Consider the following 121,896-nt stretch of genomic DNA (forward strand, 5'->3'; position numbering starts at 1 on the left):
ATTAGCAGAAAATCAAAAAGGAAATCAGTCAGGCAGTTATATATTGGGATGCAACAGGAGACATTAAAAGCCAGTTAAAAAGTTAGCAGATTCCAACAAGCAAAGGAAATAGGAGGCAAGAACCACCTGCATCTCTTCTGTCTTGCTTTTGTTAATGTTGTCAGTGGTGTTATCATCAGTAATATGGGGAAGAACAGTGAGCAAAATAGCAGATTTGTTAAAAAGCCACAATTGGCAGATCCTATAGAAATGTATTGAAAAAATATGCTTCTAACACACACCAAGGAGATGAAAAGGAAACAAACTTGGAAGGTGAGCAGGAAATTGTGCGTCACAGTGAACACAACAGGGAACACAGATGATTGAGAGACATTCGAGTAGGCCTCAAGTAAGTGAGCAGCATAAAGACAAATGCCCTGGAGATAAAGTTCAGAGGAGTAAGTGGGAGGTAAATGTAATACACGAAAATGTTGCTTGACCAAAATGCCAGGATTGCATTTCCTGTAATAAAATTTTTAGTATGTATGCTTGGAATTAGATTGGTTAAAAATTGAGACAAACAAAATCATAAAAGGAATACCATCAACTGCAAATTCCCCTCCAAGTCTCTCACCAACCTGACTTCGAAATACATGCCATTACTTCACTATCGCTGAGATTCCTGAAATTCCCTCCCCAAGTGCATTGTGGATCAACCTACAGCATGTGGACTACAGCGACTCAAGACGACAGCTCACCACCACCTTAACAGCAACCAAGAATGGGCAATAAAATACTGGTCAGCTGGCGATGCCCACGGCCCATGACTGAATAAAAAAAAAAATCTCTCAGATATTATGACGATATCATTCCAGAAGTGTTCAAATGGTTCTGAAGAAGTGCTGCATCAAACCAGTACAAAATTCTCTTTGACATATAGGAACAGAATCAGCTCTCCCCTACAATTCCCTTGTACAAGTCGAGAAATATTTGAAGTAAGGAAAAGCTCAAGTACAAGTCTTGCATATTTCAGTGCACTTCCTGCAAGATAGATTAATGGTTGAACAGACTGCATTCTGGAAACTTTTTTGAAAGGATTTGTTGCCTACCTTGGAACTCCCATGGCATACACTTTTAACTTTAAGCGAGAATGAGCAATTTGCTTCTAGCAAGCTCACAACATAGCCATGTCCTCTGGAAAAGAGCATTATCTCAATTCAACGTCTTTCAAACGCAACATGGAACAAATAAGAAATCAGCACTACAGCAGCCAATAAAATATTTTCTTATATTTCACAGTGACTCAATGTGGAACTCCAACATATTATTTATTGATATTTCTCCCATCTCAAACCCCAGTATATTGGATAGTAACCTATTTTAGTAAACCTATGAATTCATCAAAAAAAAAAAATCAGTCATATAGTCATACAGCACAGAAACAGACCTTTTGGTCCAACCCGTCCATGTTGACCATAATCCCAAACTAAACTATTCCCACCTGTCTGTGCTTGGCCCATATCCCTCCAAACATTCTTTTAAACATTGTAATTGTACCCGTATCCACCACTTTCTAGAAGTTCATTCTACACATGAACCACACTGTACAGAAAAACTGCCTGACTTTTAAAAAAAAAATTGCTGTTCTCTCACTTTTAAGTTATGACCTTCGTCTTGAAATCCACCACCCTAGGGAAAAGACACCTGCCATTCACACTATATCCCTCATGGTTTTATAAACCTCTAGTCACCCTTCAACCTCCTATGCTCCAGTCAAAAAAGTTCCAGCCTATCCAGGCTCTCATACCTCAAATCCGCCATCCTCAGCAACATCCAGGTAAATCGCTTCTGAATCCTCTCCAGCTTGATAATATCCTTCCTACAAATCATTTTGCGCACTACTACTAGAACATTGTTTAATCTTCCTAGCAACTGTCAACAGATTCCCTCCACTGTAGTTTCAAAAGTTTTGAATTTTTAGTTTTCTAGAGTCGAAGTTGAAGAAAGTGAAGTGCGTAAAGAGCCTACTGTGGACAGTGACACTCTCCCACCTGTCTGTTTTCTCATTCCTAGTTACCCTCAAATTTTCTGCCAGGCCATTTCATAAATAAATGAAGCATCAATCGTATGCTTTTGTGGCAGTGGAGTCACAAATGGGTCGAAGTTGAGTAAAACAGAAAATTTTCTTCCATAAAGACATTAGTACACCAGTTAAATGAAAGTAGAATACAGCAGATGCTGAAAATCTGAAATAAAAGCAACTATTGGAGAAACTCAGCAGGTTTGGCAAATTCTGTGCAAAGTGAAACAGAGTTAACATTTTGGGTCCAGTGACTCCTCTTCAGAAGAGTTCCGAAGATGATCTTAAGACTGGAAGCATCTTTCTCCACAAATGCTGCCACTGAGTTTCTCCAGCGCTTTATTTTTACTATACCAGTTGTTCTGACTAGCCAATATCTTAACATATACTTTTCCTAATACTAGCTTTATCTTTCAGATTTTTGAAAACGGAATCAAAATTCTAAAACTACCATGACAGGATCCACTCAATCTATGGATCACTATTTCACAGCTCTTGATTAAATCCCAGTGAGTTAGGCCACATTTGAAATATTGTGTGCAGTTTGCTCGATACACCACCCGAAGAATGTGGATGGTTTGGAGAGGGTGCAGAGAAGGTTTACAAGGATATTGTCTGGTCTAGAGGGTTTCAGTTAGGAGGAGGGATTGGATAAGCTTGGATTGTTTTACAGTCATAGCATCATACAGCACAGAAGCAGACCCTTTGGTCCAACCAGTCCATGCCGACAAAAATCCCAAACTAAACTAGTCCCACCTACATGCACTTGGCCCATATCCCTCCAAATATTTCTTATTTAAAACACATTTAAAGTGGGTTTTAAATGTTGTGACTGTAACCACATCCAACACTTTCTCTGGAAGTTCATTCCACACACAAACCACTGTTTTTAAAAAAAGATTTAAAAAAAGGCTGAGGGACGACCTGATAAAGGTCTACAAAATTATGAGAGGCATAGATAGGGTGAATAGTCAAGGCTTTTTTTCCCTACAGGGTAGAAATGTCAATTAGGAGAGCGCACAGGTTCAAGGTGAGGGGGGAAAGTTTAGAAAGGTAGTGCAGAGAAAATCCTTCGCACAGAAGGTGGTGGTTGCCTGGAATGCACTGCCAGTGGAGATGGTGGAAACAGACACATTAGCAACATTTAAAGGTGTATCTTGATAGACACATGAATGGTAGGTAAACAGGAGGGACAGACACTTTGCAGTGGCAATAAGTAGCAGGTCCAAATAAGAATTAGGAATCAGCTAGGCTTGGTGAGCCAAAGGGCCTGTCCCAGTACAGGGCTGTATTGTATTCCTAGATCAGTCTTACCACCTGTACACTTCTGCACTCTATTCTTTGCTTCTTGGCATCCTAAAGCCTTTTTAGTTTCTTTTCATCATGTTCTATTCACCAATAAGTCCTCTTCCTATTCTGTAACATTTTTAATAGCTAAACAAAAATAGTACAAAAGTCAATGTTGGTTCAAGGAAAGTGGCAGCGCTATTAATGAAATCAATTCTCAAGAATCAGATCATGGATCACCAATAATGAATGGTTCATTTGTGCATGTACAATACTGACTCTGGATTTATTCCAAGAGACACACTTTTCATAGTACAATATCTATCCAACACTCCTGCGTTTGAAAGGTTTCTGTGAATTTGCTAAATGAGACGGATTCATATCATTTCAAGATTTACATTGGTTGTGTACTTATCAGGGCCAAGGCAACAGGAGGAAACAAAGAGCTGTCATAATAATGTTGTACGAGATCAGAATGACTGGCTGAACTTCGGCTTTGGTTCAAAAACTCTCTCCAAGGTTTTTTTTGTCACGACCCAAACCCTTACTAAAACAATGAAACACAAAGGCAATTTGAAGAGAGAGTGAATTGTTTTTGAAGATATTCCCTGTAGCCATCACACTGGCTGCCATAATTACACATCGAGACTCGGTCGTCATATTTCATCCTATATACTATCCTTGCCCAACATTTTCTATTAGAGAATAAATATAGCACTATACTATTAATGATCCCTATCATCTCTAACAGCTTCTAAGCCTATACACCCTCCCTCAAGCTGGCAGTCTTGGTAACCAGGTCACTGATTCCTCTATTAATTCTCAACTTTAAAGATGCTCTAAGCTATCAAGGTACATTCGGCAGATAAAAAAAAGGATAAAATATATTCGTTTTTAACACTAAGTTTCTCATCCATGTCCACACAAAGATATTGGTACATTACTGTAATTTACTGCTGATGGAGCAGGCATTTTAAATACAATATAATTCAACTTTTCTGAATCAACACACCAAGTTGTATATTTTTCTGGCATGGTACCGTTAAAAATTCAAACTTTCTCCTCAAATTAATGTACTTAAAAATCAAAACGTTACGGTTGGTGTTAAGACTTCACCTACCTCCAACTCACTAGCGTCAATCAATCTTAAAATCAGGGGCAGCCAACACTGGTTCATTTATTAGGATTGCCATCAGCTTTTCAAAGGGTGCCTGGTATTCTGCTCACCATAACAAATTTTTTAACAAGCACAAGTTTTAAGTGCAGAGATCAATGCTGAAATTAGGCACAAATTTCCAGTAAAGCTCCTATATTGCTAAAAATGTCATTTACCTTTAGGAACAGGGAACTCCAATAGAATCTTCTCCTTTATGGTCCTTGGCAAAACACATCCTGGCCCTCCAATATGTCCAAGGTAAGTTACACACTTTTCACAACTCACTTTTGGCTAAACTTATTATGCCAGCCAACTATAATTGCTTATAACCATCTTCAGCTCATCTTACATGCTCTTCCCATGTCTTAACGTTACTAGATCTACATATTTACAATCTAAATAAATCATACAGTTATGATCCTCAGTTACAACTTAATCCATAAGCCCCAATTTCTTTTACCCAAATGGCATCACTCAACATTGATAAATGCATGTTATAACAAAAGCGTAATTTTTTTTTTTAAAGCCCTTGTTTTAATGGCACTTGCCAGTATCTCTTCACTAGGTTAATCTTAGAAACAAATGAGGCACAGTCAACCCTATCTATGCATTCTTCTAAAGGAGGAACTGGGTATGAATCAGTCTTTGTAGAAAAATAAATGCAATCACAATCTGGACAGAACTTATTTTCTTTTAAATTCACTCATGGCATGTAAGTATTACCCCAGCCAGTAATACCTATTGCCCATCCTCGCTGCCCTTGAGAAGGTGGAAACAAGTAGTCCATGTGCTGTAGGTACACATACAATGGTGTTAGGGAAGGAGTTCTAGGATACTGACCCAGTGACATTGAAGGAATGGCAATATATTTCCAGGTAAGGATGGTGTGCAGCACGTTCTCAAGTATTTCTTGCCCTTGTCTTTGCTTGAAGTGACCATGGGTTTGGAAGGTTCTGTCATTGGAACCTTGGTGAATTTCCACAATGCATCTTATAGGTAGTACATAGTGTTACTACCGAGCATTGGTTGAGAAAGTGGATGTTTGTGGATGTTTGTGGATGTAGCGCCAATCATACATAGATAACTAGTGCAGTTCAGTTTCTGGAAAATAGTAGCCTCTGGGATGTTGATAGTAGGGGAATTCAGTGATGGAGATGTCAGTGAACGTCAAGGGGCATGTTCATATTCTCTAATGTTGGAGATACCCATTGTCTGGTGCTTGTATGGTGTGCATGTTAGTTGCCATTTGTCACCTCCGATCTGGGTATTGCCCAGATCTTGCTGCATTTGGGTACAGACTGCTCCTATACGTGAGAAGTCACAAATTATGGTGAACATTGTGCAATCATTAGTGAACTTCTCTACTTTTGACCTTGTGATGGAGGGAAGATCATTGAAGAAGTTGAATTTGGTTGGGCCAAGGACACGATTCTGAGCTTCAATTAATGAAGATATGCCAAACACTATTCCTCAGTTATCCTCACTCTTAAGTATAGAGTTTTAGCTCCCTTAACATTTGCTTGCGAAATCACTGGGAGATCTGGTGATGTATTTTGTCGAGCCATTGCTCTGGTCACTAAATGCAACGGAAAAATACCCAGAACCCTCTCTTGCAATTATTTCATTCCTTAAGCCTCAATTGCTGTCTGAAACAATCAGCAAAGCCACAACATTTATTCCTGTTAAATCATTCCCCAGAATAAAATTAACTTCTACAGGAAATTTCCAACTACCTACTGCCAGTAGTCCAGACAAGTCATAAAGTTGGACTTTGTACAAGGGACCCATGATGTGCTCTCTACCCATCTCATTGGCTTTCATTGAACTCTTTGGAGAGCTAACTAAATACTTCAAGAGTCTGAGCAGTCCCTTTAACCTAAGTATAGTCATGAGCTTGGATGCTTCACTTGAAGGGGTTTATTTTCCCTTTGGACCAAACGTTCATATCTCCATTCTATCCTATGTATTCTTCTGCACTTGTAAATTATAGCTGTGAAACTACATCATTTAATGAAATATAATGCATTTAATGGTATAGTTTCACAGTATAATTCTATTTTACATCCACAAGTAGTAAGCGTTGCTTTACTTATTGCAAATCCCTAATTTTCCCTGAGAGGGTGGGAGTGAGCTGCCCCTTAAAGTGCTGCAGTCCTACGGGTGTAGGGAAACCCACACCGTTGTTAGGGAGGGTGCTCCAGGATTTTGACCCAAGAGAAATAAAGAAACTGATATAGTCCTAAGTCAGTAATGACATATGGCTTAGAGGGGTACTTATGGTGGTGGCGTTCCCTTGCATTTGCTGTCCTTGATTAGCAAAGTGGCAAAGATAACGAGTTTGGAAAGTGCTGTTCAATAAGTTACTGCAGTGCATCTTGTAGGTGGTACACTTTGCTATTACCATGACTATCCCTAGATCCAAAATGCTGACAAAGCTCAGTCTAGTACAATGCAAGAAAGACTATTTTACTGAAGCACTCCACATGTGGAACATACACCAGTGAGAGATGAAAGTGAGGAGAAAATTGGTGGGTAAAGGAGGAAAATATATTCTATATCATTGTAAGGAAACCAGGATGTGATGGTGACACCAATGATCTGTCTGCATGTGCTCACAGCGCTTATTTCCAAATGCACACATCTATGCAAATTAAGGGTTGAAAATTGTGGCGCTGGAAGAGTGCAGCAAGTCAGGCAGCATCCAAACAGCAGGAGTGTCGAAGTTTAGGCCAAAAGCCCTTCATCAGGAAGGCTCTCCTGTTTTTCAAATGCTGCCTGACCTACTATGCTTTTCTGGCACCATATTTTTCAACTCTGACTCTCCAACATCTGCAGTCCTCACTTTCCCCTCTATGCAAATTGAACTGATTTTACAAAAATAAAAATAAAAATCCTAAGTTTAAAACTACTTTCCTTACACAATACACATTACATTTTTCCTTTATTTTTGAGGAGTTAGGTACTTCTCACTCTTTGTTGAAATGGATTTTGGAGTAATAGCAATACGAGTGTACTTGGTCCTGGGTATCAACAAGCACAGCTTTAAAAATATTGCAATCAAGCAAACTAAATTTACAATATTAATTGGCAGAAAGGATAGATTCACCATTATTTATCTCATGTCATTTTTTAAAAGAAATAATGGACCGATACTTTCAACTTTTTTTATGCATTAAATTGCAATATGTGACAGTTGTAAACGAGGACTAAAACCAGTTTCACAACTCAAGCTTATATATTTTATTGCATGAAATGACATGCATATTTAAGTGTTTCATATTTAGGTAGCAACAAAGCTAACATGTTGCATCTTGTTAACCAACTCTTGGCACGGCTGGAGCAGTTCACTGTCACTATTTGCTTAGTGTAAGGGCTTGCCTAATTTTCAATGGGAGAGGATAGGCCAAGTCTTAACGAGAAAAAGTTAGTGTCTTCCATAACAAGGTATAGGGCATTGCATGGTAGGAATAGGTACAATTAACATTAACTTAACAGACAATAATTACTATAATTAGCCAGGTGTGTCACCATCAGGACCTTGTGCAATATTGAACGACATCACCAAGCTGAGTGAAGCTAATGCAACTTCAACATTAACTTTTTCAGAGCCATTACACAACACACAAATACACATCAAGCCAATGCTATGATACAGATTTGAATGATATTCTGCTTAAAATAATTAATAGAAAAGAACCACTTGCGCTTTCTCACAAATACTCGCGATAAAGAAGACGACTGCAGATTGTCACGATGTAAAGAGGTGTTGAGTTGCTTTCGTTTGCTGTTTAAAGGTATATAAACATAAGCTATATTTCTCTGCAATATATAAAAATCTCAATGTTCCTACTGTTCAAATAAAATGATACAATTCTTTTTCTATGATATTAAAACGGGAAAATGCAATTATTTCAAAATCTAAAGCAAAACAAAGAACCACGCAAATAACCACTGTTCTCAGCAAGATCAACAAAGAATTACCGTGGTATGATAATTATTTAAGAATTTAACTATTCCCTGAAAAGTAAATGAGGAATACCATCCAATGAAATTATTCTTAAGGAAAGGCACGGCTACTGGTCACCGCTTGAACAACACTGCCATCTACCGTTGATTTGACATAATATAAACAATAAAGTTGAAACATCGGGTCATTCAGCCATCAGAAAAAATCATTATTAAATGAGGCAGTGTATGGAAAATAAATGTTGTGCTAAGCCTTTCCAAATCATTGGTTAAACATCAGCGACAGTATTATGCCCAATTCTAACCAATAAGGTGTTCAACAAGGTTCCCCATCATAGACTGGTTAGCAAAGTTAGATTGCATGGAATACAGAGAAAATTAGCCGTTTGGATTCAGAACTGGCTCAAAAGGTAGAAGACAGAGGGCGGTGGTGAAGGGCTCTTTTTCAGACTGGAGGCCAGTAACCAGTGGACTGCCACAAGGGTAGGTGCTGGGTCCATTAATTTTCATCATTTATATAAATGATTTGGATGTGAACATAAGAGATAAAGTTTGCAGATGACACCAAAATTGGAGGTGTAGTGGACAGCAAAAAGACGGTTACCTTAGATTACAACGGGATCTTGATTAGATGAGCCAATGGGCTGAGGAGTGGCAGATGAAGTTTAAATTAGATAAATGCGAGGTGCTGCATTTTGGGAAAGCAAATCTTAGCAGGACTTATGCACTTAATGGTAAGGTCCTAGGGAGTGGTGCTGAACAAAGAGACCTTGGAGTGCAGTTTCATAGCTCCTTGAAAGTGGAGTCGCAGGTAGATAGGATAGTGAAGGCGGCATTTGGTATCCTTTCCTTTATTGGTCAGAGTATTGAGTACAGGGTTTGGGAGGTCATGTTGCGGCTGTACAGGACATTGGTTAGGCCACTGTTGGAATATTGCGTGCAATTCTGGTCTCCTTCCAACTGGATGGATGTTGTGAAACTTGAAAGAGTTCAGAAAAGATTTACAAGGATGTTGCCAGAGTTGGAGGATTTGAGCTATAATTTGAGCTAGGGCTGTTTTCCCTGGTGAGTTGGAGGCTGAGGAGTGATCTCAGAGATTTATAAAACCATGAGGGTCATGATAGGTAAATAGACAAAGTCTTTTCCCTGGGGTAGGGGAGTCCAGAACTGGAGGGGATAGGTTTAGGGTGAGAGGGAAAAGATATAAAAGAGACCTAAGGGGCAACTTTTTCATGCAGAGGGTGATTCATGTGTCGAATGGGTTGCCAGAGGAAGTGGTGGAGGCGAGTACAATTGCAACATTTAAAAGGCATCTGGATGGGTATATAAAGGAGGGTTTGGAGGGATATGGGCCAGGTGCTGGCAGGTCGGACTAGATTGAGTTGGGATATCTCATCGGCATGGACGAGTTGGACCGAAGGGTCTGTTTCTGTGCTGTACATCTCTATAACTCAAAAAAAAGTTGAAGAAATTTACTAGAAAAGGTGTGTATAACATTCCTTCTAAGCTGCACTGGCATGCAATAATCAGAAATATACTGCATAGAAGGCAAATAAGCTGTCCACAGGTAATATTCCCTATGTTAAAATTGACAGTTAAATCATTGGAACAGAAAAGTTTTGTTTTATTGTAATAATCACAGGCTAGACCAGTTGTCTAATGTTCCACAGCATCCAGTGACAAACGTAGCAGTATAACCATTAAACTCCACATTTGTTTCAGTCTACATGCTATCAAGCATTGAACAAGCATAGAATAAAACAATGGGATTGGATTATGCAAATCCATAAATGTGGAAATTTTCTCAAAGTTGTAGGAACAGAAAGGTGATTAAATATATAGATAATTACTTCAGATTTTGCATTATGAAGTAAGCTATGAAAATATAAATGTAGAACTAAACAAAACTAAAATGATAAAGTTAATTTGCCTTTGAGACTTTACCACTTCAGTTAAAATTGGGTTGTGCAGCTTTGGAACTCTGTCTCAGAAGGTGGTGGAGGCACATTCACTGAATATTTTTAAGAAAGTTACATAGATTGCTGTTAGAACAGTGAGTCAAAGGTTATCGGAGGTGGATGGGAATGTAGAATTTGAAACAAACACGTTAGCAATGATCGTGTTGAATGGCAGTCCTTGCTCAAGTAGCAGAATGATCTACCACTGCTCAACCTAGTGTTTGCAATTCAGCTCCTATTCTTCTCAATGGTCATAGTAAGCACACGACATTGCAATGTTTAGACAGCAGGCTCAGAGGACACAAGTGTCAAGAAACCTTGTGCGTCATTGCTCCACTGCAATTGTACTCAAAACATCAAAACGATGACACTGGTTATGGAGTTTGTACACATTGCTGGATTATGACGACTAAAATTTTCGTTTACATCTGAGTATTATCATGGATGCAAAATGGCTCAATATTGCTACAGGGTACACATTCTGCTCTGTATCTTCTGCATCCATCATTTTTTTTTAAAGTCCACCAAAAAGCATGAAAGAAAAAATGAGTCAGAGACGTTCAACTCAAAGATGTAGAGAAAATATAAATGTCATAATGGTTAATGACCTTTATACTCACCAAGGACTGTCAACTGTATTCTACTTAAACTGCAGATTTAGCATTGATGAATCTTTTGTCCTGTACAAACAACAAAAATAGAAACTTGTGCTGATATATTCATGAGTCATCAGTTGAACATTAGTACTATGAGAAGGAAATCTTGCAGTTACCTCTGAAGTAATAAAATTTAGTGACTTTACAGGATTAACTATCAACAGCAACAGATTAAAAATGGTCTGCATCTTCCAGTTAAGCGACATACTATACTATTCCTACATCCACTAGCCTTGTTCTTCACACTAAGTTGCAGAATATTTTGAACTTCAACTGTCAAGCAGTCCTGGTCTCACTATGCCCCAGGCCTTCTACAGAGCTGAGTGCCACCAAGCCTGCAAAGCATTCTTCTAACAAAGCAAGTTCACTGAAGGTGAAAGAATGTGGCCATTAGCACCTGGCCAGGCAGTTGCAGGCCTGTCTGCTTTTGACTGATTGAACAAAGCCTGACTGTTCCAGTTCTGAAATTTCTGGGATTGAACCAAAGTATGTGTTTTGTTTCCCATTGTAATTTTCTTGGCTTCTAACCAGAACAAACTTCGAACAAAAACATTTATTTTTGTAAATCTTTTTCTCTTCACATACTTATAGACGTTTTTTACAGTCAGTTTCTACTTTACTCTCTCACTCTATTCCTCCTTCTTAAACTATTTTGTCATTGCTTGAATTCTAAAATGCCACTGATCCTCAGGCTTGCTGAATTTTCTGACAATGTTTCCTCAATCCAACCTTGCCAATTCACACCTCAACCTCAGAGTTTCCAGAATATTGAGGAAAGAGAAGATGGAGATGCAAGAAGGTTTGGGGAGAAAACCGGTAGAGGTGATTGTGGAATCAGAAGGGGACTGCAAGAGGATGTGGGGAGAGAAGAGGGCTAAATAATAGGTGTGGGGTAGTCTAGATTGCAATGCAGAGACAAAGAGGCTGCAATTGACTTAACTTCTTTACAGTTTTAATTTATCAACAAAGGGATACTCAGACAACTGGAATCCAAGAAATCTTTAAATCATTGAGGCAATGAATTTCTCACCAATGAACTTAGAATCTCTAGTCTTAGGCTGAGCAAAAATGCATTGATTTCACTGAAATGAACATTGTGCTAATTGTCAAACTTAAACTTGAGATGTGGACCTCAGATGTGGTACAAAGGGTAGGAACAACCCAATTAAAATGTTTCAGTTTTGCAAATTGCAATGGAAACGTATTTGCTATGATATTACCAGTGTATTGTAAAAGTGTGCACCAGTTATTTTGAGGAAAAAACATTTGATGTCAACGTATGCCAATTAAATGCTGTTAGAGGAAATTAATGTTTTCCTTGTGTTGTGGCTCTAAATTTAATGAAGAATTGATATTATTGAGGATATTGATGAATTCTTCTAAATCTGTGTGTCCAAATATCTCAACACAAATACAAAAGGCAATGAACAAAACTAACGTCATTTACAAAATACCATGCAAGGATATCTGGTCGGCATGGACATGTTGGACCGAAGGGTCTGTTTCCATGCTGTACATCTCTATGATTGTAACAAACATAACATTGGACAAACAGACAGAAAACTAGCCACCAGGATACATGAACACCAACTAGCCAGAAAAAGACATGACCCTCTCTAACTAGTATCCTCACGTACGGATGAGGAAGGACACCACTTCGACTGGGACAATACACCCATCCTAGGGCAAGCCAAACAAAGATACGCACGAGAATTCCTAGAAGCATGGCATTCCACCGGAACTCTATCAACAAACAGAGTTAGACCCCATCTACCACCCCCTGAGAAAAGGAACACGAAGTGACTTCACCACAGGAAATGACATCACCAACCCAAAGAAACCCAAACATATAAATAGAAAGCAGGAATTTTCAGCATTGCTTCGCATGAGGTCCACTGAAGATGTTACCTCGTAAAGTAATGAACATCTGGAAATGAACCTTTCAGCTCAGCGAGCAAATCTACGTCCGAAGCTATTATGTGTACTGGACAGAATGCCTGTTTTGACTAGCTTTTTATTAACATATGTACTTACAAATACTTAAATGTGACCACAAATTAAGTTGACCATACGTGATAATAGACTATCTAACCAGCTCTCTTTCTTTAAATTTCTGAAAAGCAAGAGATATTGTCAGAACCCAGTTTGTTAACATTCAACATTTCAGGACATCAGCTGGGAAGACATAATTCTTCCCATTATTATCAGCTGTTGTTGCATGGTGCTAGGACATGTAAAGTGTGTGCATACATTTAGATAGTACACCTTTTGACTATTTTATAATACATATTCATTAGCTGCCATTATATGATTAGCTAGTTAATGTTTGTAACTAGTTTGTTAACCTGTCCATGATTCAGTGCAAATTGGCATTTCATTGACAATGTTAAAACAAGCATGATTTGGTTTGCATAATGAAGACAAAGGCTACAAAGTTAGCTGGAAAAGGAAATGCAAAGATTACATTGCTGAGACCTTTTGGAGAAAAGACAAAGTTGCCATACAGCAATACAAGATTTATTTTTCTGTACTAGTGGCCAAAATGGAACTTTCCTACTTTTTCCAGCAATGCAATAGTTCAGGTTTGATTAGCAAAATTTGATTAAAAAAATATTGAAAATTGAATAAAACAAAAAGTCTATCACAATCTTCTATGCTTTATCCTTTGACAATAGGTACAAATCAAATCCTTTCATGTTAATCCACCCCCCCAAAACTATATTCTTTCCTGGCCAATTATCAATGGCGTAGATGTTTTTCTTCCTATTTGGCGTCAATAATTCTTGCCATTGTTACCAGCCGTTGCTGCATGGTGCTAGGATATGTAAAGTTGCACCATAAAATGTAAATTTGCAATTTAGTTTTCCATAAAAACAGCAAATACCACCTTTAAAAACATTTTTATTGGATTTGACAGTATTTCCACAATAAAAATAAATATACAGTGCTTTTTTGTCCCAATGTAGCAATACTATATAGAAAACAGTGTTCTCAATGATTTAGTAAACATTTAAAATGGCAAAACATATTTCTTTAGATCTATAAAACAGATTAATAGTTTTCTTAAGCATTATTTAAAAATACACATTCTACAATATGACCCATATATGAAAGTGCAATTCATTAGTCTCACTAACATAGCACCAACTAACCGATGTATTAGACAATGGCTATTTACTGGCAATCTCGCCTTCTGTGTTTGCACCAAGAACAATTATGTTCAATATAATGTGCATTACCAACTGGAAGTAATCTTGCAAGTCAGCATAATATATGCTTCAAAAATTAGTAGCCAATTTACATTAAAAAGCATGTATGATACACATGTACATTGTGTACAAAAAATTAACATTTTGAATAGCTGGCTGCAAATAACAAGTATTACAAAAAAAAAATCACATTTCTACAATTTCAAAAACGAGGCAAAGTAGTTTTCCACTAATGTACATAATTATTGTACATGTATTATACTGTACATAATTACTAATAATTTAAATGAAAAAACATTCACAAATTTGTAGAAAAACCACAAATGAAGACTACTTTCACTCACGTGTTGTAAAAGATATTTCATTCTATCATTTTTCTGTAAAAGAAATGCTGTGTCAATTAGTACATAAAAAACAGTTTAAACCATGAAATTGTAGTGTTGTGTTCAATAGGAAGAGTGTTGCCAGGTTGGTGGGGTTGGCAAGCATTTACATTTACTGTGCTTAAGTTTTACATGACAGTGGTAAACATCTTCCACGAATGGACTTAAGCATTTCAATAAATTGCCCCTTATAGTGTTTAAATTGACCACAGCTGAAAAATGTGTTGCTGGAAAAGCGCAGCAGGGCAGGCAGCATCCAAAGAGCAGGAGAATTGACATTTCGGGCATAAGCCCGAAACGTCGATTCTCCTGCTCCTTGGATGCTGCCCGACCTGCTGTGCTTTTCCAGCAACACATTTTTCAGCTCTGATCTCCAGCATCTGCAGTCCTCACTTTCTCCTAGTTAAATTGACCACAGTTTAGCCAATAATAATCATCATGTGCTGATCCCAGATTGGCAATTCTTACTAATGAGCATTCAACATTTAACTGTGCCACATGATCAACATAGTTTGTAATATATTGGTAAAATGTATTCGCTACGTGCTTTTATAACAAAATACAGCATACTGTGAAAACATATAGATCTGCAAAAATTGTTGCATTAAAATAAAACACTGACAAATCTAATTCATAAAAGTCAACTTCAACAGAAAATCTCTTTAAACAGATAGAAACCCACTGAAATTCAGTATTCACATCTGACCTGAGCCGCTGCTTCAAAATCGTTTCCATTCTTCATCAGTTAACATATCTTTATTCTTCATACACTGTACTTTTAACAAAAGGTTGTTGCAATTTGGATGCTTTCTGTGAGATCATACATAAGTAGCTTGTTACAAATTAAAATCAAACTTACCAGTAACTTATACATATTTAAAATGAATTTGGGCTGCTCAAATGTATGGCATTGCATTTCTATTGCATTTCAACTTCTATTCAAAAGATGAGCAGAAACACTACCAGTAAATTGCAGATAGAAGGATGCTGTGTTACACTTGGAGGAGCACAGAGAAGTATTCAAGTATTATCTCATGTTGCAAACTACAGATTCAACGTCATAACCAAGGCTACATGTAAAAGTTTAGTCCAATCAGACTAAACATGGTTTGTACAGATTCACACCTATAAATGGCTGCTTTACATAGCTTATCAAAGATTGGTCTTGCTGAGAGCCACAAACTACCAACTGCACAGATGAAATCACGCCTACCGTCAAAGAAATCTTGTTCAAAGTCAGTTTAACATGGTTCCAGCAGGAATTACAAGAAAACAATAGGGAGCGGAAACTCTGGTTCATCTTCCCCCTTCTTAACCCAGATCCTATAGACAATTGTAGTGCTTGTGCCACCTCAGTTGAAGCCAGCTAACTCGTCATTGGCTACAAATTCAATCTGGGACCCGAAATGTTGTTTGGATCAGCTAATTCACCTGAAGAGCAATCGTGGAGGGACAAGTTCAAGATTAAAGGCTAAGAAACCAGATGCAGTTTACTATTTAGGCTTTACTTACAGTAGAATTAAAATTCCCATATACCTGAGCATCTCTAAGGCAGTAGAATTGGAGAAAGGCAGATGGATACTTAAATTTGACATAATATTTTAGCAAATTCTGACAAATAAACCATTAATATTGAAACAGGAACATACAGCATTTTCATAAATCATGCCACCTAAACAACTGGCAGTAGTTAAACTTGTGTTCTTTAACAACATTCAACTTCATTGAACTTAAACGATATGATAACTGAGAAAACAGGTAAAAACATTATTTACAATGCTGAAAATGTGTTGCTGGAAAAGCGCAGCAGGTCAGGCAGCATCCAGGGAAAATGTGTTGCTGGAAAAGCGCAGCAGGTCAGGCAGCATCCAGGGAAAATGTGTTGCTGGAAAAGCGCAGGTCAGGCAGCATCCAGGGAAAATGTGTTGCTGGAAAAGCGCAGCAGGTCAGGCAGCATCCAGGGAAAAAGTGTTGCTGGAAAAGCGCACCAGCAACACATTTTCAGCTCTGATCTCCAGCATCTGCAGCCCTCACTTTCTCCTCATTATTTCCAATGGTCAATTTTGTGGAGCTTATTAATTTGTACAGGAAAAACAAAGATTAAATACAATTAGCAAAAAACCTAAACTGAGAGGAATCTCAAAGTGGAATGTCAAGAAATGAGCCAAGGTTCCCAACTACTTCGAATAGATTGCAGACAACAAAAAAAAAGCATTCTTTTCCTGTAGGTGAAGGCAAGCTTTGAGTCTCTACCAGTCTGGTTAGTAATGTGGGAAGCCCGCAGAGTTTTGGAGAATTAGTCCCGCTATGCTGCATGGATTTATCTCTGCTCTCTCCAACATAACACACCAACTAACATATGGTGAAGGGGGCACAACGACAAAAGAAACTTGCTTAGTATAAGAAACCAATGTCAGCATATATGAGCAACTAGATCTACTCATTCACCACTCTCCTTTCCCTACATTCATAAAATGATTACATCTGCTTTCACGTTCTGCTAAGACCAATATTAAGCATTGACTATACATAAAGGAGCACATAATGAGAGTACAACTATGCTTTATCCTTGTGTCAAAATTTGGTTTAACTCTAATATACCTGTTACATTACCCACTTAACATTGGCAGGGAGAGGGCGTTTTTGGTTAATATGTATACAGTCAGAGGATGGAAATGGACCATTCGGTCCAATCAGTCCATGACAAAACATCTTCCCAAACTAAGCTAGGTCCATCTGCCTGCGTTTGGCCCATATCCCCCCAAACCTTCTAATTCAAGTACTTATCCAAATGTCTTTTAAACATTGTAACTGTACCTGCATCCACCACTTCCTCTGGCAGTTTATTCCACATACTAATCACTGTTTTAAAAAAAAGTTGCTCCTCATGTTCTTTTTAAAATCTTTCTCCTCTCACCTTAAAAATATGCCCCTAGTTTTGAACTCCCCCACCTTCAGGAAAAGAGGAGTTTTGTTTTCTCTACTCCCCATAAAAGTCTTTTGTATCTTGCCAACTGTACTGGGCTTGATATCAAGACTAACTATAATGTTAAAGTGAAATAGCAAGATGTGCAATCTGAATTTAGACTGGTAGTACCACAAGTCAGAAACAAAGTAGACTGTTTGGCTCCTCAAGCTTGCTCTGCCATTTAATAAGATCATGGCTGATCTGACTAACTTGAACTCATTATTCCCAATTATCAACTCCATATTCCTTAATGTTCTGTCAAGACTCTTCAGGATCTTATGTTTTCAATCAAGTCATCTCTTACCTTTCTAAACTCCAGCCGATAGAAGCCTAGCCTGTTTAACAATTTCGCATCAGACAACCTATGAATTTCAAGTCCAAGTCTAGGAAATTTTCTGAGCTACTTTCAATGCATTTACTTTCTTTCTTAAATTCAGTGACCAATACTATATACAGTATCCCAGCTGTGATCTCACAAATGCCCTGTATAACTGAACCATAGCCTCCCTACTTTGTAGTCAATCCCTCTCACTGTAAATAACATTCCAGTTGCTTTCCTAACTAGTTGCTCGACTTGGATGACATCGATACAGCATCTAGAATGTTCTCACCTCAGAGCTCTGTAATCTTCACGAGACAATACGCTTCTTCTCAAAATGGACAACTGCACATTTCCCCACATTTTACTCCATTTGCCAGATCTTTACTCGCTGCTTAACCCATCTGCATCCCTCTGTAGCTTTGTCATCTTCATAAGTTTCCCACCAATTTTGTAAGACCTTTATAAGGAGGTAGCCTAATTTTATGCTGATTTCTCACAAATTGGTATCAAATGGCAACCTCCTTTTTCTGTGCATACTGCAAACATAATCAGTAACATTGAGTTAATCATTATATCCTTTTACTTATTCACCTTTATCCAGAGTGTATCCAGAGATACGAACTGTTTCTGCAGTATGCAAGCTAGCTAAGTTATAAAAAAAAAGTTAGATTTCCCCTAATTTTCAGAACATATTGCCAATAGCCTGGAAAAAAATTGCTGAAATATTATTTTAGGAGAACATGTGCTAGATATACCTGGCAATGCCTGCCCCAATAACAATTTATATTTTAAGTGTCTTCAAACATCCCAGAGGTGTTAAAAAACAAAATTAGACATCGGGATGTATAAGGATATACCAGAACAGATCACCAAAAGCTTGAATGACAGAGATACATTTTAATGGAGCACCTTTAAGGAAGAAGCACGTAATTAGATGGAAAGGCTTGGAAAGGGAATTCCAGTGCCAAGGGATTAGACAGTTGGAGGCATTGCCAACCAATGATCGAGTGATTAAATTTGTGATGCTCAAGAGGCCAGAATTAGATAAAATAGATATCTTGATGATTGCACACTACAAGAGATTAGAGGTAAGAAGGAGCCAAGACTTGGAAGGATTTTAAAACAATTATTTGAATTGATGAGATCAATACATTGTTCAACTAGGACCCAATGTAGGTCAGCAAGTATAGGACAGAAAAATGGATTTGCTGCAAGTTCGAACACAGCCAACAGGAATTTTGACGTCCTCGGATTTGTGAAAGGTAGATGATGGAAGGTTGACTCGAGTTCAATAGAAAGTTACCTCTGAGAATTAAAAAAACTATGCTTGAGGGTTTCAGCAACAGGCAGGGGATGCCAAGGGCCCCGCCAGGCAATGTTTTAACAGTGTGAAATAGACAGCCTTAATGACAGCACGGACATGGTGAAAGAAAGCTCATCTCAATGTCAAATATGTTCCCAAAGTAGTGAACACTCTGGTCTGGCCTCAAACAATTGAGGGGGTAAAGAATGATTCAGTGCGAAGGAAGGAGCATTTGTGGCAGGAACCGCTGAAAAAATGAAACATTGGTTTCAGTCTTTCTAATATTTAATTGGAAGGGAAGTTATGTCCATCTAGTACTGAAACAGTGCATGAAAAATGAGAGAATTTCAAAAGAGAAATGAAGACAGTGCAAGCTAGGTACTGTTATGGACCAGACCAAACCCCCTCAAAATATATTAAGAAAATAGCCCAGATCCTAACCTTTTCTTATTTTAAAATAATTGTAAGGCATTGTAGTCAGATGCAATTTGATTGGTCAAACTACTCAACTTTAAGCAAACTATACTACTTTTACACTACAGCTAAAATGCAGATTAAAATAAAATTATAAGAAAAGAATTGGCTTAACTCAATTGAAATGCTTAACAAAATAATGTATATTAACATCCCATAACCCTTGGCAAGGGCAAGTTCAATAAAATAAGTTGTCTCACATGCCATTCGAGAAGCAGGAAGAGAAACCAAGTTTTTAGTTGAAACAGAGAGGGGAATAAGAACATCTACATCCAGCTTCAAGAATCTAGCAACTGCTGATAGGTAAAACTAAAAATCTGGTACTTTGGGAGCTTTCCCCACCCATTCAGGCTGCTTCTATTGTTCCAACTTTTAAAAACATTAAGGCCTTATAAGCTGTATACTTTGTTAGCTTTGAACAGACTGCTCAAAATGGTGGCGGAAAAATGGTGACAATGACCTTGTTGAAAATGTGGGTACAGAGCAACCGAGCAGTATAGTGAAAGATAAAGAAGAGTTGCTAAAAAGGCTGGCAACACTTCAAGTAGAAAAGATTCAGAAGAGATGCATCTTAGATTGCTGAGGGGGGTAAGGGAGCAAATTGTTCAACTGTTGACAGAAATTTTCCAGGCCTCTATGAACACAGGATGTGTCCCAGTAGACTGAATTGCAAATGTGACACTGTCCTTGAAGGAAGGGGCAAAGGATGACCCAGGAATCTACTCTGGCTTTGGATATCCTCTGTATTTATTTCTTATGGGTATGTGACTAGCTTGCAGTCTGACATCAAATAGTGGGAAAACCATGACATAGAAGGAATTAGAGAAAACTAAGTTAATACTAGACAGTTAATATGTCTTTGTCTAGAGCAGATCATTCTGAAAAATTCAATTGAGTTCTTCAATGAGGCGACACAAGCAGTGAATGAGGGGAATGCTGTGGATGTTTTTTTTCCAAAAAACATTTGATATAGTGCCAAATGACAGGTTGGTTAGCAAATTAGAAATGGTTGGGATTGATGGATCCTTGACAGAATGGATTTGAAGCTGGCTACAAGATAGGAAACAGCTATTTCCCAGACTGCAGATGAGGTGAAAGTGGTGATCCCCAGGGGTCAGTGTTGAGACGTTTGCTTTTTCAGGTTTAAGTAATTGGGAGATGGATGTTGAGGGAAAAAAAAGCCTCTAAATTTACAACTGATACTAAGCTAGGGAGAAGAGTAAATTGTGAGGATGACACTGAGCGACTTCAGAGGGACATTGACAAATAGACCAAATGAACAGACAAAATTCAATGCAGAGAAATGTGAAGTAATACATTTTGATGCATGATGATACTATAGCTTTAAGAGGTGTATTTTATACAGGTTTCATTTGAAGAGAAGTTTTGAGACACAAATAGGGAGTTCTCTTCCAAACCAATAAAGTAAACAGCTTGAGGTGCCCTGTTGTTTCTTTTAAAAGTTAAAACAATAGAAGCAGCATGAATGGGTGCAGTCAGGCTCCCACAGATCCAGGATTTATTTAGCTTTCAGTTGTTGGGTTTGAAGTTAGCTGTGGAAGCTGTTATATATCACTGTTGACGACAGCGAAATGCTGCAGTTCTCTCTCTCTGCCCAAATTTTCTTCTTGTGTTCTTTTCTACTAGACTAGTGAAACATTGCATGTTAGAGAATCTATTTTACTGAATTTGCCTTTACCAAGGTTGTTTACGGGATTGTACTATTTTTGACCAGTTGCTGTGTAGTAGATAAATAATCTATTATTCAGTCAGTTTTCCAATAGAATTAAAAGTTACATAAATTATTTTTTTTGTTTGTATTTATTCTTACACCTAGCGAAAAATGTATTTTGCTTAAGGCTGAGTGGCGTGAACAATCAAACTATATCTAGATCACAGCAATTTACACCTGTCTTTAAAGAAGGTAAAAGTTAGAGTCTAGTTATCTCGTTGAGAGTTTTGAAGGGGTTTGGTCTGGTTCATAACAGCTGGAAGAAAGAGAGAGACAGACAACAATGGTACAGTTTTGAGGAGGAGAACAGTAGCAGAAGGACCTCAAGTTTCACATGCATTATTCATTGAAGGCGGCTAGGAAAGTTGAAAGGGGTACAAAGACAGCTTATAGTATCCTTGGGTTTATAAATAGCGATACAAAGTAGAAAAGCGAGAGAGTGGTGCTAAACCGCAAAAAATCATTGGTCAAACCACATTTAGAGTATTGCGTTCAGTTTTGGGACTCTCTCCTTTGAGAGAGTGCAAAGGAGATTTATTCGAATGATACCAGGAATGAGAGATTTAAGATACAAGCAAAGATTAAAGAAATTGGGCTTATTCTCCTTGCAGCAGTGGAGATTAAGAGGTGTTCAAAATTACGACAGCATAAAGAAGAATATTCTGTTTCCATGAGCTGGCAGGTCAGTAACTGTGTGTCACAGTTTCAAAACTGACAGCGAGAGAGCTTGGAGCGAGACAAGGACAAACTTCTTTACTCAGTTGTCAGGATTTGGAATGCATTATCTGGGAGAGTGGAGGAATCAGGTTCCAGATGAGATTTCAAGAGAGAGCTGGATATACATTTGGAAGTGATGAACTTAATAGGGTTTCAGGTAAGACTGGAAAATGACTCTGGCTGGGTAGCTCTATCAGGAGCTGGCACACAACAGGGATCTGATCGTTTACTTCTGTAAAATTCTACAATTCTATGGAAGTTAATCAATTAAGCAGTCCACAATTCAGAGATTGATGATCATGACAGAACTCACCAGTACAGACAGCAAGTATTTTTGGATGATGGCAGTGATAGGCAACTTGTAGGAAGTAGCAAGAGCAAAAGGGTAGATCCTTGGGGACACCAAAGGTAATAGCTTTGGAATGAAGAATGGGAAATAAATCATGAATGAAAACAGGCGAATGCAGTCTCACCCAAGTGGATGTGATCACAATTCCAAAATGATGTAGACAGGTAGAGAAGGATGAGAAAGGATAGTTTCTCTTTTGTCAGTCACATAGGGTATCATTTGTTACTATGGTAAAAGCTATTTCAGCACTATCCAGGGATGGAAGCCTGATCACTGATTCAAATATGGGAGTTGAAGGAAAGATGGTCACAGAATTTCGGTAGCAACAAAATGTTCCAAGATTATTAGAAAAGAAACAAAAGATGAAAAATGAATATTAGAGACAAAGCAGTCAAGGGCCTTTTTTTGAGGAAAGGGGTGATGACGAATGATAAAAAGGTCAGAGGGATAGAACCTGAGGAGAGCTGTTAACACTGTCACTTGACATGGGAGGCATGTAGGGAAATTAGATAGTAGTCAGTAGTTTAATGGAAATGGAGGCAAGATGAGTTTAGAAAGAGAATGAAAAACTAGAGAAGGACACAATGGTTAGGAACTTGCAAGGAAATTTCACTTGGTGGGAACAGGGTTAGATAGCTGATTGGATGGTCTCAAACTTTATGACAAAGAAATCGATGAACTCCTCACACTTGCTGTAAAAGGTAAAAGGTGGAGGTAAGTGTGGAGTGGTTACGGTGATAGTTTACAATAGAGAAAGGAAGTTAGGAGATGACTCTCCATTCAAGGATGATTCTGGAATAGGAAGCAGTTTTAACAAATGAGAATAATATCTGCGTGTGTTTTGTGGCTCATACAAACTAAAATGAAATGACTATGATCAATGGATTAAAATTCACTAAGGATAGTGAACATTTTTTCCAGTTGGAGTTTATGCTGCTACTGACATAATTGCTGTCTAACCTAGCATATATAAAGTCCTAAAGTGCTTCACAGAACTGCAATCAAAATTTGATAGAGCCACAAGAAAATGAGACAAGTGACCAAACCTTTTGTCACAGATAGGTTTTAAGGAATGCCCTAAAAGGATGATACGGTAGACAGAGGGGTTTAGAGATCTCAGAGCTTAGACAGCTGACTTCATGCCAACAATGAAAACTCGAAGTACAGATGTTAGAACTTGGAGTGCAGAGATTTCAGTGGGCTGTTAGGCTGGAGGGAATTAAAGAATCATTAAGCAACATACTTTGCAGATATATTTCACCATATAGATGTTTAAACATTGCATTAGCAATTTTCATGAAACTATGGTTGAACAAATAGCAGTTGGTAAATTTGAATTCAGGTTAGAACTAAAAAAAAAAAGAGCTGATATCATTGAAGAAGGAGACTATGAAGCTGTTGGATTGCTATAAAAATCCAAAGGGTGTAATATGGTCCTTCAGGAAAAGAAACCTCCTTGCTTATCTGGTCTATGCGAGTTTGATCCCAGAGCAGCACAATTTCAGTCATGATGGTGGCCCAAATTTCCCAGTGCACGTAGGGATGGACATAAATGTCAACTTTGTCAGCACTACTTATAACTTACCATTATCCATTATTTGAATGTGGAATTGAAAGAGCATTGGAACCATTTTTAAACTGTCCAGTTGTGCGTCCAATGATGCTCCATAGGCTTTCAGGTTTGCAAGATCAGTTTCCAACTTTACCTTTTGATTCTGAAATAGGAAATAAATGCATTTTTAAAATTGTTGGTTTTGAAAAATCATGGAACAGCTGTAGATCATAAAGTCCAATCTAAATATTGATATAAATAAACTTAAGTTAAATAGTTTTAATGCATGTGATGCAATTTAGATTTTTGGTAACACCTATATTTTACGTAGAAAGATACCATATGCAATGACAAAGAACATTACTCAAGCAGAATTAAGTTTAACGCTGCAAATATTTAATCCCTTCAAACATTATCGAGATCGAAAAAAGTCAACTTAAAACTATTGGCTGCTTATTGCCTTCTCACCAAAGTACAGGGGGGGGGGATGATTGGATGGTGGCAAATGTTATTCCATTGTTCAAGAAAGGGAATAGGCACAACTCTGCGAATTATAGGCCAGTCAGTCTTATGTCAGTGGTGGACAAATTATTGGAGAGGATTCTGAGACACAGGTAGAGCAGCGGATGTAGTGTACACGGATTTTAGCAAGGCGTGGATAATGTTTCCCATAGTAGACTCAAACTAAGGAGGCATGGAATACAAAGAAATTTGGCTGTCTGGATACAGAATTGGCTGGCCCATAGAAGACAGAGGGTGGCAATTGATGGAAAGTATTCAGCCTGGAAGTCAGTTCCAGTGGTGTTCCGCCGGGATCTGTTCTGGGACCGCTGCTCTTTGCGATTTTTATAAATGACTTGGATGAGGAAGTGGAGGGGTGGATTAGTAAGTTTGCCTATCACAAAGGTTGGTGATAGTGTGGATAGCGTGGAGGGCTGGTGGAGGTTGCAATGGGACATTGACAGGATGCAGAGCTAGGCTGAGAAGTGTCAAATGGAGTTCAACCTGGACAAGTGTAAAGTGATTCATTTTGGAAGGTCGGATTTGAATGCAGATTACAGGGTTAAAGGCAAGATTCTTAGCAGCGTGCAGGAACAGAGGGATCTTGGCATTAACGTTCATAGATCGCCCAAAGTTGCTCCCCAAGTTGACAGGGTTGTTATAAGGCTGCATATGGTGTGTTAGCTTTCAGTAGCAGAGGTATTGAGTTTAAGAGCTGCGAGGTTACACTGCAGCTCCATAGAGCCCTGGTTAGACCACACTTGGAATACTGTGTTCAGTTCTGGTTGCCTCATTATAGGAAGGACGTGGAAACTTTGAGAGGGTGCAGATGTGATTTACCACGATGCTGCCTGGACTGGAGGTCATGTCTTATGAAGAAAGGTTGAGGGAGCTAGGGCTTTTCTCATTGGAGTGAAGGAGGATGAGAGGTGACTTGATAGAGGTGTACAAGATGATGAGACTCAGTGAATAGCCAGAAATTTTTTCCCAGGGTGGAAATGGCTATCATGAGACAGCATGATTTTAAGCTGATTGGAGGAATGCTTAGTGGGGGTGTCAGAGGTAGGTTCTTTACACAGAGTGGTGGATGCATGGAATGCATTGCCAGCGGATAGTTTAAGTGACTCTTGGATGGGCACATGGATGATAGTAAATGTAGGTTAGTTTGATCTTAGTTAAAAATCACAACACTGGGTTATAGTCCAAAAGGATTATTTGGAAGCACTAGCTTTCAGAGCACTGCTCCTTCATCAGGTGGTTGTGAAGTACAAGATCGTAAGACACAGAATTTACAACAAAAGTTTAGTATAATGTAACTGAAATTAAATATTGAAAAGACCTGGATTGTTTGTTAAGTCTCTCAACTTTTACAATGACCATGTTGGTTTCAGTTCTTTAATATGTAAATCCCAGAGCTTTTTTTAAAAGTTAAAAAATCTGGGATTTATATATAAAAGAACAGAAACCAGCGTGGTCATTCTAAAAAAATGACAGACTTAAACAACCCAGGTCTTTTTCAATATATAATTTCAGTTACATCACATGGCTATAAATTCTTACGATGTTGTACTCCACAACCACCTGATGAAGAAGCAGTCCTCCGAAAACTAGTGCTTCCAAATAAACCTGTTGGACTATAATCTGGTGTTGTGCGATTTTTAACTTTGTATACCCTCGTCCAACACTGGCACCTCCAAATCAAAAGTTTGATCTCACAGTAGGATTGAGAGCTGAAGGGCCTGTACCATGCTGCAATGTTCTACGTTTTATCTTCTAAAGGTAAAGTTGCCATAGTCCCAGAGAACAGTAGAACTGTTCGCTCAATAGAATAGAGACTGGCAGAGGTTTAACCTGAGGGTCACCACACCTCAGGCAAGGGGAGACACTGAGGTGAGTCCTTAATGGTAACCTCAGCTGGTGTGGGATTTGAACCCATGCCACTGACATTATCTCACCAAAGACAACATGATGAATTGTACCTTAAACATCAAAGTATATGATACGCAGGTATAATTTTAAAATTTAAATGCAAGAGAATTGAATTAAAAAAATAGGAAATATTCAAAGACTCCACTAAGTAGTGACCAATATAATTTACCTTCAATGCTTCCAACTGTGTACTTAAATTTTCACACTCATCCTTTGCATGCGCCAAAGATTTTGCAAGTTCACCAAGTTCTAACTCTCTCACTAGGAAGCAAACAAAGCAGATAGTAACTTTCATTTTTGATTACACATGGTCGCTCTCACACCTCTGCTGCGAATTAGGATTCCTAGGACTGTGAAATATCATGGATCGTGGATTAATGAATGATAAGCAACATAGATTTGTAGGAAGACAATTTATGCCCAACAAGATTGGCTGAGGATTTGGAAATTACTAGAGGGGGCTCATGGAACTTCCAAGGGGAAAACAAATCGATTATACTGCATATTCTGGGTGTGGGAAAAAAACATCCAAATTAATTTCCTGCTCTTCTCCAGTACTGCAAATTTTGAAGTGGTATAGTCATATTACTCATATTTGGTAAAATATTAATAAGAGTTAACAGCAAAATTAAAAAAGAATGGGATTAAAAGGGACATGGCAGAACGAATAAAAAGTTAAGAAAAATGTAAGTAGACCATTTATTTTTCAGATTACAAGATAGTATAGGTTGGTAGAAGAAATACTATGCTTTTTCATTGATCATCTAATCTTAGGGCTATGAAGGTCACTATATTGAAGACTGCAGATGACATTAAACTTCAAAGTGTGGCATACAGATTTCAAGTGGACATGGATTGATGAAACACGCAGACAAACGACAAATGAAATTCAATGCAGAAAGTGTGAAATAATGCATTTCAGAAGAAGACGTACTATAAACTAAATAATACAATTTAAAGAGGTTAAAAGAACAGAGACAGATCTCTTAAGTTCACAGACATAAATCTTTGATGGGTGGTAAAGCAATTGAAAAGCATAGCAATGGTCGTATAAATAAAGACTGCCCTGGATTATCAATGTCGGGACAGTCGTTACTTGAGCATAAACTGAAGTTTGCATACAGGCACCCTGTGGGATCACCATCATAGCAGACTCAAATGACCAAAGAATTGAAGATTCCACTGGGCAACTTCTCTACACCTGGAACCCTGTGAAAGTCTCCATTTAAATCAGAGAATTTTGATGAAAATAATAGTTACCCAGGAAACTTTCGTCTACTAAATACGTAGTCTTAACTCCCGAGTAACAATTCAACTGACCCCATATTCATCTCAGACATCCTCAAAACACATTTGCCACACCACTTACACCCCCCAAGACCCAACAGTACCTACAAATGGACAACTCTATTACCCTGTTCTGGATGTGACAATCCCCTTTCCTCACTGCAATCTGGTCCCCCATTCACCCAATCTTTACTTGATATTCCTGCCCCAGACCCTACCACTACCCTTCTCCATTCTGCTCCCAAACCCCTTCCCTTGCTCCAGACCTGACCCTCCCTTTCATAAAGAGAGATTGGCCCAGAATTTCCAATGGAAGCAGCAGGCGGCCATTCAGCCCTTTGATCCTTCCATTCTACCACAGATTCTACCACAGTTCCTCCCCCACTCACGACTCAAAACGTACTTTTTCTCAATTTTTCCAATCCTGACAAACATAAAAAATATGCAACACGAACTTGTTATATGAAAAGGACTTTTGTTTATCACAGGGAGATTTCATATTCCTTGACCAAGTTCAAGAACTCCAAATTACACTGCACTGGCAATTATAAGATACAAGAAATAACAGGTGATACAAGGAAATATTTGTGAACAGGGCTGGTTCCAGAAAGTTAAGTTTACTATATAAATACACTATTTAGTATAACCAAGTTTTATTTTGTGCAAATTGCTGTTAGATCAGCAGGACAAGTTGTCATTAAAAAATTTAGAGACGCAACATACCTTTGTCTCTCCATTAGAAGTAATTCTAGAGCATAGCATTCCATTAATACATACAAACGGCAGAGACAAAAAAAATTGCTTTGAGAAATATTAAGGACCTGAGCCATCACACTTTATACTTTAACTGAACTGCTGGTAAAGCCAAATTAGACACCAATGTTGCATTTCTGTCTGCCAACCCGAAAAAGGATAAAAATCACAAAATTGTCAATGGATTCTCAATTTGCGTTGTCAACCAATTGTTATTTCATGCGGTCTGTACACTCCATAGTTACATGTCCCTAATCTTTGTTCCTGTGACACCAATACAAAAGCCTCCTCAAAACATTTAAATGGAAAAACAAAAAAGGATAATATTCTGATTTGAGATGTCTGTGAATGGTTTTTGTCAACATTCAATTTAATAGTTTGAAGCATTTAGATTCCTGGGATGCAACTCTTGCCCACTATGTAATCTACTGACAATGCAATAAGAGAGAGAAAAAAAACACCTAATAAAGTTTATTTAGGAGAACCAGCTTAAGTGATAAATAATGCACAAAATGACGTCAGCAGAAAAAAATACCATGTGATACTTTTTAAACCATAACAAGAATTTCTTTCCTCACTCATCATCTTCCCTCGTGCAGCAACAATAGGGTTTCCCTGGTTCACACTAAACATCTCCCCAGCCTCTGCATCCAAAGGATCTTTAGCAGCCATTTGCCATTTCCAGTGGGATGCTACCACGAGACACATAGCCCCTTCCCCTTCTTGGTCAGCCTTCTGCAGAGGGTGTTCCCTCCAGGACATTCTGGTCCACTTCCAACGGTACCTTCCCAAACATTCACAACATGTTGTACCTGCCTGTTTACATCCTCCCTCCTCAATAACTAGGGCTCCAGACATACCTTGCATGTGAAACAGGGATTTACTTGCACTTCATTTAATCCAGTCTACTGTACTTGCTGCTCTCAACATGGTCTCTTCTGCACTGAGATGACAAAACGCAGACTGGATGACTTTGCAGAATACCTACATTCTATACATAAAAATGATCCTGAGCTTCCACTTAACTGCCACTCCAACACGTCACTGTACTCCCACACCAGCATTTCTATCTCAGGCCTGTTGCAGTGCTCCCATGAGCCTCAGTGTAAGCTCAAAAACCAGCACTGCAGCTTTCATTTGGAGATCCTGTAGCCTCTAGGACTCAACATTAAGTTCAATAACTTTACAGTCTGACTACATCCTTCCATGTTTTTAGCCCACCCAACACCCTGGCCCTGTCATTACATGGGTTGCTTTCAGCACAGCCTACCCATTTTCTCTGAGTCTTAATCCTTATTAACACATATTGTCTTCTGCCTTAGTTTACTAACAATAATCCCCTTGTCTGACACTCTCCCTCTTTTAGGACTCCACCTGCAGCAATTCACTCTACTCTCCCCAACCACCTGCAGCCACCCTGCAAAATCCCACCTTCACCATAAATACCTTTTCTTAGCTGTTATCAATTCTGCTGACGTGACACCAGACTTGAAACAACAACTGTGCTTTTTCCCACTGATACTGCCAAACCAGAGCATCTCCAACAATTTGTGTCAGATCTCCAGCACCTGCAGTTGTTTGTTTTATTATTACAAGAATTATTCAATTAAGATGTGATAGCAGTACACATCTGTCAGTTATTAACGTTATGTAAGACTTCATTCTACAGATCAATGAGAATAACTTCTTGCTGACTTATTTTCAGCATTTTGACAAACTCAGTTGTACACAGAAGAACATTGATTATCCAACATTCGATTATCTGAACTTCAGATTATCTGGACAAGATTGCATAGTCCAGATGCTTGGCTAAACTGCATTATCCAGCATTCGATTATCCGAACAAAATACTCCCCCGCCCATGTTCAGATAATCGAGGTGCCTCTGTACTTATGCAAAACAAAGGAATCCATCAATGCATGAAGTATAGGCATTTACACATTAACTATCTGTAGGAATGAATGGTTTTCAGAAGTTGAAAAGAAAATTGCATGCTTGAAATGGAGATTGTTGTCAAATTGCATTTAAAATCTCAACGTTTTAATGATCTTCCAGTTATTGGAAGGAAAAGATTAATTTCCATAGTGCTTTTCATGAACTTGGTTGTTTAAACGTTTCAAGTAGAAAATGGAATAGCCATTTTGCAAAAACCTTGGTCCCACAAGTGATCTTGATTGAGGCATAAGTATTAGCCCAGATACAAAAACATTCTTGCTTTTCTTTAATAGTGCTATGCGATGTCTTGCATTCACCTGAACAGACAGATAGGGCCTCAGTTTCACATCCCATCCAAAAGACAACACCTCCAACAATGCAGCATTCCTTCAGTACTGCACTACATATACGACCTAAAATTTTACACTCAAGTCTTAAGTGAAATTTTTCATAACATTCTGACTTAGAGGCAAGAGTGTTATCTGCTGATGAACACAGAGGACCACGAATCGTATTAAAAACATGCAATTTTCAATTTAAAGAGGCTAGGGTTCCAAGATTGTCGAGCAGAGTCAAAAATAGGAGAAAATACTGAAAAGATTCAGCAATTCTATCAGCACTTACCAAAGTTATCAAACAAACTTGAACCAGTCCCCTCATCCCTTTAAAATGTCTACATTTTGCTTCAGATCTGCAGATTTGTAAATAATAATTACATATTGGCTTTTATATTTAAAAGTACTGGTAAAGGAAGAATGGCAATACTTTGAACAGCAAAATATTTTCAATTTAGATACCATGTAGTAACAATCCGCTTGGTACATCTACAAGAAATGCAAAATCAAGCTTTCTTGCACCCCATTCCTGCAAAGTGCTAGAAAACTGATGTAAGACATTTTCAACTAACCGATACAAATATTTAGCTATTTTCCATAAAAGTAGTAATTGTCAGCTGTGCCAAACGATGACCTGTTTAAATTTGTTTGGTGCAACTATAAGGGCCTTGGATATAACTACCCAAATGAATTTTAACCAGGATTCCATCATCCAACAGGGGGAGAACATTCATTTTATACAAGATGAAAGAGGTGGCAACTGGTCCTCTTAAAATAGTTGATAACAAAACCAGTTTACCTTGTCTATGTATTTGGGATAGAGAAGACTAAAACAAAAGTTGTTTGTACTTACACTTCACCTGCTTGAAAATATATTCTTCCAAAAGACTTAGATTAAGCGATGTATAGTTATGCTTTGACGTCAGGCCACACAACTGAGAGAGCTCTGTACGGTCATCATCATCTGCTGAGTCATCACCCAATTGCGTTTCTTGTTTGGAGAGCTCAGCTGCCTCTTTCTCAAAATCTCCTGTTTGAATTCATAATTACAATTGTTACATGGTTGGGTGAGGGTTCAATGCAATGTGTCTGCCCATTCAGATGACAAGATTTTGAAGTTGAAGCATTTTGTTTATACACTATACAACACTATACAACATTGTGTTTAAATAAATCTGAAATGAGAGCCTAATTTCAATCCTCAGTAATGCTACATGCTGTGGAGAAGACAATCAGAACTTAATTGGGCTGGATACATATGGTGTGTAAACCACGTTTGGTGTTAAAGAGAATTTTAAATCACTATGTGGATCCTTGTCCTCCAAAGGACTTCTGAACATGGTCATGATGAGCTTTCTTAGAAATAACAGAATCCTCAGTGTGGAAGCAGGCCATTTGGTTCAGAGACCACACAAACCCTCCAAAGAGCATCCCACACAGACCCCCTTCGCTATCATTGTACCCTGCATTTCCATGACTAATCCATCTAGTCTGCACACCCCTGGACAATTTAGCATGGCCAATCCACCTAACCTGCACATCTTTGGACTGTGGGAGTAAACCAGAACACCTGGAAGAAATCTATGCAGACATGGGGAGAACATGCGAATTTCACACAGACAGTTGCCCAAGGGTGGAATGAAACCCAGATCCTTGACACTCAAGGCAGCAGTGCTAAGCACTGAGCCACCATGCTGCCCCTAACAGTTAAAAGGATGCTCTCCAAACATTACAATTTTAACTATCAAAATGACAATTCTTGACAGGAGAATTGTACTTCAAACAGTACTGCTTTGTTCAAAACAATGCAACAACTACCACTATTTGATCAGTCAATATAGCAGAAATGCATACCATTATCAAAAATTTGCAAAGCCAAACTTGCAATATTTTTGTCTCCATTCTAACTAACAGAAAGGGGAAGATAGATTTAGTCAACCAGCTATCACTGTTCTGGTCCGATATATGTGTGGATCAATATCGATGCAAGCACAATACGAAGTAAAAATACTGTAGTATCTGTACAACTATATATGCATGTTACTAATGGTGGTTAAATTATGCTCTGGAAATCTACACCAATTTATTTATGTTTTGCTATTGCCAAACAAGTGTATTACAGCCAGTGTTAAAATATCTACAAAATGAGGTCTCAAACTCTCCAAATCTTTTGTGCAATTGCTTTTCATATCTCCTACTAGCCTTATACTACCATAATCTAGCATGATCCCCAAGCTCCTTATTTTCCCTTGGAAATCGAAAGTTTCAATTGCACACAGATCGCCACAGTGGTGTGGCCTACTAACAGCACCGAAGTAATATTTTGTATCAGAAAGGTTCCGTAAAGCTGCAGGAACATGTCAGAAAATGTTAATAATGAAGCACTATTACAATAACAGTCTGGCTTATTTTCAAGACTTCGTGTGCATCCTATAGCAAGAATGGAAAACACCCAAGATTTGAGCGTTCTAATAATTACACTCGATGGCCTCGTAATCCATGACACAGCATAATGAAGGTCCAAGATCCATCATTTTGACACCACACAGGAGAAATTCCCTCTCTTTTCAGATGGAGTGGTAGTGGAGGGCTGCTTTTCGGATTGGAGGTCTATCGTCAGCAGTGTTCCCCAGGGATCGGTTCTGGGTCCTGTTATTTGTCATTCATATAAAAGATTTGGATGAGGATATCGACGGCATGGTTAGTAAGTTTGTGGGCGATATCAAAATCGATGACATAGTAGACAATGAAGATGATTTTCCGAGATTACAAAGGGATCTTGATTATCGTGCTGTGGCAGCACGGTGGCTCAGTGATTAGCACTGCTGCCTCACAGCACCAGCGACCCAGGTTCGATTCCAGCCTTAGGCGACTGGCTATGTGGAGTTTGCACATTCTCCCAGTGTCTGCGTGGGTTTCCTCCAGGGGCTCTGGTTTCCTCCCACGGTCCAAAGATGTGCAAGTCAGGAGAAACCCAAAGTGTTAGGTGCATTAGTCAGAGGGAAATGGGTCTGGGTGGATTACTCTTCGAAGGGTCGATGTGGACTTGTTGGGCCGAAGGGCCTGTTTCCACACTCTGGGAAATCTAATCTAATCTAAATGGGTCAATGGACTAAAAGAATGACAAATGAAGATCAATCTGGATAAATGCAAGGTTTTAGATTTTGGTACAGCAAACGAGGGTAGAGCTGATACAATTAATGGCAGGGCCTTGTGTAGTGTTGTAGAACAGAGAGGGACCTGGGAGTTCAAGTACATAATTCTTTGAAGTTTGCATCACATTTGGACAGGGTGGTTAAAAGTCAGAAACAAAAACTGAAGTTGCTGGAAAAGCTCAGCAGGTCTGGCAGCATCTGTGTAAAGAAGTCAAAGTTAACATTTCGGGTCCCAGCGACACTTCCGCAAAACAGTAGAGGAAAGGTCACCAGACCAGAAACATTAACTTGGCTATTTCTTCATACATGCTGCCACACCTGCTGAGCTTTTCCAACTACTTCAGTTTTTGTTCCTGGTTTACAGCATTTGCAGTTCTTTCAGTTTTTATTTAGTTGAAAAGGCATTTGACACACTGGTCTTCATTGCTCAAACCTTTGAGTATAGAAATTGGGAAGCCACGCGGAGGGTGTACAGAACATTGGTGAGGTCTCTGTTGGAATATTGTGTTCAGTTAGAGTCATCTAATTATAAGGAGGATATTATTAACCTGGAGAGATTCAGAAGAGATTTACCAGAATGTTGCCAGGTAGGGAAGGTTTGAGTAATAAAGAAAGGCTAGAAAGGCTGGGACTTCTTTCACTGGAACATAGGAGATTGGAGAGGTATAGATAGAGTTAATGGTAGTTGTCTTTTCCCTATGATGGGGGATTTAAAGACTAGGGGGCACATTTTTAAGGTGAGGGGAGAGAGATTTTAAAAAGATAGGAGGAGCAAATATATTACACAGAGGGTGGTTTCTGTGTGCAATGAACTTCCTGAGGAAGTGGTAGATGGGGGTACAATTACAACGTTTAAATGACATTTGAATAATTACACGAATAGTAAGGTTTGGAGGGATATGGGACAGGAGCTGGCAGATGGAACTAGCTTAGTTTGGGATTATGTTCAGCATGAACTGGTTGCAATGAAGGGTCTGTTTTTGTGCTGTATAACTCTGGCTCTATAAAGACTGATGCAAAATATCTGTTTAACATCTCTGCCATTTCCTTGTTCCCATTAAAAAATAAATCTGACGAGACAGTTAGAGACCTGGGTTTACTTTGAGCACTAGCTTCCTTTTTATATATTTACAGAAGCTCTTTTGTCAGATAATTATATTACTAGGTAGCTTATTTCCTCAGCCATCATTAACTTTTTAGTCTTTCTTTGCTAGATTCTACATTTATCCTAGTCTTCAAAGCTATCACTGAGTTTTGCCTTTTTATATGCTTTTTCTTTCAACTTAATACTGTCCTTAACTTCCTTGGTTAGTCATGGTTGGTTTATCCTTCTCTTAGAATCTTTCCTCCTTACTGGAATATATTTTTGCTGAGAGTTATGAATTACCTCCTTAAAATGTCTGCCACTGCTTGCTTACTGTCATTTCTGCTAATCTATCCACCCAGTTCACTTTAGCTAACTCTCATTTCATAGTAATTCCCTTTAAATTAAACAGTTGTTTTTGGGGTCTATACATTTCAGAAAAGTATTTTGTGTAATTGCCGAGTCCAACCTTTCTGATGCTATTATTTGGTTTTGCTAAAATATTTTCTCTAAGCTCAAGGCTGATAAACAGAAAACTTTACCTGTCAAATTTTGCAGATGTTGTCTTCCAAAAAGATGTTCCTTTTTATTATGTAAAGAGCTAAAGTACTGATTACATGTTTTGCAATAGAGGCCATTGTCGTCTTCATCCTGCTCAACAAAAAGACCCAATTATTTTCCCCTGAATATACCACCAGCTTACAGGGTTGATGAATTTATTTTTTATATCATTAGTGTTTTAAAAAGGAGAATTTCAAATCTAGAAGAGAAATGGAAGCAACATACAAATTGCTGATATTTTTAATCAACATTTAAAAGAGGTCATATTAAGTGAAAATAGTTGTTCTATGCTTAGGGAATGTAAAAAATTCTCTTCTCATAATAAATGTTAATATCATTTTGTAAAAGTTGCTAAAATATCACAACACAGGTTTCCATGTTAGAGTGCAAGCAAATAAGATTTCTTTTAATAATAATTGAGAACACGATCAACACAATTATTAATGCTCCCTGCTATCATCCACAGTGTGCACAACTAAAAAGCAAGTCAATTAAGTCCAACTAATCTGTGATGTTCCAGGTACACGATAAGGCCATTTCAGCCCCTCAAGCCTACTCTACCATTCAATAGGTCGTAGCCAATTGAGATTGCTCCTATGCTTCCTCCTCTAAAGACTACACAAACATTTCCTCCCTTTTCTGAACTACGCTTATCAGATTGCCCTAATTTATTATAAATAATATTTCCTTGTCAACTGGTCATAATCCACAGCACAGACGAATGTTTTGGTATCATGCATTCAAATCCCACCAAGGCAGATGACGAGTCTAATGGCAAACCTGCAACTATTTTTAAATATCTGAAAACCCATCCAGTACACTAATGTCACATTCAGAAGAAAATCTGCCATACTTACCTGGTCTCGCTTATGTGACTCCATACCCACAATAACGTGACTGAATGCCTTCTGAAATGACACAGTAAGCTACTCAGTTTGATCAAACTGCTTTGGAGTCTAGAGCATTGAATTAATCCATTGGGGCACCTTACATCAATCCAAGTAACGGCAAACAGAGTCCTATTAACAACTGCAAAGTCTTTCTTGCCAACATTAGTGAACTTGGATCAAATTTGGAACAGCGGTCACACAGACTGATCAAGCAACAGTCGGATATTGTCTGCAACATACGATTCAACGAATATAGCTTAATGTGTAATTTCAGGGGGTATTCAGTCACATTGCTGTGGGTTTGGAGTCACATAAGCGAGATCAAGTGTAGCAGATTTCCTTCTGAATGTAGTATGCCCTGTATAACTAGAGGAGGGACCCAGAGACGACAGTCAATAGCATACAGTTGAGGTGGAGGTGACCAAGGAGTTCTCAAGATCAACTTCGGACACAATGAAATTTCGTGGCATTAGGTCAAACATAGGCAAGGAAACCTCCTACGTTATCAGTTACCCGTACTTGCTGCCCTCTGCCCGCCCGACAAGCTGATGACACAATACTCCTCCAGGCTGGAAATTACAGAGCAAATAGTGAGTGCGGCAAGGGAACAGAATGCACTGTCGGTGGGGACTTCAACGTTCATCACCAAAAGTGGATTAGCAACATCACTGTCAGTTGTTCAACTAACCGGATGTTGGCCTAAAAGGACACAGCTGCTGGACTGGATCTGCACCAGTGGTGAGGGAACAAGCCAGACAAATCTTGCCTTTTCCTCACCAATCACATGTACTAACATCATGACAGTATTGGTAGAAGTGACTAATGCACAGCCCTTGTGGATTTGAAATTCCACTTTCCAATACAGGATAGCCTCCATAGTGTTGTCTGGCACTAATAGTACTAAATGAGACAGACTTCAAACTGAGCATCCATGATATGCTGTGGGTCACCTGCATCAGAACTGTATTCAAGAACAAACCATAACCTTATGGCTGGGCATACTCCCGACACAATCAGTACCATCATGCCAGGAGATCAACCCTAGTATAATGAAGCGTGCAGTTATGCACACTAGGAACAGTACCAGATATACTTAAAAATGAGGTACCAAATTGGTGAAACCACAACAGAGAAATACTTGCATGCCAAATGGCAAAAGCACCATGGCATTAGACAAAGCCAAGTAATCCCACAAACACCAATTCAGATCAAAGCTCTGCATGTCTGCCACTTTCCATCGTGAATGGTGCTAGACAGTTGAACTACTAACAGAAAGTGAAGGCCCCACAAATGTCCCTATCACCAAGAATAGGGGAGCTCAGCGTATCTGTGCAAAAGACAAGGTCAAAACATTCGCATCCATCTTCAGCCAGAAGTGCGGAGTAAATTACCTTTCTCAGCCTCCTCTGGAGGTCTCCAGCATCAGCTGAGTCTGCAGTTTACTTTACTCCACTGAAATCAAGAAACATCAGAAGGAATTGGATACTGTAAAGGGCGTGGACCATGACAGCATTCTATCGATACTACTGAAGACTTGTGCTACAAAACTAACTGTGCACTGAGTCAAGCTGTTCAAGTACAGCTAATTGAGATTCCTCCTATGTTCCTCATCTAACTACTAGCACAACCATTTACTCCTGTTTCCAACCTACACTCCATACAGATTCCCATAAATGTTTCCCTATCAACTGGTAATAATCCACAGGCCGCAGGTGAATGTTTTGGCATCATGCATTTAAATACTGCCGTGGCACACAGCTAGTCTAGTGGCAACCCTGCAAACATTTTCAAATGCCTAAAAAGCATTTACCCAATGTGGAAAACTGCCCAGGGACATATGCTATCCACAAAAACAGGATAAGTCCATCTCAGTCAATTCCTACCACATCAGTCTATTTTAAAATGCAGCAACATGATGGAAGAGGTCGGCAGCAGTACTGTCAAGCAACATTTGCATAGGAATAACATGCTCAGTGACACTCAATTTGGGCTCTGCCAGGGCCACTCAGCTCCTGACCTCATTACAGCCTTGGTCAAACATGGACAGAAGAACTGAACTCCAGAGGTGAATGACTGCCAATGACATTAAGGACCCAAACAAAGCTGAAGTCAATGGGTATCAGGTGAAAACACTGCTGGCCAGTATCATATCTATCATGAAGGAAGATGGCTATGGTTGCTGAAGACCAATCATCTCAGTCCCAAGGTATCACTACCCAAGATTGCCTCAGTACAATATCCTGGCCCCAAGTGATCTTCAGCTACTTCAATGAACTTCTCTCTATCGTAAAGGTGAAAAATAGTGGATGTTTGCTTGTGTGGAAAACATTCAGCACCATTCATGGCTCCTCAGATACTGAAGCACCCTGTATCCATATGTAGCAAGACCCTGACAATATTTAGGCTTGGGCTTATAGGTAGCAAGTAGCATCCGTGCAACACAAGTACCAAACAATGACCATCTCCATCAAGAGAATCTAACCATCGCTCCTTGGCATTCAATAGCACAGCTATTTTGGAATCTCCAATATCCTCAGAAGTTGCAACGGAGCAGAAACTGAACTGAACCAACCATATAAATGCTGTGACTTCATAAGTCAGTCAAAGGCTAGAAATTCTGCAGTGAGTAACCCACCTCCCGTCTCCCCAGTACCTTTCCACCATCACAGAATAAGCCAGGATTGTTACAAAATATTCTCCATTTACCCAAATGGGTTAGTTCCAATAATACTTAAGAACACCATCCAGGACAAAACAGTCTCTCTTACTGGCCCCCCAACTACTACCTTCAACAATCACACCTTGAACATCAGTGGCAGCTATGGAAATGATCTGCAAAATGCAAAGCAGTTACTCACCAAAGCTGCTTACCGGGACATTTATGATCCAGACAGACAAGGACAACAGATGAGTGGCAACATGACCACCTGCACATTCCCCTCCAAGAAATGCACCTGGATTGTATTACTTTTCCTTTATTGTCGTTGGACCAAAATCCTTGAACTCCCTTCCCAACAGCACTGCAAGTGTCCCTACGCCCTAAACACTGCAGCAGCTCAAGAAGGCAGTTCACTATCACAAGGCACATTAACAATGGACAATAAATACTGGCCTTGTCAGAAACACCCACATTCCATTAACTAAAACAAAACAGTCATGATAATGAGCCTCAGTTTCACCACTCGAGTAAAGAAATTTCTTATGGATTCCCTGTTAGATATTTCAATGACTATTTTATATTCATGGCCTTTCACTCTGCTCTTCCCCAGAAGTATAACAGTTTGCTCGCTGAGCTGGGAGGTTCATTTTCAGACATTTCGTCACCATAACATCAGACTCCTGTGAAGCACTGGTATGTGACCTGCTTTCTATTTGTGTTCAGGGTTCCTTGCGTTGGTGATGTCATTTCCTGTAGTGATATCATTTCATGTTCTTTCTCACAGATGGTGGTAAACGGGGTCCAAGTACATTTGTTTGTTGAGAGTTCTGGTTGAAATGTCAAGCTTCTAGGAATTCTCATGCGTGTGTTTGGCTTATCCTAGGATGGATGTGTTGTCCCAGTCAAAGTGGTGTCCTTCCTCATCTGTACGTAAGAATATTAGTGAGAGTAAGTCATGTCGTCTTGTGGCTACTTGATGTTCATCTCTTCTGGTGTCTAGTTTTCAGAATGTTTGTCCAATGTGGTGTTTATTACAGTTCTTGCAAGTTATTTTGTAAATGACAACAGTTTTGCTTGTTGTCTGTATTTGGGTCTTTTAAGTTCATTAGTGTGTTTTAGTGTGTTGGTGGGTTTGCGGCCTACCACAATTCTAAGAGGCCTGAGTAGTCTAGCATTCATTTCCAAGAGGTCTTTGATGTAGGGGAGAGTAGCTAGGGTTTCTGGATTTTGTCTGCTTGCTTGGGTTTGTTGCTGAGAAATTGGCAGACTGTGTTCATTAGTTACCCATTCTTTTTGATTGCGCTGTCTAGGTGATTTTCCTCTGCTCTTTGTAGTTCCTCTGTGCTGCAGTGTGGGGTGGCTCATTGAAATAATGTTCTAATGCGGCTTTGTTTATGAGTGTTGGGATGATTGCTTCTGTAGTTCAGTATTTGGTCTGTATGTGTTGTTTTCCTGTAGACACTGGTTTAAAGTTCCCCACTGACTGTTCGCTCTACCGTGACATCTAGGAATGGCAGTTTGTTGTTGTTTTCCTCCTCTTTAGTGAATTTTATGCCAGTAAGGCATACTGTTGATGATCTTGAAGATTTCCTCTAATTTGTTTCGTTTAGTGATGACAAAGATGTCATCCATACAGCAGACCCAAAGTTTAGATTGGATGGTTGGCAGAGCGGTTTGTTCACATCTCTGCATTACTGCCTCAGCTAAGAACCCTGATGTCGGAGATCCCATGGGTGTTCCATTGGTTTGTCTGTAGGTTTGTTATTGAAAGTGAAGTAGGTGGTCAGGCATAGGTCCCCTAACTTGACAATGTTGTCCTTGCTGATGTTGGTGGTGGTTGGTGTATGTGTCTTTGATTCTTCTAATAACGTAGTCAGCGTTTCCTTGGCTAGTCAGCGTTTCCTTGATGTTGATGGATGTGAACAGAGTTGTTACGTCAAAGGAGACAATTATTTCATCCTCTTCTAGCTTGGCGTCTTTGATGGTGTTCAGGAATTCTTGGGTGGAGTAAATGGAGTAGTGTGAGGCTTCTACTAAGTGTTTTAGTCTTTGGTGTAGCTCCTTAGCTAATCTGTACACTGGTGTTCCAGGTAGCGATTCTATAGTTCTGAGGGCGGCTCTTGGTTTGTGAATTTTGGGTAATCCATAGAAGGATGGTGTGTTGGGTCCATCTGGTTTCATTTTTTGGAAGTCTGTCTTATTTAATTCTCCAGATTTCATCCATCCTAGGAAGAGGCAAACAGAGACATGCACGAGAAATCCTAGAAGCATGGCAATCCAACGAGAACTCTATCAACAAAAAAATCAACTTGGACCCCATTTACCACCATCTGCGAGAAAGAACAGGAAGTGACATCACCATTGGAAATGACAATCAATCAATCGAAGGAAACCTAAAGACACATTTTGAAAGCAGGTCACTAACACCAATGCTTCAACAGAAGCTCATTGATGATGTTACCTAGTATGGTGATGAAACATCTGAAAATGAACATTCCAGCTCAGAGAGCAAACTTACATCCAGAACTTCAACTTGAGTTACAAATCTTCTCAAAACTCGCTTATGTAACAGGGTGTCCACGACTTATATAATTTTGCAGGGGTCCACTGGGCCCTCTTCACGTTCTCTTTTCAAGGAGAAAGAGAAGCAGTCAGTGCACCCATTTCTGAAAAATATACTCTCAACTGGTGGACTGTGGTTATTCTAGTCATCTACAGGATCAAAACTAAATGCTTGAAAATAAAGCATTTTAAAAATAGTGTGTGAATCAGAATAAATCCCTCCATTCCTAAAGCTTTTGATCTGAGCCAGGTTTCTACATGGTGGAATTATTTCAAAGGAGCTGTTGTTTTACTTTTATATGTCATTAATAGGCTCGAGTTGTGAAATCTGTAACGGCCAGAAAGCAGCTCAAATCACATACCATTCTTTATCAGATATATGAATAGTGAAGCGTCAAAGAAATTGGTTAGGGGAAAGAAGAGATATTTAATTTTTTAAAATTAAGTCAAAATTTGCAAGTGTGTGAAACATTTTAAAACTCAAGTAATATTTGATTTACAGGAACATTTTACAATATCTCTAGAAGCATTTTTTTCTATTCAATCATGGATGTGGGTGTCACTAGCTAGGCCAGCATCTATTGCCCATCCCTAATTGCCCAGAGGGCAGTTAAGAGTCAACCATATTGCTGTGGGTCTGCAGTCACATGTAGGCCAGACAGGTAAAGTCAGCAGATTTCCTTCCCTAAAGGACATTAGTGAACCAGATGGGTTTCTTCCTGACAATCGGCAATGGTTTCACAGTTATCATTAAACTTTTACTTCCATATTATTATTACGTGCAAATTCCACCATCTGCAAGGCTTCACCCCCAGGTCCTCAGAACATTACCTAGGTTTCTGGATTAACAGTCTAGCAATAAGTTCACTGGGCCATCGTCTACCTTTTATTATTGCATCTAAAGCACAAGTAAATGACAGCTGGAGGTGTTTGCAAACTCAGGATTGCATATCTTCTAAGTGTGGAAGTCTCTCACATTAATGAAGGAATTTAGGATACAATTAACAATGAGTCATTTTTATTTGAAATGAATGTAAACAGGATAATTATCTATCGATGCTATGTATCAAACTTAGCTTGGAATCAGAAGCTCTGGATTCAAACCCCACCTCAGAAACCTGAGCTCATAATCCAGGCTGACACTTCAGTACAATACTGAGGGCATGTTGCCTGTTGAGGTGCTGGTTTTTTCTGATGAAATATTAAACCACGGCACCAGTTAATCATTCAGAGAGAAATAAAAAGATCCCACACACAAGAAAAAGGATAGCAGTTCACGCAGTGTTCGGGTTAAAATAAATTCTTTAACCAACACTCTAAAAAATATTACCTGGATATTACTTTTAATGCTGCATGTGGGACTTCATTACCTATAAATTGGTTTAATTACCCTCCAATACAACTACAACATTTCAAAGTGCATTCAATTGCTGTCACAGTACCTTGAATATGAGTAGTGCTATACTAATAATTTAGATTATTTTACCAAATAAACAATTTTCACTGCCTTTCCCTTGCTTAAAATAAATTACTATTTGTTACGTGCGATGTTTAATGAAATAAAAAAAGTTTACTTACACCAATTTCTGACAATCCAACCATTTCACTTTCAAATTCAGTATCCAGAGACTCCACACCTAAGTGGAACAAATGATGGCATTCACTGTAACTTTAAATCTGAACAGTTTTATGCCTCACCAGCAGTTTGATGCCTGGCAATAGATGTCCTCTTTGGCAAATAAACACTGCAATCTCTAATACTGATGAATTGAATATTAGTTCAAGATTATGGGGTTTATATGCTTTGCTCGACATCAAGTTGTTGCTTCTTCTCAATCTCGAGCTAACTTCAAAATGAAACATCCCCATGATCACCAAAATGTCAGAAATATCCAAAATTATAAAAATCTTATCAGGTTTAAATATGGCAAAAGATGGTATAGAATGCTATTAAGTAATAAAGTTACAATTACAACATAGTAACATCTGCACACACAAGTACAAATGTTCAACAATTTTCAAAGGTATTGTGCTTCTGAAGGCTTAAACTGATTTACACCTTCCAATTTTTCCTGACCAAAAACTGAGTAATCTTTCAATGGCCTGAGACCATCTTTACCAGCAATAATATTGATCTGCCTTAAAACAACATAGTTGCATCTTAATAGTTCAATATATTCAACATTATAAACATTCTGTTATAGGTTGTAAAACAGTGTCTACAGACTTAACATGAGCAATGTCATAGGACTGCTGGCATTATATATCAGTAGTGTGTAGTTTCTCAATTATTCAGCTGATTAAATCTGGAAACGTACATATAATTTTTTAAGTGATTAGCTCCAACCCTCTGAGCCAAATCTTGAAGATCTATGACCCCTCAAGAGGGACCTCTTGGTTCGAGATCGGTCAAAAGAATCAACAAATGCAGTCTGTTCAAAAAGAGTCATTAGTTTATTGAATTAAAGGTACCTTGACGCAATTCTATCCAGCAACACAGATTGAAGCTTCTGTGCTCCGTGGTGAAGTTGTGCAATTACATTTGAAAATTACACATTTTTTTTTTAAGAAATAGTACAGCCTTAATTACAAGAAAGACCAATCACATAATAAGGTGACATGATTTACAGCAAGTTAACCCAATGATATTCCCTGGGAAAGGGTTCTTCATTACAAGAAAAGTCCAAATCAACTGTAATATGGTGACATGATTGAAGACAGGCTAATCCAATGGTATTCTTTGGAAAAGATATCTCATTTACGTAAATTGTCATGCCATGTATCAGTTCAAAGTTAGTTCAAATGGTCAATTAATGTGTCAGTATTCATTTTATGAAAACTCTATTGTCCTCTTATCTTTGAATTTCAGCTTAATTCTGCAAATCAGCAGTACAGGTTCACAGGCCATTTTATAGTAGTCTTTTAAATTGAGAAATTATTTTGTGGTAAATAAAAGTCTACATATACTTGTTGTCTAAATTCAAATTTTAGATCCTCAATCTCACATCCACCATGGTGTTCTAGCAAGTGAGTTGAAATGCTGCAGATGGAATTAACTACATGGATGCATCTTTTCTATTAAGTAAATGCATGTAGCACTAAAGTAAGGCCCTAAAAACAGGTATTGTTCAAACAATTATCAGTATAATACTCAAAACCCTCTCATCATCCTCTATAACACACATACAAACCAATGGAGTAAGTTTACAACTTTTCACTTTAACAACGCTCCCAATGCAACATTCCTTCAACACTTCCCTGGAATGGAACCCATAAACATCTAACAGGCAAAGCACGATTGCTGGCAACTAAGCCTACAAACAGCAGCAAATACATGAATGCTCGAGTACTGACCCATATCAGCACGTATCAAATTTGCTCTTCTTTCCATGAATTTTCATGCAAAAATTGAGAACTAAAAAGTTGTCTGACACAAGTAAAATTTGCATAATTATGAAACATAGATGTGTTATCATGGACATGTGGATGAAGATACTGTGGTACATTGCCTCCCCCAGAGTTAATCAATCTCAGTATTATACTGGATTTCATCACCACAAATCATGTACAATGCTGCAAACAGTAGAGTTCTTTCTTCAGTTTTTTGGCATGGTGTCCATCCAAAATTTGCCTTTTTTTAAAATTTCAGATGCTGATTGATTTGTTGATGAACAGAATTTTTAACAATTGCATTTTGCTTTTTATCTCCAATATGGATCTATATAATTGGCAAAATATTTTGTTTGAGAATAAAATTGATTGTTCCTTTCATAACAAAATTGATATTTTCCTATAAGTCAGTTATAAAAAAATGCAAAATTAAAGTAACAAAATAAAAAGGCAAATGAGCTAGACTCTTACCACATAGGTTTTTTACTTTGTTCATTGCTCTTCTTTTCAGGAAAGCTTGATATGCCTCTGAATTTTGGTATGCTTTCAGCTCCTCAATATATCGTTGCTTGTCTTTTTCTGCTTCATCAATATACTTCTGTACGTATAAAGGAAGGAATGCTTAGTGGAATCCAAATCTATGATGTGTCACCAGTTTCCATGAGAAATATTATTGCCATGGACTGACATCAAATCATACCAAATGCATACTTCCAACATGTAGATGACAGTATTATAGTATTGCTGAGAATACATTTTGTCTAAGCTTTTGTCTTGCACTCTGATGGTACTAGATTTGTTGTGCGCTGTTTCACTTGCGGAGAGGCTTGTTGCCACAATGAGACTGGAATGTCTGCTTCTGAACAGTGTTTTTTTTTTAAAACATTACACAAAAGAGCACGAGTGAGGAGTCAGGCTCACAGACCTCGGGTTTGTATTTTACTTTCAGTTGGAGTGTCGAGTTGACTGTTGAAGCTGATATAGATAGCTATCTCTGTGCTGCAGTAAAAAGCTAGAGTTCTCTCTGCTGCTGCCAGATTGTTTCTTTCAGTGTTCCTTTCTCCTGGACTAGGAAGGAGATAACACATTAGGAATTTGTAAATTTGCGTTTGCTAAGGGTTTATGGGATGCTGCAATATTATAATATTTGACGATTTGTACTGAATATATTATTTCATTAAGTATTTCAATAGAGTTAAAATAATGCTAATTCTTTTTAGTTTGTATTCTTCCAACAGTTAACATAAAGTGTGCTTTGCCTGAAGCCTAGAGGTGGACCAATCAAATCATATCTGAAACACAGCACCATCCAAGTGCCTTGAAATAAAATAAAAAGTTAGAGCCTAAGCTATCTCCTTAACATATTTTGGGGAGGTTTAGTTTGGTCCATAACATCGGGACAATTTGCAAGAATACCAATATGATTGGAAACCAACACTTACAGCTGTATGAAAGGAGCAAGTGGACTGTGATTGGTAGTTGTTACCATGGAGAATATATCAGTTAGTGATCATCAACAATTAACTATCAAGCTCGTTTAAAATGTTAAAATCAGGCAAGTTGACTGATTGGTTAAGACTTTGACTTGAGAACTGAACCAGCAAATAGCTACCATTATTTTGTTGAGCTGAAAAAGACATTTTGCGCACGTCTTTTCAGTGTACAACAGGGGCCTGCATATTTGGCTGATTGCAACATACTAACCATACTTAACCAACCTCCTCTTAAACAACAGTACTCAACATTAGATGGGATTCTATGATTGGACTTGTGCTGGATAATCTAGTATGAGACGAATTACACTAACGATACATTTATGATCAGTCAGGTGTGCAGTGCAACTCACCTGCGTGTACCAGAAGCTATACACTGCCACATGCAAGGTCACTGCCAAAATAGAGCATATCAATGTTGCCCTGTGGTTTGCTACAGTAGATAACTGCTCACTGTACAACTCACCAACTTATGAACAAACCTAAGGCCACCACGAGCAGCTCTGAAAAGATCTTAATCTACCTCACATAACCCTGGCAGGATAAAGTGAGCGACAGTTGAAGTTATTTTTTCCATGCTGCTTCTTTGCAGCAGCAACACAAGTGATATTCACCATAACAGATACTACCATTAAGCCAACAAAACATTCTGTCCAGCACATAAATGAGTAATGTGGTACATGAACTTTAATATTGATGGGATGCCAAGTAATATGCACCAACAACTGGTGGATCATATTAAATAGGTCACTTTGCCCATTTGCAACAAATGTGTGTAGGCTGTACCCAACCAGCCCTTGATTGTAAAAATTTCTTTTTTTTAAATTCGATTGCCTCGAATAGCCAGGCTTAATACCCTGCCTTAACTTGAGCCAGGATGAGTAACTCACAATCAGGCCACAATCAAAGATTGGGGACAATATTTCATCGTCACTAACACTCAACACTGGAGCCCTGCAGGGGTGCATACTCAGCCCCCTACTTACTCACTGTATATCGATGACTGCGTCACCAAATACCAGACTAATGCCATTTACAAGTTCGCTGATGACACTACCCTAGTCAGTTGAATCTCAGATGGTGAAGAAACAGACTAACAGGAGGTGGAAGACCTGGAAAAATGGAGCACCAAGAACAACGTAGCTCTCAATGCCGGCAAAACCAAGTAACTCATTATTGACTTTTTGTGGGATGTTATTCATGCCCACCTACACATTAACAGCACAGATGGAACGGGTGGAGAGTGATCCTGGGAGTGATCAACAACAAGCCTTCTTGGACTCTTCATGTGGACGCACTGGTTACAAACGCCCAACATCACTACTTCCTCAGACATCTGAGGAAATTTGGCAAGACGGCGAATACCCTTGCTAACATTTATAGGTGAGTCATTAAGAGCATTCAATCTGGATGTATCACTACCTGGTATGGTAACTATACCATTCAAGATCAGAGATGGTTACAGAGACTGGCGAACTCGGCCCAGACTATCACAAAGGCCAACCTCCCGTCTGTAGAATCCATCTACCAGGCCCGCTGTCAAGGAAAGGCAGCCAGCATTCTCAAAGATCCATCCCACCTTGGCAATGCTTTTCTATAACCTCTACCATCAGGGAGAAGGTACAAAAGCCTGAACATACGCACCGGATGGTTTCAAAACAGTTTCTACCCTCCTGTTGCTCAGATACTGAATGGACTCAAATTCTTAGCATTCACCTGTGCCTGTGTTTTGGTTTTTGCTGCTGTTTACCTACTATTTACATATCTGTGCTATTTAAATATGTGATCTGCCTGCATTGCTCTCAAGTTAAAGCTTTTCACTGTGCCTCGATAGACGTGACAATAAATTCCATTCAATTCAATTAATTCCGATGAGATTAGATGGGACCATCTTTTAATTTCTCTTGGGAACCTAGGAAATCATTGTTACTGGTGAATACACAGGTAAATAGGATGCATCCAAAAAAAGGCCAAGCATGCAAAACTGGAGCTTTTGATTTCCAACCAGGTGTAAGTTAAATTCATTATACTATAGTCCTTATGAGAAGACAATTACTTATGTTGACTTTCTAAGCAGCAGATACCAACAAATCATGGATCCGTCTATTAAACAGTGACATCTAGTATCAGGTTGTCAATCCTACAGACCAAGGGCTGCATGTATTATCAACATCACCCTCGCCTCACCCTGGATACAGGATTGGCACTATGATCCTCTAAACCCTTAGTCTCATTTGCACATAGGTTTATTTGTTAGTTATTCCTGCTTGAATTGTATGCCCCTGGAAAAGGTTTTGTTTTTAAATGCCATTGTTCAATAACAGATAAATCCCAAATCTGAATCCAAGGATCAGTTAGCATCAATTAATTGAAACACAAATATAAACTTCATATTTAACACTTAAGCTCATAGAAAACCTCAATGTGAACCCTGAAGGCAAAGTTCTGAATATACCCTCTTCTTCCTTCTCTGATCCTCTTCATTTTTTTTTGTATGGGATGCAGGAGAGCTATAATAAGAGTTAACATGGCGGGAAAAATAAACATGAAGTCTTACTCCAAAACCAAACAGACAGGAAGAAAGCCGTAGCCACTTTAAAGATAGACATTTCTCACCTGTTTGCCTTCCTGAGACAGTTGTGACCACTGAGTGCCCAGCAGTTTTGTAATCTCTGTAAAAGGGAGATCTGGATGTTCAATTTTCAGCTTGGCTCTCTGTTCATTCAGGAATAACACATACCTGTCAGGCAGTTACAAGGGATTAAAAGGAACAAATTTTGAAAGGCAGTGTTACCAGGCATATCAATTTAAAAAATAAATAAGTGAGACTACACAAAGAATAAGTCTAGCCATATTTTAACTGGGTAATTAGAAAAGTATTGCAACAGAAGACAATGTGACTTGATTCTATAATTAATGATGTCCAAAAATAAGAATACAAATGACCCAAATTTACCACAAGCATTTCATAAAACATGTTTGTGATACACGTACTGTATAAGCACTATTACTAAATATCTGGTTATTGATAAACTATAGTTTTATTTATACAATCATAAAATTTAGCTACGCAAAAACAAAAGAGGTTGAGCTACCTATAACGTAGCTTATTGCTCATAAATATAAATTAAGCATTTTTGGTGACTTACCCAACGTAGTTTTAAACCTCACCATAAGCTTGGACATTATCCTTTTGCCACATCCTGTGCAGTTAACTTGCTAATTTTAGTGTTTATGCATTCCTGCAATTTTGGTGGAGCTCTTTGGTATTAGACAGGTGGCCAAAAGCCTTCATTCTAATTTCTTTGCTTTTCTGACTGCAAATTCTGATTTTTGCTTAGGTATTTTATTCTGACTTGAAATAGTGCTAACACACTGTGGCAATCTAATCATCATACCATCAAGGTTCATTTATAAATCTGACAGAAACATTATTACAAGGGATGTGATGTTTCTGTCAGAGCAAAGTAGATGACATAATGCTGGAATGATCAAATGAGCAAACATCAATACAAGTGCTTAACGTCGACTGGGCATTCAAAATTAAGTCCTTCAAACATGACATGAAACCACTTTCTTACCCTGTAGTAGGAGCCCGGGGTGCAGTAAAATCTTTTTGAGGTTTCCTTTTCTTGCCTTTTGGCCAACCACCTTTTCTCTTCTGAATTTAAAAAAAAGAGAGGTTTATGGATGTCTCCGTTGGCGTGAATACAACCCAATACATGAAGCAATTACTGACAAAAACATACACTTGCTTTTTTTAAATTTGAAACTTCAGGTTAGCCTTGTTGTTATAAACAGCCCAACAGTAGGCATTTTTAAAATATTAATTTGCAGAATGTAAATTCTGCTGACAAAGCCGTAATTTATTGTCCTTGACAAGACCATGGTGAGCAACCCTTTTGACAACTGATTGTTTTCTGAAAAGGCTTGGCAAGCCAGTGAAGAGTCAATCACAGCGCTCTGGGTCCAGTGTCAAATGCAGGCCAAACTAGGTAAGCACAGCAGATATCCTTCCCTAAAGGATACCAGTGAAGCAGATAGATTTTAAGATAATCCATGAGTGACATGGTCAACATTATTGATACAAGCTTTTCATTCCAGATTGTTTAATAAATTGAATTTAAGTTCCTGTTCTTCCAAGGTGGAATTAAACAAATGCCCTATATCATAATCTGGATCTCTGAACCCTGTAACATTTCAATATACTGTACTACTATTTCCATCCAGTGAGAAATCACTCAAAGCATGCACAGTGAAGCTTAAGATCAAATAAAATCCAAACTTGGTATCATCTACTTATCAGTCCCTGATTTACCTCAAGTTCTGTACACTTTTCTTGATGGCACTTGGTATCATTGGTTTGACTCAAAACCTTTTTTCCCCTTCAGAAGTAATACTATCGACATACACATGCCAAGACATTGCTAAAAGGCAAGAAGTTGAAATGCTCATCATGCACTCATCAGAACTAAAACAGATTTGAAACAAGGAATACCATTTTATACAGGATGAGAACAGGGTGCTGATAGATTGGAATGGAAATACAGCAAAACAATTAACTGTTAAATCTTAATTCTCAGACCAGAGATGTAGATTCCAATTGGTCAGAGTGTTGACTCTTAAAGGTGCAACCTATGTGCAATTCCTTTTGCCTTCATAAAACAGGATCCTGTGTATTTAGATATCTAGCTTCTAATGTTCTGTACTACCAGACAATTGTGCACATGCACATGAAACAGTCCATCTTCAAATGCAGCAGGACTTGGACCATATCTAGGTTTGGGCTAACAAGTGGCAGATCATATATATATACCACACAAATGCCAGGCAATTTTATTCAAGAGATAATCCAACCATCATCTTTTGACATTTAATGGCAATACATGACTGAAACCTTCACTATCAACATAAAGTTGCCACTTATCAGAAGCTGAACCCACAAATATAGCGGTTACAAGAACATATCAGGGTAAGAATCTTGCAGTGTTTAACTCAGCTTCTGATTCAAAAAAGTCTATCCACAAATCAGCAGTATGGTGGAATACACCATCCAGGAGAAAGTTGTCCATTTGTGTGGCACGACATCCACAAACATTCACTCTCTCCATTACTAATGCTCAATAGCAGCAATATGCACCATCCACCAGATACACATTGCACTGTATAAATTCACAAAAGGTTACTTATGAAACCCAAAATCGCTCCCATCTAGAAGAACAGGGCAGATGTACATGATAGCACCGCCACCTGCAAGCTCCTCTCAAAACCACTCAAAATTCTGACAAGGAAATGCGTCACCATTTCTTCACCATCACTGGATCAAAATCCTGGCATTCACTCCCTGAATGGCATTTTGGGTCTACCGAAACCTAATGTACTGTTGTGGTTAAAGGCGGCAGCTCACCACCATCTTCTCAGGACAAGGAATGGACAATAAGTGTTGGCCTAGCCAGCAATGCCCATATTGCAATAAATTAATTTTTAAAAAACACCCTGGGCTAAAAACACTTGTTTCAGCAAGAAGTGACCATACTTGTTTAGACAGGAAAAACCCCTTAAACACAGAACATGCTACTACATAGCAGCCCTAAAATCCACAACAAGATACAAGGGCAAATATTAAAGTTCAGAACCCATTTCTGAATAACTGGGCATTTCTAAAGTAACTCTGTCAATCACTTCTTTCTACCACCTTAAGCAAGGAGTGACACTGAAGCTACTTATGAAAATCAACAGACCTCAAGTTCAAATTAGTACCCAAAATCTCTATCATATTTTTAGTAAATTCCATCTTCTACTTTTAGAACTAACCCTAAATTGTTAAATACCTGATGTGCTGGTATATAGGTCAGAGTAACAATGACGGTATCACCAAAGTTGAAATGTTATTGCTCTGTTATTAGCATTACAATTTCATTAGATATCAAACACTTCTGTCTCAAATTGCAATATTATCAGTTTTCAATTGAGCAAACCATTCTCTGACATAAAATAAATCTCCTTAATTTAGGCTGTGTTATTACTACTGTTTGAGCAACTTTTCTTTGATATTTAGCTCAACTCAGAGTGCAGTATACAAATAAGAAATTGATTTGTTTCCCTTAATCTTCCTCGAATGATATCACAAAACAAATGTTATCTGCATCTCAGAACAGATCAGAAGCAAAGCTGAACTCCTCTGTACCTGCAAACACAGGTTGACATCAACCACAGACCAATGTGCCTTTTACACTGACTTTTTTTCCCAACCAAATCCACATTTTCAGTTACGGTTGAAAAGTATAAGTTGATATTTTGGACACAAGTTTTTTCAAACACATTTCAGTTAAAATATCAATAAATAGAAAATAACTTTCAATTCCACTTACAAGAAACAATTCAATGCATCAGTCATTTGCTGTGAAAATAGCAGATAAATTATTACATCATATATACCAAGTGTATTGATATAACAAAAACAATGGGAGTAATCAACAACTTGCAATTTTTTCACCTTGAAAATGCAAAAAACATCTCATTGTCTTTCACTACAGTAAATCAGACAGTAAGATTGTTTTGTCAAATGTTCTCTGGGTTTCAGGTAGATGCAGGAAGGTGAATTAATTCCACCTAAATTCCCATGATTAGATCAATATAACAATAAAGGCTTTGCATCCATACTGACTTTTGGTCAAAATTTAAGATTGGCAGGAGAAGTTTCACCACTAAGGGGAACCAAACATCGGCAGATTTTCATCCATGCTGGTCATAAGCTTTTAAATTTCAAATATTAGGCGATTACTTAAAATTTAACAATAGTGAGATATTGTTCTCTGCATATTACGGAAAACACTCACGTGAACACTAATTATGAACTGATGCTTGACACTATTGTACTAGCCCTGTTAAGGATAAAAGTTGTAAGACATCCACCATAGCAAACAACTGATTTGTGGGATTGTTTTCTTCCTTGCAAATGAATTGCATTTTATATTGCATTCTTGTATTTGTGGAATTTGAAGTGAAACCTATTAACTTGAGCTGACCTTTAAACAATATACCCATGACTGATTTATTCAATCCATGTACAGAGATCAAAGGTTAATAACAAATCAGACCTTGACATAGGGATGACTGATTCCAATTAAACCCGGTCTTCAGAAATTGGCCAGTGTTGAACGCCCCTATCAAGAAATAGAGAGCATGTTCTGATGGAAGGTCACAGACCTGAAACGGTGTCTCTGTTTCTCTCTCCACAGGCGCTGCCAGAGTGAGCTGCTGAGCATTTCCACCATTTTCTGTTTTTAGTTCAAATTTCCAGCATCCGCGGTATTTTGCTTTTGAGTTGCTGTAGAAAGCACGTGTATTTGTGGTATCAATTGAGGCAAAGATCGGGAAAATAAGATCAATTTCCCAGCTGAAAACAACTCAGTTATATTACAGGGCAGCTTCCCTATTACAAGGGAAAATAAAGTATGCAGCAGTAATGCCTTTCTTCTTAGCAGCAATTGCACTTTCACAGCTAAATTTAGTGGTCATGATACTGGCTCCATTCACCAGCCATAAAGCCACTGTGACTATTTCCATGCACCCCAATGTGATTAAATCCCTTTCTGACAGTCTGTTGCCTCTGTCTGGCATCTCGGATTGAGGATACTGCCTCTAACAGCAGCCGGCTAATTAAATAACCAATAGGTCTGTACTCCAAGAACTTCACCAGGAGCAGCAGACACTGCAACTTCTCAGGACCAGAAGCAGCACTGAAAGCCCAGAGTAAAGATAAGCAGTGTGGATTTGCTGGGTTGAAGGGGATAGGAGTGTAGCCATAGTACAAAGCAAAACAAAAGGATTTGAAAAGGGATACCTCTCTGAGGCACAAGTTGATTAATAAAACAGAGCAGCAATAAAATGGTGTATGAAAACTTGCCCAGTTGCATGAATGTTTAGTTATTGCTGCAAACTGAACAACATTAATGCGCATAAGTGTCAATGTAGGGATTAACAATAGTACTGTCACTCGAGTCAGAAGCCTTCAGTTTAAGCCTTATTAAACAAAGCTTGAGCAAACACTTCAGTGTGGTATAGATGGTGCAAGGTGGCACTGAAGCTATCAATCTTCAGGTGATATTCTAAACCACAGCCAAAAGCTGCCCCTCTCAGCAGAACCAGATTGTTATTTGGAGGGGAGCAGAGGAGCTCTCGATGTCTTGGCAAACATTTACTCCTCAAAGAATATCACTAGCAACAAATTACCTGTTGTGTACAAACGGGCAATAGTATTTCATATATTATTATAGTGACTACGCTTCAAAAGAACTTAACTGGCTGTCAAGCACTTTTGGACTTATGATAGGCACTGTACAAATATAATGTTTCATTGTGGCGGGAACTTCAAATTTAGACTACTTGGAATACACCGAATATCTAACATGTATCATGATAGTGACCAATATAATTTTAGTTATCTCAAGTAAACAGCTACAGTGATACAATGTGGTATATTCTCAACAGAAGAAATTTCAAGCTAGAAATCAAAATTGCCACAAGGTGGCACAAGAGATCGGTTCTACAACAGAGAAATCTGTTGGATTAACCCTGAGGCTACAAAAACAATTTCAAATCAGCAAAAAAAAGTATAAAATACTTTTCTATGTATCCACGAATCAATGAAAGAAAATAGACCTATACGATCCCATCTAACCCTTTAACAGATATCAAAATACTCACATTTTCCCTGTCATCTGAATATGACCCAGCATGTAGAAAGCATGCTACACCAAACATTGACTCTTCCATTGTCCTTAATATGTCACTCCCTTTATAAAAGCAGGATTATGATTTTAAACAGTGACTTGATACACTAATTGGAAGCAAGATTTGGCTGTGAGTTATGTCCATCACTTAATTTAATTCAATTTTTGTATTTCCTGCCAATAAGCAGGAAGCAAATTGTAAATTTAGTTGTGTAGGAATGTCAAAAGTTGGAACCACAGTGACTCATGTATTTGGTTTACCAAGGTAACAATGCAACTTGCAAAGAGTTGCAACACAATCAATAGCTTAAATTAAGAAAAATGTTAACCAAGTATAAACCTTTTATAAACATTGTAAAATTAACAAAAGAATTGCTAACATTTCCCTTCCAGCCCAAATATAATTTCACAATTTCATAATAACAAACACAATTACCACCATTTATTCACTGCCAAAGCCTGCAAACATTGCATCAATAGACTGGAATTTGAATTTAGGAGAACTCATTGGTCCAGTATTCAATTTCCATTTCAATTACAAGTGCTACTCAAATTCAAATGCAGGTTAACAAATTCAAAAATATCCTTATGATCATTTGTTAAAAAGCAAAGAAAAACCAAAACAGAAATAGGTTTCCAATCAATTTATATTCACATTAAATTAATTGTGTCAGTACAAAACATGATGATCAGGACGTGCAATTCTTGAAAATTAAAATAATGATCAAGCCATCATTTCTCAGCATCTTGACTCTCATTTATTCCTGGTATAAAAACATTCTCGAACTAAGCCAAATTCTCAATGTTTTTGGTGTTTTGTGCATTCATCAGTTCACTACCAGGTTTCACAGAATGCAGGATTTATTTTTGTTAACGATACTTGTCCATTTGTTCAGTCTCACAAAGTACTGATTAAATGGAACACTGAAAAAGTATGAACAACTGCTAATTGACCCCACTAATACCAACCCTCGTTAGTTGTTCAGACGTTTGGTTGAAGGGTGCTATTTCCGAGCAAACCAGTTTTACAGGTTTTGGGATACAAACAGAGCAAGAGAGAAAAAAACACCCCATTATTTAAACTAATAGGTTTGCAAGTCAAGCTTGCCCTAAAATAATTAATTCAAGATTAAAAATACTTTATTATTTATTTGCACAACTGTAAAACTCAAAAGTCCAAATAATTGTCTTTATTTAAATTATCCAAGCAGAGCTAGTGCTTGTAAGGTGGCATTATAAAAGGCAATTTGCTAATGGGAAATAGCCACAAAATAATGAAAATTCAATAGTTTTGCTCATTGCTAATCACCATCCCCCTTACAGCAGTCTTAACTTCTTAAATTGAAGAAAAGTTAATCCACTCAAATGACAATCCCCAAATAGGCTATGACTTCCAGGTTTTTCCCCCCCAATATAATTTGTTCAAAAATAGAGAAATTCATCTTTTTTGAGACTTCTCAAATGAAGTTCATGTTCTTGACTCCTTTACTGCAATTCAAATATCATTCATACTAACACATTCCCATATCTTTAATCCTACATATCACAAGTTGTGGGTAGATCTATAAACAAGGCACCAGTAAATAGCCACAATATCATCGTCATGGGCAAGACTGGTACTTTTGTAAATACCATACAAATTATTAAAATTAAAACAGAAGCTTACAAGAAACAAATCTTGCAGTTAAAAAAAAACTAGGAATCAAAAGTCAATTACTTCACTTTGGGAAGAGATCAAATCCATAAATGAACACTTCACCAATCCTACACAAATACCTTGGGTTCATCACTCTCAACTTCCTTTGCACTGCTACTTCTTTCTGTTTGTCCCTCCAAAATAACACTTTGCAGGCGCTGTGATCCTGCATCCAACGGATGAATCTGAAGCAGCGGGTTGCCAGTTGAAATAGCACTCACACCATCTCGCTGCAGCAATGGCTGTGGAGATACTGAAATATGGTGTTAAAATATACAGGTTGTGAAATACCAACTGCACATAAATAAGTTTACATTTGCAGACATATCCTAACACTTTTTTGCCACTTGTATTAATGACAATATTCTTTTATTGGTCAACTCAAGTTGAGAAGTAACAAGATTAAATAAGTAAAAATCCAGATCAGTGATACTAGCAAGCGTACGGAGTCAATAAATGAGATGCTGGTAAAGCAGGTTAGGCAGCATCGAAGGAGTAGGAAAGTCTGCGTTTTGGGCATAAGTTGTTCATCAGGAATGCGGCAGTGGGAAAAGGAGGCAGAGAGATAAATAGGAGTGGGATGGGGGTGAAGGTAGCTGGGAAGGCGATAGGTAGATGCAGACGGGGGGGGGTGATAGTGATAGGTCAAAGGAGAAGGTGGAGTGGATAGGGCGGGGGGAGAGAGAGAAGGAAGATGGACAGGTAGTACACTTCAAGAGGGCGGTGCCAAGTTGAGGGTTGGATCTGGGATGAGGTGAGCAGAGGGGAGATAAAGAAACTGGTGGAAGTCAATGTTGTTGCCATGTGGTTGGAGGGTCCCAATCGTCAGGTTGCTTGGATTTGGCAATGGAGACGGCCCAAGACTTGCATGTCCTTGGTCAACTGGGAGGGGGGAGTTGACATGCTTGGCCACAGGGTGGTAGGGTTGTTTGGTGCACATGTTCCAGAGAGGTTTCTGAAAACATTCCACGAGTTGGCATCCTGTTTCTCCAATGTAAAGGAAACCACAGCAAAAGCAATGGATGCTGTGGATGAGATGTTTGGATGTGCTGGAAAATCTCTGCCAGATGCAAAAAAAATCCTTGGGGACCTTGGAGGTGAGGAGGAAGGTGAGAGTGCAGGTTTTCACCGCTAGAGGCGGCAAGGGAAGGTGCCAGGAGGGGAGGGTGGGTTGTTCCTAACGAGGGAGACACTGAGGGAATACTCTCTGCGGAATGCAGGTAAGGGTGGGGTGGTGGGGCCTGATGGTAGGGACAGAAATGGTGGAGGATAATGCGCGGTATCCGGAAATTTCCGGGGTGGAAGGTGAGGTGGAATATTATCCTGGTTTGGTTGGAGAGGTAGGGTTCTAAGGTGAAGGGCTTTTTGAGAACATTGCAAATTTAGACAACTAAGATTTCCAAGCTAAGTAGCAGTTATGTTTTGTGAAATATAATTTAATTGATTCACTTTTTTTTTTAAGTTTATTTACTGGAATCACTCATTTCCCCAAGTGTCTGAACTTAAACTTCATTTTCAGTTCTACTGTGACAGTTGGATTCAAATAAACCTGACAGACCGAATACGTCTATTAAGCATTGCTCCCTGGAAATGTTAAGTCAAACAAATTACCTGTTTGTTTTATTTCAATTTCTAGCAATAGCAACTTTAATATTTGGCGAAAAATATTTGAAGAAAGGCTGGTTTAAAAAAAGAAAGAGCAAACTTGAAAAGAGTCATTGACATAAAATTTATAGAGTGTTCAACACAAACTGTATTATGGGGAACGGACAAGATTGGGAATCCAACTCTAGTGGTAGCAAACACACTAGAATTTTAGCTGAGATGAGGTAAAGAGGAACAGAGGTGGAAATTGGCAGCCTTGACAGAATAGGTTAATGGTTGAAGGTTTCACAGAGTCAAATATGACATATAACTGCAAACAAAGTCTGGCTCCACCTCAGACATTTTACAGCAAGAGGATGGCTATGGAGCAGAGGATGAAGACCAAAGACAACGTTTTTTTGTTCCCAATAGTTAGCTTGAAGGAATTTCTGCTAAAGTGCTTGACACTTCAGAAACAGTAGAGAGGTTAAGAGGTAGCCGTGATTGGAGCTGGTTGTCACTAACATACATATGGAAAGCGACATTCAGATTAAGTCACCAAAGGGCAGCATGCAGATCAGAAAACCAGGATGACAAAGATAGAACTTGGAGTGGGAGCAGGAAGAGAAGCCATAACACATAGCTGATTATCTATCCAGTTGTAGCCAATACTGGAAATGAGTAATTGCAGTTCCATGCAGATTAGCAATAATAGAGAGGTGGAGAAGGATGATAGTGCGGTCAACCATGGCAAAAGTTAGACAGATTCAGAATGACGAGGAGGGAGTGTCTGCCTTTAGTTACTCACATGGGATATTGTTTGTGACTCTGAAAAAAACAGCTTCAACATTGTAACAGAAGCAGAAACCCGCTGGAGTTCTAGGAAAAGATGGGCACAAATTTATGATGTATGGGACAGCATGGACCAGTGCGCTTAACATTGGACTCTTAAGTGCACAGTAATTGTTAATGTTAGTGAGGAACTAAAAGACCATTTAGATTCATTTGGCCCTTATGTAATGAACCAGACTTTATAAAAAAATCTTAAAGTAAGGGAACACTTAGGAAGCAGCGATCATAATATGGTAGAGTTCAGTCTGCAGTTTGAAAGAGAGAAGGCAAAATCGGGTGTAATGGTGTTACAGTTAAATAAAGGTAATTATGAGGGCAGGAGAGGGGAACTGACGAAAATAGACTGGAAGCAGAGCCTAGCAGGGAAGACAGTAGAGCAAAAATGGCAGGAGTTTGTGGGTAAAATGGAGGACACTGTACAGAGGTTCATCCCCAAGAGGAGAAAGATTATCCAGGGAGAGATTTGCCATGGCTGACAAAGGAAGTCAGGAAATCTATCAAAGAAAAAGAGAGAGCCTAAAAAGTGGCCAAGAGCACTGGGAAATCAGAAGATTGGGAAGGCTACAAAAACAAACAGAGGATAACAAAGAGAGAAATAAGGAAGGAGAGAATCAATTATGAAGGTAGGCTAGCCAGTAATATTAGAAATGATAGTAAAAGTTTCTTTCAATACATAAGAAACAAACGACAGGCAAAAGTAGACATTGGGCCACTTCAAACTGATGCAGGAAGCCTAGTGATTGGTGATAAGGAAATTGCAGGAGAACGTAATAAGTACTTTGCATCAGTCTTCACAGTGGAAGACATGAGTAATATCCCAACAATTAAAGGGAGTCAGGGGGCTGAGTTGAGTATGGTTGCCATCACAAAAGAGAAAGTGCTAGAAAAGCTAAAAGATCTTAAAATGGATAAATCTAATGGCCCCGATGGGCTACATCCTAGAGTTCTGAGGGAGGTGGCTGAGGAAATAGCGGAGGCATTGGTTGAGATCTTTCAAAAGTCACTGGAGTCAGGGGAAGTCCCGGATGATTGGAAGATCGCTGTTGTAACCCCCTTGTTCAAGAAAGGATCAAGGCAAAAGATGGAAAATTATAGGCCAATTAGCCTAACCTCGGTTGTTGTAAAATTCTAGAATCCATCATTAAGGATGAGGTTTCTAAATTCTTGGAAGAGCAGGGTCGGATTAGAACAAGTCAACATGGATTTAGTAAGGGGAGGTCGTGCCTGACAAACCTGTTGGGAGTTCTTTGAAGAGGTGACAAGTAGGTTAGACCAGGGAAACCCAGTGGATGTTATCTACCTAGACTTCCAAAAGGCCTTTGATAAGGTGCCACACGGGAGGCTTCTGAGCAAGGTGAGGGCCCATGGTGTTCGAGGTGAGCTACTGGTATGGATTGAGGATTGGCTGTCTGACAGAAGGCAGAGAGTTGGGATAAAAGGTTCTTTTTCGGAATGGCAGCCGGTGACAAGCGGTGTCCCGCAGGGTTCAGTGTTGGGGCCGCAGTTGTTCACATTATATATTAATGATCTGGATGAAGGGACTGGGGCATTCTAGCGAAGTTTGCCAATGATACAAAGTTAGGTGGACAGGCAGGTAGTACTGAGGAAGTGGGGAGGCTGGCAGAAGGATCTAGACAGTTTGGAAGAGTGGTCCAGGAAATGGCTAATGGAATTCAATGTGAGCAAATGCGAGGTCTTGCACTTTGGAAAAAAGAATACAAGCATGGACTACTTTCTAAACGGTGAGAAAATTCATAAAGCCAAAGTACAGAGGGATCTGGGAGTGCTAGTTGAGGATTCTCTAAAGGTAAACATGCAGGTTGAGTCAGTGATTAAGAAAGCGAATGCAATGTTGTCAATTATCTCAAGAGGGTTGGAATTTAAAAGCACTGATGTGCTACTGAGACTTTATAAAGCTCTGGTTAGGCCCCATTTGGAGTACTGTGTCCAGTTTTGGTCCCCACACCTCAGGAAGGACATACTGGCACTGGAGCATGTCCAGCAGAGATTCACACAGATGATCCCTGGAATGGTAGGTCTAACATATGAGGAACGGCTGAGGACCCTGGGATTGTATTCATTGGAGATTAAAAGATTAAGGGGAGATCTAATAGAAACTTACAAGATAATACATGGCTTGGAGAGGGTGGACGCTAGGAAATTGTTTCCGTTAGGCGAGGAGACTAGGACCCGTGGACACAGCCTTAGAATTGGAGGGGGTAAATTCAGAACAGAAATGCGGAGACATTTCTTCAGCCAGAGAGTGGTGGGCCTGTGGAATTCATTGCCACAGAGTGCAGTGGAGGCTGGGACGCTAAATGTCTTCAAGGCAGAAATTGATAAATTCTTGACGTCACAAGGAATTAAGGGCTAGGGGGAGAATGCAGGTAAGTGGAGTTGAAATGCCCATCAGCCATGATTGAATGGTGGAGTGGACTCGATGGGCCGAATGGCCTTACTTCCGCTCCTATGTCTTATGCTCTTATGGACTAAATTACCTGAAATCCTTGTGTCTCTGGCTCGTTTCATTGCATCAAATAGCTGGAAACAGAGATTCTTATGTTAAGCTACATAAAGTCTGAATGCTGGCACTTATGGTTAAGAAAAGTTTGAATTTTCATTACAAATCTTGTTTTGTTTTTAGTTAGCATTTAGCTAAAATCCAATTTTAAATAAAATCCCCAGCCTTATGAAGGATTTTAACAAGGCTTATGTCAGAAGAGAAGCAAGGCTTAATTAATCAAAGAAGCAGCTCAAACCAGTTCTTCTCTAAATGGACCAGATATACCTTTTGTGTCAGCATAATTTCAGGTCTTTGGGTAGATAGTTTGGTGGAGCAGAATGAAAAATAATAGAAACTGATCAGAAAAATACAGCAATAATCATGGTAGACTAATCTACATAAAGATGGGCAAAAGTGGCCTTGATGAAGAGTTCACAATGTTTTTGGTGTAGTTTCTTGGAATAGTATGTTCTGAAAGATAGCAAATACATCTCCTTTATTCAAAACAAAAGGGAGACAGAAAGCAGGAAACTTCAAGCCAGTTAGCTTAACATCGGTCGAAGGGTAAAATGCAAGAAGCTATTATGGAAGAAATTACAGCAGGGCACTAAGATAAGTTCAAGGTAATCAGATGAAATCAACATAGTTTTGTGAACAGATATCATGTTTAACAAATCTACTGAGTGTTCATGGAGAAAATAACACATGCTGAGGATAAAGGGGAACGCATGGATGTACTGTATTTAAAATCCCAGGTGGTCTTGGATAATGTGCTACAAAAGGTTATTGCACAAATTAAAAACTCAATGTAGGCTAACAGGAAATATAAATGGGTCTTTTTTCAGGTTGGCAGGATGCAAGGAGAGATGTGTCACAGGGATCAGTGTTCGGACATCAACAAGTTACATATGAACGACTTGAATAAAGGGAGATGGGAATGGTTGCCAAATTTGCTGATGACAAAGATAGTTGGGAAAACAAGTTGCAAAGAGGACACAAAGATATCAGAAGCTACAAACAAGTTGAATGAGTGGGCAAAGATCTGGGAAATGGAGTATATTGTGGCATAATGCAATTGCCTGGTTAAGCAGGAAGAAAAAAAGAAATCCTCTTATTGGAATGATGAAAGATTAGAGCTCTGAGATGCAGTGTGATATGGGCATCCTACTACAAAAGGTACATGATATAAATACAAAAGCCAGCACAATATTATTATTTATTGCAAGAGGGACTAAGGAAGTTTCACTTGAGTTATACAGGACTCTTATGAGATCACATCTGGAGTATTGTATAGAGTAGCAGCCCCCCTTAAGGAACGATATAACTCAATTGCAACTTACAAAGATAGGTTGAATGTGAAGATGGTATTTCCACTATGACAGAATTGAGAATTAGGGGTCACTTGTCAAAAAATAAGGGTTTGTCCATTAAAACAGTGACAAGACAACTTCTTTGAGTCTTCAGAGTTCTCTTCATTAACAAAAAAGGTGAAAGTGAAGTCTACGAGTATTTTTAAGGCAGCAGTACATACACCCCCTTGCCTAACAAAAGTGTAAGATTATCAGGAACAAATGAGAATGTGGATCGGATAACAATCAAATTAGCCATGACCATATTAAAAAGCAAAATAGGCTAGAAGGGTAGAATTGCCTACTTGTGCTCTTTTGTTGTACTCCTGCAAACGTTTTGTCGTCAATTTGGAATTACATTTAGGTGCCGAACAATGAATTTTCAGACAGCAGGACAAGCAACTTTAGCTCATAGGTACTAACACCTAGAGTTCTTTTACTGAAGTTGCGCTAATTCAGGGAGGTCACACTCATTAGCATATTCATCCGGTACCACATGATTTTGAAAGAAAGAAATGTTGTCACAAGAAAATGTAATAACAGTCACAAAGAATGTGATTGATAGACATAAATATATCAATGATTTCTCTTAATCTCAAAATTTGCAACATTATCGTGAACTTGGATTTTTCATGAGTCAAACATTCATGAGTAATCAATTTTACAAATTTAACAGACAAGCATTTTGGTGCTTATGGTGGAACTTGCATTTGAATCAAAACTGCTATTACCAACTTTTTATACGCTTACTCCTTTTTTTTAAAACCACTATTGCACAAACCATGGCTTGCCAAATAAAAGAGGTGTTATTTTGCAAAATAAATCTTCAAATTTAGCACTAATAGATGATTAACATACAAAATTGATCTACTTTCTTTTGATAAGTTGTCACTGATTAAAGAGTGAGTCTTTCGGTTTGAAATTTGTTTTATCTTGCCAATGTAAAAGAAGTAAACCTTGTAAAAATTCAACAACTACATACGGTAACATTACTGTGTAACTGCATCTAATGATGGAATGATTGATAATCAAAAAGCAGCTCTGAAAATCTAAAATAACCCTTCAGAAAGTCTTAAAAGCACACCTTGAAATTAAAAAAAAAATCAATTTAGTGTCTCTTTTCTTTTGCCTTGTATGCCATAAGCTGAGAACTTCTGTGGTTTCAGCAACTCAAATGGTAAAACTTGCATAATTTCGATCATCTTTCAACTAAGTCAATGGAGCATGCTGAAATACCAGTATGCTAAGAAAATGGTTTATACCAACAGATTCATAGATATCAAACTCCTAAGTTCAACTGTGATAATTACTGGTAATAAAGTTCTGCAATTTCAGCAAATTTCACATTAATCATTCTTCCATTGAAGTTTATTCAAATGCTTCTTCCAAATAATAAAATGCCTCCTTGCACGCCCTCTTTCCATGCTGTATTCAATTCATAACCAGTCCAAATCATTCTCTGCTTTGTCACAGATGTAAGGTAAAATTAAATCTCAACTACTTTTCACCTCAAGTCAAAATCAGCAAGGCATGGTTTGATTTACTCCTTTCAATTTCAATGCCTTACTAAAATAAGCCAAAGGATGTTCCCCAAAACCTTTCTCAAATTCCAATTTTCACAAAATCAAAGATAAGGCTTATTTTGAAAATATTTAAAAAGCAAAGGAATTGTTGCACTATTCCACACAGAGGAAATTAAGGAAGACAGGATAGGAGAGCTAAGAAGTTATAAATTAAATGTTTGTTAAATCCAAAAAGTATTAAAAATCGGTTGACTTGAATTACAATTTAATAGAGGCAGGCAAAGTGTGGGTTTCATTCCAGCCAGCAATTTGGAGAGAGACATGGAGATTTCAAGGTGAGCTGGCAATTCAGCCTGGAGAACTGCCCCACCTATACAGGTTCAACAACTTAGAATCTTATAATTGTGTATTTTTGAAAAAAAAACAAATCAGCTCCAATTACAGTCATATGACAAAAGATCGGAACAGATGGTCCATCTCAATTTGAACTAATAGTATAAATTTAATACTCCTTTGGTCCTCAACTGTAAGGTGACTGGGCAACTGTAAAAGCATTAGTGATTATTTTACTATGATAGATCTTGTCCTCTGTCTCCAGAATTAGCTGTAAGCACACAGCTCATCTTAGTGTCTTTGTGTCATGTATAAATGGAATTTCTTTACATTTAACAAACTGCAGACTGGGATTACTAGTTAGTTAGCAAGTAAACAAAAGCTGAAACACATTTCCCCATCCCATGTCAATAAAAATTAATAAAATACATCTCCAACAACAACGTACAAGACCATTACCTGCAGCCTGTAATTCCAAATTCACATCTGAATTCAGCTGACCCACGTAAGACAATGTTCCTCCATTAGCATCTGTAGTCACACATACTATTCTGAAATTAATAAAAATTGCAGTTGAAATAAGCTTCAGGAATGAAACTGAAAATCAAAGTCACGCTAATTATTTTGCTGTTCAAAACAAAAAATATTTTAATCAACTGTCCCCATGTATTACTCAAGTAACAAAGTTGGACACTCATAGCTGACATTAAACAAAGCAATCAAAACAAAGGAAATAATGTTAGCTTTAACGTAAAGCAGAAAAGGATTTACATGAATTGCTGACCCATCAATAAAAAAAGTTTTTTTTAGTTCTCATATTTAGGTTGAAATTACTCAAATCTAATAACATGAATTATTTTTCAGGACATTCTGAATTAAGATTTATTTTTCTTGGCTGTCTTAGAATAGTTTTTAGCTTATGCAACAGGATCCTGAACTCAATGCTGGGGAACATTTCGGAATTCATTTCATTGGAGCTCTGCAAAAGCCACTCCTTAGGAATGCAGGAGAGAACTAATTAATACATGAAGTCAGAGATATAGACCTGTAAAATTATTTCACTGTAAAACTTGAGTTAAGCAGAAATGGAAAACATTTGATCAATATTTGAGAAAATATTTACAGGGTCACTTAGGTTTTTTGAGTAACTAAAAGCACTGACCACATTCGTTTTAATACATTGCAGCATTAAGACCACTCAAGCACTGAAATAAACAGCAATCGAAAAATGAAAGAAAGAGTTAGGTTAAGATGAAAGCCACTATAGCCAATAAAAAAAAAAGGAAATGACAAACTCATATAGTCTGGTAATGTCATTATTCCACATTTCTGCAATATAACATTGAAAGTAGCATTTTTTGTGTGTGCAAGCTGTTTGCAATCTTGAAAATAGTATCAACTATTACTTTTATTTTATACAGATTTAAATAAGCAGCTCATCAATGTTCAATTTGGACTCCACTGTGGCCACTTGCTTTCAAACCTGACTAAAACCTTCATCCAAATATGGACAAGAAAGTTGAATTCCAGGAATGAGACGAGAGCAGTTCTCCCTGATACCAAGGAGGTTTTAAGGCATGTGCGACACCAAGGAATCTTGGCAAAATTAAAGTCAATGGAAATCAGGGCAAAAAAGTATCTTGACACAAAGGGAGATATCTGTAGATGTTGAAGGCTAATTATTTCATATCCACAACATTTCCCAAAAGAACACCTGTAGGTAACATCCAGGTTTAACAATCTTCAGTTGTTTCATTATTGACCTTCCTGCCACCAAAACATCAGAATTCTGCATCTTTCCTGCCAGTTCCATTCACAACTCCTTAGATGTTGAAATAGCCCATGCTTGCACACAGCAAAACCTGGACAACATTTTGTCTTGACAGATAAATGGCAAGTAACAAATGCACAACACAAGTGCTAGGCAAAGGACATCTCCCACAAGAGAGAATCCAATAATCTCCCCATGATATTCCACTGGATTACCATTGCTGAATCTCAATAATTAAAATCCCAGCAGCTGCAACTGATCAGAAACCTAACTGGATCTGTCACAGAGTTGTAGAGCTGTACAACACGGAAAGAGACTTTTCAGTCCAATTCGCTCGTGCTGACAAGATATCCTAAATTAATCTAATCTCATTTGTCAGCATTTGGCCCATATCCCTCTGAACCCTTCATAATCATATAACCACCCAGATGCTTTTTAAATGCTGCAATTGTACCAGCCGCCACCACTTCCACTGGCAGCTTATTCCAAATACGCATCACCCTCTGCATGAAAAAGTTGCCCTTTAGGTCACTAAATCTTTCCCCTCTCACCTTCAAGTGATGCTCTCTAGCATTGGACTCCTCCACCCCAGGAAAAAGACCTTGGCTATTCACCTTATGCTACATGACTTTATAAACTTCTATAAGGTCACCTTTCAGCATCTGACACAAAAGGAAAACAGCCCCAGCCTATTCAGCCTTTCCCTATAGCTCAAACCCTCCAACTCTGGCAACATCCTTGTAAATGTTTTCTGAACCTTTCACAACATCCTTCCTATATCAGGGAGGCCAGAACTGAACAGCGTATCCCAAAATTGGCCTAGCCAATGTCCTGTACAGCCGCAACATGACCTCCCAAGTCCTATACTCAATGTATTGAAGCGTTCTAAACACCTTCTTCACTATCCTATCTACCGGGGATTCCACTTTCAAGAAACTATGAACCTGTACTCCAAGGTCCCTTTTTTTAAAGCAACACTCCCCAGGACCTTACAATTAAGTGCCTAAGTTCTGCCCTGATTTTTCTTTTCAAAATGCAGAACCTCACATTCATCTAAATTAAACTGGAGTCATAGAGGCTACAACAGCAGGTCAGAGGACAAGGGTTGTGCAAACAAGTAACCTCTCAATTCCCAAAGCTGCTCCAACTGTAGGTTAAGTGTGAGATAAAATACAGTACTTCTTACTTGTCTGGTTGTTGCTCAGCTGCACTCACTCAAGAGGTTTTACACCATTCAAGACAAAGCAGTTAATTTGTTTTGCACTTATCCATCACCTTAAATATTTGTTCTCTATGCTTATGACAACAGAGTCAACAGCACCTTTACATTAATCATAGCTACTGAGCAGGTACATTAGGAGCAATATCTTGACATCATAAGATGAAACTAGGACTTAATCATGTAACGTCTCAAGGAAGTTTTCTCCTACATTCTCTCTCTCGTGTACTGTGTCATCTTAACTGTGGCGACCAATTTTTCCCAGCAAAGCAAAGAAAGCTTGGAAATAGGTTGTTTTTTTGTTTTCTGTTGACTTATTTTCTGTTATTGACTGCAACTTCTTGGATTGAAACAGTGCGTGATTGTGTAGTTTCCAAAGTCAACAATTTCAAAATTATATCTCAACCAATGTGACTCCCTTCATGGAAGAACGAAATGCAAAGATTTAGAAATCAAATTCTAAAAGTTATTTTCTGATGATCATTCATTTTACTCAAAAAAAAAAGAAGAATTTTCATTGTGTGGAGTACAGATATAGTGACAGATATAAAATGGAGAGAGATTGAAAAAGTTATTCTAAGGAGAATAAATTGCCAACTTGAATTTAAAACTTGATTTAAAATAAAGAACTCACGAAGGAGCTGTGGTAACCCCCGAATTCATAAGATTACGAAATTCAAACTCAGTTCTCCCACAATGGACAGGACAAAGAAACTATGCAGGTCCAGTTACACTAAACAAAAAGAAAAATCGGCATCCTGACAGTTTCTACAAAAATACACCCAAAAGCACTTTTAATTTAGAACAGTAAACTACTGCTCATAAAAGAAAAACTAAATAAATGTGATAGTTTGATTTATCCACCATTATTTACGGTTAGTATTATTCTCCACATAAACAAACAGAACAAGTGATGCATTATTTCAGAAAATGCTCCCCAAAAATTTTGATGTTGATGCATCCGGACAGCTATTAGATAGCTATACAGCACATTGATTCGGCCAGTTTTGGAATGTTGTGTGCAGTTCTGGTCTCCCTCCCATCGGAAGGATGTTGTGAAACTTGAAAAGGGTGCAGAAAAGATTTACAAGGATGCTGCCAGGATTGGAGGGTTTGAGCTATTGAGAAAGGCTGAATAGGCTGGGACTGTTTTCCCTGGATTTTACGGTTTATAAAATCATGAGGGGCATGGATAGGGTAACTAGATCTGGTCTTATCCCTGGCATGGAGGAGTCCAGAACTACAAGGCATAGGTTTAAGGATAAAGAGGGGAAAGATCTAAAAGGGACCTAAGGAGCAACGTTTCACTCAGAGGGTTGGAATGGGCTCCCAGAGGAAGTGGACGAGGCTGGTACGATTACAACATTGAAAACCAATCTGGACGGGTATATGGATAACAAGGGCTTAGAGGGATATGGGCCAAATGCTGGCAAATGGGAATAGATTAATTTACGATATCTCAACTTTTTCACAGAGAAGGTAGCACAGGTATGAAATAAGCTGCCAGAGGAAGTTGTGGAGGCTGGTACAATGGCAACATTTAAGAGACATTTGGATGGGTATACGAATAGGAAGGGTTGGTCAGCATGGACAAGTTGGACCGACGGGTCTGCTTCCGTGCTATACATCTCGATGACTCAATGTTACAATGTCAGCAAGAAATACTTCAGTTATCTTACCAATGCCACAACAAAATTCCTCACATTTTGGTTGGATCTTAACTGAGAAAGAAAACACCGAAAAAACCTTCTTGAGAAGATGCTTCTATGTACTATAAAAACAAATATGGACATAACATGAAAATATTAACAAATATTGACAAGAAAATCTGCTGAAAAAAAGCACCCTTTTAAAAAAAAATTGTTCCAACTTAATATAATCAGATGGTAATAAGACAGGGCAAAAAACTGAAGTGATAGTTGGGAAACACTTTGCACCTAGTGATCATAATTCTATTTGTTTTAAAATATTATAAAAAAGATAAGCCTTCCATAAAAATAAAACTTTTAATTAGAGTAAAGCAAATTTTAATAGTACGAGACAAAAGCTTTCAAAAAATTGATTGGAGTAGACTGTTCACGGTTAAAGGGATGCCTGATAAGTGGGAGGCTTTCAAAAGTGTGATAACAGGAGTTTAACGGAATTATGATTTCTGATAGAGTGAAAGGTAAGGCTGGTACAATTAGAGAACAACAAATGAATATAGATATTGAGGCTCTTGTCAAGAACAAAAAAAATCATATATTGGATATAAACAACTGGGTTCAAATGAATCTCTTGAACAGTATAAAGAGTGTAGGGGCATTCTTAAACAGGGAGATCAGGACGGCAAAGTGAGGATATGAGATAGCCTTGGTAATAAGGTTAAGGAGAATCCAAAGAGATTCTACAAATACATTAAGAGCAAGAAATTAACGAAAGACAGAGTAGGGCCCCTTAAAGATCAAAAAGGTCGTATTTGTGTTGAACCTCAGAAATTGGGAGAGATATAAAATTAATATTTCACATTTTTTTTAAGTTGCGAAGAAATGGTTTTGAACACAGCTCACGTTAGACAAGTCGAGGTGCTGGAAGTCTTAGAAAACAAAGCCAGAAAAATCCCCGAACCTAATTTAGTGTATCCCCCACCACTTTGTGGGAAATTAGGGAGGAAATTTGAGGGCCCCTTGCAGAAATATTCATATCATCTAAAGATAGGGGTGAGATGTCAAATGACTGGAGGGTGGCTAAGCTGTGCCTTTCTTTAGGAAGGGATGCAAGGAGAAGCCTAAGAACTATCGACCTGTGGATCTGACTTCAGTGGTAGGTAAGCTGTTCGAACGGATTCTGAAAGACAGGATTTATGTGCATTTGGAGAGGCAGGAGTGATCATGGACAGTCAGTATAGTTTTGTGCAAGGGAAATGGTGTCTCACAAACGCGATTAATTTTTTTTTGAGCAAGTAACCAAGATGATTGATGAAGGCAAAGTGGACATTGTTTACTTGGACTTTAGTAAAGCCTTTGACAAGGTACTAATTAGTCTACTATGCAGAAAAGTTAGATCACATGGGATTCAGGGTAAGGTTATGAATTGGATACAAAATTGGTTTAACAGTAGGAGACAGAATGGTGGTGGAGAGTTGTTTGTCGGACTGGAGGCCTGTGATCAGTAGTGTTCTGCCAGGATCAGTGCTGAATTCACATTCTTTTTGTCATTTATATAAATGATTTAGATAAGATTAGATTAGATTAGAATACTTAGTGTGGAAACAGGCCCTTCGGCCCAACAAGTCCACACCGCCCCACCGAAGCGCAACCCACCCATACCCCTACATTTATCCCTTACCTAAGGCTACGGACAATTTAGCATGGCCAATTCACCTGACCTGCACATCTTTGGACTGTGGGAGGAAACCGGAGCACCCGGAGGAAACCCACGCAGACACGGGGAGAACGTGCAAACTCCACACAGTCAGTCGCCTGAGGCGGGAATTGAACCCGGGTCTCTGGCGCTGTGAGGCAGCAGTGCTAACCACTGTGCCACCGAGCCACCCACTATAAGATTATAGAAAACATGGTAAGTAAGTTTGCAGATGACACCAAGATTGGTGGTATAGTGGACAGTGAAGATGGTTCTCTAGGATTACACAGAGATCTTGATCAATTGGGTCAAAAGGGTGAAACGTGGCAAATGTAGTTTAATTTGGATAAATGCGGAGGTATTGCCTTTGTTTGTTTCACCAAAATGTAAGATTTAGACAATTAAACGTAGGTCCTTGGGTAGTCTCGCAGAACAGAGACACCTAGGGGTTCAAAGACATAATTCTTTGACGTCTGCATGACACACATAGATAGGGTGGTTAAGAAGGCATTTACTATGCTTTCCTTCATTGTTCAGACCGGAGTACAGGGATTTTATATTAAGGTTGGACATTGGTGAGTACTCTGTCCAGGCTAGTTGCCCTGATATAGGAACGATATTATTAAGCTAGAGAGGTATCAGAAGAGATTTATCAGCATGTTGCTGGGAATGGAGGGTCTGAGTTGTAAGGAGAGGCTGGAACGTTTGTCACTGGAGTGTACGAGGTTGAGAGATGACCTTATACCAGTTTATAAAATTGAGAGTATACACAAGGAGAATTACAGGTGTCTGTTCCCGACGGTGGGGGCATATTCAAGACTTGCGGGGATATTTTTAAGGTGAGGAGAAAAAGATTTAAAGACACAGAGTACCTTTTTCAAACACAGGAAAGTGATTCATGTGTGGAATGGACTTCCAGAGGAAGTGGTGGATGCGGGTACAGTTGCAACATTTAAAGTACATTTAGATAAATAGATGAACAAGAAATGTTTGGAGGGATATGGGCTAAGCGCAGGCAGGTGGGACTAGCTTAGTTTGGGATTATGGTCAGCATGGATTGGTTGGACTGAAGGATAGGTTTCTGTGCTATATGGCTAATGATTCAACTGAAAAAAAAGGAAGAAACTACATTGCCTTTGTTTGAACATTGATGTGTCAAGGGCTTACGATACATTTCAAAGTTACTTTATAACACATCAAAACAGGTCGTTACTTTGTTAACAAGGATAACACAACATTAGAGCTGAAAATGTGTTGCTGGAAAAGCGCAGGTCAGGCAGCATCCAAGGAACAGGAGAATCGACGTTTTGGGCATAAGCCCTTCTTCAGGAAGCCTGAAGGGCTTATGCCCGAAACGTCGATTCTCCTGTTCCTTGGATGCTGCCTGACTTGCTGCGCTTTTCCAGCAACACATTTTCAGCTCTGATCTCCAGCATCTGCAGCCCTCACTTTCTCCCCTAACACAACATTAGATACAAGATTTTGTTACTTGGGTAAATTATGACAAAGTTCATGTATAGGGTTACCCGACTCCAAATTCGCAGAACAGTTTTGTGGTTACAGTTACCCAGGGTTTACTGTGTCCGGAACATATTATAGGGAACTTTCCGGAACCAAGGACCAGCATGCTACTGGGAAGATACATCTCCCATTGAAATGAATGGGTTTGCACCTTTCCACAGTAGGTCCTGGAACATATCCCCTGTGGATATGGGGTGGATTACTGTCCAGTACAGATAGGTATCAAGGTCACAGGCATGAATCTTGCCTATGAAAATGTGGATGTACGTGATTCATAAAATACAAGTAGAAATCCTGAAGTACACTTTTTTTTTTAAAAAGTTACCTCACATAGAAATAGAAGTAAGGAAACATGCCATCTGGCCCAATCAGCAATGTTCCACTCTAGCCTCCTCTTCCTTTGACTTATGGCACAATAGCTCAGTGGCATTGTTGCCTCAGTGCCAGGGATCCAGGTTCAATTCCACCCTTGGGCAACTATGTGCAGTGTGCATATTCTCCCCATGTGCGGGGGCTTCCTCTCGTTTCCTCCCACAGTCCAAAGACATGCAGGTTAGGTGGATTGGTGATGTTAATTTGCCCATAGAGTCCAGGAATGTGTAGGTTATGTGGGTTAGCTATAGGAAATGCAGGATTGTAGGGTAGGGGAGCGAGTCTGGGTAGGATGCTCTTCGGAGAGTTGGTATGGCCTTGTTGGGCCGAATGGCTTGTTTCCACGTTGTAGGGATTCCATAGATTCTTACCAGTCAACCTACCTTCTCCCCAAATCTATCTTTCCTCGAAGCACATCTATGTGATTTGCCTCAACCACTCCTTTTGGCAGCAAATTCCACAGTCTCCAAACATTTCTTCTGAATTCCTTATTTGATTTCGTAATAACAATTTACATTGATGGCATCTAACTTTGCTCTACCCACATGTGGAAACAGTTTGTGACAAGAACCCAGCAAAATCTTCCATAAATTTTAAAAGTTCTCTACCATGATCAAAGAACTACAGTACTATTTATCCTTTCCTAATAAAGATCATCTCTTAATTCAGGAACCATCCTGATAAATCTTTCTTATATATTGTCAGAGGCTAAGGGGTGACCTTATAGAGGTTTACAAAATCATGAGGGGCATGGATAGAGTAAATAGACAAGATCTTTTCCCTGGGGTGGGGGAGTCCAAAACAACAGGGCATAGTTTTAGGGTGAGGGGGGGGGAAAAAGGTATAAAAAGGGACCAGAGAGCAACATTTTCACGCAGAGGACGGTGCCTGTATGGAATAGGTAGTGGTGGAGGCTGGTATAATTACAACATTTAAAAGGCATCTGAATGGGTATATGAATAAGGGCTTGGAGGGATATGGGCCAAGGGCTGGCAAACTGGACTAGATTAGGCTAGGATATTAGGTTAGTCTGGCATGGATGAGCTAAACCCAAGGGTCTGTTTCTATGCTGTACATCTCTACGACTGTGACCCTATGACCCACAGACTGCAGTGAAGGCAGACAACTGTACCTCATCCTAGACCATCATGGAAGCCAACCTTCTATCTGTGGTCTCCATGTATATGGTTTGTTGCCACAGAAAGTCTGCCAACTTCACAGCACCACCACACCCCAAATAAAGCTCTCCTACAACCTATTCCATCAACCAGAAGATATGGAAGCTTAAACACACACACCGGCAGGTTCAGGGACAGTTTCTTCCGGTCTTTATTAGACAGATGAATGGACACTAACTGCAAATAATGCTCATCAGGTTAATGTCGATCTTGCCTAGCACATGCTCTTAGCGACACAAGTGTCTGCCTTTAACCTTTTATTTTAAAACCGTACGATCTATGTCCTTGCTCACTATGATCTGCCTATACTGCTCGCAAACAAAGCTTTTCACTACACTTTGTTACATTTAACAATAAATTGAATGAAATCAAGCGGCACTGGATTTAGAATGACTTACTCACTGATTTGATTCATTTATTTTTTGTCACATACATTTGTTACAAAATACAGTGTTAGTGCTGCATAGTGTGGCCACTCTCTGATGCCATCTTTAAATACAGAGAAAGAAAGAAATAAAAGGTGTCTAACTTTACAGCCATTGACACTCAGTTTGAGTTCTATCAAGGCTATTCAACTTCCAACCTCATTAATCTTTGTCCAATTATGAACAAAGAAGTCAAACTGAGTGACTGCCCTTGATAAAACAGTGCATTTGACCAAGCATGGGTGGCATCCAGTTGTAGGAGCGAAATAAGACTTCATGGGAATCAGGCAAAAGTCCCACTGGTTGGAGTCAAACCTAGCACAAAAGGACAATATTGTTAAAGGTCAGTTGTCTCAGCTCTAGGACATCTCCGCAGGAGTTCCTCAGTAGCATTAGTAAAACATCACAGCATCCAGACCATTGAGTCTGCTCTGCCATTTAATTAGATCATAGTTCATTTAGTAATCCTTTATATAATTTCTTGCCTTTCCCATGTAACCCTTGATTCCCTGATTAAAAATATTCAAGACTTTAATACAAAATGAACTAGCCTTTACTAGCCTCTATGGTAAAGTGTTCATCAGATTCACTACCTTTGAAAGAAGAATTTCCTCTCCATCTGTCTTAAAAAAGGACAACACTTTACTCTTAGGATTATGCTCTCTGGTCCTTGACTCCCCCAAAGTTGAAACAAGCTTTCCATACCTACCCAGTAAAGTCCACCAAGAATCATGTTTCAATAACGTAACCTCTCATTCTTCTAAACTCCAATAAACACAGGCCCAATTACAAATGTCATTTCTCCATACCTGGAATCAACGTAGTGAACCTTCACTGGGCTGCCTCCAGTCCAGTATATCTTTCCATAAAGGGACTCAAATTTTTTCATATTATTGTAGCTGCGTTCTGATTAATGCCTTGTATAGCATTAGCAAGTCTTCACTTTTATATTCCATTCCCACTGAGATAAAAAGGTCAACCTCCCATTTGCCTTCCACATTACCTACCAAAATTGCATTCGAGGTTTTCACGATTTGTGAACAAGGAATCCAAAAACCTCTCTTGGGTCAATGGTCTTTAGCTGCTTCAATTATTGTCCTTTCATTGCAAGGTCAGACATGGAGATGTTTGCTGATGACTGCACAACATGCAGCACCTTTTGTGACTCTGCTGAGACTGAAGCAGTCCATATGCAACTACAACAAGACCTGAACGATACCCAGGTTTAGGCTGATAAGTAGCAAGTAAAATTCAATTCACAGAAGTGCCAGGTAACAACCATCTTCAGCAAAATCCAATCTAACTATTGCCCTTTGATAAGACATTACAGTTACAGAATCATCCCCACCATCAACACACTGGTGGCTACCATTGACCAGAAAATGGAACTGGATGAGCCAAATATTTATTGTGGCTACAAGAACAGGTCAGAAGGTAGGAATCATGCAGCAGTTAATTTGCCTTCTGACTCCCCAAAAACAACTACAAGGTACAAGTCAGTGGTGTATTGAATACTAGGAGAAAGGGAGGTCTGCAGATACTGTAGATCAGAGTTGAGTGTGTGTTGCTGAAAAGCACAGGTCAGGCAGCATCTGAGCAGGAGAATCGATGAAGGGCTCTGGCCTGAAACGTCAATTCTAGTGTATTGAATACTCCCCAGTTTCCCAGATGTACACAGCTCCAACAACACAAGAGATCTGACACTATACAGGACAAAACTAATTGACAATGTATCTACAAACATTCACTCCCTCCACCAGTGATACCCAATGCAGCATCTACAAGGCACACTGCAGAAATTCACCAAGGCTCCATAGAAAGTATATTTCAAAGTCATGATTACCAACATTTAGAAGGACAATGGCAGTAGTTACATGGGAGCATGCCCATCTCCAAGCCACACAAAATTCTGACTTGGAAGCGATTTGCCATTCAGTCAAAGTCCTGGAAATCTGTCCCTAATAGCACTGTGCGTGCATATACAGCTAATGAACTGCAATGGTTCAATAAGGCAGCTTGCCATCACCTTCAAGAGAAACCAGGGATGAGCAATGAATTCTGTCCAACCCAGCACCACACACATCCTATGAATGAATAAAAACTTAATAACAAAGTCATTGAATAAATCCAAACACTTAAGTTGTTGAATCAAATATCTGGAGTTAAAGCTGAGCCGGCTTCTGTTTGAACGGGGCTGGATGCCCAGTTATCTGAAACATCTCTCTGCCCGATGTTTTTGAACTTCTTGAAACCTCAGTCTACCACCGATCCTTCGAAACGTACAGACATATTTAGAGGACAGATTGCTGCACGCGAGCCATTCAATCAACAGCTGCTCGGACCAGTTGGCCCGTTTCTGTGCTGGTATATATCCTATATCGGTGTTCTGACCAACCCCCGTACCTGTGCTGACCATCAAAATTCTCCAAGGAGACGGTGACCGGCACACTCCCGATGAAAGTGGCCGTGTCCCCGCCCGCACTGCTACCGCAATAGGCCGGCACCGCGCCGCTACCACCTCCACCGGCGGCGGCAGCAGCAATGTGAGTGGCCGGCTCCGTCCTAACAGCCGCTTTCCTACTCGGTTGAACGGCAGCGAAGGGGGACGAGGCGAAATCGGTCCGCAGCGGGGCCTGCGGTCGCCCGGCTACCGCCTCTACCTCCTCCGATTGCAGCTCCATATTCACGCGCAACGGGGCACGACCCAGGCCGCCTGCCAATAGAAACACAGAGCTCGATGGTGGGCGAGCCAAGCCGGCGCCAGCCAATACGAGCAGAGAGCCCAGGTTGAGGGCGGGGACGTTATTAAGCGGCAACCAGTGGTTATCGGAAGAGTGGGCGGGGCGGGGGAGCGAGCAGCCAGATGCCCGGCGTTCAATCGTCACGCGCCCAACCGTCCAAACTGTCGGCCGTTAGAACCACCACTACAACAACAACCATCATCTTCATTTTCACACGCGCGTAAAATACACACAGACTTTGTACACCCTTCATTCGGTCTCGCTGTAAGGGCGCAACCGCAATTTGGTCGAATATAATGGAAAAAAAACTAAAGGAGTTATTAGCTTCACTGCTAACAGCCCCACTGACCGTTAGGCGTGTCTCTTTCTTTACCACATCCCACCCGTTAACGTCACGAGGAACGTCGCCGAGCGGCGCTTCAACCAATCAGCGCGTCGCGGGGTGAGGCCAGCGGCTGAGGGGCGGGGCCTGACCGCGCGACCTTGCGGACAGCTATCTGTCAGACAGACGGCAGGAGCGGCGGCGGAGGCGGGTCAGAGGGGTCGTTTTCTGATGTAAGGATCATGCAGCCGGAGCAGCCCCCGACTCCGCAGCACGGCAAGTCGCAACTGAACGCCGCGGGAGATGGCTGTAGCGTCGAGTCGGAGCCTGCGGCGGGAGAGGACGGTCAGTATCCACTCGGGGCGATCACCACTTCGTGAGCTGTTCCTGGGTGCAGACATCTCCGGTGGGGATTTGTTACAGTCAAAACATTGGGTGGTGTCTGTCTGTCTGTCTATGCATCACAAATTTGATTTAGGCTTGTAATATTTTCCACGAAAAATGTGTCTGACAGATTTTTGCAATTCAGTTTGCAAAAGTAAACAGCACTGGATGCTTTTATGCCAGGTTGTAGGTGTGGTATGCTTTAAATAGCCTTTTGCGCATAATGTCCTGTTATGCATTTCAAATTATATTTTTTACTTTAACGTCAGATACCAAAACAGCATTTTTTTTTCTGATTTCCAACATCCGCAGTTTTTTTTAACATTACACATCGCTAAAAGTCAAACCGTAAATTGCCCGGTTGATCTAAATTAACTATATCGGTGATTTTACACGCAGCGCTATCAGTTTATGAAATTAGATTAGATTAGATTCCCTACAGTGTGGAAACAGATCGTTCAGCCCAAACGTCCACACCGACCCTCTGAAGAGTAACCCACCCAAACCCATTTCCCTCTGACTAATGTACCTAACACTATGGGCAATTTAGCATGATGTAGGTTTGCACAAAATTATTTTGATCTCATTGTATTTGATACATTTGTAATGACTGAAAATTCTGCTATTTGGTTTGCACCAAACTGAGTTAAAATCCAGAAACTATAAACATCCTTTGTGAAAATGCACAACAGTTAGGCATAGATCTGCAAAGTAAGAACACAGGTTAAAAACAATGACTGCAGATGCTGGAAACCAGATTCTGGATTAGAGTGGTGCTGGAAAAGCACAGCAGTTTAGACAGCATCCAAGGAGCAGAAAAATCAACATTTCGGCAAAAGACCTTCGTCAGGAATTCTAATAGCAAATGAGAGGACCGATGATGGTAGATGTGAAGTCTGTTACTTTTTTTCTTTCCTTTTAAAAAAGACATAAGTTTGATATTAAAGATCAATTCCTTAAAGCAGTCAAGATAGATCACAAGGAGAGTGCGTTGTATAGCGTTCAGAGCGGCAACACCGGCATCTGCAAAGCATTGTATAGCTATATTCTTCTATTCATATATTTTAGGCACAAAATCACACCGAGGCCTTCTAGCTTAAACAAGAGGATTGAGGGATGACCTGATCTATTTATCCTTTCATATTCTTTCAGACCCAAGCAAGGAAGATTTGTATTTATGTTGTGTTTTTACAATCACCAGATGTTGCAAAGTGCTGTACAGCCAACTAATACTTTTGAAATCAAGCCACAGTTATAAAGAATATTTTACAAATGTATCAGGTAGTGGGGATGGTACAACTTGCAAGTATAGGTGGCACTTTAAAATGCAGTAGAACTTGTAAAAGAATGAATACTGGAATCATGCTCAAAATCAGGAAGAAAATACGCATATCTAGGATGCAGACATATTTTCCAGCTACAGCACTTGTACATATGTTGGCACTTCCATACCTGTGAAATACATGAAACTATAATCAAAGTGATAGTTTCATGTATTTCTGGTGTATGAGTAGAAAAAAATTAGTTGAAGTAATTTGTAAATAGTGTCCAGATAAAGATCTATTTATGCAAATTTACAATAGAATCTTGCTTCCCCAGTGTAATGAAACCTACCTTGTATTTCTTCAGAATCTTTAAATGAAACATTCTAAAGCATACCATAGGGGAGGGGGTGAAATATGACACCAAGCTGCAGAAGCAACATTGGGGATAGTATTAACATGTTCAGATAAATGGATTTAGGGAGCATCCTAAAGATGGAAAGGGAGGTAGTGAGACAAGTAAGGAAGGAGGAAATTCCAGAGCATTAGCAACTCGAGGCATGAGCATCAATAGTGGATCAGTAATAATCAGGATGTTCAAGAAGCCAGAATTAGAAATGTGCAGATATTTTATAGGATTGTAGAGATGGAGGTGATTTGAATTAGGGAGAGCAGTAGAGGAATTTGAAAACAATGATAATAACTGATTAATTTTCTTGCAAAATACAAAGTGAGTGAAAAGTTTGTTATCAGCCTTTTACAATGAAAGGACCATTTCCCAAAGTGGTTAAAAATAGTAATTGGAAAGGTTTATGGTTAGCTTTGCCTTTTTTTTAAGTTTATAACCACACGTTCCTTTCACCTAATGCGTTTTGTGCCACCACTTTTTACTACAAAACATATAATATGTTTAAAATATAATTAATGAGCTGTTTTAAAAACTTATGGGTGTTGTGATGATATGAGCGACACTATAGCATGAAAACTCTCTTTTGGCCTTCATTTGCAATATGCTTTGAGCAACCAAGCCTTTTGGGTAGGTAAATTAAAAGGCGGAGATGCTGATTTGTACTCATCAGCACATTTTTCTTTCCCTTTTGAGTGACACAGCTTACTAAAGGAAAAGGAACAGAGCTGGAAAAAGATCAAACTTCCCCAAAATAAAGAACCGTGTTGCAGGAAGGCTACTGTTAAGGATGGTTAAAGATGCTAAGAAAGAATTTCAATCTGCTATTTAAGTCATATTTAAGTTCATGCATCATTCATGACTCCTTAGATATAGAAGCAATCCATGTTCAAATGCAACAACATCAGCACAAAATCCAGACTTGGGCTGACGCGTCACAAGTAACATTTGTGCCATAGCAATCTAACCACATTCCCTTAACATTCAGTTGCCATCACTGAATCCCCCACTATCTACATCCTTCGGGTTAGCATTGACTAGAAACAGAACTGAACTGGCCACATAAAAATTGGGCTCCAAAGGCAGGTCAGATGCTAGAAAAACTGCAGCAAGTAACTCCCCTCCTAGCTCTCCACTTGCTTCAATGGATTCAGCTCCAACAACATTCAAGAAGCTCGATGCCATCCAAGAAAAAGTAACCCACTTGATTGGCACCACATTGGTAAACATCTACTCCCTCCGCCCAATGACAGTCAGTGGCTGCAGTATGAAATATCTACAAGATACACTGCAAACATTCTGCAGCACCTTTCAAACTCAGACCATTCCCCTCCATTGTGTCAGCGCGGCGAGGAGAGAAGGTGAGGTGAAGCGAGGGTTGCCAGGATGGGTAAGGTTTCTTCCCCGCTTAAAAAGGGACTTACCTCGGGATTTGGGCCTCCATTTTGCCAGAGCGGTGAGGAGAGAAGGTGAGGTGAAGCGAGGTCTGCCGGGAAGTTAAGGGCTTAATTTATATTTGGGCAGTGGCTAAACCTGTGATACTACACGTCCTGCCCTCCTCCTCTAAGTGGAAGAAAAAGACTTTATAAGGTAAGGCTTTTATTTCTTATCTTTCTTTTTCATTTATTTAAGTGCATTGTTTGGTTTTAGTTAGTTCATATAAAGCTAAGCTTACAATGGCAGAGGACCTCAGACCCGTGGCAGGTGCCTCTTGCTTGATATGGGAGCTTAGGAACGTGTCTGACGTTCCTGACTCTTACACTTGCAAGAAGTGTGTCCAGCTGCAGCTCGTGTTTGACCGCATGACGGCTCTTGAGCTGCGGATGGACTCACTGTGGAGCATCCGCGATGCTGAGGAGGTCATGGATAGCACGTTTAGTGAACTGGTCACACCGCAGGTTAGAATTGCTGAGGGAGACAGTGAATGGGTGACCAAAAGACGGCAAAAAGAGTAGGAAGGAGTGCAGGTGTCCCCTGCAGTCATCTTCCTCCAAAACAGGTATACCGTTTTGGATATTGTTGGGGGAGATGGCTCACCAGGAGAGGGAAGCAGTTGTCAAGATCATGGCACGGTGGCAGGCACTGCTATTCAGAAGGGTGGGAAAAAGTCTCATAGGGCCATAATCATAGGGGGTTCTATTGTGAGGGGAGTAGATAGGCCATTCTGTGGCCGGAAATGGGATTCCCTGATGGTATGTTGCCTCCCAGGTGCTCAGGTCAGGGATGTTACTGATCGGCTGCAGAGCATTCTAAAAGGGGAGGGTGAACAGCCAGTTGTCTTTGGCATATAGGCACCAACGATACAAGTAGAAAGTGAAATGAGGTCCTGAAAGAAGAATTCAGGGAGCTAGGAGAGAAGTTAAAGAGGAGGACCTCAAAGATAGTGATCGCGGGATGACTACCAGTACCACGTGCTAGCCAGCGTAGAAATGAAAAAATAGTCAGGATAAACACATGGCTTGAGAAATGGCGTGGGAGGGAGGGGTTCAGATTTGTTGGACATTGGGACCTGTTCTGGGGAAGGTGGGACCATTACAAAATGGACAGTCCACATCTGAACCAGACCGGAACCAATGTCCTTGGGGGAGTTTTTGCTACTGCTGTTGTGGAGGTTTTAAACTAATGTGGCAGGGGACTGGGAATCGGAAGAGAAAACATGTAGGCAGCGAGGTGGAGACTGTAAGAATTATGAAGATAGCATTAATAAAGGGAAGAGTTGGCAGAGAGCAGGTGAATGCAAAAGAACTAGTGGCATGAAATGTAATCTACTTTAATGCAAGGAGTATAGTGTGTAAGGCAGATCAACTTAGGGCTTGGATTGGTGTCTGGGAGTATGATATTGCAATCACAGAGATTTGGTTGAAGGAAGGGCATGATGATTGGCAACTAAATATTCCAGGAAACAGACACTTCAGAGAGGACAGGGAGGGTGGGGTGGAGTTGCATTGCTGATCAGGGACGATATCACGGCTGTGCTAAAGAAGGACACTATGGAGGTCTTGGGTAGTGAGGCATTATGGGTGGAGCTGAGAAATAAGAAGGATGCAGTTACATTGTCGGGGCTCTATTACAGGCCTCCCAACTGTGAGCGTGAGGTAGAAGAACAAATAGGTAAACAGATTATGGAAAGATGTAGAGGCAATAGGGTAGTGGTGATGGGAGATTTTAATTTTCCCAACATTGACTGGGACACCCTTAACGTCAGAGGTCTGGATGGATTAGAATTTGTAAGAAGCGTCCAGGATAGTTTTCTAGAGCAGTATGTCAATAGTCCGACGAGGGAAGGGGCCATATTGGACCTGGTACTGGGGAACGAGCCAAGCCAGGTGGTAGAAGTTGCGGTGGGGGATTTCTTTGGGAACAGTGACCACAATTCTGTAAGTTTTAAAATACTCGTAGATAAAGAAGAGAGTGGTGCTAAGGGAAGAGTACTAAACTAGGCCAAGGCCAATTATATCAAAATTAGGCAGGAGCTTGGAAATGTGGATTGGACACGCAGCACACCAGAACTGCAAAAAGAGGAAGAAGAACACCGATACAATGTATTCACCAAAAACGGATACCCCCGCAATTTCATCAACAGATGCCTAAGGGAAAGACAATGGAATGAGGACATGCCACAACCCAAAGGACTAGCCACGTTATCAAACATCAAGAACATTTCTGAACTGACAGCCAGACTACTACGACCACTAGGACACATAACAGCACACAAACCAACAGCCACTCTCAGACAACTCATCAGGACAAAGGACCCGATAACCAGCATGAGCAAAACCAACGTAGTGTACAAAATCCCATGCAAGGACTGCACAAAACACTAACATAGGACAAACAGGAAGATAGCTAATGATCTGTATCCATGAACACCAACTAGCCACGAAACGACACAACCAGCTATCCTTAGTAGCCACACACGCAGATGACAAGCAACATGAGTTCGACTGGGACAGCACTACTATTATAGGACAAGCCAAACAGAGAACAGCCAGGGAATTCCTAGAGGCATGGCACTCATCCACAGATTCTATCAACAAACACATCGACCTGGACCCAATATACCGACGACTGCAGCGGACAGCTGGAACTGACAACCGGAAGCGGCAGAGACAAACCATTATAAATGCCGGAGGAAACAACACAGAAGCGCTTCACAGGAGGCTCCCAAGCACTGAGGATGTCACCTAGACAGGGGATGAAACGTCTGCAACACAAATTCCCAGCTCGGCGAACAGAACCACAACAATGAGCAGCCGAGCTACAAATCTTCTCTCAAACTTTCAACACACCTATTTGAAGGAAGTCCACATTTGAGATGTGGGAGGCTTTCAAATATAGGTTAAAGATAGTGCAGGATAGGCATGTCACGTTGAAGGCAAAGGATAGGAAGGGCAAGATTCGTGAACTGTAGATGACAGGAGAAATTGTATGATGAGCCAAGAGGAAAAGGGAAGCATACATGAGGTCTAGGCAGCTAAGAACAGAACGGGCCTGGAAGAATATCAGAAGAGTAGGACAAGTCTTAAACAAGGAATCAAGCAGGCTAAAAGGGGTCATGAAATAGCTTTAGCAAGCAGAATTAAGGAGAATCCCAAAGCATTTTATTCTTATATAAGAAGCAAGCTGGATAACTAGAGAAAGGATTGGTCCACTAAAGAATAATGAAGGAAGGCTGTGAGTCGAACCTGAGAGAATGGGTGAGATTCTGAATGATTACTTTGCATCAGTGTTCACTGAGAGGAGCGTGATGAATGTTGAGATTAGAGATAGAAGTGACCAAGTTGATAGATGAAGCTAGGGCTATTGATGTCATATGCATGGACTTTAGTAAGGCGTTTGATAAGGTTCTCAATGGTAGACTAATGGAGAAAGTGAAATCGCATGGTGTGCAGGGTGTTCTAGCTAGGTGGATAAAGAACTGGTTGAGCAACAGGAGACAGAGTAGTAGTTGAAGGAGAAAGGTCTTGAAATGGAGAAAGGTGACCAGTGGTGTTCCACAGGGTCAGTGTTGGAGCCACTATTGTTTGTAATATACATAAATGATCTAGAAGCGGGCACTGTTGGTATGATCAGCAAGTTTGCAGATGACACGAAGATTGGTGGAGTATCAGAAAGCATAAGGAACTGCCAGAGAATACAGGAGGATGTAGATAGATTGGAGAATTGGTGGAAAAGTGGCAGATGGTTTTCATTCCAGAGAGATGAGGTGATGCATTTGGCAAGACTAATTCTAGAGCGAATTATACAATGAATGGAAGAGCCTTGGGAAAAGTTGATGGGCAGAGAGATCTGGGAGTGCAGGTCCATTGTACTCTGAAGAGAAAGTGAGGTCTGCAGATGCTGGAGATCAGAGCTGGAAATGTGTTGCTGGAAAAGCGCAGCAGGTCAGGCAGCATCCAGGGAACAGGAGAATCGACGTTTCGGGCATAAGCCCTTCTTCAGGAATGGGGAAAGTTTGTCCAGCAGGCTAAGATAAAAGGTAGGGAGGAGGGACTTGGGGGAGGGGCGTCGGAAATGTGATAGGTGGAAAGAGGTCAAGGTGAGGGTGATAGGTCAGACTGGGGTGGGGGCGGAGAGGTCAGGAAGAAGATCTCAGGTTAGGAAGGCGGTGCTGAATTTGATGGATTTGACTAAGACAGGGTGGGGGGAGGGGAAATGAGGAAACTGGTGAAATCCGAGTTCATCTCTTGTGGTTGGAGGGTTCCTAGCCGGAAGATGAGGCGTTCTTCCTCCAACCGTCGTTTTGTTGTGGTCTGATGATGGAGGAGTCCAAAGACCTGCATATCCTTGGTGGAGTGGGAGGGGGAATTGAAATGTTGAGCTACAGGATGGTTGGGTTGGTTGGTCCGGGTGTCCCAGAGGTGTTCTCTGAAACGCTCCGCAAGTAGCCGGCCTGTCTCCCCAATATTGCGGAGCGTTTCAGAGAACACCTCTGGGACACCCGGACCAACCAACCCAACCACCCTGTAGCTCAACATTTCAATTCCCCCTCCCACTCCACCAAGGATATGCAGGTCTTTGGACTCCTCCATCGTCAGACCACAACAAAACGACGGTTGGAGGAAGAACGCCTCATCTTCCGGCTAGGAACCCTCCAACCACAAGGGATGAACTCGGATTTCACCAGTTTCCTCATTTCCCCTCCCCCCACCCTGTCTCAGTCAAATCCATCAAATTCAGCACCGCCTTCCTAACCTGCAATCTTCTTCCCGACCTCTCCGCCCCCACCCCAGTCTGACCTATCACCCTCACCTTGACCTCTTTCCACCTATCACATTTCCGACGCCCCTCCCCCAAGTCCCTCCTCCCTACCTTTTATCTTAGCCTGCTGGACAAACTTTCCCCATTCCTGAAGAAGGGCTTATGCCCGAAACGTCGATTCTCCTGTTCCCTGGATGCTGCCTGACCTGCTGCGCTTTTCCAGCAACACATTTCCAGCATTGTACTCTGAAGGTTGCTGCACAGGTGGATAGAGTGGTCAAGAAGGCATATAGTATACTTGCCTTCATTGGACGGGGTATTGAGTATAAGAGCTGGCAAGTCATATTAAAATTGTACAAGACATTGGTTCGGCTGCATTTAGAATACAGTGTACAGTTCTGGTAGCCACATTACCAAAAGGATTGGACGCTTTGCAGAGGGTGCAGAGAAGGTTTACAAGGATGTTGCCTGGTATGGAAAGTGCTAGGTATGAAGAGAGGTTGAGTAGGTTAGGTTTATTTTGTTTTTAGTAAAAAGGAGATTGAAGGGGGACCTGATTGAAGTTTACAAAATCATGAAGGGTATAAACAGGGTGGATAGAGTCCAACTTTTTCCCAGGGTGAAGGATTCAATATTGAGAGGTCATGCTTTCAAGGTGAGAGGTGGAAAGTTTAAGGGGATACACGCGGCAAGTACTTCACACAGAAGGGTGGTGGGTGTTTGGAATGCATTGCCAGCAGAGGTGGTAGAGGCAGGCACACTAGATTCATTTAAGATGCATCTGGGCGGACAAATGAGTAGGTGGGGAGCAGAGGGATAGAGATGCTTAGGAATTGACCAACAGGGTTTAGACAGTACATTTGGATCGGCTTAGGCTTGGAGAGCCGAAGGGCCTGTTTCTGGGCTGTAAATTTTCTTTGTTCTAAAAAGACAAGGACAGCAGATACATGAGAATACCACCACCTCCAAGTTCGCCTTCAAGCCATTCACCAATCTAATTCAGAAACATATTACTCTTCCTTTACTGTTGCTGGGTCAAAATCCTGGAAATCCCTGCCTAAGGGCATTGTAGATCAATCCACAGCCTGTGAACTGCAGTGCTTCAAGAAGACAGCTCACCACTTCATTCTCAAGGGCAAGCAGAGATGGGCAGTAATTGTTGGCCAGCCTATGACATCCACATCCTAAAATTTTAAATTCTAAATTTTAACAATTTTAATTACTTTTTTTTCTAATTCTGCCTTAGTTTCCTTAGCACAACTGCAAATCCGTACATCATAGCCCATTCAAATTTGTCGATTTACGTGCAACAAAAAAAAATCAGTTCTGACATTCCTTTGCTGCATTCAGGGTATGATTCAGACTGAAAATACTGTCTTTTGTGTAGCTTTTAAGCCAAGGATCTGCCTGCCCTTTCAGGTGAAGCTGACAGATTCCATTGCACTGCTTTGTAGTAGAGCAAATGAGTTATTTCCTGTGTCCTGATAAGTAGTTACCCTGCAAACATTGCAGAAACAGTTTGGCTGGGAACTGTCATGTTGCCAATTTTTGTGAAAAGTGGCTACCAAGTTTTTTAAAATTTATTCACGGGATGTAGGTGTCGCTGGCTAGGCCAGCATTTATCGCCCATCCCTAATTGCCCAGAGGGTAGTTAAGAGTCAACCACATTGCTGTGGATCTGGAGTCACATGAAGGGATTTTTCCTGACAGCCAACAATTGTTCTTAATTCCAGATTAGAATTTGAACCCATGCCCCCAGAACATTACCGGAGTCTCTAGATTAATAGTCCGGCAATAATACTACTAAACCATAGTCTTCCCATGAAGTGTCAATTTTCAACAGTGACTGCACTTCAAAACAAAAAAAGATCTGTTGCCAGTAAAGTGCTTTGAGACATCCAGTGGTCATGAAAAGCACTGCATTAAGTGCAAGCCTTTCTTTATACTAATAAATTTGAGACCACTCCATTTCCATATACTGATGAATATTGCCTATATGGGTTTGCTATTAATTCTCTTAACTCTTCGACTGGCTTGGTTGGCGAGAGGAAAGATTGCAATTCAAGTTCACTCTTGTCTGTACAGTTTCATGGCACTTGTTTCTCTTCAGGTTATGTAGGGATTCCAGCCAAATGACTCAGACAATGAAACATGTCCAATTCGTTCACTAAACTGTGAGCAATTCCATATATGAAGTAATGTTGATGCTGTTTGACTGCTATCCCTTTTATAGACTTTGCTTTTATAGCAAAAGAATGAGACTGCTGTTTGGTTCTGTTTTTAACTACAAAATTGTAGTTGATATAACAGTTCTTGTCGAGTTACAAATTCATCGTTCATTCAAAATATATGAATAAAGGAAGACTGAGGTATAGAGGTCAAATACGTAAAGGTGTAATCAATATTAATTTTAATATGGAAAGAATATTTGGAGTTTGACATGATCAGTAGCTAGGCAAAAGTGAGGACTGCAGGTGCTGGAGATTAAACTCGAGAGTGTGGTGCTGGAAAAGCACTGCAGGTCAGACAGCATCCGAGGATCAGGAGAATTGACGTTTTGGGCAAAAGCCCTTCTTCAACTAGGAAGAGCACTAGCTAGAGAGTTGTTAAAAGCCAGAGATGAAACTGTTAGTTTCTTTTCCTGAGGTTTTATACACAAGATGCAATTCACACACACCAACATCTGCAAACAGTTAAAGCTTATTAAAGCTTGTACAAGCTAGGTAACACCCTTTGACCCTCTTCACAGGCACGTGAAGTCGAGTCAAAGTGAGGCACTGAATAAAGAAACCACATCCTCTTTATACAGATCAGTTGGCCATGCTTACAGATACTCTGGCTACTCCCCCATAGTCATATGCCACTCAAACAACACCCAGTCACTCAGTCACATGTTACCCCAGGTACAATGGTAGGATGAGATCATCCTCTAAGATAATGGGAATACTAATATCCTAATCCTGGAGAATCGTTATGCAGACGATTTCCTGACTCCATGATGCCACAAGACAATGCAGGTGCGACATATCTAGCTTCAGCGGATGCCTGGAAAGCATTTCTGAAGGAAGAGATGGAATGATGGTTTAATTTGTTAATGGGGGAGTAGGGGGAGCAGATGACTGTCGAATTGGAGTGGGGGGTCATTCGCATTCTTGCCTGACTGTCATCCCTACCCACTTCCAGAATGTACACTGTGTTGTTTAACCATTTAACATTACATTAATGTCCAGAGAGCGAGTTCTATTTAATCTTTTAACATTACACTAGTTAAATGTGTTTGTGCTATTTTTAGTTTGGGGAACTACATTGTGTCATCATAAATTGCAGAATTGGTTAAGTTATGAAATTCTTGTGAACAGCATGCCAACACTTGCTGTTAAGCAGTATGCTATGATATTCTCAGTATTGAAATCAGCCATTTGGCCCTCCAGGTTTATGACCGTGTTTATGCTATACATGAGTCTTTTCTTATTGTTTACTAACCCTAGCCTTCTATTCCTTCCTTCCTATTATATCTATCCTAAGGGAAAGCAACAGCCACATGCTGGCTATTCCAACTAGTTCTTAAGAGGTACAAGAAAGATTTACTAGAATGGTACCAGAACTAATTAGCATGACAGTCTGAAGAGACTGGTATTGTAGATTTTAGAAGAAAGAAGACTTAAGTGTGATCTACTCAAGCTGTTTAAAAGAGGAAAGGAATTGTTAGACTAGAAGTAGAGGTGTTTCCACTTGAAATAGTTAATGGATCGAGAATTCATAAAGGTAGGATAGCTGCTGAGAAAGCGAAACAGGAACTCAGGTGAACATTCTTCACCAAAGTTCAGTGAGGTTGATTACGCATGAACTTGCCCTTTAGAAATCCATATGGGCATGTTTATTATATTTTTATTTTTGAGATGTTATTACATTAAATTTTTAATAAGCATTCCATTATCTTACCTGCACTAAGCCAGCCAGTCAGTCTATATTTCTTGGGTTTATCCAAACTCCTTTTCTAAATATAATGTTAGATGGAAGCTAGTCTTCTGGCCCCATACTTGGATAGCATTATGAAAAGCAATGCCTGTTTTCTCCAGGGACTTGAATAGTTTATTAGTTATCACCCTTTTTGGAAATCAAACATTATTATTTTTTTAATCTCTTAATGTCATGCCCAGCATATTCGACAAAGTAATAATTTCATATTTTTGCCATTTTTCTGTTATTGCCTGTCATTCATTTCCCCAATGGGCATATACAAATCCTGGCTATTTTTTGTATGGTTAAAGAATGTTTTCTTGTTTCTTTTAGTACTTTCATCTTCAAATTTATGTTTATCTTTCAAGCTGTTTTGGCCTGTTTCCTGACACTCCCATTTCCATTTTCTTGTCATCTATTCATTTGCCAGTATGCTTAAAGCAAATCTTTTTACTTTAGTTTCAATCTTCCCTTTACTTCTTTAATCATCTATAATGTAACTTTAATGTTGAGCTTGATCTTTTTAATGCAGTGTATTTTGTTTCTAAGTATCTTATTTCTTTGAGTACCTTTCCAGTTTATTTTTCTTAGCTCAGTTCTTACCTATTCGTTTTTCCCCATTAAATAGTTTGCTTTTTGTTTTACTGTGTCTTTCTCAATCTTTATCCTAAAAGCTTACTATGTTTGATCACTATGGCAAACATATACCTCTTTGATTATTCCTCGCGTCTGATTACTGGATTCAGCAGTATCCCCTCTCCTGTTGGCATTTCTACATACTGGTTAAGAAGAGTGTATGGAGTGCACATATACCAAATCAATTTGAATAAGGTAGTGAAATGTTACCACAGTGTTTGTATCAGGGTTGGATCTTCAGCTGTAAATTTTAGGATAGTTGGAAATAAGGAAAGAGGATGTCAAATCTGCTATTATCCAAATGCCATGCTGTTTTAAAATTATTTCTTAGGTGTGCCATTTGTTTTCTGAATGATTGATTGATTTGTGATAAATGTTTTATTTGAGCATAGCATGACTTCTGTGACTGTCTTATTGAGCTATTCCATTACATTTCATTAGTAAAACTCAATTGAGTTAAAAAAATTATGCTAGGCTTAATAGTTTCCTTTGTTATATTTTTATTTGCAGCAAAAATGTTGAATGAGAAAGAATACATAGAGGAACAAGAGGAAAAAGCCAGAAATGGTGATGCAAAGGCACAGACTGAGGTAGAACCAAAATGTTGCTGTAAAAATTCTTCAATTCAAAATGTCAATGTATTCAATTGATAATGGGAATTCATCTTCATTTACTTAACCAACTGTTATCTATAATGTTAGAAGACAAAAAATCAAAGGGTCATTTTCAGGTTTACTAATTCACAGTTGTTAATAGTTGCAAGTAATTTATTTTTCTCTACTGCCAGCCCGCCAAACTCTCCCTATGTTAACAGGAAGTTTGGTTTTTGTAGTATGGTTCATTACTCCAATAGTTTTAAATATTCAATTACTTTTGTCAAAAGTAGGATAACAAGGATATCAAGGCCACAGCTAAGGTACAGTGTATTCATTTTAATTTTAAGTTCTCCGATGAAAATTCAATAGAAACCTTCATCACTTGTTGTAGGATTTAAATAAGTTAAACTTAAGTTGGAGATTACTGATTATTTTTGCATGATCTTTATCCCTTGTATGGAAATAATATTTTTTTAAAAAAATACACATTCATGATGATATGGGCTTCAGTGGCTGAGTCAGTATCCTTTGCCCATCCTAATTACTGTTAATAAGGTAATGGTGAGCTGTATTTTGAACTGATGCAACCAATTGGTGTAGGTACACACATTTGTTTTTGGGGGGTATTTCCTGGATTTTGACCCCCAACAGCAGTGAAGGAACAGCAATGTTTTCAAGTCATGATGATGAGTGGCTTAGCGAGGAATTTCCAGGTGCTGGTGTTCCCGTGTGTCTGCTGCCCTTGGCCTTGTCAATGATAGTTCTCATGGGTTTGGAAGGTGCTGTCTCAGAGCTTTGTTGAATTTCTCTGGTGCATTGTACAAATAGTACACACTGCTGCTACTGTATCAGTAATAAGACCATAAGACATAGGAGTGGAAGTAAGGCCATTCGGCCCATCGAGTCCACTCCGCCATTCAATCATGGCTGATGGGCATTTCAACTCCACTTACCCGCAGTCTCCCCCTAGCCCTTAATTCCTTGTGACATCAAGAATTTATCAATCTCTGCCTTGAAGACATTTAATGTCCCAGCCTCCACTGCACTCTACGGCAATGAATTCCACAGGCCCACCACTCCCTGGCTGAAGAAATGTCTCCGCATTTCTGTTCTGAATTTACCCCCTCTAATTCTAAGGTTGTGTCCACGGGTCCTAGTCTCCTTGCCTAATGGAAACAATTTCCTAGCATCCACCCTTTCCAAGCCATGTATTATCTTGTAAGTTTCTATTAGATCTCCCCTTAATCTTCTAAACTCCAATGAATACAATCCCAGGATCCTCAGCCGTTCCTCATATGTTAGACCTACCATTCCAGGGATCATCCGTGTGAATCTCCGCTGGACATGCTCTAGTGCCAGTATGCCCTTCCTGAGGTGTGGGGACCAAAACTGGACACAGTACTCCAAATGGGGCCTAACTAGAGCTTTATAAAGTCTCAGTAGCACAACGGTGCTTTTATATTCCAATCCTCTTGAGATAAATGACAACATTGCATTCGCTTTCTTAATCACGGACTCAACCTGCATGTTTACCTTTAGAGAATCCTCGACTAGCACTCCCAGATCCCTTTGTACTTTGGCTTTACGAATTTTCTCACTGTTTAGAAAATAGTCCATAGATGGATTGAATGTTTGGATGTGATACTGAACAAGCATTACGTTTTTCCTGAATTGTCAAACTTTTAAAATATTGTTGGAACTTCACTTATCCAGTCAAGTGGGGAGTATTCCATCATACTCGTGACTTGTGCCCAGTAGTTCGTGGACTAGCTTTGGGGAGTCAGGTGTTTTGCTGCAGAATTCCCTCGTCTCTGACCAGTTATTATAGCCACAGTACTATTGTCTGTTCCAATTCAGTTTCTAATCATTAGTAATCCCCATAGAGTGTCAAGAGAGCATAATTAATTCCCTCATGTTAGAGATTATCATGCCTGGCCCTTGTATGGTGTAAATGTTACTTGACGCTTATCAACCAGATATTGTTCAGGTCTTGCTGCGATTGTTAATGGACAATCTGAGGATTCTCAAATGTTGCTGAACATTATGTACATTGTCCCCAATAGTGAACAATTTCCACTTCTGACTTTGGGATAGAAGGAAGAGCATTGCTGAAGGTGGTTGGGCATGAAATACTACCCTGAGAAACTCTTGTTGTGATATTCTGGAGCTGAGATTATTGACCTATAACAACCTTTTCAGTTTTCCCTTAATTCTGATTTTGCTAGAACTCTTAGTCACATGTACCGTGATGTTAGAAGCAGTCATTCCTGGATGTCAGTTTGAATTTTGCATGTTTGGACCAACACTAATGAGGTCAGAAGTTGCTACGTTTTGGGAAGGACTGGGTGAGTAGGAATAATGGAGGATAGCTCTTCCAAAAAGTTGGCATTGGCATGTTGAACAAATGGCCACCTCTAGTGCTATTTCATGCTAAATTCCCAGATTTGCCAAAATTTACATTATACATAATTAACATCTGCATTGTCCATATGTTTTTAGAAATACGAATTGAATAAATTATGTACTTCATCTAGTAAATCATCACAGGCAGACATATTACGACACTTGCTGTTACATAATTTTATTACAATGGGTAATGTATGCAGTCACTTAATTGATTCTATTTGAGGAAGGTAATCTAGAACCCTAAGATAATATTCTGGGATTTTGCTTTAAATTCCAGCTAGTCCTAACTAATGATCCTATGAATAAATTGTATAAAAAGTTAGGTTATTTTGTTTGCTTCTAATTTGCTGGTTAAAAAGTATTTCCCTATTTTGTAGAAGTCAGACTAGTACAGTACTAAATCAATACTGCATTGCTAGACATTAACTTTTATAATTTGATGAGTTAAACTGAAGTTTTATCTGCTAATTTTATGATTTAAATATGCAGGGAAGATCTCCAGGTACAAGACAAAGAATTGCGGAGGACTTCATGGTGCTGTAGTCAATACCTGTCCCTTAATTATACAAAACAACATACTAACTAGTCTTTCAATGAATTTGTTGTTTGCATGGTCATGCTTTGCACAACTGAACTGCTGTAATTGACCTCCTTAGGAGGAGCACAAAGTAAAGTTAATTTGTTACTAAGTCTTTTAAAAGGTAATGTGGATGAGGTGTGGCACTTTAGCAATACACATTTATTTCTGTACTATTATTTGCTCTTTTGGTTTCTTTTTCAACTATTTGTCTGAAATAACAATTTAAACTCTTATTAGTTATTGTAGAAGTACAACTTTGTGTGTAATTGCCACAACCCTATTCTAAGAAAACAAAATTGTCATTCAAAAGTAGCATAAGATATTAGACTATGCTCCTTTTAAGATATATGAACAAAATCTGGGCATTCAGCCTGAGTTTGCTTCATGATTTGATCATAATGATATACTTCTCAACCCCATGCTACTGCCTTTTTACTGTAACCTTTGAACCCCTTACTAATTAAGATCCTATCTATCTTTATTTTAAATACACTCAATGATTTATCTCCACTACCTTCTGTGGGAATGGATGCCTTAGATTTACCATCCTTTGGTTGAAAAAAATTCCTCCACTATAAAGGATCATCACTTCATTCTGAAGTTGTCATCAGGTCTTAGTCTATCCTACTCGTGAAAACATCTTCTTTGCACCCATTCTATTCAGATCTCTCCGTATGCTGTAAGTTCATATTCTAATTCTCTTAAACTGAATGCTAACATTGCATTTGCCTTCCTAATTGCCAACTGAATCTGCATCTTAACCTAAAGAAAATCCGAACCTTTGTGCTTCAGATTTCTGAAGCCTTTCCCCATCTTTGCCTCTCCTTCCTATCAAAGTGGATAACCTCTCATTTTCCCACAGTATATTCCATCTGCCGCTTCTTTTCCCATTCTTCTCACCTGTCCAAGTCCTTTTCCGGCCTCCTCTTTTTCTCAACACTACCTGTCCTTCCACCTGTCTTTGTCATCTGCAAATTTAGCAACAATACCCTCAGTTCCTTCATCCAGATCATTAACGTGTAATGTGAATAGTAGTGGTTCCAATACTGACCCCAGCGGAACTCCGCTGGTCACCAGCTGCCATCCTGACAAAGACCCACTTATGTCCTGTCTCTGTCTTCTGTAAGTCTCCTAGTCCTGTATCTATGCCAGTATCTTGTCCCTAATATAACAGTTCTTATTTAGCAGCTTCAAAGCCTTCTGGAAATCCAAATAGATCACATCCATTTGCTCTCCTTTGTCTAACTTCTAGCAGGCCTGAGTCTTCCTTGGCGAAGCCCTGCAGACTCAGCCCTATTTTACAATGCACTTCCAAGTACTCTATAATCTTGTCCTTTAATAATGCACTCTAAAATCTTACCAAATACCACAGTCAGTCAAACTGGTATTTTCCTGTCTTCTGTCTCCCTCCGTTCTTAATCAAGGGTGGTATATTAGCAATTTTCCAGTCCTCTGGGACCCTCTCTGACTTTAGTGATTGTTGAAAGATCACCACCAATGCTTCTACAATCTCCTCTGCAACTTTGTTCAGAATACTGGGGTGTAGTCCATCCGATTTGGGAGATTTATCCACCTTCAGACTTTTCAGCTTTCCCAGCACCTCCTTAGTGATGGTCATTGCACTCTCCTCTGACTCTCTTGAAGTTCAAGCATGTCAGTTGTGTCATCCATTGTGAAGACTGATGCAAAGTATCTATTCAGTTCTTCCACTATTTTTTTTTTCTACCCCATTGCTGCAACTCCAGCCTAATTTTACAGCTATCCAATGTTCACTTTGATTTTCTTTTACCTTTCATAGATCTAAAAAACACTCTTGCAATCTACTTTTATATTACTATCTAGCTGACCCTCCTATTTCATCTTACCCTTATTACTCTTTTAGTTGTCCTCCACTGGTTTTTAAAGTCTTCCCAATCCTCTAACTTCCCACTAATCTTCACCACCTTGTTTTTCCTTTTGCTTTTATGCTGTCCCTGAGTTCCCTTGTCAGCTATGGTTGCCTTATTCTCCCCTTAGTATGTTTCTTCCTTCTTGGGATGAATTTCTGCTGTGGTAAAAACAATGACTGCAGATGCTGGAAACCAGATTCTGGATTAGTGGTGCTGGAAGAGCACAGCAGTTCAGGCAGCATCAATTTCGAAGCTCCTTGGATGCAGCCTGAATTTCTGCTGTGCCTCCCAAATTACCCCCATAAACTCCTGCTATAGCTGCTTCCCTGCCTTCCCTGCTAGGCTTCCTTCTAATCAAGGAGAAAGTGACAACTGCAGATGTTGGAGATCAGACACAAAAAGTGTGGCACTAGAAAATCACAGCAGATGAGGCAGCATCTGAGGAGCAGGAAAGTCGACATTTCAGGCTTAAGCCCTTCAGGAAATGTAATCCCAATTCTGTCGAAAGGTTTATGCCCAAAATGTCAACTCTCCTGCTCCTCGGATGCTGCCTCACCTGTGCTTTTCCAGTGCCACACTCCCCTTCTAATCAACTCTAGCAGCTGCTCCCTTATGTCCTTGCAGTTACCTTGACTCTATTGTAATATTGTTTCATCTGGTTCTAGCTTCTGCCCCTCAAACTGCAGGATGAATTCTATCATATTATGATCTCTGCCCATTAGGTGTTCCTTCACCTTGAGTTCAGTCAAATCTTCCTCATTACACGTCTCCAAGTCCAGAACTGCCTGTTCACTAGTGAGCTGAACCACAATCTACCCATAGACATTCCAAGAATTTCCTTTTCTTGGGATTCACTGCCCAACTGAATTCCAAGTCCACCTGCATATTGAAATTCCTCATAATTATTGAAATAGTGTATTTCTTACAAGCCTTTTCTATCTCTTGATTTAATCTCTGCCCCCTGTCCTGACTACTGCAAGGAGGCCTGTAGATAACTCCCATCAGGGTTTGTTTTCCCTTGCAGTTCTTCAACTCTACCCACATGGATTCTACATCTTCTGACCTGATGTTGATTTAATTTTGTTAACTAATTTAATTTAATCTTGCTATTAATTTAATTTCATTTCTTACGTTTGTGTGCCCTTGGAGGTCTGTACATAACTCCCATCTAGACTTTTCCCATTGTGATTCCTCAACTCCATTCACACACAATCTTTGCCTTCCGACTCATATATTACTTCTTGCTATTGATTTAATTTCATTGCAGGAAAGTCAATGTTTCGGGTATAAGCCCTTCATCCACACACATCCCTGAAGAAGGGCTTATGCCCGAAAAGTCGACTTTCCTGCTCCTTGATACTGCCTGACCTGCTGTACTTTTCCAGCACCACACTTTTTGATTCTGACTCTCCAGCATCTACAGTCCTTACTTTCTCTCTGATACCCATACAGCCATGTCTCTGTGACACCAACAATATTCTATCTGCCAATTTCAATTTGCATGCTCATTTTCTTTGTTTATACTGTACATTTAAATACAGCACCCTCAGTCCTGAGTTGACTGCACCATGTCTCCACTTCTCAGTTTTGAGTCTTTCCATACTCTTTGTCCTATTAATTGTGGTAGAAACTTCAATAGCCTCTCGTCCTTTAACTTTTTCCATAACTTTCCATGCACCTGTCCAACAAGAATGCCCCAAACCCAAGCCACCGCCACCCCCAACCAATTAGTTTAAGGCCCCATCCACTGTCCTAGTCATGCGATGCGCAAGGACTCTGGTCCCAGCCTGAATAAGGCGGAGCCTGTCCTATCCCATCGGAAAAGCTCCCTCCTATCCCAGTAGTGATGCCCATGTCCCATGAATTTGAACCGGTTTCTCCCATGCCAATCTCTGAGCCATGCTTTTATCTCTCTAACCTTATTGATCCTGTGCCAATTAGTTTGTGGCTCACGTAATAATCAGGATATTATTACCTTTTTGGTTATGCTTTTCTAATTTAGCTCTGTCTGCTCATATTCACTCAGCAGAAATCCTTCCTCCTCCTACCTACATCATTTGTACCCACGCGGACCACGACACCTAGGTTTTTTCCCCTCACACTCAAACTTCCTCTGCAGCCTGGATGAGCTATCCTGACCCTGAGCAACTGGTAGGCAACACAGCCTTGTGGACTTGCAATCCTGGCCACAGAGGAGAGTTTATTCCTCTGTCCATGCTACCCCTAATTAAAACTTAATTTCTCTTTTCTCACCCTCTCCTCTTTGAATGGCATCCTGTACCATAATGCCATGGTCAGTTTGCTCATCCTTCCTACAGCCCACACTCTCGCCCACACAGGAAGCAAGAATCTCAAGCCTGTTTAACAGGCTCAAGAGCTGAGACTCGTTCAACACTACCTCCTGGGACTCTCTACCTGTCTTGCTTTTAGTCTCACTCCTGGATCTGACCAGTGACTGAATTTGAGGTACTTGGTCCAAGGGGTATGACTGCCCCTGAAACACGGCATCCAGGTTACTTTCCACTTTATGATGTGTTCATGTATCACAGTTTTTGAAGCTTGAGTTCCAGCTCATCAATGCTGAGCCGGAGATCCTCAAGCGATTAAACATCCATCTTATAACATGGATTTTTAAAGATTAAATATTGATCTTTTAGTTTGTAGCCTGTAAATATTTCCTGTGTTTGCCTTTAATCTGAAAGTAACCTTTAATAGTCATATTATAGCTATTATCAACTAGTGACTTTATGCTTTTTCTATGATATCACTTTCTTTTATGCTGAGCCTCCGATCATGAGCTACAATTTATCCCCTAAAAAGACCTTAAGCTATGAAACTGGAAAGAAAACAAAAACTACCTCTTCCTATTGCACCAAGTTCCCACGCTGCCTCAAAATCCCCATGCTGCTTCAAAAGTCCCAAGTTATGTACTCATTCAGGCTGAGAATTCAATAATTTAAGGAGATATAAGGACATATACAGTGATGTTGGTTATAAGCAACACCTTCAAGGAGGAAAGAGATACAAAGAGGTTCAGGAAATGAATTGCAAGGCTGGGTTTTGCAAGCTTGAAGATTTGAGAGGTGAAAATTAAAGGATCGCAGAGATTTCAGAATTGTCAGGCTGAAAGAGGTCAGATGGAGAGCAGTAGTATTACAAGAATGCATTTAACAGTTGAATATCTGCCGCCAAGATTAGACTGTTCTTAAGATTCACAATCCTCTCTGAATGAGAATTGGCTCCTCATCTTAGTCCCAAATGACTAATCTGCATAGACTGTATTCCCTAGTTAAAGGCTGTTCACAGGGAAACAACTCAAGGGTTATTGACCCAGGAGGCTGGTACAATTGGAACATTTAAGAGGCATTTAGATAGGTATATGAATAGGAAGAGTTTGGAGGTATTTGGGCCGGCTGCTGGCAGGTGGGACTAGATTGGGTTGGTCTATCTGGTCGGCATGGACGGGTTGGACCGAAAGGTCTGTTTCCATGCTGTACATCTCTATGATTCTATTTTATCAATTTCAATTAGATCACCTTTCATTTTTCTTAGAATACACCTATTCAATATTATCTCTTCATTGGATGGTCTCTCACCTGAGCAATCAATCTATTAAACCTTTGTTCCCCCTTCCAAGGTAAATAATTATCCTTTATTGGGTCTGAAGACTAAAACCATATACTGTATTGTGCATTGTATTTATTTTGATTTACTTCCATCTCTGCTTACTGCACTCTCTTCTCTTCCACCATTTCATCACCTTGATCTGTATCCAACTACTTTTTTTCACTTCACACTATCCCATAAGAGAACATTATCTTTCAGTTCATTGCCTATCCTTGTGGGGTCCTCCTCTTGTTATGTAATCATCTTTCATCTACTTTAACACTCAACTCTTTCTCATCCTTTGATGCTATCAGCTTCCAACAAAGGTCTTTCTAAAGCATTTATTCCATTTTAAATAGCCTTCCCTCTTGGATCTTGCTCAACAGTTCATTTCTTGATTTCCTCAGCTACTCAGTCCCACCTGGAAGTATTTGTGTTTCCCACTGCCTTCCAGTATTCTGATTTCCTCTCAGCACTGTTTTCTGACTCCTCCATTAGCTGAATGTCTTTCATTGTGTGCCCCTGGATCTCCTGTCATCTTTCTACTGCGATCTCTCACAACTGGTTTGTTCTACCAGCCTGAGTAGGCCATAAAAGCATGACGAGAAAAAATAGATATGGTGTACAGAAACAAATTAGAGCACCACCAGAACGGAGACTGAACCGCTTAAAGGAAGCAAAAACTAATACAGCTATAAAGGACAAAGCCTAAAATTAAATGAAAGATTAGATTAGAGTACTTAGTGTGGAAACAGGCCTTTCGGCCCAACAAGTCCACACCGACCCTCCAAAGAGCAACCCTACATTTACCCCTTCACCTAACACTACGGGCAATTTAGCATGGCCAATTCACCTGGTTTGCACATCTGTGGACTGTGGGAGGAAACTGGAGCACCCGGAGGAAACCCACGCAGACATGGCGAGAATGTGCAGACTCCACAGAGACAGTTGCCTGAGGCGGAAATTGAACCCGGGTTCCTGGCACTGAGGCAGCAGTGCTAACCACTGTGCCACCGTGAAAGATGAGCTGAAAAAAAGCAGGAGATACAGAAGCTTCAAGAAAAGATAACGAAAGAAGCCGAAGTGTATTAATGCAAGAGTGGAAGATCACATTGCCACAGTGTGGCATTGGATGGGGTCAGAGGGAGCGTGACTGAGGATCATTACAAAACCAGGTAGTGCATAAAGAGGCTTACTAGGCTGCTGGGTCATTAGCGTTGACAGACTATTGTAACATTAGACAAATTAAATCAACACTTTAATGTAGAAAATTGGGTGTAATGCAAATAGTGGTAGCTGCTGAATTGATGAGAGGATAGATTAAAGACATTAATATTACTGATTTTAAATAGATGCAAAATGGAAATAAGGTTTTCTTTTGTATTGTAGTTATACAGTAAATATAAATTATTGCCTCTTATAGATTTAAACCTACTTCAAAAGTTAAAACCTCTTTTCAGTCATTAAAATGATCCCCAATCCTGCATTATATTGTGGATAGATTCCTCAAAGGTGTTTATTTTTATGGTGAGTTTGGACACTTGAATGTTTTTTATTTGCTTTTGAGAGTGGAGGAGTAACCAGTTGTTTTCTCATAAAAGTAGATTTTGTTTTCTGCGATTGCAAAAGACTGTACCATTTTATATTTGGATTTCACTACTACATGTAGCCCCCCCCCCCCCCATAACACAGCAGGCAGCTGTAAAACTCCTTTGGGGGCCTTGCCCAGCTCGCAGATCAGTGCTGCAGTCCAGTGTCACATTACACTCAAATTTGCTTACCAAGACATTTCGAGATGGTCGTGCTGTTTTGGATACTGACTTAGTGAAGATTTCTCGCTGGTTAGCGAGGAAGGAATAGAGAGCTGTATATGTAAGTTGGTTGGGACACTTACATAAGGGGCACTTTAATGTAGATGGAATAGAAAGCAGTAAAGTGACATTGATTGGTAGATTAAATGATGGGCAAAAAGTGGCAGAGTTTAGTGTAATAAGGCCATCCATTTCTTAATGGGAACTGTTTTTTTTTTAAAAATCAGATTTAGGGGTCCAAATAAAGAAATCTGTATAAACTAGGGGACATGTGAATAAAGCAATTTTTAAAAAGTTGATGGAATGTTGGCCTTTATCTCAAGCTAGAAAATAAATAGTGGAAGGTAAGTTACAACTATACAGGGTTCTGGTCCACCATGTTTTGACTTCTGGGCAGTGTACCAGGATGTATTAGCCATGGGTGTGGTGCTGCATAATTTTACCAGAATGACACTAGAACTGAAAGTGTAAAGTTTGAGGATTGGCTGTATAGACTTAATTTTCTATTAGACTTGATCTATTAAGTTAAGGGAATAAAAGCTAAGTTAATTAAACTTAAGCTGAAAAAGGGGTTGGTTAGATCAAAAGAAACCACTGTTTCTGTCAATGGAATTCAGATCAAAGAAGTATAACATTAAAATTTGAAATGGGAAATTCGGGGCTGATGTCAAACAGTGATGGCTGCTCTTACCGCGAATCTGCTGAGGTCAGTTCAAAATTTTAAAACTGAGATTGCCAAACAAAGAAAGATCTGTGAATGATAATGAGTTCTATGGGACCCAGGCTGGTAAATGAAGTTAACATAAAGAACAACCTTGATTTAATTGAATGACAGCATCTGCTTGAGATTAAGGGAAATTGGAGTTGTAGCGGTATATCAGTTCCAATTGTATCAAATGGTAAAGCAGGCATAATTCCTGTGGTGTTTTTGAGGGGTTCAGTGACCTAGTCATGTGGTAGTTTTTTCATATGTTCCTATGTTAGTATTTCTGCTGCAAGATAAACTTGAGTAATCCATCTTTGTTCAGAAAAGCATTTCAACAAATAATTCTTGAACCATTTATTCTGAGCAAACTTGAAATTTTCCTTTGGCCTAATCTGTATTGTTTCCATTGCTATAACAGGCTTGAAAATGTGTCATTGAGTTTTCTAATAATTAATGGAGAAATAACATACAAAAGCTAAATGTTGAACTTCATAATATGCTTAGTTTCAGTGAACTGACCCACTTGCTGGGTTTGAGAAATGTAAGCCTTTCACTTAAATCTGGAAAAAGATCTTTTATTTTTATCATTATTTATAGTGTAATTATCTCATTTTTTGAAGGGCTTTTGCCCAAAACATCGATTCTTCTGCTCCTCGGATGCTGCCTGAACTGCTGTGCTTTTCTAGCACCACACTGATCTAAACTCTGGTTTCCAGCATCTGCAGTCCTCACTTTTGCCCTGTGCTATTTGAGCAGTTAAATCAATTAAATTATGTAAATATTCGCTGTACATGTAATGTGGTGCCTGTACTGAACCTTTTATGTAAATACCCTCTAGTAAAACAAGTGGCAAACATGTTATCAGGGTCTGGCTGAAATGCTAAAAAGACTGCATACATCATCACAGGAAGTCTCACTGTCACATGATGGTCCCGCTGTCTCTTGAAGTATTGTAACAAGATGGAGCCACAGCAATTTGTTTCCCAAAAAATAGTTGTGTTTTCATTACCTCCTCAGAATCTAAATATTTTTAGTAACACAGCGAGGTGAAGAATATTATAAAATGGTAGTGAATGACAGGACAATGTGAAGAACTCTTTGCTATTACTGGATACTTTTGAGCAGATTATAAGCCCCAAACAAGCAGAAGTATCGCTAAATTGACTTTGAAGATTTACCCAGTATCACACTGTACTCAGCCTTACTGCAAAAATGAGCATACTGGTAAACCAGTACCCTAGGAACATGAAACCATAGGTTGTAGGGCAACTGAATATGACTTTTCAATATAGATAGAAAAATAATTAAAATCCAGATGTGATAGTCATACAGCATGGAAACAGACCTTGCATTCAACTCATCCATGGTGACCAGGTTTCCCAAACTAAACCAGTCTGATTTGCCTGTGTCTGGCCCATATCCCTCTAAGCTGAAATGTGTTGCTGGAAAAGCGCAGCAGGTCAGGCAGCATCCATGCTGCCTGACCTGCTGCGCTTTTCCAGCAACACATTTTCAGCTCTGATTTCCAGCATCTGCAGTCCTCACTTTCTCCATATCCCTCTAAATCTTTACTATTCATGTAGCTATCAAAGTGTCTTTTAATTATTGTAACTGTACCTGCATCTGCCACATAACCACCTTCTGTGTGGAAAAAGTTGCCCCTCAGGTTCCTTTTTAAATCTTTCTCCTGTCACCTTAAAATGATGCCCTCCAGTTTTGAACTCCCTTACCCTTGGAAAAAGGCTTTCATTATTCACCTTATCTATGCCCCTCATGATTTTATAAACCTGAACCAGAGCAATTCACTCTTACACAAGAAATCTGACTTGCATTTTATTGGCAGAGTAGAGGAACTGGAACGCCAAGAATATCCGTCAAAACATTTCAGAGCTGAATTCCCACAGCTATTCATGAGAAGCGGAAAGCAGGAGGTATCATAATAAATCACCCTGTCCTGAAACAAAGCCAGTACCTCTGGCTGCACCAAGGAAAGTTCTTCATCCACTCATGCAAAAAAGGAAATTTACTTACTGTTGAAGCAAGGATTATTTCACCTGAGAGAACCAAAAAGCAAGTGCTTCATAGAAGTGACGTTTTTTGGGGGGATTATTAAATGGTGGAAGTTGGACTATAATTGAAATAAGAATTTTGCAACTTGATGAAGTGCTACATATTTTTGAGCTGTGTGGCCCAGTGTTGCTTTTTGAAGGCAGTGAGCGACATCGAGCCTTGTGAGAAATTTTGTCTTTCAGCAGTTGTGCTGCAGAATTATATAAAAACACTGTCAAGAGCAGTAGAGAAATTTCTAAAGTCTACAGATATAGAAAATAACCATAACAAACACACTCTTGAATGTGTGGAAAATACCGAGGTATAACTGATCAACCAACGAAGCTAAGAACAACTATTGCCCTACAGACAACAACATGTCACTATTGCTAAAAGCCAAAGGACTGAAGGAGAAAAAAACTTCACCTTGTGGTCTGCACTTCTTATCTTTTGGAATTAGAGTAATTAGACAAAATCATAGGATGTTATTGTCTATTGTGAGGGGAATACAAAGTACAGAGGCTATATTTCAAATATGTGGGACATTGGTGAGACCACATCTGGTGTTCTGTAAGTATAATTCTTTAGAATTCCGTAGAATTGCTAAAGAAGAATGATATTTGTTTTGCATTTCTAAGCTATTGTTCACATCCAGTTTTTTGTTCCATCTGAACTGCTCATTTAAGGAAGACAGAACTTCACTCTCTACTCTCCCGCATAAGCTTGTGTGTGTATGAGGTGCTAACTTGCAAAACATGAGGGAGAAAAAGGATGAGGATTGATCTAGACAGTGTGGAACAATGAGAAACCCCACAAAGAGCACATTCTACCAGATCTCGTCCATCCATCCGCCCGTCCTCCCGCATATGGACCACCCTATTCCATTGGCAGCCAGTTTCGAATGTTTGAAGTGTTTTGACTTTACTCTCAGCTATTTAATAGTGGAAAATAGATTGCATTACATAGTTGAGCTAAGGTACCATACTTCAACATGCACAAATAAGTAGGAAGTAAAGCCACTGTCCAGAAATGTGTCTCTATTATAGGATTCACTGAACCAAAGGCATAGAAGGCTATTCTTTCCCTTTCTCTTATGTCCTTTCAAATTTTTCAGCTTCCTTTTTGAAAGTTATGATTGAATCTGCATTCAGCACTTTTTTGTGTGAAGTGCATTTTATTTCTTGTTAAAAAAAGTCGTCATCTTTTGCCTGATTCTTTTGAAAATGTCCTTGAATTCACTGTACTCTGGTACCTGACATTTGCATCACTGCTAACAGAGTAAGAAAGAAAACATCAAAATAACAGAAGACCTCGAACACTTACTGAACCTCATCTTGACTTTCTCCTTATAGGTTCTCTGCCTTCCTTGGTAAAGGAAGTTTCTCATCCCCTATATCATTCCAATTATTCTCGGTTTTCATAGTCTGTAAGACCTTGCTAGCCTTCTGCAAGTGCAGTGTCCAAACTTAAACGTAGATATGGTACTACTGCTGCAACCTAACCATTGACTTCTAAAGCCATATCATTCTTGTTGCCTATACTTATACATCTGAAGATCCAGGATTTTAATGTTTGCCTCAGTTTGACAACCATCGTCAGAGATTTGCGTACGTGGCATTTTAAAGAAAAATAATGTCCTTTTTATCTGCTGCCATTAGGTCGGTAAATATTACCTGAAGCTTGCTGGCAGAAAGGATGAAGAACTGAACAACTGTACAGCTGTATACTGGCTAATCCAATCTGCCAAACAGGGCAAAAAAGAAGCTGGAAAACTGCTTAAAGGTTGTCTTGCAGAAAGGAAAGGTACATTTTTTTTAATAGTAGACATAAAAAGACTTCGAATGGCATGTGGAAGTAAAGATAGCATATCATTTTTGTACCCTACAGTTAATATGTGGCTAATATGGTGCAACAGTTTTTAAAAAGGAATGCTGATTGAATGATTGCATTGCTAGAGGAACACAAGTATATCACTAAACTGCACATGGCAAATGCTGACTGCTTATTTAAACTGACTTTCCCATTTTGGAGGTGATGCCATGAGCCATACTTTGGGAAAAGGTTGAAAGAAGGACAGTAAAACTCATGTCATGTCTCCATAGTCTTAAAAAAAGCACCAGAGAGGGTGCGAAACTGATTCACAAGGAAGAATACCAGAATAAATTTGCTTGTCAAAGGGCTGGAAGGACACCTCGAGCTGGCATGAACTAGCTAGGCAGAACAGCTTATTTCTGTGCTGCAGTCTAAATCTAGGTAATGACTTTTCTTCCCTCTAAATGTTTTGAAATATGCAGGTGATTTGTCTAAGCTTGTAACCCCTGTATCACTTTTTTTGTGTGGCCACATATTCCGACTTCAAGGAGCCAACTTGTGCGTGACTAGCATTGGAATTGTTGTTGCCCTTTGGGCCAGTTTAAAGGAAAGGTTAGTGGGGGTGTGCATTGAGGAAAAAACTGAATCAGCCAAGGCTCAGCCTCCTTAAAGTAGGAATCTCCCCAAAATATATACATGATCGATGTAAGCAGTTAATCTAAGATGGGAGGTCATTAATTTAAATTGGTGAGAAATAAGAACCTGCATTACTCTGGTGCTATTATCACATCTGTCAGAATTGACCCAAAGCTGCTTTGAAGTCTCATTGCATTTTTGTAATATTGACTTTAGAGCCAGTATCAGAAAGTAAAGTTTCCCCCAAGTCCCTCCTCCCTACCTTTTATCTTAGCCTGCTGGACAAACCTTCCTCATTCCTGAAGAAGGGCTTATGCCCGAAACATCGATTCTCCTGTTCCCTGGATGCTGCCTGACCTGCTGCGCTTTTCCAGCAACACATTTTCAGCTCTGGTCTAGTTCAGTAGCCAGTCAATGGCAAATCTCCAATCTCCAGGTTGTTAATAAAGCAGGATTTAGCAATAGTAATGCCATTGAACATCAAAGGGCAATTGTTAGATGCTCTCCTGTTAAAGAGCCATTTCCTGGTAGTTGCATTGCTTTAAGATATTACTTAGCCCAAGCCTGGAAGTTGTCTGGGTCGTGCAAAATTTGAACAGGGACTGCTTCAATATTCAGGGAGCCACGGATTGTGCTAATAGTTGTGCAATCATCAGCAAGCATCCACATTTGACTTTACAAGGTAGGGAAGCTCATTGATGAAGCATCTGCAAATAGTTGGGCCTTGGACGCTAATCTGAGAAACCTGTGCACTGATATTCTCAGACAGAAATGACTGACCTCTAATAATAACCATCTTCCTCTGTGCTAGCCAAGACGTTCAACAGTGGAGATTATTCCCTCAAATCCTACTGAGTCCACTTCTGCAAGGATGTCTTAATGTAATTCTCCGTCAAATGCAGCCTTGATGTTGAGGGCAGTTACACTTAATATATAGAATTCAGCTCTTTGACCAAGGTGGTAATGAAGTCAGGAACTGAATGGTTCTAGCAGAAACTAAGCATCATTGAGCAAGATTTTCCTTTACAAATACTACTGAATAGCATTGTCGATGAGCTATTGTGTCAATTTGCTGATTTTCAGTAGACAGTGGGAATTGATTAGATATGTCCTGTTCATAATAATAGGACAAATCAGGATTATTTTCCACATTGTTGCATGGATGTCAGTGTCATAGCTGTGAACCGCTTGACGAGGGGTGCACTTACTTCCAGAACATACGTTTTCAGTAGTGTTACCAGACTTTTGTCAGAGCCTTTGCAGTATCCAATGCCTTCAGTCTGGGATGGCACAATGGCTCAGAGGTTAACATTGCTGTTTCACAGCACGAGGGATCCAGGTTCGATTTCTGCCTTGGGCGATTGTGTGGAGTTTGCACACTTTTCCCCCCTGTCAGTGTGTGTTTCCTCTGGGTCCTCTGGTTACCCCCCTCAGTCCAAAGACATACAGGTTAGGTGGATTGGCCATGCTGAATTGCCCATAGTATTCAGGGATGTGCAAGCTAGGTGGATTAGTCGTGGGAAATGCAGGATTACAGGGATGTGACTGGATGGGATGTTCTCCAAAAGGTTGATGTGGACTTGATAGGCTGAATGGCCTGTTTTCACATTATGGATTCTGTGCATTTCTTGATTATCATGTAGAATGAATCAAATTGAAAATTGACATGAAGTCAGCAGAACACATGAATGTGATAGTTAAGAAGGCTTTCATCAGTCATAGCATAATATATAAGAGCAAGGAAGTAATGTTGGAGTTGTACAGAGCATTGGACAAGCCATAACTGAAGTACTGTGTGCAGTTCTCATCATCACACCACAAAAAGGATGTGATTGTACAAGAGACTGTACAGAAGACGTTCACCAGGATGATTCCTGTGAGGGAGAAATTGTGCTATAAGGAAAGATTTGGCTTGGGGCTTGGATGTTTTCTTTAGAGCAGAGAAGACTGAGCATGGACATGCTTGAGGTGTATACAATAATGAGGGGTATGGACAGAGTGAATAGAGAGCAGTTGTATCCCTTGGTTGAGCAGTCAATTGCTAGAGGGCATAGCTTTAGAGTAAGGGGCAGGCGATTCAGAGAAGATTTGGGGAAAAAGCTGCTTTACTGTGGGTGATCGGAATCTGGGATGTACTCTTTGGGAAGATAATTGAGGCTGGAAGCCTTAGAACCTTGAAAACATTTGGCTTAACACTTCAAATATCGTATTTATTATGGACCAGACCAAACCCACTCCAAACATTTAAAGAAAGTAGCTTAGACTCTAACTTTGCTAGTTTTAAGCTGGTGTAACACAGGTATTCCAGGAGTTGGTCAACCACTTAATTTTAAACAAAGCAGAATTTATTTACAAGATTACTAAATGAAACACAAATGAGAACGGAGCACCGAATAATGTAACCTACCCAAAAAACCAACAAATGATCCCAACCTAATGATGCTGTTCCAAATACTTGCAACAATCCCCATAAACACCACTTGGCACAAAAGGTCAAACCAAACTCAGGGTCTTACAGGAGGGAAGCCACAGAGAGAGGAGGATCAACCTGGACCAGGCTAAGTGCAGGAAATTGGGATTTACCCATTTTAATGCCAGTTATATTGCTGCAGACTTGATAGGCTGACGGGCCTTTTCTGTACTGTATGAATCTATGACATCTAAAATGCTGTGAACTTCAGGAGGAGTTGGAGATGTATCATCCACTTGCTACATTTAGCTGTGTTAGAATATTTCAGCCTATTCCTGAAGATGGGCTCATGCCCGAACTGTCGATTCTCCTCCTTGGATGCTGCCTGACCTGCGCTTTTCCAGCAACACATTTTCAACTCTGATCTCCAGCATCTGCAGTCCTCACTTTCTCCTAGAATATTTCAGTCTTGTCTTTTGCATTGAAGTGCTGGGCTCCCCCCATCATTCAAGATGATCATATTTGTGGATCCTCCTTCTCTACCTTCTGTTAACTGTTTAATTAAACCGCACTATTCACAACTGGATATGGCAGGATTAGGATCTGGTCTGTCAGTGTTGAATTGAATATTGCTTGCTGCTTCTGACATTTGGCATCCAAATAAACCTCTGTTGTAGCTTCCAGATTGATGCTTCATTTTTTTGTCGATATGCCTGATGTCAGTGTTGGTGACTGGTTGGTGTGTCCTGCCAGTAAAATAGTACATAACTGGGAAGGGTGTTGTCTGGGACATTGTCTGTATGGTATGATTCTGTGGGTGTGTCTGTCAGGCTATTGCTTGAATGGTGAGGAACAGCACTCAGTTTTTGGCATAAACCCCCAAATGTTAATGAGGAGAGCTTTGCACATCAAGGCTGTGTTTGCTGTTGTTGTTTCTGGTGCCTGAGTTAATGTCAGATGCCCCAGAGGTTTTGTTAATTTCTTTTGACTTTGTATTGATTCAAAAAGAAATTGAGTGACTTGCTATCTCATTGGGCAGTTAACCACATTGCTAGAAGTCTGGAGTCACACGTAGACCAGGGAACAATAACAGATTTCCTTCCCTATGGGCATAGGCGAATCCACATGAGTTTTTACAAGTCAGCAATGATTATGGTATCGTATCAGACAAGTTTTTCTGTAATTTCAGATTTTACCATCTGCCATGCTGGAAGTCAAACCCACATCCCTAGAATCTGGCGCTGTAAATTACTAGCCTATTGATGCTCCTATTATGCCACAGTGCTCTTAAAAAGGACAATGGAAATAAGTGATAAATGTGAGCTGATGTCCAATTTGCAGCCTGTTTTGAATCAATTCTAAAAGCAATTGCTAAAGTCTAAACCTGTATTTAGAAGAGTGCAATCATTCAAAATGTTTCTTGTTTTTGGATCACATTTTGTTTCCATTGTTTTAAAGTGTTTAAATAATTAATGCGAACATCATCTTACTTTTGGTTGTGTAGATCTGTTCAGCATTTGAAAGATTTTGCACATGTTGCATCTTCATGAGAAAAACTTGTAAACAGTTTGCATGCTACTTTCCAGGTCACTGTATGGCTGCATGTGTTAATGCAGTTTTCAGGAAAAATTGTTTGACACCTACTTTTTCCTCAAGGCATCACATCTGAGAACGAGGAATTGGTGAAGCAACTTACAAATGAGAGTGAGCTTGAGCGGGCTGTGCGGAAGGCTACGTTAATTATGTACCAGAAGCTGAATCCAAACCGAAAGAAGCAAGTAGCTGTCTCTGAAATCCTGGAGAATGTTAGTCACATCAATGCTGAAGGTAGGACAAAAGAGAAGGTTCATTGTTGGGTCTTCATCCACATCGTGATGCAGATGAAATTCACACATTTTCAAATGTATATTGAAGATGTGTTGTAGCAGATTGCCATTCCTTTGCTTTTATCATCATGCAGGTAGCAAGGCTGAACCAGGCCCTGTCCCGAAAATGCTGCAGAAAGAGAGGAGAGTGCTTGAGCGACTGGTCAGCATTCAAAGTAAGATAACCTGCTAACATTCTTCCTTCTTTGTAACTCTTAAGCAGCTACATTATGAAATTCAGTATGCAAGTAGTTTAGTTCTTCTATTTCAATTTCATTTGAATCATTTTTAACTTCAGTTTAAGAAATATTGTCTTTAAAAGAAGTAAAGTGATATACCAGGAGTAGGAAAATCAAATCATCCCTGAATGGAGATTTTTTTCTCAATTTTCATATTAAAGTGAATACCGGCGATCAGGGAATTAGTGTGCTATAGGATATTTTATCTCAATTTCCAATTTCTGCTTTGCTATGTTCTTCATGTTCATTAGGACCAAAGATGAAAAATGGAGAAAGGAGGATGCAAGCGAAGTGAAATCAAGGAAATATATCTTTGAATGGCAGAAAGAAATTTACCCTCCCATAAACTCCCAAGAGTACAATGATGCTACTCAATACTTGTACCTATGTCACTGCATATGCCTTGCATTAATCTGGGACTCTGATGTGTGAGGTCAACATAAAATGGCCAGTACTGCTCAGATACCTGACCTAAGGTTAGCCATTTAAGAGGACTGGATGTCAGTGTTCTGTTAACTCCTGGATTCAAATTTAAACCAGGCTGGTAGATTAAATGTATTTTCTATTGTGTCTATGTTCATAAAGCGATTATGAACATGAGCCTAGTGCTTACAGAATCAGTATCACTCAATCCTAAAATGCTAGCAACTTTACAAGGAAAAGGATACTAAGAAGCTAAACAAATGACCTAGTCAGCTTAAATGTATGTTAAGTAATAACCTTATTCTCATTATTGATGATCTTCTGCTATCATTGGAAAGTTGACTGGTGGATTTCATCATAATGAGTTTATATCAGACAAACAGTTCTAGTGATGAAGGACTTCAGCTCCATGATCAGATAGGTGATGTTATAATAATTCTCCTCAGAGACTGCAGACTAGCTAGATAAAGAGAAACTGTTTGCATTGGCAGAAGGCTTAGGAACACGAGAACACTAGTTTAATGTATTTGGCAAAAGTATCAATGATTGAGTTGCTCTTGCAGAGAGGCACCTCAGGTATTCTAGCTAAATGGCCTCCTCTGTGCTATAACTATTCTATGAATTTCACAACTTGGCAATACGATGATGTCGTGACCTCAAGAATGCAGGTGTGATACAAGAGTAATGGGATAATTCTGTCCGCTTAAACTAAGGCATGTTGTCAGAGCAAAGCAAACTAAAGTTCACTTAGCTGGAAGTATTCAATAAAAACTAAGTATATAAAATCCTAATGTTTTCTTACCTTGAACACAAATAAAATGCTATAAAATTGGAAGGTGCTTCATTGGTGCAACTTAGTTGGGTTCCTGTTAATCAAAATTGTTATTACTACTTCAGGTAACAAGGACATGAAGTTGGATGATTTTGTTGACATCACAAAGAAGTATGCCAAGGGAATTATCCCATCTAACTTACTAATGCAGGGAGAGGATGATGGACTTGAAGGGAAACTACCTGAAGATTTGCCTTTACAGCAGAAGGTATAGTTAAGAATGCAAATAGATTTGTTCAACAGACTTGTACAGTGAGCACTAATTTATTACAATAGGTCCCTCTTACTTTGATACTTTCTTTTATAATATTGCCAACTGGGGTTGACTAAAGAAAGTAAATGTGTTGAATTATTTATAATCTGTAAGGATTGCATGAGTATAGTTATAATCAATCTGATTAGTACATGTCAATTCTTGTTCTTGCAAAGATTGAGAAATATAAATAATTCTGCATGTAACTTGCAGGTAACAATTGTAAATTTTCCAAATGTTAAATATTACTGTCACAAATAGCTAACAAAATAGGGTTCTAGGTAAGTACTTTTAAAGATTTCTTGCTGAGTACTGTCAATGCATTTTGATTGCCTTATTTGTGGGATGAGAGTTTTATTGACTGGGCCAATATTTATTACCCATCTCTCTCTTGTTGCCCTTGAGAAGGTGGTAGTGAGTTGCCACCTTGAACTGTTGCAGTTCATTTGGTATAGGCAGACTCGCAATGTCCTTAGGAAAGGAGTTTCAGAATTTTGAAGGAATGGTGATATATTTCTAAGTCATGGTGATGAGTGGCACGTAGGAGAACTTGCATATGGTTTTCTGAAGTATCTGTTGGCCTTTGCCCTTTTAGATGAAAGTGATTTTGAATTTGGAAGGAGCTGTTTAAGGAGTCCTCAAACTTTTTGTTTCCATTGTTTCAGCCCTTATACATTTTTTTTTAAGTTTGATTACACTGTATAATAATAGTATTGCTTCATTAATCAGTCAAACATGACACTGGAATACCTTGGCAGTCACTTGGTATTTGTCAATAATTTTACAATGTTTTGATAGCTTTCACTCCATCATAGTTTCTAATTTCTATCTACCCAAACATCTATCAATCAATTACCTAATCAATCGGCTGCTGCTTCTGAGGCAGGGAACATTTAAAAAGTGGGTGGCACAGTGACTCCATGATTAGCACTGCTGCCTCTCAGCACCAGGGACCCAGGTTCAATTCCAGCCTTGGGCGACTCTGTGTGGAGTTTGCACATTCTCCCCGTGTCTGCGTGGGTTTCCTCCCACAGTCCAAAGATGTGCAGGTCAGGTAAATTGGCCATGCTAAATTGCCCATAGTGTTAGGTTCTTTAGTCAGAGGGAAATGGGTCTTGGTGGGTTACTCTTCAGAGGGTCAATGTGGACTTGTTGGGCCGAAGGACCTGTTTCCACACTGTAGGGAATCTAATCTAATCAAACCATACAGAACATATTTTATAATGTCTCATTATATTTTGTCTTTTTTTCCTATAGATTGTGAAATATCCACTTCATGCCTTAATGGAAATAAAGGAGCACCTAATAGATTTTGCCTCTAAAGCTGGAATGCACTGGTTACATACTATTATTCCACTTCACCATGTAAATGCTCTTGTCTTTTTCTTTATAATTAGCAACTTGACAATTAGCTTTTTTGCTTTCATCATCCCTTTAGTCATTTTTTATCTCTCCTTCATTTCCATGGTAATTTGTACGCTAAAGGTCTTTCAAGATAGCAAAGCATGGGACAATTTCAGAACAATGACTGACTTGCTGCTGCGTTTTGAGCCAGACCTAGATGTAGAACAGGCTGAGGTGAACTTTGGTTGGAGTCATTTGGAACCACACATCCACTTCATGCTCTCCGCATTTTTTGTGATTCTTTCCTTTCCCGTTGCAGACAAAGATTGGATTCCTTGTTCAGAGCTGTCAGTTATTGCAATTTTCTTTTTGATTACATCTTATACGAGTCTGAGTACAAGTGCAGAACCGTATACTCGAAGGGCCCTCATTACAGAGGTTTTATGTGCAGTAATCGGGTTCCTTTACACTCTTCCTGATAACTGGTCCTACTTAAGAATTATTGGGGAGCCCTTTATCTCTATGCCAATAGGTCATGTCTTTATGTTGAATCTTGGCATTCCCTGTCTCTTGTACTTTTTATTGTTTTACTTGTTCTTCAAAATGGCACAATTGAGGAACTTTAAAGGTACCTACTACTACTTAATTCCGTACCTTGTCTGCTTTATGTGGTGCGAACTGGCTATAGAACTCTTGAGGTCATCCACAGGATTGGGTCTGATTCGGGCATCTGTGGGCTATTTCCTGTTTCTCTTTGCTCTACCAATTCTACTCATTGGTGTTGCAATAATGATTTTCATACAGTTAATAAAATGGTTCATTTCCATGGAATTGATCAAGATTCTTGTAACCCTTGTATTATGCACAATTCCAGTTGTCCTTCACATGTGGACAAAAGCAACTGGCACTTTGTTAGCACTAGTTAAATCCCTGACAAGGAGCTCTGTTGTCAAGCTCATCCTGGTTTGGCTCACTGCAATTATGATGTTCTGTTGGGTTTATGTGTACAGGTCGGAAGGTATGAAGGTGTACAATTCCACTTTGACCTGGCAGCAATATAGCTTTGTTTGTGGTCCTCGTGCCTGGAAAGAGACTAACATGGCTCAAGTTCAAATTCTTTGTGGACATCTTGAGGGACATAGAGTAACATGGACAGGAAGGTTCAAATATGTCCGTATCACTGAGATTGAGAACAGTGCAGAGTCTGCAATAAATATGCTTCCATACTTCTTAAGTGATTGGATGAGATGCTTGTATGGTGAGACATATCCTGACTGTGATCCCAAAAATGTGACTGTGATGGAGGAAGATCTTTGTCGGCTTAAATTCCTCACAAAGCACACCTGCCACCTTAAAAGATTTTGTCGCTATAAATTTGAAATAACTGTGGGAATGCCTTATGGTTCAAATGGGAATGAAACTCTTGAAGATGATGCAACCAAAGATATTGTCCTAAGAGCTAGTAATGAGTTCAAGAATGTTCTGCTGAATTTGGGACAAGGAAGTATTGTGGAATTCAGTACTATTTTGGAGGGCAAGTTGGGCAGTAAATGGCCAGTCTTTGAACTGAAAGCCATCAAGTGCCTTAACTGTATGGCGAAGCTAACACCAGCATCAGCAAGGCATGTCAAAATTGAACATGACTGGAGAGGTATTGTAAAGCTAGCATTCAAATTTGCATTCAATTTCTTTTTCGCACCATTCTTTTGTGCTATATAAAACCGGGCTTTGCGTTTAAACATTGGTTGTTAATGTCTTTTTCTTGCTGGATGAACTCCTGCCTTTTTGACTTATTTAGAGCTACACCTATAGAATATTCACTTAACAGTTCTGGAGTCCATTCTGATGAAAACAATGGAGACATGTATAGGGCAAAAGAAATGTATATTTACCAAGTCCAGTTTTAAAATTACCTGGTCAGAATTAGTACAGAATAAAATTAATTACAGGTGGATCTGTGGATTTCAGTGTATGGAACACTAGTTTGAATTGACTATGAATGACTTTGGTGCAGATACCAGCTATTGTTTTAGTATATTCTTGTTGTATAAGTTAAGTATTAAGATTGATAATTATCAAAATGTGCTAGCATTTTAATAAATGCTTCTAACCATTTACTAAATAAACCAGTATCATGATATGCAGTATATAATGAACATGTGCTAAACAATAACTGACAATAAATGGTAAAGCCTGAATTAACATGGGATGATAACAGTACCAAGATTAATTTGCTTAAATGTATTTTGCATCCACACACATTTGCTGAAGAGAGATTTTATAGATAAAACATCCATTCTCATGAGCGACATTTTGGATTTGTTCAGCTTTTCCCTTTTGCATAAAAGAGGGAGTAGGAAATGAGACTGAGTATTAATAAATACATCAGTAAAGTCTGTGGAAGGTTTTAGTTATTCTTCCATTATTTTTCTTATTTTTGTTGGTGAAGTTAAATGTTTGCGCTACTGAATTAACACTGGACTCTGTAGAAACAATTAGATTTTAGTGTGGGATGTTTTAATAGTTCAGTTCTAGTGAATGATCTAAAGTGATACGGTTATTATTTGTAGTACTGGTGCATCATTGAGATGCTGTTAATGGTTAACACTTCAAATTTATTTATTTATAGCAATTCAAGGTGACATTTTAAGACTTAAATTCCAAACTAAATCCTATTCCATTAGTTCACCTCCCCTCCCTACACTGTGCTGTTTCTGTGATAGTGTAAACACACAGGCACAACATAGTAATCTCATACCACAGCTACACTTAATCTTTTGCAATAAACATGAAAAAGTAGAGCAGCCTGTAATTCTTTGAATTGCTTTTCTGCATTAGTGACTATGCTTCAAAAATATGACTTGATTGGCTATAAAATGCTTGTAGTGTCCTGATGTCGTGAAAGGATGTGTATAAATTCAATTTCTTTCTTCCATGTTTTGATAATTTAGTGATTTCTGTTCTCATTGACAACAGTGTTGAGTCTTTGAAGCTCCATAGTGTGAGTTGTGCTTAATTATTTCTTCTAGTAGTCACTGGCAGAGGGCAGTGATATCTTGTAAAATAGTAAGGGTTGTTATGGTGACCAGCTCAAAGGTCTTACTGATTTTACTGTTCTTATTGATAGGAAATAATTTTATTTTTGATATAGCACTTTAATTCCTGAATTAGACCTCATCTGATAAGCAATTCTTAGCTTGACATTGTGCTAGTTTAATGGCAGTTTGGTTTTATGATGTTGGCTATGAAAGAGGAGTGTGGGAATTATATTATCATTCTTCATCTTAAAGAGTAGTTTGATCTTCTAAGACGTTGTAAATAGAGATTCACGAAACTTTACTTTAATTGCTTCTGACCAAATAGCATTATGTACAGCAAGAAAGGAATGCTATCTCTACTCATCTATAACCATTATATATCCTTGTCAGTTGAGGGGGGATTGGGCATGGAAGTTTTAAAGAATTCTTTTAAACCTCTGCTGTTAATATATGTTTCTTGCAAGATAACTGTATGGCTTTATAAAAGGTTTTTATGAATAATATCAAAAACAATTAGAAACAACATACCATTCAAATGTAATTCCTGGTTTCATAGTAAAAATTTGAATATAGAACTAATTGTTAAAGGAGCACTTTAAATCAAATATCATTTATTGTTGTCACGTACTTAAGTATAGTGAAAAGTTTTGGCTTGAGCAGTACAGGTAGATCAGAACATACAGATCAGAGGGAGTTTAGATAGAGCGGGGCATACAAGGTTACAGCTGCACAGGAGGTACACAAAAGCAAGATCAACATTAGATTTTAAATTAGAGAGGTACATTCAGCAGTTTAATAACAACAGGAAAGAAGCTGCTTGTGAACCTGTTAGTATGTTTGTTCAAGTTTTGTATCTTCAGCCTGAAGGAAGAGGTTGGAGGAGAGTATTACCAGGATGAGAGGATTCTTTTAATAGCAGCCTTTCCACAGCAATGAGAAGTGTAGATGGAGTCCATGAATGGGAGGTTGATTTTTGAGATTTCTGAGGCAGAGCAGTTGCTGTACCAAGCTATTAAGCACTAAGAATGCTTTTCATGGTGCATCTGTAAACGTTGGTGTGGGTCCTTATGGAAATTCTGCAATTCCTAAGCCTCATGAGGAAGAGGAGGCATTATTGTGCCTTTTTGACCATTGCACCTCCATGGAAGGTCCAGGACAGACTGGTTGTTGTCACTCCTAGGAACTTGGTGCTTTCAACCCTCTCGACCTTATATATTTTCCCTAAATATAGTATTTACAGTCTGCTTAGCCAGCATGTGATTCTAAATCTCAATTTTATCTTATAAACAAAAAAAAAGTCTAAGTGAAGGGACAAAGAGAAATACTTCAAATTGGGACCAAAGTGTAGCTGTCTAACAGGGAGTTTTACAATCCCAGCAAGAAAATTTGATGGTAACCTGTTCACTTATAAATCAGTACCCATGGGCTTAATTCTGTTCTGGTCCTAAAGTTGGTGTTAGAACAATACTTCTTATTTTAGAATATGCCGTCATATAATAATGCATTCATTGGACAGAATTTCTTGCTTCAAATCTTAACTATCTGCAGGCAGGTATTGGGAGTGGGAGAAGTAGAAACTTATTTGTACATCATTGATAAGACAGAACATGCATGTAGCTTAATGCATTTGACATTTATCATCTGTAATCAAAGTGCTATTGTTCTTTTATTTGTGAAATAAAGGTGTAAATGCTTATTAGTGGGAGCAGATGTTGGCAACTACAATAAATGGGACTTTAATATGCTCTATGTAAAACTCTGTATTTATCGAATGACTTGAATTTTGATACTTCAGAAAGCTGCCAAACTCAAGTCTTACATAGTATGAAAGACCTATGGATATATTTCTGACTGTATCTTAGAATGACAGAAGTGCTATAAATAATTCACAGACCTGAGTGTTTTCAAAATAGATTGTTTACCATCTAATCAGATATTTTTAGAAATCGAGCACGTTCACAGAATATTCTAGATGTAAAAATGAAGCCACTGATGTTTTACTTGTTTATTGAATATTACCAAACCTTATTTAAGTGCCTGTGACCCTCACTGTGTTAACTTGTGTGGGTGCAATATTGAAAAGCTTCAATGACTGTAGTAAGCAAATGCAGCATTAATTGTGAAATCAAATGTGCTGTTTGCTAAGGGTAGAAATTCATTGATATCACCCTGAGAAATAGAATTTGGTCAGTATAGAATTGATATTTTTGCAAATTTTAACTGCCTTTCCTAAACCAGTCATGTGTTTAGCATTTGGTTCACATTACCTCTTTCCATTTGCTCACTAATGTTCATTTACGGATCCGGTTGTATTAAGTGCCTGATTCCTGCACTCCATGTTAACTGTATCACGTAGAAATGGAATGTGTCTACGAAAGCTGATATTTAGCTTGTGTATTAAATAAATATATTGACACCGCTACCTAACAAGCCTTCAGCTGCTTTGAATCATGTTTTTGTGTTGAATAAAAAGGCTGTTTCCACTATTCATGCCAGTGTTGTTGGTTTTTTGGTGCTATCAGACACATTGAGTTCTGGGAGAAGGAATGCTGTTTTTGAATGACATACATGTGTCCAAAAACATGCAAGTCCAAATTGAAGGCAAAGAGAGAGGGCACAAGTTTCAATAGTTTACCTTAAGGCCCAAGCTGTTTCTGATATTTGTCCTCATTTCTTAAAAGCTAGCAAACAACACAGCTCGTGGTAAATTTTAATAATTGATATGTTGACACCTATTCTTGCATCGAGTGATCAGAGGCTTCGATTAAAATTAATAGATAAAACAGAGCAAAGAGCTGTCCTTAAAGAGGAGATAGTTCACAAATAGTTGAGGTCTACTCCCATGAGCGGGAATAATAGGACAAACTAAACTGTGGCTTTTTGGATGACAGCGCAAAATGAACCAAAAAAAAACCACATAGCAGATGTTCAAAAATAAAATGATTGCAAATCAGGCTAAATGTACAAAATTTAGAAGGGAAGTGGGGGAAAAAAAAATCAAAGGGAAGTGTGAGAAGAGATTAAAGTCAACATTGAAGATTTTTGGCTTCCTTTTTAACATACCCTAAGTGAAAGGAGATTTATGCAGGGGGGCAGAGACATGACTGACAGTAAATTGGTAATTTTCACCTGTTTTATACCAACAAAGGTGCTGTGGCCACATTGGGATAAAAAGGAAGTAATTGTAATAAGAGAAAACTGATTTATTAAAATAATGAGATTTGAACTACGTTTTGAAGTTAAGTATGGGTTACTCCGATTTATGAGTATTCACCTTAAAATGTGATCTCGTACAAGGGTGTAAGTTTAATGATCATAGAATCTCTACAGGGTGGATGCAAACCATTTGGCTCATTGAGTTCACACTGACCCTCCAAAGAGTGTCCCTCTATCCTATCCCTTGGCTAATCCACCTAACCTGCACATCTTTGGACTGTGGGAGGAAACCCACACAGACAAGGGGAGAACATGCAAACTACACACAGACCATCACCCAAGGGTGAAATCAAATCCTGCTGTCTGGAACTGAGGCAGCAGTGCTAACCACTGAGCCTCCCTGTGACTTATAAATATTTCTGTACTTAATGCACAGTTGTTTTACACTGTCCTGCATTGTTTCAACTTGCATACAAATTGTTTAGTGAAGGGACTGCAGAATGAAACCCATTTATATTCTGGAGACTGCTCATAACTAGAACAGAAGGAATTATATCTGAAGCTGGCAGGAAGTAGGTGGAAATTGTGGTAATGCTATCCAAAAACTTCTGATCTTCCTTCGTTACAGGGCTGTTGCAAAAGTACTGAAGAATTACACCTTTGTTCAAAGGGTATAAAATTATGTCCAGTATCAGAACAGTCAATTTAACCTCAGTGATGAGAAAGCTTTTTAATTTTTGACATGGGTCATTTCTAAAGGAAAGTTAGCACAGACTGGTTCAAAGTTAACTAACTATGTTCAACTAACAAACCTTTTGAGAGGGAAATAGAGTTGATTTGCAGTACTAAATATCTTTGTCACTTTACATAGAGTAACAAAAGTTTAAAACAAAAGGGACGATAGCAATGTGGCGATGATGTTAACAGAGTCACATTGAACAGTACTGGTGAATGGTTAGTTTTTGAATTAGAGGAAGCTCATAATGAGGTTCCTCAGAATTAGTATTCTGACCACTGCTTTTCTTAGTCATATAGATATACAGCACGGAAACAGACCCTTTGGTCCAACTTGTCCATGCTGATCAGATATCCTAACCTAATCTAGTCCCATTTGGTCCATATCCCTTCCTGTTCACATACCCATGCAGATGCCTTTTAAATGCTGCAATTGTATCAGCCTCCACCACTTCCTCTGGCAGTTTATCCCAGACATGCACCACCTTTTGCAGGAAAAAGTACTCCTTAGGTCCCTTGCAAGTCTTCCCCCTCCACCCTAAACCTATGCACTCTAGTTTTGGACTTCAC

General features: G+C 39.3%; 2 protein-coding genes across 6 annotated transcripts; one reads left to right on the forward strand and one right to left on the reverse strand.

The window, feature by feature from the left end:
• Positions 1-13,966: 13,966 nt before the first annotated feature.
• LOC122539413 (uncharacterized) lies at positions 13,967-77,843 on the reverse strand. Of its 3 annotated transcripts, XR_015753321.1 has the most exons (13): positions 77,432-77,769; positions 65,660-65,751; positions 57,137-57,309; positions 50,207-50,286; positions 49,242-49,365; positions 45,604-45,730; positions 43,321-43,379; positions 35,613-35,721; positions 31,685-31,861; positions 26,691-26,782; positions 24,125-24,254; positions 15,381-15,484; positions 13,967-14,668 (listed from the first exon to the last, which is right to left on the reverse strand). XR_015753321.1 is itself a non-coding variant. In XM_087980027.1 (12 exons), exons 1-12 carry the CDS (start codon positions 77,707-77,709, stop codon positions 15,453-15,455), a joined length of 1,473 nt encoding a protein of 490 aa, XP_087836153.1. In that variant the 5' UTR covers positions 77,710-77,843; the 3' UTR covers positions 15,381-15,452. The 3 variants fall into 3 exon arrangements, 2 of the variants coding, with proteins under 2 accessions (XP_087836153.1, XP_087836152.1); XM_087980027.1 differs by lacking the exon at positions 13,967-14,668 and having other exon boundaries at positions 77,432-77,843; XM_087980026.1 differs by lacking the exons at positions 13,967-14,668; positions 77,432-77,769 and adding an exon at positions 68,825-68,868.
• Positions 77,844-78,258: 415 nt separating this feature from the next.
• On the forward strand, positions 78,259-119,923 carry wfs1b (Wolfram syndrome 1b (wolframin)). Of its 3 annotated transcripts, XM_043674226.2 has the most exons (8): positions 78,259-78,436; positions 91,451-91,530; positions 106,242-106,386; positions 111,098-111,268; positions 111,402-111,482; positions 112,866-113,008; positions 114,311-114,418; positions 114,539-119,923. In XM_043674226.2, the coding sequence occupies exons 1-8, from the start codon at positions 78,334-78,336 to the stop codon at positions 116,114-116,116; spliced, it is 2,409 nt and encodes an 802-aa protein (XP_043530161.2). In that variant the 5' UTR covers positions 78,259-78,333; the 3' UTR covers positions 116,117-119,923. The 3 variants fall into 3 exon arrangements, with proteins under 3 accessions (XP_043530161.2, XP_043530159.2, XP_043530160.2); XM_043674224.2 differs by having other exon boundaries at positions 78,262-78,436; positions 114,311-119,923; XM_043674225.2 differs by having other exon boundaries at positions 78,295-78,497; positions 114,311-119,923.
• The last annotated feature ends 1,973 nt before the right edge of the window (positions 119,924-121,896 follow it).

Source organism: Chiloscyllium plagiosum, unplaced genomic scaffold (genome assembly GCF_037043375.1).
Source record: "Chiloscyllium plagiosum isolate Xiang-an unplaced genomic scaffold, Cpla_swu_hap1 HiC_scaffold_36, whole genome shotgun sequence".
In the NCBI taxonomy this organism is placed as follows: domain Eukaryota; kingdom Metazoa; phylum Chordata; class Chondrichthyes; order Orectolobiformes; family Hemiscylliidae; genus Chiloscyllium; species Chiloscyllium plagiosum.

Excerpts from the sequence above, each read along its gene's own strand:
- LOC122539413 (XM_087980027.1), bottom strand. The coding sequence starts at position 77,709 with ATGGAGCTGCAATCGGAGGAGGTAGAGGCGGTAGCCGGGCGACCGCAG. Across the intron at positions 57,310-65,659 it reads TTTGGAATTACAGGCTGCAG|TATCTCCACAGCCATTGCTG; the intron begins GTAATGGTCTTG and ends ACCATATTTCAG. Across the intron at positions 31,862-35,612 it reads ACATCTGCAAAATTTGACAG|GAGATTTTGAGAAAGAGGCA; the intron begins GTAAAGTTTTCT and ends GAATTCAAACAG.
- wfs1b (XM_043674224.2), top strand. The coding sequence starts at position 78,334 with ATGCAGCCGGAGCAGCCCCCGACTCCGCAGCACGGCAAGTCGCAACTG. Across the intron at positions 111,269-111,401 it reads TAGTCACATCAATGCTGAAG|GTAGCAAGGCTGAACCAGGC; the intron begins GTAGGACAAAAG and ends ATCATCATGCAG. Across the intron at positions 111,483-112,865 it reads GCGACTGGTCAGCATTCAAA|GTAACAAGGACATGAAGTTG; the intron begins GTAAGATAACCT and ends TTACTACTTCAG.